The sequence below is a fragment of the Notothenia rossii genome, assembly GCF_949606895.1.
Source record: "Notothenia rossii genome assembly, chromosome: 9".
Classification (NCBI taxonomy): Eukaryota; Metazoa; Chordata; class Actinopteri; order Perciformes; family Nototheniidae; genus Notothenia; species Notothenia rossii.
Window position 1 is genome coordinate 75,078,324 of NC_136907.1, and position 144,179 is coordinate 75,222,502.

Sequence of the window (144,179 nt, forward strand, 5' to 3'; positions counted from 1 at the left end):
ACTAATTATAAAAACTTCTTCCAAACCATTTTCATTGTCTGCAGATATCAGATGTAAAATGATGTGAAAATGACCATGTAAATGCTTTGAATATGCAAGATATATATAAATATACTGTGTGTGTATATACATAGGCACTGAAAAAGTGTGTTCCCCATGATATGTCCCTTTTAAGACATTTTTCTTTCAAAATGTGATGGACAAACAACATTTTGTAACATTTAACTATAGGACACGGCTGGTATTTTTTTTTAAGTGACCTTAACCCAGAGAATTTGGTTGTAGAGGCTTACAGTTCAATTTCAAAACATTAAAGTTCACCTATTGCATGCTATTTTTAGACAATAGCAGGATAGGTATCAGATATATACAAGTATATAAAAAACATGTCTATTAAGTGTTTCGCTCAAAATACCAAACAGATCACCCATTCTAGCCTCATACCCCTCTATTTCAACCCTCTTACTAAAGTGCTTATTCTTGGTATAAAGCTTTAAAAACAAAAAGAGGGGGCGGAGCTTATGCCTGCTCATGCGGGAGATTCTACCAGCAGATACTCAGCCATGTTGAAACGCCATATCATGTTCAAAACCACATCAAGGATTATTTCTGAAACAGTATGGAGCTCAAATGCTTTTTCTCTTGCCGGTTATACCACAAGGTGAGTTCCTTTTTTTATTTCCTGCTTCTTTACACATGTACTCTCCAGTACAGGTTAGCTCTGAGTGTTAGCGATGCTTTCTAATGTAAACAAAGACCATATTACGTCCAAAACAGTCGGGCATCGTTTCTGATTGGCCCGTGGGCGTAAACATTTACATTTGCTCCCGTTTAGCATTATGTGCGTCATAACCATAGACTATAAAGGTCTTACCCAAGGCTGAATCATAAACTAAACTGTATATACTGTATACATGTATAAAGGGTTACGTCCTTATCTGGCTAATAAGCTTTATAACAAGCTAAGCTAACAAGCACACAAACACCTGCTAACATGTATAATATTATCATTTTACTCAATGAAAAAAGCTGAGAGACTTCTTGGAAGTTCTGTTGGTACATTCAACCGCACAGCACGACATTTTAATTGTCTGGTATTTGTAACAACATTCCCTAAAAGGCACAATCACCACGAACGCGGCTAAAGGGTACAGTAACTGTAACTACAACAGTAACTACAACTAGCTAACGTTGTAGCCTAGCAGAGTGGACAAGTTGCTGTTAGCTGACAGTGAGGCAAGCAAAAACTTTAAGACCTAATATAAATAAAAGGGTCGCGTTATAAAACAATTCTACCCGGTCTCACGGCATTTTGTGTTAGAGTCACGACATTTAATCTATTGATTCGTGTTCACCAAAACGATTTTCCCTCTTTTTCGTGTCACACAGAACAATTTTAAAAGCAATGTATTTCTATTGGTTGTATGTTTCGTGCCTGCAGCACGTCTTTTTGTCCGCTCGGGTCTTGGAACACCGGAAGCTGTGGGGTTCATAAAAACAAGTTCTTACTCAATATCAAGCCAGGATTATTGTTTTTATTTTAAATCGTATAACATCAGACTTTTTTTGTCGTTTGTGAGGAAAATAAATGGGGCTCAGAGCCTCAAAATACTGAAATCTGTATTTTTTAAATCTTTTTTTCCTTCGAATTTGTTATTCTTTTATCCTTGTTTTTATTTATTTGTTTAATTCCATAATCTCTGGCTTTATTGGCATCCGTCAGGAACTGAATTTCAAAATAAAAATAATCGGAAACAGAGGTAGTTATTTCGAGCGATTACCCAAGATCCTCAGCTATGGTTTAAGCTCGCTGATTGGATGGTTTAGCCGCAATGCATATTGGGATTTGGTGTTTATGTGATGTGAAATCTGAAAACGTTTTTAAAAAATAAAATATTTTTTATTCTATTTTTTTTAATTCCGAGTGTTCTTGCTTTTCTCTTTGAAAGTCACCACATAACGACATTGTAATACACGGTTCGGCTGCATTACATATTACAGATCTACCGTAGTTCTTTATTTATAGAACCCTGATGAGAAGACCTTTGGAAAAACTGAGTGACCACCTAAATAAAAATGATTGAACTACATAAAATAGTTAGGATTTTACTTAAAATTAGCTGTATACAGTAGCATATCATATTCATAGTATATATTTGTATCAGTCAGGTGGCTTGAATTTATTTTCCAAATAAAATCTGAGTCATCTAGGTCGTAGGTCATGGGATAGTGACGTAATTGACGCGACACACACACTGCAGAGTGAAAGTGACTTTCTAGAATGGCGCAAACAAAGGATTTTTGATTTTTTTTTCAACAAACAACCCAATAAAAAGAGTGGACCACCAGCTACTCCTCAGCCCACCACCTCTACAACTCCTCCGTCTACTTGTGAGCCACCGGAGTCAGGAACACTTTTCCCATTACCACCAGCGATCGAGAAAATGTGGAAGGAGAAGAAACTAGCGTCGCTAATTTGGAATCAATGGAGAAGCCACACCAGCCAACTGACTTCAATTTTCCAGGTAGAAAGTTTGGCAAAGAAACCTTCTGTCCGTCATTTAATGGAAGTTGGTTTGACAGATGGAAGTGGCTCCATTATGTTGAGGAAAGTGTCCATATCATGTGTTTCGCATGTGAAACACTTGTTTTCACATGTGTGTCACAGCTATCATACTGAATAAATATTTATTGTGAATGTATGCAAAAATGTATGGCATATAGCTGTCTATTCTGACAATGTACTTAACCCCAAATAAAAGAACCCAATAAAAAAAAGTTGTTAAATAATAGTGAAGTCACGTTCTAATAACAATAACTCATCTCTCTCGAGTTTTCTTTTTGTGCTTTGCCAAAAGCCACTGTGTCAAGTGTCCTACTTGGGTTGCCGTACAGAGTTGTCCAATATGGCGGACCATCTCGCACATGCCCACTGCAGATAGGGCAGGGCGGCAGATAGGGTAGTGACAGCCATAGGCATACGTATATAAACACTAGATGACTCACCTGCGCTGCTGGCCAATGGAGACCGACGTTGCCACATGGCGGCCATCTTGCCACAGGCAGCTCGCTCATTCATAACATTATGTCTATGGTGCACTATTAAAATAACCATAGATTGCTCAATTTTCAACCAATTTTCAAACGGTTTGGTTCATTATAAACATCAAAGATGTAGTTATGATACTGCATACTGTGGAGGAAACTTCTGTGTAGCAATGCAGTGGGAGTCACCGACTCATGAAGGAGACACGGGACGAGGAGGAGTTTTGATGTCAAACACTGATGTTGTTTGTCCATTACAAGTATCGGCCGGATAAATTCACATCAGAAGTCGCAGCAGCCAGAGATTCTGACTGCACTGGTGGGTTGCCATGTCAAATCTGACCAGCCTCTCTCTCTCTCGATAGACCTTTTAACTAGTTTACAGAGAGTTAATCCACATATTGGGGGATGGTGAGTAAACACCTGAGAACACTGGAGATATCCCCAACATCTGGAAATACTGAATCACTTGTCTGTGGTGCTTAGAAGCCAGTGTTCTCACAGTCATAAAACCCTCTGTGACTCTCACCACTCACCAACTTCCCACGGCTATGTTGTCAATGTTTAGGCTGATTGCATTATTAATGTTGCCGTGTTTATTGCACTCACATTTACAGTAAGCTGTTGTTTTCATATGCCTTTGATGGTAAAATGGTGAATTGTATTTGTTTGGTTAAATGGGTTTAATTAGTAGCATTACAATACATACAGATGCTGTGTACATGTATGAGTGTATGTATGAGACGCAGACTAATTGAATTAATGTATTTATATCAGTTATATGTGTAATAATGTATGCTTTATTTCTGTATTGTATTTCTAGTTTCACAATGAGAATCGTACAGTAAACATCAAGAAAAGCCAAAGCCTTGTGATTATTGGAGGATTCAAGTGGTTAGCTACCTGTCTAGCTTTGCATAGCCGCAAACTCTGAGGGCAGAACAGGGTATATCCAGTCTCTGATTGTGTTACGTTATTATGAGAGTGCTCTCATACTTGTTTGATTCTGAAATTGTATTTATTTAAAAATATGGATGTGTATATGTCCGCATCTGTAGCCTCTTATTGTCTCATTATACCGCACTGTGAATGAATTAAAAGTAAATCTATAAGTCGTCATGAACACATCTGTCCATCAGACAGAGTGCTGCTGTGTCTCCTCAGAGGGGAGGATTTCTCATTTCTCTAAACGCCTTCTGCTTCCTCTCCTCTCTCCTCGGTTACCCTCCTCGACTCCTCCGCTCACATCTTCTGTGGGCGGGACAAAGACACGAGGATAGGAGTCGAGGAGGGGAAATTAGAGAATTGAGAAGCCTTCAGTGTATCCTCGATTATAGCTCCTCCAGAGAGCCTCCTCGATGCTCGATCCTCGGTCCTCAAAAATGCATTTAGAGAAATTAGATGTCCTTCAACATGGCGCGCTGAAATCCATTTACGGGTCACTACCGGAGGACCGAGGAGTCGAAATTAGTGAAATGAGAAAGGGCCGAAGAGAAGGGATTAGATGCCGCGGCAGACAGGGAGAATAAAAAAACATGGATACAAATAAAAGAAAACGAAAAGAAAAAGGTGGGGTCGAGAAGGCAAGAGAAAAAAAGGTGAAGTCACTCGCAGGTGAAGCATATAAATGTCGCAAATTGACAGACCTTTTTGGCAGCAGCGCTGTTACAAGCACTATCATCAGCAGCTTAGAACAAGTGCAAGATGATGAAGAGAATGATGAGGGCGCAAGTTCAGATATACAGCCAGCCTCCTGCGTTTATGATGAGGGACAGAGAGTTGAGCTGGTGGAAGAACCAGAACTGGCACATACAAGTGCAGGGCAAGAAAAAGAGGTGGGTGAGAATTATCCCTGGAACTCAGTGGTGTTTACTCCTGGAGTCCAATGGAAGCCAGGCTTCCCCTGTTTTTTCAGATTGTAGTTATAATTTTAATAAATAAATAAAAACACTTCGTTTAGTTTCGGTAATTATTCTGTGCTGGTCGTTGCTGCTGGCCCATCTCTCATTCTCATTTACCTCATTCACACCAACGCAACTCCGGTTCAAGCTCCGTGCTAGAGCTTTTCAGGCTCACCAGGGTCATCAACCCGGTTTCAGTGAGACTACGACTTCCCAGGTCCATGAAGGTGCATCCCACCTTCCATGTGGGGAAATTGAAACCTCTGAAGGAGAGCGCCATGGTTCCCACCGACAAACCCCCCCCCGCCCCCCCGAATTATCGATGGTGGTCCGGTCTACACGGTCAAAAATCTCTATGCTACACGAAAGAGGGGTAGAGGGCGGCAGCTCCTTGTTGACTGGGAAGGTTACGGCCCTTAGGAGCGGTCTTGGATTCCTTCCCGCTTCATTGTCAACAAGAGCCTCATTGAGGATTTTGATCGCCTCAACTCGGAGGAGCCTGGGCCGTCAAGAGCCGTCCCTAGAAGTGGGGGGGGGGGGGGGGGGGGGGGGTACTGTCATGTCTCGGAAACTTATTATGAAAGTGTATTCTTTATATCAGTTTTGTCATGTCCCTTTGTTCTGTGCCCTCTGTCTTATTGTGAAAAGTAATTCTCCCTCTCGTTTCAGGACTCCATGCTCCCCGCCCCTATGTGTCTCCTATATTCGTGATTTTGTATCCCGCCCCGCCCTGATTGTTTCCACCTGTGTCCCTCACCTTGTATATATATTGTTTTAGTCCCCACCTGTCCAGTGCCAGTTCGTTATCATTCATGACTACATTCAAGCCTGCTCCATGGTTGTATTCCATTGTTATGCTCCTGATGATTGCTATTAGTTTTTCCTCGAAAGAGTGATTTTGTGTTTCCCTGTTTTGTTACTGTGCTAAATCCAGTAAAGTCTTAATTTTTTAATACCACCTGAGTCTGAGTCTGAGATGTGCTTTTGAGTTCATGCCTCTAAGTTCACCCCTTGACATTATTGACCCCAAACACAACACATGTTAGAAGAAATGGAGGAATGTAACCCTCTTTATTTGTCACCAGACAATTGTTTTACGCTGCTATGGAGAATCTTGCAATAAATGAACATTCTATGGACAATCAGATATTGATATTGAAGTGACTGTTATTTTATATATATTGATTGTTGTGTTTTGTATCTAAATGTGTGCATATTTGTAAATGTGTCTGTTGATTGTGTATATAGGATATACATATTTTAAAAATATTTTATACATATCTGTATACATATCTGTATATTGTATAATTGTATTTTTGTATTTGGGATTGTTGGAAACATCATTTCGATCTCTCTGTCTGTACACACAAACTGAAAGATTAACATTAAAGTTGACTTTGACTTTATTTGTCCCGCACATGTACATGTACACAGTGACCTTTGACCTCGGCATTTAACCCCTCCTACTAGGAGCAGTTGGCAGCTGCCTTGCTCAAGGGCACCACAGCAGGGCCCAGGAGGTGAACTGGGACATCTCCAAGTACCAGTCCACACTCCCTAATTTGTTCTGGACTTTAACCGGCCACCCTCTGGTTCCCAAGCCGAGTCCCTACAGACTGAGCTGCTGCTGTCCGTTACTCTCCTTGATAATATACATTGTTTTTCTGAAACGCCAAAATTGTACTCAGAAATAATATAGATCCTTTAACAACGGCAAAAATATGTTTCTTTAAAATGTCAATCAGTAAGATTTGATGGTGATTTATATATCTTTGGATAATCACATAATAGGGATTCTGGATGTATAATGGGGTGCGTGGGGGTAATGTTTTATTGAAATAGTTATTTAGGTAGTCAACAAAGAAACATAAAGCACCAGAAATACATCTTTGTAAGAATTTTGAATGTGATCATTTTCTTGAGCTTTAAACGGCGCCGCTCAAAATGACCCCCAAGGATCTAAGGTGTAAAGTAAACTTGAGGATAACAGGAAGACAAAAGTGAAGTCTTTGTTCTTTAATGTGAAAGTGAAGCGTCTCTGGCTGTCGACTGTCACTTTGGATTTGAGTTCAGTTTAGTTGTTTGTTATCCTCTTATTCTCCAAGTCCTCTAAAGGTTTAGTAAATCAAAGCATTTACTCCTCATTGTGGCTCCGCTGTTAGTCTGATTCTGGCCCAGTATAATCATTAACTCTACTCATGAATTATTTCATTTCTGCTCTTTACTACCATGCAGTGGTGTAATGTAGTGAAGTACATTTACTCAAGTATTGTACAATATTGTGGTACTTGTACTTTACTTGAGTATTTCCATGAAATGTTACTTATACTTCAACTCCACTACAATTTAGAAACCAGTATTGTACTTTTTACATCACTACAATTGTTGTCAAAATCAGTTACTAGATACAAAATCAGATTATTAGCTAAAAGACAATATGACTAAACAATGATGTATAATTATAGGTTGAGATACCCAGTAGGAGTTGCTCCACCTTTAACAGCTGATGAACTCTGGTACGTGCCAGACGGGCTTTGCTGGTTGTGTTGTGTTTCCCTCCTCCTTCTCTTTTCTCTTCTCCCCCTTTTTCTCACTGCAGGTAATCAGCTGATCACTTGATGCTGATTGGATCCCCTCACCCTCAGCCGGCCTATCAGCAGCCAGGGCCTGTCATTAAATGAGGCAATCCAGGAAGCCTTCGCTCTCCTGCTGAGTAGTTTTCAGAGCGGATTTCCGTAAAGGGCGGTCCACAATAGATGCATTAGTAAGAGTGAATAATGATGTGGAAAAAACACTGAAAATGAAAGAGATAAGGGCAATAGTGTACTTTGACATTGAAAAGGCGTATGACTCTATGTGGAGGGATGGATTACTGATCAAATTGAGTAGAATGGGTATTGGAGGGAGAATGTACAATTGGGTAAGGGCCTTTTTAACAGACAGGACATTTAGAGTAAAGATTGGAACAGATATTTCCAATTATTTTGAAATAGAAAATGGTATTCCCCAAGGGAGTGCAGTCAGTCCAATATTATTTAACATTATGATTGTTATATGAATATAGGTAGAGTGATTAAAAAAGTGGAGAGGTGGTCATATAACTGGGGATACAAAATGTCCGAAAGGAAGTCATGCTACATGATATTTACAAATAAACGCAAGATTGATGGCCAACAGCTAACACTATATGATCGTCCAATGACAAACGTGAATGAGTTCAAATACCTAGGACTGTGGTTTGATAGCAAATATACATGGAAAAAGCATATTAAACAAATGGAAACAAAATGCAAAAAAGTATTACATTTATTGCGAGCTGTAGCAGGATGCAACTGGGGCGCAGACAAACAAGCATTGATAGACATATACAGATCAATTATGAGGTCCACAATAGACTATGGTTGTATAGTGTATGGAGCAGCAGCAAAAACATCGCTTTTAAAAATTGATAGACTACAATGCATTGCGGCTGTGTATTGGAGCGATAAAGTCATCCCCTATTAATGCAGTTCTGATAGAAGCAGGAGAGACACCTCTGGAGATCAGGGGCCGTATTCACAAAGCATTTTATCTTACCGCTAGCAGTGCTCCTAACTCGCGCTAAAACATTTTACGTAGGAGTTTTTTCTTAAAAGTTATTCACAAAGCCGATGAGACCTACTCATACTAAGGATAAATCACTAAGAGTGAACTAAGAGTGACGCGCCGTTGCTATGGATTACGTCGATTCTCGTGCATGAGTTTAGAAACGGTCAGTACGGTGATTGGTTGTTCAGAGCAGGCGGTCTCGGTGAAACTCATCCGCAACATCCCACAAACGAGCCCACTAAATCACCAAAAAACAAGGAAACAGCCTAGGCTAGAAATGTATTCCTATCAAATAGTTATGGACAGTGCAGTTAGCAGAATACACGCATGATGACAAGTTTGTGCAGACCACAATAATGACGTTGTATATGCACGTTAAAGAGAGAGAGCAAACAATAAAAATATGTAAATTGCATTAAATGAAGGAGGCAATTAAAAGCACCCTGCAAACTATTATCCAATGAGCATATTTCCAGCACTTAAACACTTTCAATAACAGCCCATACCGCCGTTCAAGTCCCCCTATCATGATGAATGAAAGTGAAGACAAAGTTAAACGCAAGTGACACCCAACTGGTACATGGTGCCTCTCAAAAAGCTGCCTCAGACCGCTCTCCATTAAAATACGCGAATCATGGGTAGATCCAGGCCACTTTGCAACAATATCAAGAATGTTAAAAGTTGCATCAAAAACAATCTGCGTGTTGATGGAATGTACTTTCTTTCTATTGAAGAACACGTCCTCATCTTTTGATGGCGCAATTATTTGTATGTGCTTCCCGTCAATAGCACCGACCACACCGGGCATACCTGCAATTGCCATGAAGTTGGCTTTGATCCTGTGTAGTTGTTGATTGTCCAAAGGAAACCGGATAAACTGTTGGATGATATGTGGTCTAGAGAGCGCGTTGATGGTTTGGTTTATGGCACGGCTAACTGATGGTTGCGATATTCCTAAATCGTCGGCATTGCAAAGTTGCATTTTCCCTGTTGCTAAATATCGTAGTGTTGCCAAACATTTTATTTCCGGACCAATCGGGTTATTCCTGTTAGTCGGGGATGTTATTGCATCCCGCACTAATTCCACAACAAGTTTGATACCCTCACGATTTAGCCTATATCTCTTGATCAATTCACAGTCTTCCATTGTCTCCAAAACATTTCGTCTCGCAGCCATTTTCAGATTCTTTGTGAATAGGTCTTACTGAGTTAGGAGTCCTCTCGAGGACTTTTAAGCTCTCCTAAACTTAGGTGCTACTTTTAGGCCTAAAATACTTTGAATTGCTCTTAGTGATTAAAATTAGGAGTCCTAAATTTAAGACTGACACACCCATTATGTTTAGGAGTTTCTCTTAAATTAGCCAGTTAGGAGCTACTTTTAGCCCTAAGATCCTTTGTGAATACGGCCCCTGAAGAGAGAAACTTGCTTTGTCATACTGGGTGGGTCAGGCTTCAAAGAAGTGGAGAGAAAAATATCACAGAATATACAGGATTGCTGGGAATATATAAAGTTCCAGGGGCGTGGGTTTGGCTGGACAAGTAAGGAGAAAACGAGGACATATGGAGTGGAGACCATGAAGTTTGCCAAAGCAAGCCCATTTAGCAGTGTTCCCCCATGGCTTTACCCAGAAGCTAATATAGATGTGAGTATCATAGTAAGGAAAAAAGAGTGGCAAATAAATGAAGTGAGAATTAAAACAAGTATGTATCGAAACCAAAAGTATTACAATTACCTACACATTTACACAGATGGATCTAAGAAGCAAGAATGCGTGGGGATAGGCATGTTTTATTTTTTTATTTTGCCTTTATTTACACATGTGTAAAATCTCATTGAGACACAAGGTCTCATTTTCAAGAGAGACCTGTCAGTGTGTGTATATCCAAGAATTCAAAATATCAATCGCAAAACGAGTGTCAAATAACAGTTTATACAGCAGAAATACTCGCAGCAATTATTGGGCTACAACGATTTGAAGAGGTCAGACCTGATAGGGCGGTGATATGCAGAGACTCAATATCTGCTTTGGAAAGCATACAGTCGACAATAACAGTTAAATAAGATGTAATCATTGAACTCAACCACTGCTTACTGAGACTGCAGTTATGTTGGGTGCTTCATCAACACGTTCTCACTCCCAACCCGTCACATGTTGTCGGTCGGTCAGGGCCCCTCCCCGCCACACTATTACGCGCAGGGTACCCCTTGAGAGTCAGTTTTCAACAGGCAGGGCGTCCCATGACTTGCAAAGAGCTCCCTGAACGTTGGTAATAGACGAGTTGGGATCATGGCGAAATGCTCTCCGCAGATCCATTCTCACAGCGTTTATCAACCTTTTTCTTACTCAATATCAAGCCACACTTATTGTTTTTACTTCTTTATTTTACGTGAATAATGTAGGACTTTTGTTGCCGTCAGTTATGGGGAGAGTAGGGGCTCAGAAAACTGACATCTGTATTGTTTCATAGTTTTTTCCTTCTAATTTAGTTTTATTTCCTCAACAATAACACATAATTATCCTTGTGTTTATTTATTTGTTTGATTAATAAACACAAGTTGGAGTCCGTCAGGACCGAGGGTTGGAGCAGCTCATAGTAGTTGCTTTAGATAATTTTACACCCGGAAGTAAGTATTATCGCCGCTTCGCTTGACAACAAAAAAGTCTATTAATAGCCAAAATAAAAAAGTCATAGAATAGCAATTTTATTTTAATAATAAAATGTTTTTGTTATTTTTGATATTTATTGGGGGGGACCTCGGCCCTGGTATAATTCCACAAGTGATGATAGGATGATATGGTGATACACACTCTTGTACAGTAGGTGGCGGTATGCACCTTAAAGTTATTGCAATCTGCCAAAAACCGAGACAAGAACAAGAAGAACAAGAAGAACAAGAACAAGAACCTGTATCGAGGTGGCGTCTCGTCGCTACGGTTCTCTCTCTCTGTGTTCCTGAGAAAGTGTGTGTGAGCTCCAGCACTACTGATCTATCATCTGTGTGTTTGGATAAACCTCTGAATGGACTGTGTGCTCTTTTTTCTGGAGCGTTTACCTCGGACTATAGGAGCTAGCTTAGCATGCTAGCTGGAAACACGTTAGCAACACTAGTCAGATTGGAGAGAGAAACGGTGTGTTTAACGGAGTTTGCAGGAAAAGGTGATCTAGTAAACATGAGTAAAGTCCAAATGCTGCTGTCGTGGAAGAAGCAGCGACTCACTGCTGCTGCTGAAGATATATTTGCTCTGTTTGAAAAAACGATAGCAGAGTACGAGGGGGAGCTGTCTCTTTCCAAAGAAGAGAACAAGAGACTCCAGAAACTACTGGACGCTGTTTTACAGCCTCAGCTTCGGATACACAGAGCAGGTCTGTTCCCTTTACCCTTAATTAACACTTTACACTCTTCAGTAGCACTTTATTATCACATTAATAATAACACTTTAGACCCTGTATCAGCACTTGCTGCAGGTAGTAGATCCTGAAGTAAAAGTACAAACACCACACTGTGAAAATACTCCATTACAAGTTTAAGTACTGCATTCATATCTTATTTAAGTAAAAGTATGTAAGTATTATTATTGTACTTTATTATAATAATTAAAATGTATTACGGAAGAGTAAACCTACCAAAATACATATATTTATAAAAATACATACATTGAATAATATGCCATTTGTGTAAGCACTAGTTGGTTGAATGTGACATACAATAATTACAATTGCGGGAGAATAATTAATACAGAAATCATTGAATAAATATGTTCAATGATAAATTAAACACATCTAAAATGTTACTTGATTTTACTTTACTGACTGTTTTTTAAATTTAATTTCAAACCTTTATTTATCCAGGTGTATCCCATTGAGATCATTGATCTCTTTTTCAAGGGAGACCTGCTCAAGTAGGTTCCACATGAAACAGTAAAAAAAACATAAACAGAACAACAAAAGGACATCTTAAAGCATCATTACAGGGATTACAATTTACATAAGTATCCAAATGAACAGGTACCAACAGCTTCCGATTGAGTAGCATCCAACCAAGCTTTAAAAACATTTAGTGGCACCAGATTGCTCAGTTTCGATTTCAATTGCAGACTATTCCAAGACAGTGGAGCTGCACATCTAAATGATATCTTCTCTAAAACAGTCCTAGCAGTTGGCACATTTAATAAAACTACAGCATGCGATCTCAGGCAGTATCCACTTACAATTCACCGTGAGATCAGGGAGCAGATGTAGGATGGAAGTTTCCTGGCTTTATATATAAAAATGTACCAGTGACTGAGCCTCCGTACAATTAGTGAAGGCAAACCAGCCCTTGCATACAGGGTACAGTGATGGGTTAAGGCTTTACAGTTTGTCACAAATCTCAGTGCACTGTGATACACAGCATCTAACTTGACCAGGCAATTGGCAGGTGCATTCATATAAATCAGATCACCATAGTCCAGCACAGGTAAAAAGGTCACAGTGACTAGCCTTTTCCTGGCCTCAAGCGAGAAACAGGACTTGTTCCTGTAGAAGAAACCTAGCCTAACCCTCAGTTTTTTAAACAGGTTATTGACATGACGTTTAAAAGTGAGACAATCATCAAGCCAGATACCAAGGTATTTATAAAAGGCAACCACTTCAAGTTTTATTCCTTGCGTAGTTACAATATCAGGCTCTGGTGTCTTTTTAGCTTTTGAAAAGAGCATTACCTTGGTGTTATCAACATTTATAAGAAGCTTTAGTTCAGAGAGCTGAGTCTGAATGATGTTAAAAACAGCTTGCAATTCAACAACAGCCTCCTTAATGGAAGGACCTGCACAGTACATCAAGGTATCGTCCGCATAAAAATGTAAGGTTGCTCCATCGACATTTTCAACTAAACTATTAATATAGATGGAGAATAAAAGTGGACCTAAAACAGAACCTTGAGGAACACCATTAGTCATGTTTAACCACTCAGAAGACAGCCCATCAAAATGAACACATTGGGACCTTTCAGAGTGGTAGCTCACAAACCACCCTACTGCATAGCTGGATATGCCAATACTGAGTAGCCTCTGCTTTAAGATGTGATGATCGACGGTATCAAACGCTTTGGAAAGGTCAATAAATAGAGCTGCACAACTCTGCTTATTATCTAAAATACTCGCCACATCATTCACCACTTTCATTGTGGCAGTGATGGTGCTATGTTGCTTTCTGAAGCCTGACTGATGTTTAGACAGGATGTCATTTGTACATAAAAACACCTTTTACCTGTTCACTCACTAGGCGTTCAAGTACCTTAGCCAGAACTGATAATTTAGAGATGGGCCTATAATTATTTAATAAAGTGGCCTCCCCACCTTTTAGTAGAGGCAGTATATGCTGACTTCCACAATTTTGGAATTGTGTTTGTGCTGAGGGAGAGGTTAAAAAGAGTAGTGAGAGGTGGAGCCATAAAATCTGCAGCTATCTTTAAAAAGAAAGATTCTATGTTGTCCGGGCCAGCCGGTTTCTTAGGATCTAACTTGGTTAAAGCTTCACGAACAACATCAACAGTAAAAGGAGTAAAACCAAAAATGGTTTTCCAAAACACGTTTTTCAGAGTCACAGACTGTGGTGTTCACAGAAGCAGAGTTAGTCACAGAATCAAACAGAGAGCCACAGGACACAAAGTGCTCATTAAAACAATTTAACATCGTGGCCCTGTCCGATATAGTGCCAGATGCTGTGGTAATGCACGGAGGTAGCTCATTACGGATCTCACCGGTGGATATCAATTTTATGGCTTTCCAAAATGTTCCAGGATTATTCAGGTTATTTGTGGTAACTGACAGATAATACTTAGACTTAGCACTTTTGATTTGCGATGTGAAGCTATTTCTTAGCTGCCTAAAGCGTAGCCATTCTACCTCTCAGCCTGATTTCCTAGCCTTTGCCCATGCCTTGTTTCTCTCATATAGGAGACTAGATAATAACCCTTTAGGACTTTTGTGTCCCTAATTGTGGCTACAACACAGTGATCACTCAGATAATTTGCTAATACTCCCACAGATGAGTATTTATGGGGAACATTAGTTAAAATGAGATCAATTAGGGAGGATTTATTTGGGGACTTAATGTTAGGCCGAGTAGGACTGTCCATAATCTGAGTAACATTCAGAGAGATACAAACGTTTTTTAAATCCTCTGACACAGAAGTTAACCAGTCCCAATTATAATCACCAAGATGTACTATTTCCTTGTAGTCAAGTTGAGATAAAAGTTTTGCCAAAGAAGATAAAGAGTCCTTGACAGCTGACGGGGGTCTGTAGCAGCCCACCACCATGACCTGTTGACCCTTTGCTACTTCGATATTTAAGTGTGTGTGAGATCGTTGGAGCTATGTGCAACTCAAGGCATATGCTCGAACGGGAGCTGCCTGGACGCTGCAATCATGTTGCGCGCACTGAGTGTGCTGACTTTTCCCTCAATGTCCAACTGTCATGCTACCTGCATAAAGTCAAGTGCTCGGTGCAGTTGTCGGCGAAATGTCACTCCTTTGCTTTCATTTAAACAGCTCCTTGTATCCGTTAGCGCAGCTGGCTAGCACCAGATGCTAACAACAATACACGTAAGGTCTTTCTCTTGCGCCACACATACACACACCCTCCCGGTCCTCCCGATGGCCAGTCCGTGCCTGCCGGTGAGCGTGGAAGTGTGGTCTGCCGCAAGCGGGCTTCAGGAGCAGGGCTGTCAGCGTCAGCGGGGCTGTCAGCATCAGCATGTAGATGGTATTTTAAACTCGATGCGCTCTGAAACTACGGGGCGGCCGAGGACAAAAAATACACATGCGTTAATCGCGTTAAAATTATTAGTGGCGTTATTTATTTTTTGCGTTAACGCGTTATTAACGCCGGGATTAACCGGGACTCGATTATAAAAATTAATCTACTTAATTAGAGGTTTTGTAATTAATTAATCGAAATTAATCGCATTTTTAATCACAAATAAATATTTGACCTGAGAACAGTGAGAAGATGTCCATAAAGTGTGCCGTCACACAGAGGTCATTTGAATTGCTTACCGAGGTCCAATGATCCCCAGTCAGGGCAACACATTCGGCTTTCTCCAATAAATTCTCTTTATTTTCCTTTTCATTGTCATAAAGCTGCTGGATTCTTTTTGTCACTGTCTTTCTGCATGGCAGCTCATATGTTGTGTCAGACGATGCAATCTGTAGTACCTTTTGCAGCCCCTTATCTTCTACCACTCCAAGTGGTCTACAGTCGAGTGCAATCCAGTGAGCTGGTTATTTTTTCAGACGTGGACTTAGTTATCCTGGCCCTGAAACCAGTCATCTGGTTGAGTGTGGGTTGGGTGTGGGTCATACTTGTCAACCCTCACGATTTTCGCGGGAGACTCCCGATTTCATTGCCCTCTCACGGTTTCCTCCCGGGGTCATATTTCTCCCGCATTTCTCCCGATTTCTGACAAAATCAGATTTACACACGACTGTTTCCACTCTGACTTTAATACAGCTACACCATTGTTTGGTTTCCATGGTAACACGTCTCTTTAGTAGCGTGCGCAACTCAAAGTCTGAGAGGGTGAGGCAGATATTCATAGAAAACAGAACAAGAATCAACAACTACTCTACTCTCTGCTCACTCCTTTCCTGTAAAATGCAGGTCCAGTCCACACATATGCTCCATCAAGGACGGTGCTACAGGCCGCAAGGCAGTGCACTTACAACTACAATAAGCATGTTAATCTAACATACAGTTTTTTTTTCTTCAATTTTGCATTTTGAAATGCTCCCGATTTCTGAGGGCAAGTATGGTGTTGGTCCTTGTACTCGGAGTCGGGCTAACGTCCACGCTAGCTTCCACGCTAGCTGCTATAGGTTTTGCATTGAGGTGATACTTGAGGCTTGATGTGCTGCGGTGATATGCGAATTCCTTTTTGCATAATTTGCATACAACCGTTTTCTTATCGACGCTTCCATCCTTCCGTTTTTTAAAACAACATTTCCCATCCACGGGGCCAACCAAAGCGGTCTCATCAGCTTCTTCGTTCATGTTTGACTACTGTTCACTATGGTTTATTGTTGTTTGAAGTCATTAACGTTAGTTGGTGCTCCAGTATAATCGGTACCCCTGAAACTCATCCAGTGGGAAACGTTCCGCGGTGCAAAAATAAGTGCGATTAAAATGCGTTAATTTTTTTTAACGCATAATCTTAATTAACGCGTTAAAGTCCCGGCCCTAATATATATATATATATATATATATATATATATATACACACACAGAATACATATTTTGAGAGAGATATACACTAGTATTAGACGCAGTCAAAAGTTTGGACACATCTTCTCATTCGAAGATTTTTATTTATTTTTGACATCAAAACTATAAAAGAACACATAGAATTTATATATATTTTTTATTTTGCTGGCTACTGCAGAAGGCTGTGGTAGACATGCTGGTTAAGGGTGCCTTGAATTCTGAATAAATCATCAAAAGTGACACCAGCAAAGCCCCCCCCCCCCCCCCACCACCATCTCACCTCCTCCTCCAGGTTTCACAGTGGGAACCACTCATGCGGAAACCATCCGCTCACCTTCTGTGCATCTCACAAAGACAGGGAGGTTGGAACCAAAAATCTCTAATTTGGAGCGATCAGACCAAAGTACAGATGTTCAATGGTCTAATGTCCAATCCTTGTGTTTCTTGGCCCAAACAATTCTCTTCTTCTTGTTGTTCATCCTCAGTAGTGGATCTTTGCAGCAATTGGACCATGAAGGCCTAATTCACGCTGTCTCCTCTGAACAGTGCATGTTAAAGGTCCCATTTCATGCTTTTCCGGTTATTACCCGTCCCCTTGTGTGTTATGTCGCTTTTTCTGCGTTACGACCCGCCCTCTACTCCGTGGTAGTGGCTCGTGGGGAGACCCGCAACATAACATAATACACGCAAAAACCAGTACTTGACAACGATCATTTATTGAAGTACAGCCGTTTACTCACACAAGCAATCCGGCAAACGAAAAGAGGTCTGGAGGACTGGCCAAAAGAAACAAACAGAAGTAGGGAACCCGAGCCAGCCACACCAAGGGCCGTAGGACCCAGAGTTTCCCTCCCCTAACCAGAAATCAAATAAATACCCTATGGGAAACAAAATAAAGCCGCGAAAACTGGACTACCAGGTCCTCCAGGCTAAAGATAAAAACATCAGAAGATAAATGGTCTAAAGCTCAAAAGTAGCAGAGGGATAATTAAAGGCGTTAGGATAGGGGAGACCTCCTTCTAATACGGCTGAGTATTAGAAGGAGGTGGATTTAGGAATGTCATGGCCTGGCTCTTAGCCAGAACAAACAAGTGTAGAAGGACAAGTGTATATATAGGAAAAAGGTATTTAATATATATTATAAAGCTCAATGTGGCTGAAGCTAAACAAAAAAAGACAAAGCAAAGAAAGAATAGGCAACGTGGCTGCTCTCTCAGGTCCGGTCCTCTGCAGGGGAAAGAGATCAAGAATCTGGCTCCGGCCTCTTAAACCTCCGGTGCCATCCGTCAGGTGTCCTCAATCAGTGCAAGCAGTGGAAGAACGTTAAAGGGCCATACACACCACAGGACCTCAAAGCAGGGGTCGTCACAGGGACATCTGGGCAGAGGCGGAGCCAGGGGCAGACCAGGCGCGCCTGGAGACAGAAAAGACAACAAGGGGGGGGAGCACTTAAAATCTATGCTGCCCCAGAACTTCTCGTTGGAGATGTGTCTTGCAGACCTCACGCAGCAACCAGGAAACGACACAAGTAATCCAGCTCACACTGTCTGCTCCTCAAGCCTCAAAGGGCGTAGCAGCAACCCCTGCAGCGTCCCGCCAACACAGCATCCAGACCCCACGCAGCATTCTCATCTGTTTGTCATTACTGGTGTCATTTTCTGGTTGCTAACAAACACCATTGTAAAACATAAACACTGATGTTCAGCTGTAAAAGTGGTGGACTCATCAAAACAGAGTAGGCGAGCTGACCAATCAGAGCACGGTGATGAGGGGAGGGGAGCGGGGGGGTGGCGGCAGGAGCTCCAACTAGGCGTGTAGGACGGAGTGAATACACATACTATACAGAGAGGCTGTATGAGAAAACCAATGTGATTTTGGAACATTGAACAATGTAAATCTATTCTAGTAGACCTCAACAATGGAATTACGATCAGTGGAAATGGCCATGTCATGGGACCTTTAAGAATGTCTGCTCCTTGAGCTCTGTGATCATCTATGTGGGCTCTAATCTGAGGTGCTTTCATTTGCGGTTTCTGAGGCTGGTAACCCGTATGTATTTATCCTCTGCAGCAGAGGTAACGGGCGAAACCAAAAAAAAAAATGCTTATCAATACAACTTAAACAACAGAGCCACGAAAATAAACATAAAAATAAACCCACATCGAAGTAAAACAAACAAATAATTATAGAATTAATTATACAATACAGCGACAATGTAGACAATGACAACACAACTAGTATTTCTGGCCGTCAGGAAAACTAGCCATAGAGTGCACCATTCCATCACTGGTCATATCTCAGATATATTTTCCAAATAAGAAAACAATGGCAACCACAGAGCTTGAAAAATATGTCCACGATTATATTTGTCCAAAGTCATTTTCTCCAGAGGTAAAAAATGTGTTATCTGATCAATGAAAAGTTTAAATGTTGGGGGACGTTCAATCTTCCAGAGTAAAAGTATAAACATTTCTTGGCAAAATATGTTATTGTGATTAGTATTCTGTAATGTTTGGGGTTCAGTTTAAAGTTTGGCATGTCATTTAACAGGAACAATTTTTTTAATTTGGCTCATTTCGAGGCCAAAAACGGCTTTTGTGAATCGAATCCCAGAAATGTTTCAAGAGATCACAGTCCCAAAACCAAGATGCATAAATGTTCCTTCTTTTACTTTACACCTCGGACATTTTGGAGAGTTTTTCTTTGGAAATGTTATGCATCTTTATGGGTGTGAGGTAAAATTTGTTGAGAAATGTAAAGTTTGCTTCTTTGACTGTATTGCTTGTGAAAGGAAAATGTGTTCTTTCACAAATATTCAGCCAAGTAGTTTCATCGATCTGTATCCCTAAGTCCTTTTCCCAGATCTTTTTTAAAATTGGAAAGGATGACTGAGATACATTATGACTGAATAATGACTTAATATTACATACCAAGGTTCATGTGATGTTTACAAATACAAATTGAGCATTCAAACTTTTTATTCAACCAACAATTTATTATAAATATGTTTTTTTCAACCAACTATTTATATGAATATAAGAAACTGGAAAATCTCACTATTTACAATATTGAACATCAGAACTTTCAACCAACTCTTCATTATAAATGTCAAGACAGTGTCAAGGTCTTTGTCTGTCTTCCAAGACAGTGGGTCTGGCTGCGTAAATATGGGGGTGATGGTGCATTGGCTGCTGTGTAGGTGGGGTGTACAAGTGCTATACGAGACCTCCACGAGACCTCCTTGCTGGCTGGGTTGAAGGTGATGGCTGTGGTGGAGCCTTTGTGCTGAGGTGTATCCTGACCTTGTGGCAGACGCAGATGGAGGTGGAGGCAGCTGTAGAGATGCTGGTCTGCTGGTCCTTGGTGGTGATGGCTCTGGTGAAGGCCCTTGAGCTACGGTAGATCTTTACCTGGGGGCCGGCACAGATGGATGTTCTGGCTCTTAAAATGTAGGACAATAATTACTGCATTGAAATACAGTTCAAGTAAAATGTTGCTCAAGCACAAATAACAATGCACACATAAAAACAAAGTTTGGGAAGTTGGACAGGAGTATCTCTCTCTCTCTCTCTCTCTCTCTCTCTCTCACACACACACACAGGTATTTCCAGTTACTTTACATTCAGTATAAAATCACAGACACACATACATAGGCTACATCTGATTACAAAGTCTCATCTGTACAGAACAGTATGATAAAATAATCACAGGCACACATATAAATAAATCTTTGACAGCGTACAGAACAGTATGATACAATAATCAATGGCAAAAACATGTTTATAGCCACTGTAAATGTCTCCGTTGTGGGATGAATAAATGATTAATTTAATCATCTACACATGTAATCTCACTTTTACACACCAAAATAACGTTAACACAAAGTAAACGTTTGCTAATGGAGAGTCTATTTTGTCCCAAGAAAAAGTTAATGACTATCGATAAAAAATATATCAAACCTATTGTTACTTTTTGTGGTTTTCCCCACACATTTCCAGTACACTATTACTGTAATATTTACACTTACCCATGTCCAAATTGATCTTTGTTGTTGTCTTTGTATTCTTCTTCTTCAGAAGAGTCGAAGACTTCAGGTTCTGAGGCTCTATCTTCACTGCTGCTAGCGAAAAACATCTCTAGCGAAGTCGACGACTGTAAAGTTTTAAGCCATTTTCTGTCTCTCTCTTTCTCCTCACAGACGTAAACTGATGGGAGACACGTGATTTATGTTTTTTTTTACTTGGTGGTTAGGTCCTGAGTGATTTCTCGATGTCCATTGGTCATTTCAGACCATGATGGCTGCCGGCCGAGATTTCCTTGACTGACACACAAATCCACCAATCCCACACAGTGTAAAGTCAAGCTGCTTTGAGCGGCCATGTTGGCTGCTGTGCCCTGGTTACAGTCTCACAGGAGATACCGCTGGAAAGCTACACTTTCAGCGATTCCGCGGATGTCTGAATCATATTTCTACTCCTTGTAATCAAAGATATATGATTTAATTTATGTAAATTATGCACACTTGGACGTGCCGACGCGTCCACCGACTCCAGAGGGTTAAATAAGGTTTGAATGCAGGATTTTTATTTGTAACCGATTTGAATTCTATACTGTAGGCGTACTGTATCTGTGAACGATCCCAAATACAATTCCTTGTTTATATTGCAGCTAGTGCTACGCCAGAAGAAAAAAACCATTAAAATGTTTAACTGGAAGTGGAAAGGGGCTGGGCTACATAAGGTGAACAAAAATACACAATAGGTGGGACTAAGAAAGATAATGTGAAAATATAAAAACAAAGGCATTAATTAGGGCTGCAAAATGTCTCCCATTTTAATGGTGATTTGATTTTAAATTCAAACACTTAACAGTTTTTTCTGACTGTGTGTTTCCTGTTTCCTGCAGATGTCCAGCTACTGGTGGTGGTTAAAGAAGAACTTCACCCTGACCAGCAGGAGTGGAGCACCATTATGGACCAGGAGAACCCAGTGCCCCCCCCACACATTAAGCAGGAACAGGAGGAACTCTGGATCAGTCAGGAGGGAGAGAAGCTTCAGGAGCTGGAGGAGGCTGATATCACCAAGTTCACTTTCACTCCTGACCGTGTGAAGAGTGAAGATGATAAAGAGAAACCTCAGTCCTCACAGCCTCATCAAAGACAAACTGAACACATGGAAACAGAAGCTGATGGAGATGACTGTGGAGGACCAGAACCAGCCAGGAACTCAGATCCAGAGAGCAGTTTACAACCAAAGACTGAGGACGACACTGAAGCCTATTCTGAACCTGACACTGGAGACTCTTCTGAACCTGGCACTGAAGACAGTGCTGATTGGAAAGAGACCAGAGAACCTGCATCAGTTTCAAACTCACTGAAAAATAGACATGAATCTGTCAGTGATCCACGACGTAGTGCGGAAAATAAACCATTCAGCTGCTCAGTCTGTAAGAAAGCTTTTTCACAAAGTGGAAATTTAAAGGCACACATGAGAATCCACACAGGAGAGAAACCATTCAGCTGCTCAGTCTGTCAGAAAGCTTTTTCACGAAGTGATCATTTAAAGGCACACATGAGAGTCCACACAGGAGAGAAACCATTCAGCTGCTCAGTCTGTAAGAAACATTTTGCAATGAAAAAAGATGTAAAAAGACACATGAGAGTCCACACAGGAGAGAAACCACACAGCTGCTCATTCTGTAAAAAAACTTTTTCTCGGAGTGCAAATTTAAAGACACACATGAGAGTCCACACAGGAGAGGAAAAATAGAGCTGCAATGTTTGTGACAAAATATTTAAATGGCATAATTGTTTCAAAAGACACAAGTGTGTTGGTCGTCAGCTGCTTCTTTAACTGTAAGGGAATACATTTGTCTATTTTGTATCCTGATGACCTAATGCCGTTCAGTGTTTCCCCTTGTGACGGGGTTCTATTTGTTCTACGTGAGTGATTTACGTAGCTGATTAAAATCATTAACACATAAATAAAGTACTCAAATTTCACTTACCGCAAAACCGCATTCATGCAACGTCTGTTTTAACCGCAGAGAGAGTCACAATAGTCCGATATATATATAAGCATGAAGAACAAACAACCACGGCCGGCTTCAAGTTGTGCTCCTTGGATGAACTGAGCAGGCTGAGTCCCTGTAGCCTCACGGAGCAGCTAGCAGAGAGACAAGAAGCTAGCAGCAGCAGTCACTTGACAGAGCTGTCACTCAAAATGACCACGCCCTTATTTATGCATAACATTACGACTGAATATTAATTAAACAGATGAGTTGAGAAAAAATTCACTCCAGGATCCATAGACGGGAAGGGGGAATCTAACTATACTGAGAATAAAATGTTTTGAAACCACGATGTAAACATGTTTATTTCTGCTTTAAAGTTGGGCATTTTAACATTGGGGTCTATGGAAATTACTCCCTTCTGCAGACTGCTCCTACTGGCCACTAGATGAACTGCAGTTTGAGGCACTTCCTGATTCGCATCCCGGATGTGGCCCAGAGTTTGCAGCTTGGATAAGACCTCTTCTTAAAAATCACAACCTCGTTCCAGAGGTTCAAGCCAACTATAGACCTATTTCTAATCTTCCGTTCCTTTCAAAGATTCTCGAGAAAGCGGTGGCAAAACAGTTGTGTGATTATTTTAAAAAACAATGATTTATTTGAAGATTTTCAGTCTGGCTTTAGAACACATCATAGCACAGAGACAGCTCTGGTTAAAGTCACACATGACCTTCTAATAGCCTCAGACAAAGGACTTGTCTCTATTCTTGTCTTATTCGATCTCAGTGCTGCATTTGATACTATCGACCATGATATCCTATTGCAAAGACTAGAGCACTTAGTTGGTATAAAGGGAACTGCTTTAGGCTGGTTTAGGTCCTATCTATCTGAACCCTCTCAGTTTGTATGTGTCAATGATGAATCTTCCATGCAAACCAAAGTTAGCCATGGAGTGCCACAGGGCTCAGTGCTTGGACATATGTTGTTCACATTATATATGCTTCCCTTAGGCAATATTATAAGGAATCATTCTGTATATTTTCATTGTTATGCGGACGATACTCAACTATATTTATCAATCAAGCCTGATGAAATTAATCATCTAAGTACAATTCAAGACTGCCTCAAGTACTTAAAAACGTGGATGACTTTAAACTTTTTGATGTTAAACACGGCCAAAACTTAAGTTATTGTACTCGGTCCAAAAAATCAACAAAACAAATTATCTAAAGATATACTAACTATGGATGGCATTAATTTGGCCTCCAGTGAGACTGTAAGGAATCTTGGTGTTATATTTGATCAGGATATATCCTTTAACGCCCACATAAAATCAATTTCAAGACCGCCTATTTCCATGGCATACCTTGCCTCAAAATGCAACACACTCTCACTCCCTAAACGTCCAGGAGGGACGCTTGGTCAGGGTCCCGTGGCGTGCAGTTGGGACGCGCTGAGGCTCCTTCAGCTTCATAAACGGACGCAAAGAGCTTTCAACTGATTGCAATGTATTCGATTGATTTGACAGTGATATCTCCACAACTCAAAAACACCAGATTACCTTTGTTAATTAAACAACATTGATGGGTTTAAACTGCGTACAATGCTTTTGTGTTTTTCCCCTTCAATTCTGAGAAACAACTTGTTTTCTCTGAAATGTGGAACGCCAAAGAGACTACACTACCCACAATCCCCAACTATTGTTGTGACGACGCCTGTCCGCTTTGCGACAAACTCCATGATTCATCTTGAAGCTCTGGGATTGGATGTTGGAGTGGCAGAGCGCCAAGGTTACGCCGAGCGCCAAGCCCTTTGAAATGGAACGAAACCACGGCAGACTATTCAAAACTGGACTTGAACGCCCCCCCGAGAACTACACATGCTGGCTATTGTGTTACGTAACTTGTTCTCTATGGCACGTCTCTGCTGGGAATTGTAGTTTTAAAAGACGTTTTCGTTTTTCCCCAAATTAGAAAGTTGACAGTATTAAACTGTGTACAGCCCTGGAGGTTTAGGCGATAGGAAACAAATTGGTGTGTACACATTTAAAACATGTAATTACTAAATGGGTGAAAATCACTTGGATCCATAATGGGCAGCATTAGTATATACCCACATGACAGCTCATTGTTACTTTGTAATTCTACTCCACTACAATTCAGAGGTTAACCTGGCATTTTTACTCAACTACATTTATTTTAGTTACTTTGCAGATTCTGATTAATGATATAAAATATAAACAACCCTTAAAGCAGACTTTAGTTACACCTGAGTAAAATTCAGGAAAGGTGATTGTCAAGTGGCAACAATCAGGAGAGATATTTGATTGTTGGTGCTTGAGAAGACTAAACATTTATCTGCTGATCTCTATAAAGTATATTCATTCATCCTTATTCTCTACTAATAGTTAATTAAAAAACTGTATATAATTGCTATTTTGCACATCCCCTTCAAGATTGCAAGATTTTCAAAAGTGTATTGACATATCATATCCACAACTACGGTGTAGTTATGCAATGAATGAAAAACTTGGGTCACAGGTTCCTCAACAGTGCATTACAAGACATCTATCAAAATGTGTGTATACCTCCACCATTAAACTGTCAAATTCTGCACATTTCTTATACTATCTACATTCATAAGAGTATAATTAATGTGTATAATATCAGTTAAAAGAAGTCCTTCAACATAGTTAACATTGCAGGAAAGCAATATATTAGACGTTAAGTACTTTGTCAGGCTTAATATTTATCTGTAGATAGATACCCCCAAAGCTTTTTTCTTATTTGAAAGAAGACCTTAACCTAAATTATTCTTTAATGTGTTAATAAAGTTTAATTAGTTTGTCTGTTTTGCACATCCTCATTAATATCTTTGTACATCGTGCACTAAACTGTTTTATTGTAGAGATGACTTACAGTATCTTCTTGATTTTTTATATTCTATATTTCTATCAATGACCTTCTACTTTCCCCCTATGAAAGTATGTACTCTTCAATAACGTGCTTTAAACACTAGGCGGTGCACACAAGGTACACACAGCATACTAATAATAACTTTGTATTATTAGTGTAGGACACTTATGTATGTATAACATCTGAAGATATTTAGTTTTATTCATGTTTTTACATAATTTTAAAGGATATTGCTCTACTATTTCTCATGTTTTACTTCTACACATTAATATCAGATTTTTAAAACATCACAGACAGAAAGGTATATCCGTCATCTAATGGTAAGCTATTGAAATTGTGATTCCATAGATGTGTCTCCCATCACCCAAATCCCCTGACTATTCTCTTAACTCAGTATTTACATTCTTATATTCAAAGAAAATCAGTAGGCCTAATATCTTTAAAAACATGCATTGCGGCTAAAACATCCAATCAGCGAGCTGAGGATCTTTCCTACTTCTGTTTCCGGTATTGTTCCTGTAATAGAGTGGCGACGTCACGCCCATCTACTTCCGGTCCATGGGACCTTATTTCGGAAAAAATAATGTATTGAAGTCAATGGAGAGAGAAAACTTATCTTTCGATCCCGTTTGAATTGTGCCATGAATTACACATATGATGTTTGTCAATCTTAAAAAATTATTTCCACTTAAAAAAAGTCACAGTTTGTCGTAAAACTGTTGAAATATAAGACTGTGAAAAATACGCAACTAGAAAGACTACAAATCCCAGAGTAGCGTAAGTGATGTCACAATTGCTTTCCTCCACTAAGAGATAGCTAAGATCAGCGCCATATTGATGTAATCTATCTATATGGCGCTGGCTAAGATAAGATAACTTTAACAAGATACCTGTGTGCTTAGTACCAGGTTGTTATCATACCAGCAATGGGTCTTGCTCGTTATTTCACTTCCCGTCTGATGAAAGGACCAGGAGTGGCTGGATCAAGTTAGTTAGCTACCTAGCTGGTAGCTAGCACGTAAGTTAGCATTACAGCCTTGTAATTTGTATTAGCCTTAATATGAAGTAACATTAAGTAACCCAAAATGTTAAACAGTAAGAGTATATTTCGTGAACCCTTTGAAGAGTACTGTCACCGGTGTGATCATTCTATAATACACAATATAAGCCCGGGGGAGAAATGCTAACGCTAGCATCTGCGATCGCCGATCTTTTCTACTTCATGCTATCTGCACAAATGGCTGACATTAAACATTAAAAAGAACAAGCAGTTCAGAGAGAATCAAAGGAAGGCAGGCAGGCAGCTTAGCATGCCATTCTTCTGGACGTGTTTCATTGTGGTGATAGTGAGGGTAGTCAATCGTTTTGTTGACAAGACAGTAGTGACGACCATCTTGGTGACGTGTGTTGTTCTGCGAGACCAGAGATGTAGTTCATTGAGCGTTTCACACAATCAAATGTGTTACTTCACAGTTTTACGACACATTTTTTTTTTTTTTACCTGCAAAATTATCTTTTAACCTGGTAAGCCCCAAGCCTGTTTTTCAGTTCTCAGGCTCGAAAATGACCTTTCCAGAACAAATGACCATATCTTCCCTTCTAAAAGGGTTAAATTAATAATCTTTTTTGTCAAAGCAAGGTTACACCTGTGAGTTGGATGTAGAAGTGTCAGAATCAATATAGATGTTTTTATTTTAAAGTAAATTCAGATTGATCACAGTAAAAAAATTTAAATTATTGTGTCTTTCGAAAAAAGCGTATACTGAAAACCACCCTTGAATGATGGGATGGTAGACTAAAAGCTTTAGGAATCCAAACTACAACATATAATAAGTACCCTGTATCAAGATTGATGCAAAACAAGTAAAATTTGACCTTTTTAGAGAGATTTAGAAGAAAAAAAACACTTCTGGGGTCATTTGGGTGGATTTGACCTATCTCTGGCCCCCCTTGCTCGATTTTGCTGATTGACATCTCTCTCTAACCGTCAGAGCCAATGGAATCGAGGGGAACTCCCACATACTCCTTATTTGGTCATCTGTGTGTGTGAGACTGACGCATAGCCAAAACCGGAAGCTGCGATAACTCTGGTGGCTACCATTAGCAGCTATCTTTTACTCTCCGATTTTTACATAAAAATTGAATTATGGATAATAAATCAAATAAATTATTCCACAGAAACATTATCAACCTATGGATCAACAGATTCAGCCGCGTTTTTTCTCGTTTTAATGTCATTGAACAAGTCTTTTGATCAGATTGACAGCTACGGTGAGAGGATCTCCCGTAAAAGCTACGTAAAGGTACGTGTTGTGATGTCTGTGTTTGCTTCCCCTGTCGTGAGTTCGGATCACTTAGTGATGATAAATATACCTAAATAATCAGTGGAACCTCAGCTTTAATCAGATATCTTGTATGTGCAGCAACGATAAGTAATAAGGGTATCTTTTATCTTGGGTTCTGTGCCAAAATGTGTTAGCATTTTTTTGCTCAGGGGTCATTTAGATGCTTCTTATGAGACTTGTGTTTTGTTTTGGTAAAAATGGTTTGTATCGTCAGTTAGCGAGTGAGATTATTCCCGTTAATCTGGTATAATACATTAATTGGTTCTTAAATATTAAGATCCCCTGAGACACAGTGTCGTGGAAAAAAAAGGTACCCGCCGAGGGGGACCTTGGGGCTTAACAGGTTACATTTACAAACATCTATGTGTAATTTGTGGCACAATTCAAACGGGATCAAAAGATAATCTTTCTCTCTCCATTGACTTCAATACATAATTTTTTCGAAATAAGGTCCCATGGAGGTCCACCGGAAGGGGAGGGACTTCGCCACTCTATGAGAGTTCACATTTATGCTACATTGAAGGGTGGAATTGACTACACATCTTCAGAAACATAATTTGCTTCAGATATAAATCATAGCAAATAAAGTATAAAAAGATAAGTAACAAAAAGATAAAACACTGGCATGTAATTTATGTTAGAATAAATAGAATGGTTTTGAATAATAGATGAGAGTAAAATCTACGTCACTTTACAGCCCCGCCCACTTTTGGGGAAACCAACGTTGTCATTTGAACGGCGATCAAGCCTGAAGCCACAGAGATCTTCTTTTCCTGTCCTTTCTGTTCTATTGTCATAAGTGTTCACTATAACTTATATTCTGGCTCTTGTATAGGAAAGGATTGGACCAATGTGTAGGTTGACTTGCTCTCCTTTATTAATCACCGATGCACAACACGTTACATCATAAAGGTTCCTATACCCTATTATGCCTGATACTACATCCCCCTTTCTAAATAGGAGACCTTACCTGTGGAGAGGATGTGTATGGACAACACAAGCCTCTGAAGCTGATATTAAACCATTTCTTAACTTGTATTCATTCTAATGAACAATACATGTATAACAGCATTACATCTCAAGTTTACCAAGATGGATATTATTAAAGACACCAAAGGCTTTTTTTTAGGTCTTAACATACTGCAAAATATGAAACACTTTATCAACATGTGTTTCTGAAAACACTGCAACATAGAGTTCTGTCTAACTGCAGAATTCTTATTAAAACATTCAACTGCTGTACTTCTTTTTATTCATTTATTTAGTTTTAACTATGGAGGGATGGGGTGGAATACCTAAACCCTCCAGCTGAGTGTGGGGATTATTTGCCCCTTTGACCACTCAGTTCCCTGGCTATGAACGCACAAAGTATTTTAGATGTTCAGGAGGCGCCCTGACTGGCAAGAAAACGTTGCCGATGCTAGCGTTAGCATTTCTCCCCCGGGCTTAAATTGTGTATTGTAGAATGATCACACCGGTGACAGTAGGCTACTCTTCAAAGGGTTCACGAAATATACTCTTTCTGTTTAACATTTTGGGTTACTTAATGTTACTTTATATTAAGGCTAATAAAAATGACAAGGCTGTAATGCTAACTAACGTGCTAGCTACCAGCTAGGTAGCTTTGCTGACTCGAGTCATGCTGGACTTCTGGTGTGGCAGGAGTGCATGCTGCCTCAGTAGTGGTGTTTACAGGTGTGGTGTTATCAGATAATCGAGGACCCTCAGGGGTTGAAGAGAGGTGGTATCTGTTTCTTCGGACGGTGCCCCTGGGTGTCTCAACGATGTAAGACCTGGGTGTGCCTGCTGTTGACACCACTGTGCCCTTCTCATGTGTATCTTTGATCCACACATGTTCGTCAGGTTGCAGGTGCAGCATATCATGTGCTCTGTGTCTGCGGTCATAGTTTTGACTCTGTTTTTTGTCTGTAACTTTGTTCTGTCAATTTCAACCTTATCATATCAGCACATCCTGGGTTGAGCTGTGATGGAATGACAGGAACGAGCGTCCTTATCTTCCTTCCCATGAGAAGCTCTGTGGGACTGTATCCATTTGCCAGAGGAGTAGCACGGTAGGCCATGAGGGCAAGATATGGATCACTTGATTTCTTAAGTAGACCTTTGAATGTCCTCACAGCCGTCTCCGCTTCTCCATTGCTCTGGGGGAAGTGGGGACTGGATGTCACATGTCACATGACTGAAGTTCCAGTGCTGGGCAAACTTCCTGAACGGAAGTTTACACCGCGCGTCAAACAGCACTTTGAAATGGAATGAAACCCATCGACGGCACACTAACCAAAACAAGAATCGAACGTGTCCTACCCCCCCCCCACCCCCCCCCCCCCCCCCCCCCTTAGGTCACAGGCTCCTCCAACAGTGCAACACAATAAAACAGATACACAGAAAAAATAGTGCAAGTAAATACAAAAAGAAAAATAGTAAAAAGTGAAATAGTGCAATAAGAGTCTATATACAAGTGATTGGAATATGATATATTAGATAAATAATCTCTAAGTAGCAGCCAGATGAATGTTATGGATGTTGTTTCAAAGTTCAGGTCTTTAATAGTCTTCTGGCCTGTGGGATGAAACTGTCCTTGAGTCTGGTGGTTTTAGTCCGGATGCTGCAGTACAGTACCGCCTGCCAGACGGCAGCAGACAGAACTGTTTGTGGCTGGGGTGATGGGGTCTTTTATAATCCTGAGGGCTTTCTTTAAGGTTAATCTGGTATTTTATACATTTATTTTAGTTACTTTACAGATTCTGATTAATGATGTGAAATATAAACAACCCTTAAATCAGACTTTAGTTACACCTGAGTAAAATTCAGTGAAGGTGATTGTCAAGTGCAAACAATCAGGCGAGATATTTGATAGTTGGTGCTTGAGAAGACAAAAAATGTGTCTGCAGATCCCTATAAAGCATATTCATTACTCGTTATTCTCTAATCGTTCATCAAAAACGGTATATAAAGGCTATTTTGCACATCCCTTTCAAGAATTTCAAAGGTTTATTGACATATTATATACACAAATACGGTGTAGTTATGTAATGATGACAAACTTGGGTCATAGGTTCCTCAACAAGACATCTATCAATATGTGTGTACCTCCACCATTAAACTTTCATATTCTGCACATTTCTTATTCTATCTACATACATCTTATAAGAGTATAATAAATATGTATAATATCGGTTAAAATAAGTGCTTCAACATAGTTAACATTGCAGGAAAGTTGATAGTCAAGTCCCAAAACAAACCATGCAATATATTAAACGTTAAGTACTTTGTCAGGCTTAATATTTATCAGATACCCCAAAAGCTTTTTGCTTACATGTATTTAAAAGAAGAACTTAACCTAAAGTATTATTTAATGTTTGAATTAATTAGTTTGTCTGTTTTGCACATCCTCCTATTAATATCTTTGTACATCCGGCACTAAACTGTTTTTATTCTAGATCTCATTTACAGTATCTTCTTGATATGTTCTATTCCGTCACGATCACAGGTACAGATCAGAACCCAATAGCACGACTCAGATACAACCAGTTTTTAGCAATGTTCAGTTTATTCAGGTCTGGGACAGGCAGGGTCAGAACCAGGAAATCCGTCAGATAGGCAACAAAAACCAGACAGGGGGCAGGCAGGAACTCGAGATCCGTATATAGGCAGGCAGGGATCAAAACTAGGCAGGACAAGAATCTAGGATAGAGGGTAACAAATACTGGAGAGCTTGACAGAAAAGACAAGACAATCTGGCAAAGGACAAGAGATAGTGAGGTGGTATAAGTACTGTGGAGTAATGAGGGAATTAGTGACAGGTGAGGGGAAGGACTGGGGAGACCAGGTAAGGGAAGTGAGCTGATTACAAGAGCCTGGAGAAAGGCGCGATCTGAAATGACAGGAGAGTTAACATGAGCCAAACCAAACAAACAGCAATAAATGTGTCTAACTTGTGACACTATTCTATATTTCTATCATTGACCTTCTACTTTCCTCCTATTTTGTATGTACTCTTAATATTTAAATGTTTTCATAAAATATAACATATTCAAAAGTGCTTTAAAAAAATGAAAGACATTAAGAAAAAGGCATTTTAAACAGTCATTAAAAAGCAACACAATCTACCTGCATTGCAATTATTCTAAATGCGTAATAACGTGCTTTAACCAGTAGGTGGTTTGCGTTAAAAAGCTGTCAAGTTTACAGTGTTAACAAAATAAAATATACTTCTGTTTCCGGTTTAGTTTACGACGGATATATTTTGTTATTGTTTTGATATTTGTAACACAAAAGCGATGGAAAAAAACCACAGCAACACAGAAAAGATGGCCTCAACATGACCCAGCGGTCCAGTTTCACTCGGAAAAGGAGAAGGAAAAGCAATAATTAAGAAGAAGGTTATGGAAATATGACAGAAAAGGTGAGAGGAAGATCAGAAAGGGAGGAGATACCACAAGTTGCAAAAATCAGTCATAACAAAGATCTATACAGAAAGGAACAGACGGGAGGAGATCATCACCACTAGACTCAGATTGGACCATACAGGATTAAACGGCACAATGTTTTAAAGGGAAAAGGCGAAGTTGAAGAATGCAGGGGGTGTGTGGTGTGAAAGAAAATGTGGAACACATCATATTACACTGCAACATGTACAAAACAGAGAGGTAACAACTAAGAGACAGGGTCAGAGAGGCAGGAAGGGAGTGGAGCCTGATGGGGATACTGGGAACAGAAGGTGAGGGGGTAAGAGCTACCAGGAAGGCCATTCTTAAGTATTTGAGGGAAACAGGATTGATTGGGAGAATTTAAAACAACGTAAACAACACAATGGTATAATTCCACAAGTGGTGATAGGATGATATGGTGATACACACTCTTGTACAGTAGGTGGCGGTGTGCACCTTAACGTTGTTTGCAATACGCCAAAAATCGAGAGATTGGAGGAGAAGTACAGCTTGCAGATGTTTGGGGCATAATTAGGAGAATGGGGGGAGTTCGAAGGAATTATGAGTTGCCAGTTTTGAGCAGAGGGGACATAATAGCTGTCACAAACTTAGGAAAGGCGGAACTTCTAGCTCAGACATTTAAGAAAGTTCATAGTTCAGATAACCTTACAGAGGAAGCCAGGCAGTGCAGAGATAATAAATTAATGGAAAACCCGAGAATATTGGATAGAGTAGAAGTGTTAGGGGATCAGGTGGACTTGCATTTTAGTATGTTTGAGTTGAGGAAAGCAAATATTAGTGCTCGTCAAACCACTCCTGGGAAAGATGGTGTTTGCAATAAAATGTTGGAATATATGACGGATAACTCTCTAGTCATTGTGTTAAGATTGTTTATTGGGTGTGGGATTCTGGCCAACTTCCTTCGGTTTGGAAACAAGCGATAATAGTGCCCATACTAAAGCCAGGGAAAGACCCTTCAGATCCATCTAGCTACAGACCTATTGGCCTGACATCTCATTTATGCAAAATCATGGAAAGAATGGTTACAGAAAGGTTGATATATATCTTAGAAAGTAAAGCTCTGTTGTCCCCATATCAAAGTGGGTTCCGTAGGGGTCGGAATACAATGGATTCTATATTGTGTTTAGAATCAGACATCAGGAAAGCACAGACCAACAAGGAAGTAGTGATTGCAGTCTTCTTTGATATTGAAAAGGCTTATGACATGCTCTGGAAGGAAGGACTACTAATCAAGTTAAAATCATTGGGAATTGGTGGTACAGCATATAATTGGGTTATGAATTTTTTACGGGTTAGGAAAATACAAGTAAGAGTAGGTGCAGAATATTCAAGTGTGTATGATGTGGAAAATGGTACTCCGCAAGGTCGTGTATGTAGTCCGTTGCTGTTCAATATAATGATACATGACATTTTTAATCAAGTTCATCCAAGTGTGGGAAAATCTTTGTATGCAGATGATGGGGCTTTGTGGGCAAAAGGCCGCAATGTAGCACATGTTGGAAAGAAAATACAAGCTGCAATAGTGGAAGTGGAGAAATGGACAAATAAATGGGGATTCAAACTGTCAGTAGCTAAGACGCAGGTCATTTGTTTTACAAAACGGTATAAAATTGCTCCTGTATCATTCAAATTGTATGAGCAACCTCTTGAACAGGTTAATACAATAAGATTTCTTGGTCTTTGGTTTGACAGAAAGCTAACATGGAGCAATCATATAGGAAAAGTTCAAAGTAAATGTAAAAAGGTCAACAATGTACTTCGGTGTTTGGTGGGACAGGAGTGGGGAGCGAGTAGGTCATACTTCTGAATATATATTGGGCACTAATGAGACCTGTATTCGATTATGGGTGCATAGCGTTCATGGCAGCAGCAGAATCAAACCTTAAAAAGCTGGATGTCCTACAAGCTCAGGCCCTGAGGATTTGTAGTGGAGCTTTTAAAACATCTCCAGTTTTTCAATACATTGTATTTCCAATACAGGTGGAAATGGGAGAAATGCCTTTAAGGATAAGAAGAGTGAAGTTAATGTTGGCATACTGGGTAAACCTTCAGGGGCATAGCGATAGTCATCCTGTGAAAAGTATTTTTGAAAGACTGCTGGGAGCACAATGAGTCACATTTAACAAGTTTCGGATGGATTGGCGATGTTAAAGCAAGTATAGGTTTGAATCAAATACAGTATTGCCCCACAGTTCCAATCTTGTCCATTCCACCCTGGTTGTTCCCATTGCCAAGGGTAGATCTCAATATACAAAAAGAGTTAAAGGAAAAGAAAGAACTGCCAGTATGGCGCATCGTCCAGAATTATTTTGCAAGATATCCCTCAGACTCAACCATCATATTTACAGACGGCTCCAAAGATCCAGAGACAGGGCGTGCAGGGGCAGCAGTTTATATCCCAGTGAGTAATACACATATAAAGAAAAGGGTAACAGACAATGTGTCAGTGTACACCACAGAGTTGTTGGCATTGGTACTGTCATTGAAATGGATAGAGGAGAAAGAAATACATAATAGTGTAATTGCATCTGACAGCTATTCAGCTTTATCGAGTATACGATCAGGCAGATCTTCATCTAGAATGGACATAATAAATGAAATATTTCTAATTTTGTATCAAATGCAAATCAAAGGCATAGCAACTCGTTTCATCTGGGTTCCTGCTCATGTTGGTGTGGAGGGTGATGAACAGGTGGATATTCTGGCCAAACAAACACTCAGAATTACGAATATAGACATTGAAGTTCCACTCAGCAAAGCGGAGGTTAAAACATTCATACATAAATATCCACAAACAACATGGCAAGAACATTGGGACCTTAGTGATACAGGAAGACATCTTTATAACATTCAAAGGTATTTGGGTGATGGAAGGAAGGTGGGGTTTAAAAGAAGGGAGGAAAATGTCATTTCTCGGATGAGAATAGGTCCAGTGGCGTTTTCTCCTGGAGGCCAAGGGAAGCCAGGCTTCCCCTGTTTTTTCGGATTGTAGTTATAATTTTAATAAATAAATAAAAACACTTCGTTTAGTTTCGGAAATTCTTTGTTCTGTGTTGCTGCCGGTCCGTCTCTCCCACGGTCTCTCCCCCATTCTCATTGTGTATTTTACAAAGAGTGAAACAGCGCCCCTCTAGATGTTATGGTGAAACACTATATTGCACTCTCTGTTTCGAGAGGAGGCCAGCCGAAATTTGCTTCCCTTGGTGAAAAAAAATTGAGGGATTGACCAATCAGATGAGGCTCACGTCATGCCCCTGCCAACCTGTGATTGGTCAGGGCCATGCCAAGGGAAGCCAGAGGCGGCTGGCTTCCCTTGCCTCACAATCCAATCAAATCGCATCAACTGAGTGGTGCAGTGACGCGTCCCAAAAAGCGGAAGTAAGCTGCGCTCGGTTTCCCTCGACAAAATAGCAATGGGATTTCTCCATAGGATTTTGGAAAATAGCTCGAAAAAAGGTCAGGTATAATTTTCGAATCATAAATCTAATCGATACAAGATAGATAGCTGTTTGTAGATGTAGGTGCATTAATAAACAAGGCAAATCAGGCTGTGTCTCAACGCCGTGTATTCACATTAAGCAGGTAATCATACAACTGGGGTACAACCACGTGAGGCAGATATATCTATAACACAGGCACAATACGTCCACAGGGTGGAGCTCTAACCTAGCCTAAACCATTCTGTAACATCTCCCTTCCTTTTGTTAAGTAACAACACAGGATCAATACTGCCATTAAACTGTTGACCTTTAAACAGAACATTAATCAAATGATTTCAACAACAAATAGTGCACCTAGCAAAGACACTTCAATAATAGCCGGATCAGAACACATCAGCAATAAACTCAGAACAATCAATCACATTTGTTTTACAATCTCTCCACTTCCTTTTTTTTTTTCTTTTTTTAAATCTTTATCGTCCATGTGTGTTTGAGTGCGCACAGTCCAAGTGTGTGTGTGTGAGTGCGTGTGTGTGTCCTAGAGGTCAAGTCTGTCAGGAGGTCTAATCAGCCGTCCGCTCGGGAGAAGGCCCGGCCCTGTAACTCACGGCATGGTGTACCCCCAGTCTGCGGGGAAGACCGCGACGACCTCGGGGGTGATGGCCTTGGAGACTCCTCGGGGACGCAGACGACCTCTCTGGCGCTCTCCCCACTCGCAGGCTGCTCCGGGGCCGATTCTGGGAGAACTGACGGCTGGAGAAGGGCCGCCTCTGCTGGTCGAAGATCAACCCTGTTGCGCCGATACGTGGTCCCCTCCACACCGACCAGATAGGACCGGAGTCCCAACTGCTGAAGGCACACACCTCTCCTCCATCGGCCCGTCCTGTCTCCTGGGAGCGGCTTCATCCGTATGGGCTGGCCGACGTTCAGCTCCGGCAGATCCTTGGCAGATCTGTCATATGTCAGCTTTGCTGCTTGATGTTTCACTTTCAGCTTGTCAGGAACACCCGTGACGACCTGAGGCACCAGTAGCTGGTCGGCCACAGGGAGAAGGGTTCTCAGTCTCCGCGACATAAGCCGCTGTGCTGGGCTGCAATGCATACCCTCAGTGGGCGTATTTCTCCAATGCAATATGGCCCTCCAGGGGTCCTCTTTGGCACGGTCTGCCCTTCTGCACAGGCTCTTTACAATTTTCACTGCTGACTCCGCTTTGCCATTAGCCTTTGGGTGCCTCGGTGAGGACATGACATGCTCAAAACCCCACTCTCTCGCAAACGCCCGGAACTCTCCACCGGCAAACTGGCCTCCACCATCAGAAATGGCCCTGTCTGGGACACCGTAGCGTGCAAACTGTGCCTTGCATCTACGGATCGTGGTGTCCGCTGATAGGTCAGGGAGCAGGTCGATCTCCCAAAAGTCAGAATAATGGTCCACCACGAGCAAGAAGTTCTGTGCTGCGTAGCTGTACAGATCCATGCTTACTAGCTGCCAGGGACGTGTGGGGAGCGGGTGTGACATCATAGTCTCTTTCTGTTGTTCGTGTGCATACTCATTGCACACAGAGCACTTTTGCACATAATCCTTGACTTCCCCTTGCATACCGGGCCAGTAAAGTGTATCACGGGCCTGCCTGTAGCACGCCTCGCCCCCCACGTGGTTGTAGTGGATCCGTCTCAGCATTTCCGGGCGCATAGCTTTTGGAATGATGACGCGCTGACTCCTGAAGAGCACACCATCCTGTGCACTTATCTCATCTCTGACGGCCCAGTAGTCCCTGACGGCTACAGGGGTCTCCTCTTTGTGTCCTGGCCATCCCTCCAGCACGACAAACTTAAGTGTTTGAAGACACACATCCTCCTCAGTGTGTGTCCGAATCTGTGCCAGGCGTTGGCTGCTGACATTTAAATAGTCTGCCTGCTGAATGGCCGCCATGTCACACTGCTCCTGCTGCATGCTGCAGACCATTTCACGTTGGTATAGTGTGTCTGTTCTCTGTGGCGGGGTGGTGGCTCTGCTGAGCGTGTCACTTATGTACATCTCAGGGCCTGGCTTGTATACCACCGCAAGGCAGTAATTCTGAAGTGTGAGGAGCATGCTCTGAAGGCGCTTTGGCGCACTGAGGAGGGGCTTGGTGAAGATGGACACCAGCGGGCGGTGGTCGGTCTCTGCAGTCACATCACCCCTCCCATATAGATAGTAGTGGAAGCGTTGGCAGGCGAATACGATGCTCAGGCACTCCTTTTCAATCTGTGCATAATTTTGCTCTGTTTGGGTCAATGCCCGGGAGGCGAATGCGACAGGCTGTGTCTCAACGCCGTGTATTCACATTAAGCAGGTAATCATACAACTGGGGTACAACCACGTGAGGCAGATATATCTATAACACAGGCACAATACGTCCACAGGGTGGAGCTGCAACCTAGCCTAAACCATTCTGTAACAATAGCGTCACTGCACCACTCTCACCGCCGTTAGAAAGTAGCAAGCAACGAAGCAAGTGCAATTATGGAGGGTGGAGATTTGGAGTATTTAATCAAAAATAATTGTACTAAACTTCCGCTGCAGCAGCAACAACAACAAATACAATCTGATGACAGGCCAATGCCCAAACTGGAGCTGTGTACAGCGAGGAACAAAGGAGCGAACCGGACGTAAAACGTTAAAGGTCTCCTGATTTAGTTTGTGAATGAATGCTTATTAGAGTTTGGGCTGGAGAGTGCGTGCGGACCTGTCGGTCAGATAACAGGCGTGTGTAAGTAAGTCCTGCATCTGTATGATACAAATGTGTGTAAAATGATACCGGGCGCTGTAATCACTCATCTGGTTACGTTATTACATTGACCACCAACACCCCCCATCCCAAAAGAAAGGACGTATTATTGGCTTCCCCTAATTTTTTCCCCACGCCACGCTACTGAATAGGTCATACAGGTCTCAATCATACATTAAGTATAATAGGAAAGCATCCAACCGGAAAGTGTACACACTGTAGCCAGCCAGAAACTGTTGAGCATGTTTTACTGCTTTGCAGGAAATATAGTACTCAGAGAAATGTGCTTTTCCAGACACTGAAGAAAGCAAAATACATTGACTTTTCGCTATCAGGGCTGTTAGGGAAAACATCAGGCAATATGTATTGTGAGCTTATTACGTTTCTTAGAGCAATTGATACATTTCAAAATAATCTAGAGTTTTGGTTTTATTTATTTTGTGTTTTTTTTGTTGTGGTCGTTGTTGTTTTATTTTGTTTATTGTTTTCTGCATAGACTCTTGTCCATACTCCAGTCCAGTTGGTGGCGGTAATGCACATAAAAGTTGGTTTGCCAACCGCCAATAAACACTAAAGAAGAAGAAGAAGAAGAAAAATCGAGAGAAGAAGACAAAGAAGAACCTGTATCGAGGTGGCGTCTCGTTGCTACGGTTCTCTCTCTCTGTGTGTTCCTGAGAAAGTGTGTGTGAGCTCCAGCACTACTGATCCATCATCTGTGTGTTTGGATAAACCTCTGAATGGACTGTGTGCTCTTTTTTCTGGAGCGTTTACCTCGGACTATAGGAGCTAGCTTAGCATGCTAGCTGGAAACACGTTAGACACTAGTCAGATTAAGAGTTTGATGGAGAGAGAAACGGTGTGTTTAACGGAGTCTGCAGGAAAAGGTGATCTAGTAAACATGAGTAAAGTCCAAATGCTGCTGTCGTTGAAGAAGCAGCGACTCACTGTTGAAGAGATATTTGCTCTGTTTGAACAAACGATAGCAGAGTACGAGGAGGAGCTGTTTCTTTCCAAAGAGGAGATCAAGAGACTCCAGAAACTACTGGACGCTGTTTTACAGCCTCAGCTTCGGATACACAGAGCAGGTATGTTCTCTTTACCCTTAATTAACACTTTACACTCTTCAGTAGCACTTTATTATCACATTAATAACACTTTAGAATAGGGATGCGCCGAATATTCGGCCACCGAAAATCATCGGCCGAAAATGGTTAAAAAGGCCCTTTCGGCCGAAAGGGTTTGAGCACCGAAAAAATATCACCGAATGTCAGAGAACAGGGTTACGTTGATCATACTCCGCATATTTGTCCGGGTGTTTTGATTTCAAGTGGTGGAGTAATCCCGAAGTGGTGAAAGTCTTTGCAGTTACACCCCCTCGAGAAATGTCAGCTGAACACGTTTTACAAATCGCAATCCGCGCCTCTCTCTGATATTTTTAAATATATCCAAGGGGCAGACATGTTGGCTGTGAGCCAGCCGCGAGCATGGTCGCGCGCCGTGCTTGTCGCCGCGTTTTGATTACGTCATCACAACAACACGTTAGCTTACCAAACTTATAGGTGCATTTGTTGTTGTTGAAGGCCTGGCTGCTACAGTCTTTTTTTACACTATTTTGTTGTAGGCCTATTGGCCTAGATGTTTATGTCGTTTTAAAGCACCTTGGCTTTGTTCTGGATGCACTTTGTTGTAGTTATCCTACAGAGAAAAGAAAATGCAATTGACTTGGAATTAATGTACTTTATGCATTCAAAAGTGCTGAATACATGTTTTATGGACCCATAATAGTGATTATTATTTAAGTTACATAATCATGTCTTTTTCCATAATCAGGTAGCTGAACAACATTGGTAAAATATATATATATATATATATATATATATATATATATATATATATATTTCTATTAATCATTTTCGGGCATTCGGTTTTCGGCCAACTTTCCTATTTTTGGTATCTGTTTCGGCCAAGAATTTCCCATTCGGTGCACCCCTACTTTAGACCCTTTATCAGCACTTGCTGCAGGTAGTAGATCCTGAAGTAAAAGTACAAACACCACACTATGAAAATACTCCATTACAAGTTAAAGTACTACATTCATATCTTATTTAAGTAAAAGTATGTAAGTATTATTAGACAATTATACTTTATTATAATAATTAAAATGTATTACGGAATAGCAAACCTACCAAAATAAATATATTTATAAAAATACATGCTACATTGAATAATATGCCATTTAATTTACTGATTTAAATATTACCCATACATGTAGGCACTAGTTGGTTAAATGTGACGTACATTGATACTTTGTTTTTAATGTGCTTCTTTATTCACCTTTCTTTTTAAATGTGTAAAATCAAATACAAACAAACACTTTTGATTAATTCAAATTGGGCGAGAATAATTCATAAAGAAATCAATGAATAAATATGTTCAATAATATATTAACACATCTATAATGTTACTTTGTTTCTTGGCCCAAGCAATTATTTTCTTCTTTTTTGTTCATCCTCAGTAGTGGATCTTTGCAGCAATTGGACCATGAAGGCCTAATTCATGCGGTGTCCTCTGAACAGTGCATGTTAAAGGTTATTACCAGTCCCCTTGTGTGTTATGTAGCTTTTTCTGCAAACGGTCTGTAAAGTCACAAACCCTCAAAGTACACCCTGTAGCGAGTAAAATTCTAACACAGAAAATACGTGTCTATTGTTAAGACCCGCCCTCCATTCCGTGGTAGTGGCTTATGTGGTTCATAACGATAATTTATTGAAGTACAGCCGTTTACTCACACAAGCAATCTGGCAAACGAAAAGAGGTCTGGAGGACTGGCCAAAACAAACAAACAGAAGGAGGGAACCCGAGCCAGTCACACCACAGGCCTTAGGACCCAGAGTTTCCCTCCCCTAACGAAATCAAATAAATACCTTATGGGAAACAAAATAAAGCCCCGAAAACTGGACTACCAGCATAAAACTAAGCATAAAAACATCAGCAGATAAATGGTCTATAGCTCAAAAGTAGCAGAAAGATAATTAAAGGCTAGTGTCTCCGGCGTTAGGATAGGCGAGACCACCACGGGCCGTAGGACCCAGAGTTTCCCTCCTCTAACCATGGAAATCAAACAAATACCCTATGGGAAACAAAATAAAGCCGCGAAAACTGGACTACCAGAGACCTGTACTACGAAGCTGGTTCAACCTAACCTGGATGTGTTTGAGTTAGCCGGTTGGCCTAATCCAAAACATACGCGCTCTCGCTAAGCGGTCCTATGACGCTGGTTATCAAGTGGATCGCTCAAGCCAGCCGTGTCCTATCTTGTTAGGTGCACGTTCACATGAAAGTGGTGGCATTTGGAGCATTCAACCAATCACAAACATTGACAAGCGTGCTGACAGCGCAGCGCGTCATACTTCCTGAATGAAAAGTCAACTATAATATTAGACATATGAAGAAGTTAAACTTTAAACATCCATGACTTAAACACTTTATCCAGGATCAAAGCCACATAGCTGCACCTGCAAGGTGAATACAGCTGGCAAAAGAAAAAGTGTTTGAATGCGTACATTAACAGGTTTATGATATCACTGCCCCGTCTAAGACACGATCTGACTTTAATTACATTTGACTCGAGTGTTTCGTCAACTTAATGTGTTGCTTAAAATAATACTTATGCATACAGTATGTGACACTGAGTGTTGCACGGCCATATACGGCTCAAGAAGCTGACTCAGATAAGGAAATATATGATACATTATGATGTGATATGAATGATAATGGGACACATTGACATCTATACTCACAGTGCCATGGACTGTAGGCTACGTAATGTTACTTTGATCCGGTTACTTATGTTGTGGCAGATATTTAATTAAACTTTCTTAACGCTAATGTTATAATAGTCAGATTGCTCTGAAGATGGGAGATGATATTCTATTCATTTTCACGTTCACACAGTCTGTGATTTTTGCCGGCCGTCTTTCCTGCAACTGCAGTTTAAACGGTATTTCCTTTCTCCTGTAATATAACTTGATCGCTTTAAACTCCGCACACTGAGCTCTGATAGGTCAGCAGGCAGTGCTTTCACTGAGTTGATCTCTTAGCCTGCAACCTAACCTGCTCCGGAGCAGGTTAGCCGCTCAGCATAAGTTACCATCTAGCCCGCTAAAAAGAGAACCAGCGTCGTAGGACTGGAAACCCTGAGTTTTCCCTGAAGTTAGCTCACTAAGCAAAAATCCTGCTTCGTAGTACAGGCCTCTGGTCCTCCAGGCTAAATATAAAAACATCAGCAGATAAATGGTCTACAGCTCAAAAATAGCAGAGAGATTATTAAAAGCGACTGTCTCCCGTCGTTAGGATAGGCGAGACCTCCTTCTCCTCCAGTTTCTCCTTATAATACGGAAAACCTGGGCAGGGGCAGACCAGATGCACCTACTCAGAAAAGACAACAAGGAGGGGAGCACGTTACATCTATGCTGCCCCAGTACGCCTCGTTGGAGATTTTTATTTCTCCAATATTTCCTTCCGGGGCATACTGACGTAGCGAAGTCCAAATGGACCAATCCGTGGAGCTCCGCACGCACACACACACACACACTGACTCAACCTTATCTTTTTTCAGCCGCGGTGCTGCGCAGAGCTCCGTACACACACACACACACACTCAGAGCTCAGGCTGTGAGTGTGTGTGTGCACAGGCAGAGCTCCGCGGTGTCTTGCTGTCTCGCAGACCCCACACAGCAACCAGGAAACAACATCAGTAATCCAGCTCACACTGTCTGCTCCTCAAGCCTCAAAGGCTTCCAGACCCCTCGCAGCATTCTCATCTGTTTGTCCTGACTGGTGTCATTTTCTGGTTCTTAACAAACGCCATTGTAAAACAGAAACACTGATGTTCCGTTGTAACAGTGGTGGACTCATCAAAACAGAGAGGCGAGCTGACCAATCAGAGCACAGTGGGCTCATAGGGAGGGGTGGGGGGGGCAGGATCTCCAACAAGGCATGTAGGACAGAGAGTGAATACACGTACTATAGAGAGATGCTGTATGAGAAAACCAATGTGATTTTGGAACAATGTAAATCTATTCTAGTAGACCTCAACAATGGAATTATGATCTGTAGAAATGGCCATGTCATGGGACCTTTAAGATTGTCTGCTCCTTGAGCTCTGTGATCATTTATGTGAGCTCTAATCTGAGGTGCTTTCATTTGCGGTTTCTGAGGCTGGTAACTCTGTATTTATCCTCTGCAGCAGAGGTAACTCTTGCTCTTCCTTTCCCGGGGGGGTCCTCATGAGAGCCAGTTTCATAATAGCGTTCAATGGTTTTTGCGACTGCACTTGAGGATACATTCAAAGTTCTTGACATTTTCCGGATCGACTGGGCTTCATTTCTTAAAGTGACGATGGACGGTCGTTTTTATTTACTGGGTTGAGTCGTTCTTGCTATAATATGGATTACAACAGCAGTCAAATAGGGCTTTCCACTGTGCACTAACTCTACCTCTGCACAAAACAACTGATGGTGTCAAACACATTAAGAAGGCAAGTCATTCCACACATTGACTCTTGAGAAGACACACGTGTTAATTGAAAACCATTCCAGGTGTCTACCTCATGAAGCTGACTGAGAGAAGCCAAGAGTGTGCAAAGCTGTCATCAAGGCAAAAGGGGGCGACTTTGAAGAATCGAAAATAAAAATAATATCCTTGATTTTCACATTTTCGTTTTGATGTCTTCAGTATTAATCTACAAAGTAGAAACAAATTAAAATAAACAAAAACCATTGAATGAGAAGGTGTCCAAACTTTTGACTGGTACCGTATATAGGAAACACACATTTTAATATTTATCAGGTTCCCTCATCTATAATCATTTATACAAGCGCAACATTGAACATGTACTGCAGTAAAATGCAACATACATAATAATCAAGAAACATCATAAATTGAACACTGACAGGGAACATTTTACTGCACCATCATTACTTTACATAAGAAGGTGCCATAAAATGTTCTGTTAATATTGCATACTTTTACTTGAATAAGGTTTTTGCAGGATTTTAATTTGTAACCAAGTATTTTAATTCTATACTGTAGGCGTAGTGCAGGGTTCCCCAATTATATTTACCAAAGGGCCAATTTTTTTCAAGCATGACAAGCTAAGGGCCAAAATGTTATGTGTCACTAAAGTTGTTTTACACTATGTGCAGATGTTACCTCTATTATAATTGTTGTAGTAGTGGCAGTAGTAATTAAACAAACCCTGTGTTGAGAGTAAAGGAAAAATGCATCCTTGAAACAAAATTAGACCGAAATCAAACATTTATTAACAGTAATAATAAATAAATGTTTTAACAAATACAAATGATTTTGCTGTGGTCTGATGGGGCATAACAATAAAACAAAAATAAAAAACAACAGAGTGAACTCTGATCAAATAGTCAGACAGGTCCACATCCAATTCAGCACTGTAAGACACAGACACACTGGGAAAGACAGGAAGACAGAGAGAGTTTCAGTTAGTTACTTTTATAATGTCGTACCAAAATACACCACATTATTAGTTTTAACATTTTTAAATATGTGTACCAAATAATATCAGGCTGTAAATAACAAATAGTATTGGGGTTTTTTAACTTTATTTTTAATATATTATTTTAATGTTGTATTCAATTTAACCAGTTTGTGGGCTGTTGTTAAAAGCCCTGCATTATCCAAGGTTTTTTCTCTATCATATTAATAATTTGTTTTTAATTACGCTGCATAGCATTTTATTTAGGAAATTAATGTACATATAAAATATAACTATAAAATGGTTATTTTTATCTTAATAATTATTATACCACAATAGAATTGACAAATTGCAAAAATAAATTGATGTTGTTCACTCACCAATCAGTGAGAGAAGTGAGAGCGGCGGGATGAGGCAACCTGTCTGATGTTGGGCTTGTATTCTGTTGTGGCAATCCTGAGGCACTGTCCAAGATGTGCACTGGAGAGTCTGTTCCTGTCCTGGCTTTTGATAGCATTCATTGAAGAAAATCCTGATTCGCAGATGTATGTTGAGGGGAACATTGTGAGTAGGAACATAGCAATAGCTCTGGTGTTTTTGAAACGAGCTTGGGGAACCACGTTGATCCCTCTTCTATGGAAGGCACCAGCCTTTTGGCCTCTCCAGTCCACTGCCCGTCTGCTGACACAGAGAACGGCTGTCTGAGGAAGAGGAGGATGTCACGTGAGATTTTAGGGGAGCTTTCAAATCGCTCCTTGAAGTTTTCTGCCAGTTTTGACACAAAATCCTTCATTACTGGATCTTCCGGCATTTCATTCTTCTCGCAGTGCTCACGCAGACGTGGAAAGTGCAGCTTCCTCCAATGAATATCTCTCTCCAAAAGGTGCAGCTTTGACCGAAAAGCTTCAACCGCCTCGTACATCTCAGCAACAGTGTGGTTCTTGCCTTGCAGCTGCAGGTTAAGGTGATTTAGATGAGACATGATGTCACACAAAAAATGAACACCTGCTATCACCTTGGTGTCTGTTAAAAAGCTAAAAAACTCATGGGCTTTTTGGCTCTGCAGGCTTGATAAGAACGACACCAGTTCATCACGCAGGTCGCACACCCTCTCCAACACACGGCCCTTGCTCAGCCAGCGAACATCGTTGTGTAGTAAGAGATCCTTGTGTTCAGATGACATTTCCTCTAGCAACGATCTAAAAAGGCGATGCTGCAGACTAGAGCTCTCACGCACAAAGTTAACCAGTCTCGTCTCAGTATCCATCGTTTCTTTCATTTTTCCACACAGTTTTGCGCACAACACTGATTTGTGAATGATGCAGTGAAATGTCAGAAGCGCCGGGTTAACGGTGGAAAGCCTGCTTACCAAGCCTTTGTGCTTTTCAACCATCGACGGAGCCCCGTCAGTTACAACAGAGACGATTTGACTCACATTCAAACCATTATTTTCGAAGAACTGTGTCAGCTCGTGGAAGATTATTTCCCCGGTCGTGTGCCCGGGCAGAGTAAGCAAACACAGCAGCTCTTCCCGGAATATCTTTCCATCAAAAAATCGTACGAACACAGACAGCTGTTCCATGTCGGTTCGGTCACAGGAGGAGTCTATGGCTAAGGATATAGCCTGTTTTCTTCAAATCCGTGAGTAGACTGGAAAAACACTCCTCCGCTAAAACCTCTACTCTTCTGGTTGCCGTGTTAGCCGACAGCGGCACCTGCTTTAATAGCTCTACAACCTTTTTTTGTTGTTTTTCATCATGATTTAAAACTTCATGAGCCATGTCTATCGCACACCGTTTAATTAACTCAGCATCAGCAAACAGCTTATTGGCTCTAGCAAGCGTCCAAGAGACGTGCAATGAGGCAGCTGTTGCGCTCTCTTGTGCCGATGTTGTTTTCGACATTGTGGAAACAGAGTGCTTGTATGATGCAAGCAAACCTGCTCTCTTTTGTGTGCGCTGGTCGGATTTCTCTGGATAGTTAGCATTAAAACTGGCAGCATGAATAGGTGAAGTGCCGCTTCAGGTTGTCTGATTTGATTACAGCTACATTCTGCATGCAAATCAAACAAGTCGGTTTAGCATTGACGTGGTCCGGTAAAAAAAAACAATACTTCTCAGTCCAGTCAGTTTTGAACTGACGGTTCTCCTGGTCTACCTTCCTCTTCTTTGCGAATTCCATCCTGGGTTTGAGTTATCCACGGCCCGTTAGTGTCATGTTGGTCAATCGCTGGGCTGGGATGACAGGCGGCTAGCTGGCGAGCTATTGTTTATATGTGTTTGCCGCTATTCCAGGTGGTGACGAGTAAGTCAAGCGCGCGAAGCACGTCTTGCATATGCACGCGATAAGGTCATGGGTCAGGTTTACGAGTGTCGACGGAGGTCAAAATAAAGCGAAACCGCGGACATTTTATTTTATGTTTTTATGTTATAACAAGTGAATGCCAGTAGATCAGCGCGGGCCATGCATTTGCCTCTTGCGGCCCGGATCTGGCCCGCGGGCCGCTAATTGGGGTTGGCTGGCGTAGTGTATCTGAACAATCCTAAATACAATTGTTTACATTGCAGCTAGTGCTACGCCAGAAGAAAAAAAGTTGAATTGAGCCAACAAAAATACACAATAGGTGGGACTAAGAAAGATAATGTGAAAAGATAAAAACAAAGGCATTAATTAGGGCTGCAAAATCTCTCCCATTGTAATGGTGATTAGATGTTTAAATGCTAACACTCAACAGTTTGTTCTGACTGTGTTTCCTATTTCCTGCAGATGTCCAGCTGCTGGTGGTGGTTAAGGAAGAGCTTCTCCCTGACCAGCAGGAGTGGAGCACCAGTCTGGACCAGGAGGACCCAGTGCCCCCCCCACACATTAAGCAGGAACAGGAGGAACTCAGGATCAGTCAGGAGGGAGAGCAGCTTCAGGAGCTGGAGGAGGCTGATATCACCAAGTTCACTTTCACTCCTGACCCTGTGAAGAGTGAAGATGATAAAGAGAAACCTCAGTCCTCACAGCCTCATCAAAGACAAACTGAACACATGGAAACAGAAGCTGATGGAGATGACTGTCGAGGACCAGAACCAGCCAGGAACTCAGATCCAGAGAGCAGTTTACAACCAAAGACTGAGGACGACACTGGAGACTCTTCTAAACCTGACAATGGAGACTCTTTTGAACCTGACACTGAAGACAGTGCGGATTGGAAAGAGACCAGAGAACCTGCATCAGGCTCAAACTCACTGAAAAATAGACATGAATCTGTCAGTGATCCACGACGTAGTGCTGAAAATAAACCATTCAGCTGCTCAGTCTGTAAGAAAGCTTTTTCACAGAGTGGACATTTAAATGAACACATGAGAAGACACACAGGAGAGAAACCATTCACCTGCTCAGTCTGTAAGAAAGCTTTTTCACATAGTGCAAGTTTAAAGGAACACATGAGAATCCACACAGGAGAGAAACCACACAGCTGCTCAATCTGTAAGAAAGCTTTTTCACATCGTAGTAGTTTAAAGGCACACGAAATAATCCACACAGGAGAGAAACCCTTTAGCTGCTCAGTTTGTACCAAATATTTTGCACAGAATGGACAATTAAAGGAACACATGAGAGTCCACACAGGGGAGAAACCATTCAGCTGTTCAGTCTGTAAGAAATATTTTGCACTGAAAAAAAATGTAAAACGACACATGAGGGTCCACACAGGAGAGAAACCCTTTAGTTGCTCAGTTTGTACCAAATATTTTGCACAGAGTGGACATTTAAAGGAACACATGAGAGTCCACACAGGAGAGAAACCCTTTAGCTGCTCAGTTTGTACCAAATATTTTGCACAGAGTGGACATTTAAAAGAACACATGAGAGTCCATATAGTAGAGAAACCACAAAGCTGCTCAGTCTGTAAAAAAACTTTTTCACGGAGTGTCAGTTTAAAGATACACATGAGAGTCCACACAAGAGAGGAAAAATAGAGCTGGAATGTTTGTGACAAAAGATTTAAATGGCGTAATCGTTTCAAAAGACACAAGTGTGTTGGTCGTCAGCTGCTTCTGTAACTGTAAGGGAATACATTTGTCTATTTTGTATCCTGATGACCTAATGCCGTTACATGTAATACGTTACTCCCTAAGCCTGATTTCACCCACCTACAACCGATTCGCGAATAATCACAAATGTTCATTTCTTTGACCCCTTGACTCGACTATTTTTTGTTGAATAATCGTTACATCTCCTCAGGACCAAGTTCCCGTGTCCTGCCTTTCACCTGCTGATCACCCACTGCTCATTTAAGGAGGACTCACCTTTACAAGGGACCAGCTAGTCTTAGTGTCTTAATGCAAATGTTTTGTGAAGTGATGCTAGACCAAAAACGTGCTGTTGGGTTTTGTGCTCTCTGCAGGACGGTATCTGTACTCAAAGATTGTCTATGAAATGAGAGCTTCACTCTGTTTTTGTTGTTTAAACAACGCCAACAGATTGATACTTCTTCTTTCCAGCAGATGGCATACATGTTACATCATCCAGTTCAACTGTCATCCACATATTAATGATTCAAAACAGCAATGTGTAAGATATGGCTAGCAATTGACTATTTCAACATAATGTGAAGAGGTTACACTCTTGAGGCCATGTCCAATATGTTTATGTTTTGTTTGATTAAATCTACTGAAATGAGTATTCAATTGTTTGTAGCCGTTATTTAACCAGGTGAAAGCCCCTTGAGATCAAAAGATCTCTTTTTCAAGGGTGACCTGCAGGACATTAGTTACACATGTAACATAAAAACAACAGAACAACAATAAAGATGACATACAACATAATGTACAGTTTACAAACTCTATTTACAGTGACAGGTACCATGAGTATCAAACAGCATGTCACCCAGCCGAGTTTTAAAATGATGCAGGGGAACCAAAGTGCTCAGTTTTAAACATGTTTGCAGACTGTTCCAATTTAGTGGAGCTGCACAACTAAAAGCTTTCTTCCCTAAGACAGTCCTAGCACTTGGTGCATTTAATAAAACAACATCATGAGATCTCAGGCAATAAGTACTTTCAATTCGTCGCGAGATCAATGACTACATTATTCTTAATTACTGTCATTACATCATGGGTTTGCATTGCAATATTAGAATGCATAAAACCCAACTTTATTTCTTCCAAGTTGCAGGTGTTCATTGTTTAGAAGTCTGCTGTGTTTCATTCAAGCTTCCACTTTGTGCTCCGATAATGCTGAAAGTATCTGTTCTATGCTTTACCTGCTCCAGTAACACAAGTGTAATTCACTGGACAGAGACAGTGGATGGATCCAGAAAATAACTAGATGATAGTCCGTATAGAGCCTTCAGGTTCAGCTATCATTCCTTCAAAGGTGAACAAGACGACTGCTAGCTTAACCAGTAGCATGGTTGAGGCTAAGGGTCAACACAACAACATGCTCGAGGACATCCGCAGAATTGTAAGGGAAGTGATTCAGGATGAAGTTTCCTCGCTCAAGACACAAATTCAGCTTGCAATTGCACCAGTAAGAGCTGAATCGGATGAATGTAAGACTCAATTTGCTGATCATGAGGAAGTTTTAAACAGCCTGGCCGCCCGGATTGACTCTCTGGAAGCCCGCAGTAGCTACTCAGCTAGCTAAAGATAACGCTAAATTACAATTGAAAACAGATGACCTGGAGAATAGAGGGAGACGTTGCAATCTATGTATTGTTGGAATACCAGAAGGTGTTGAACAAGGCAACCCTACTACGTTCATCTCTAACATGCTTCACAAATTGTTTACCAGACTGGAGAAAGCACCGGTACTTGACCGGGCTCATTGTGTACCCGCTTCCCGACCTAAAGACGGAGAGCGCCCACGCTCCTTCCTCTGTAAAGTTCATCTTTTTCAAGTGAAAGAGGAAATACTGAAACTCTCACGTCAGAAAGGCAAGCTCGTGCTCGGTGGCACGCAGATTTTCATATTCCCTGACTACAGCGCAGATTTGGACAAACGCAGAGATGCATATAATGAGGTGAAGGCTGTGCTTCGCAGGGCAGACATCAGATATGGGCTCCTTTACCCGGTACGACTGCGGCCCGATCACTTTCGATCACGGCCCGATCACTTTCGGCAGTGAGACAAGGATTTTCGACTCTCCCCAGTCCGCGATGGAATACTACACTACGAAGATAAAGCCTACAGCCGAAAATATGTGAACATTTGTGCTGTTTGTGCAAAGCGGGTCGTCTGTTAAATCAAGGAGTCGTTTACCACAGACTGGAAATCGGGATCGGAATGCTCCGGGTGGATGAGGCCTGATTTATCTCGAGAATTACGCTGCTTATATCTTGAAAATGCCTCATGTAGCCTAAGGGTATTTCTTTCTTTCTTTTTTCGTGATCATATTCCTTATAACGTTTAAACAGACTTTTAATTCACGGGAACTTTTGAGACTCTTTCCCTGAGATCTCCTCCAGGTATGGTCTGTCTTGTTCACCGGTTGCTTCAGTTCGAGTTTAACTTCAGTAACTATTAAATGAATGTATCTGTTCATGTTTAAAGCATCTTTTCTCACTTCTCATAGTAACAGGTGCTCACAAGATCATACAGATAGCATATAAGCAAAACGTATTTGTGAGAGGGTTTAGCCTTGAGCAAAATACCTGTTACAAGTATTTTGCACATGTGTTTTGGGTCTTGTTTTATGTGATTATTGTTTTCAGCTTAGAATAAGGACGCTAGAGGAGTTCAATGCTGGATAAGCAAATTATGTTAACTAAGGACCGAAAGTGGTTAGAGGAAAGCTTGTTCAGCTTTGAGAAATACACTGTTTGTGTTTTACTGGAAATGGGAAAATGGGGAGAACAATGTGTGATAAATGTCTTCTTTTTGTGTGTGTTATAGTCTGTTTTTGTTTTGGTTTTTTTCTTATGGTTTCTGTTATGAATGCTCCAGAGTACAGCAATATTTTAGCACCTTAATCTATGACTAGCTTGCACTTCAGCTCTCCATTCTTTTAGTAAGAAATCTTCAATGACCACTCCATCTGCCCGTCCCGGGGTATGGCTGCCAGGTCAACTTTATCAGCTGGAACTGTAAGGGCCTTAATCAACCTGTAAAGCGTAAGAAAGTCCTCTCCCTTCTTCAGAACCTCAAGGTAAATATTGCGTTTCTCCAGGAAATACATTTAAATATTTCAGACCATTCAAAACTTAAAACTCAGTGGGTGGGTGAGGTGTATCACTCCAAATTCAATGGTAAAGCTAGAGGCACTGCTATACTTATTCACAAATCCGCACCCTTTATTATATCTCAGATCACTGAAGACCGCAATGGTCGATATGTTATGGTATCTGGCTCACTGTATAACACACCCTTAACTCTTATTAATGTTTACGCACCGAACTGTGATGATTATATGTTTTTTAATGAGCTATTCTTAAATGTGCCTGTTCCTGCGGGTCACCAATTGATAGTGGGGGGAGACATGAATTGTGTTCTAAACCCAAAGTTAGACCGCTCTTCAGCACGACCCGTGCAGTTAACAAAATGTGCATTGGGTCTGCAGTCACATTTAGAAACTCTGGGAGCCGTAGATGCGTGGCGCTTCCTCTTCCCGTCAGCGAGGCAGTCCTCTTTTTTCCCCCTGTACACCAATCGTACTCATGCATTGATTACTTTTTTATTGACAAACGCCTTCTTCCGATGGTAAAAAATTGCTCATATGATGCTATAATAATATCAGATCATTGTCCTTTGATCACGGAGCTATGCTTTGAGAATCAACCAACGCCTTCTTGATCTTGGAGATTTAACACTTACTTACTATCTGATGAAACCTTCATAAAATGCATATCTTCAGAAATTGACATATTTTTTTAGATTAATATTGATAAAGACATGAAATGGAGTTTTATCTGGGAAAGTCTTAAAGCATATATCCGTGGGAAAATAATCTCTTATAGCTCCTTCCAAAACAAACAAAGAAGGATGCGCTTGCTGGAGTTGACCAATATGATTTTAAATTTGGATCAGCAACATTCTGCTTCTCCATCTCCCGATTTATACAAACAGAGATTATGTTTACAGACAAAATGTAATATTCTGTTGAGGCAAACTGAACAGATGATTTTAAAATGAAAGGGATTGGTTTATGAGCAGGGCGAAAGAGCATCCAAAATTCTTGCTCACCAATTGCGGCGCTCAGAGAGCTCAAGACTAATAGCTCAAATCAGAAATGAATCTGGCCATCTGATCTGACCCATGATTCTGGTGAAATCAACAGAACATTTAAGAACTTTTATAGTAGACTTTGCGAATCTGAATCCTGTAGGAACGAAAAAATGCTGGATACATTTTTTGAAGGCATTTCTTTTCCCACTTTAGGTGATGATGCTAGGAAGCAGCTCGATGAACAAATGACTGCATCTGAAATTGAAGAAGCTATAAAAACAATGCAAGCGGGCAAATCTCCTGGGGCCAGATGGCTTCCCAGTTGAATTTTATAGAACCTTTAGCAAAAATCTTACTCCTGTTTTAAAAGAAATGTATGATGAATACTTAAGATCCAGTTCCTTACCGCCAACCTTAAATTAAGCTACAATATCCTTATTCTTAAAACCAAATAAAGACCCATTAGAACCTTCGTCATACCGCCCAATCTCTTTATTGAATGTTGATTTTAAAATATTATCCAAATGCCTTACTAGACACCTGGAAAAACAGTTGCCAACAATAATATTGCAGAATCAAACCGGGTTTATTAAAGGGAGGCACGTTTTTTTTTAATATACGTAGACTGCTTCAAATCTTATACACTCCCTTCTCACCTCAACCTGAGATAGTCTTATCCCTTGATGCCGAAAAAGCCTTTGACCGGGTAGAATGGGATTATTTATGTTATACCCTTGCTAAATTTGGATTAGGTGAACACTATATATCATGGATAAAACTATTATATTCATCTCCGATGGCACAAGTACAAACCAACAAAGAGAAATCTAGTTATTTCCCACTTCACCGCGGTACAAGGCAGGGCTGCCCCCTATCTCCCCTCCTATTTGCAGTAGCGATTGAGCCCTTGGCAGTTAAACTCCATTCTGAGGCACATTTTAAAGAGTGTTTAGAGCTGGAGAGGAACATAAACTTTCCTTATATGCAGATGATCTCCTGCTCTACATTTCTGATCCCCTGGGATCGCTACCATATGTCTTCAGTATACTCAACAGCTTCGGAATAATGTCAGACTATAAATTAAACCTTCAGAAAAGTGAGTTGCTTCCTATAAATAAAATAGCTAAAACTCTACCTTTTCAAAATCTCAGTCTGGGACAAACATCCGAGTATATTACTTATTTAGGGATGAAAATTCCACAATTACATAATAAACTCTTTGACCTCAATTTGACTAACCTTTTAGAAACAGTTAAGAAGGATTTAAAGAGGTGGAATACACCCCTCTCCCTGGCTGGCCGAATCAATGCCGTTAAGATTAATGTTTTGCCGAAATGTCTTTATTTGTTTCAATGTGTGCCAGTATTGATACGAAGACAATTCTTTGTAGCCCTTGACAAATCTATCTCATCATTTATTTGGAACAATAAACCTTCAAGAATTTGTAAGGCTTTTTTGCAAAGGCCAAAACGATCAGGAGGAATGGCTTTACCTAACTTTGAGTATTACTGGGCAGCTAATATTCGTAGCATATTACCTGCTCTCTTGACATGCCCCACAACTGTGGATCTCTCTGCATATAAAAATAACCCAACACTTGGACATTCCCTAAGGATCTGGGTACAGTTTAGGAAAACATTTGGACTTGTATTAATGCCCCTTTCAGCACCTATTGATGAAAATCATTATTTTCCCCCATCACTGCATGACCTTGCTTTTAAAATGTGGGAGATAAAAGGTATTAAATATTTTGGAGATTTATATATTGATGGTACTTTTGCCTCATTCACCCAGCTGAAACACAAATATAACCTTAATAACAACCAATTTTTTTGATATTTGCAGGTTAGAAACTTTGCTCGAACTAATCTAGTTAATTTTCCTTATCCGCCGGATAAAACAATATTAGACCATATTTTGGGTGTGGTTGCTCAAATATATAAGATCATTTCTCAACTTGACTGCCCCTCCTTATAATTAAAGGCCTATGGGAAGAGGACTTACAATTACAATTGGATGAGGACACATGGGATTCAATTCTAAACAAAGTTCACTCCTCCTCTATCTGCGCACGGCGTGGACTCCTACAGTTTAAAATTCTTCATCGTCTACACTATACTAAAGCGAAATTAGCCAAGTTTTATCCTAATGTGAGCCCCATGTGTGCTAGGTGCAAGAATCAAGTAGGGAATCTTATTCACACTTTTTGGACTTGTCCCCGGCTTTGCAAGTACTGGGAAGATGTTTTTAGGACTCTCTCAGAAGTGTTTGAAATTCCTCTCAATCAGTCTCCACTGACAGCATTGTTTGGAGTTGTTGCTAGAGAAGCTCAACTTCCAAAATATAAATTAAATGCCATTGCTCTTGCATCGTTTATACTGTAGCTCGACGACTAATTCTTCTTAAATGGAAGGATGAATCCCCATCCACCCATACTCACTAGATTAGAGACCTGTTGCAGTTTTTTGCGTCTGGAGAAAATCCGGTCCACTCTGAAGGGATCTACTGATATATTATATAAGGCCTGGCAGCCATTGATCACACACGTAGAGAAGTGCACTCTGGACTCTTTAAAGAAGATTGTGTATAGATTTGAGTGTTGCTGAATCTGGGCTACTATTTCTAAAGCAATAGCCTATTGTACGTTTTGCATATATTTTGTCTTTTTGTCTGTCGTTTCCTTTGTATGCTTTTTTATTTATTTAATTCTTGTGTCATTTGTGAGAACGTGTACACTTTTCTCATTTACTCTGTTTTTTGTTTGTTTTTTGTTTCATGGTGGGGTAGGGGTGGGGGGTATATTTGATCTGCTTTTTGGCAGTCTGGTTTAAATGTGCACTGTTGCATCTAAAGTATGTATTTGACTGCTCAATGACCTTCTTTATGATTTTTCTTTGTAAAAAAAGTGTTAAAAAAGAGATAATGCCAACATGCTATTGAAGTAAAGTATGCGCAAACTATGGGATTAGTTTTGTATCATCAAGATAAAGCAACACTTTCTCAGAATAAAGCAAAACTATGAGTTTAAAAGCAAAAAAAACGGAGTCAAGTAAAATAAAATAAATTTCCAAAATAAAACTATAAGTTGCAAACAAATCATTTGTCTAATCATGTAAACTATAACTCTTTTTTCTTTGTTTTAACATATCTTTTTGTTTGCAGTTCTTGTTTCTTCTTTTTCAATGATCAGACTTTTGCTCTCGCTGCAGCTCTTCTCGTTTCGCTCCCTCATTTTTTGTTTTCGATTTTCACACAAACGTCCCAGCTGGGCGGGACTGTCAGGGGTGCGTCCCCATTGGCTACTCAATTTTTGAGTGACAGCCCACTACACCACAGATGATACAGTGCAACTCATGCAGCAACTCCGGAGTCCACTCCGCCACGTTAGTGTCGGTGGCTCCTGGGGAGTTTTCATGAACATATCGGACTCATCTTATGGATTGCTGTGCATTATACTTGTGTTGTGTAGTTTATACTTTATTCCTACTTTAAATATTGTAATACCTGAACACACTGCTGCTGTAAAATAATGTCCCAATTTGGGATTGATAAAGTTTCTGTCTGTCTATTTATTTTATAGATTAAAAAAACACATCTATTTATTTTCAAGCTAAACACAATATAAACTGTATACTATTATTTTTTCAAAGACATGTTACATTTCAAAAGCATACATTGCTATGTTTAGGACAAACGATTAAAGACTGCTTTAATTTAACAAATTCTACAATATAAAAGTGGCAGATTTGCTTTATTAAACAAACCAGACCTATAGGTTGCATTCCAACACAATTAGGAACATGCTCTGAAGAGCTGAAGCATTCATACACAATGGACAACTGTGTTGTCTCATTCTATATCCTGTGAGAAAATGATGTACATTTAGCATTAAAAACTCAACATACTATTCCTGAGGAAGATCTGAATAATCAACATATTTGAATGGAATCTCTAACATTTTCATGTAGAATAAAGACAAAAGACTGATTATACAAATTACATTTATTGAAATTTGAACCAGAAGATGAAGAATGTTTTAAATAAAAGGACATAAAACAAAAAGGTGGATAATAATAAAATCTATTAAATGTAAGGACATTTGGTCAAATGAAATGACACTGAGCCAGTGATAACAACAACGCGTGGATGAAGCTGGTGCAGATCTATCTTCATGCAATACTTTCATATATTATAATAATTAAAATGCTGGTTCTTCTGGGGGTGTTCTATCCACACTCAGCTACCGCACCGCAGCTGCCTGCACTGTACAATCGCTGGGGGACTGGGCTGTCACTCAAACACTAAGTAGCCAATGGTGACGCACCCCTGCAAGTCCCTCCCACCTGGGAGGTTTGCGTCAGAATCTCAAACAAAAAGTGAAAGAGCGAAAATGAGAAAGCTGCAGCGAGAGCAAAAGTATAATCACTGAGAAAGAAGAAACAAGAACTGCAAACAAAAACCTATGTTAAAACAAAGAAAAAAGACTTATAGTTTACATGATTACACAAATGATTTGTTTGCAACTTAGAGTTTTATTTTTTTAATTTATTTTATTTAGCTTGACTCATTTTTTTTTTCTTTTAAACTCATAGTTTTGTACTGAGCCCTGGAGGGTTCATAGAGAGAAAAATAAATAAAACGTGGCCACGTTTTACTTTCTCGTTCGCACGAGTTAATAAAGCGTGCGCAAAAGTTAATAAAGCGTGGCCTTGTTTTATTTAAATTGAGGGATGCCTGTCCGTGACTCACAGTATCTGCTGCCCACTGTTTTATAGAAGGAAAACCTCCTTCACTTTATGAAATCTCTGCGGCACCAGTGGCCTGTACTACGAAGCAGGATTTGCTATTTACACTATTAATTCATGAAGTATGACGCTGCGCTGTCAGCACACTCTACACACATCGAACTACCCCCTCGTTTTATGAAGGAGATGTGTGTGTGTGTGTGTGTGTGTGTGTGTGTGTGTGTGTGTGTGTGTGTGTGTGTGTGTGTGTGTGTGTGTGTGTGTGTGTGTGTGTGTGTGTGTGTGTGTGTGTGTGTGTGTGTGTGTGTGTGTGTTGTTCTCAGCTCCGCTCTGTGTGTGCGTGTTCAGTGTGTTTGTGTCCCCGACACTACCGGCATTTGTTTTCAAATTACCACGAACAGTAATTTACACAAATCTAGTTCTCCATAGTTATATGTGTATTCCAAAGTGAAAGAAATTTGTTTAATCTTAATCTCGATGTGCTATAGTCCTGCCGGAAGTGCACCGGAACGAACGATACTATCATAAACAAATGCCCACAGACACGCACGCACGCACGCACGCACACACACACACACACACACACACACACACACACACACACACACACACACACACACACACACACAGGCGACCGGACATATTCTTCATAAAACTAACCACGCTTTATTAACTGTTTTATTTATTTTTCTCTCTATGAACCCTCCAGGGCTCAGTAGTTTTGCTTTATTCTGAGAAAGTGTTGCTTTATCTTTATGATACAAAACTAATCCCATAGAGGTGGCAGTAAGCACCTTAAAGTTGTTTGCAATCCTCCAAAAAACAGAGAGAAGAAGAAGAAGAAGAAGAAGAAGAAGAAGAAGAAGAAGAAGAAGAAGAAGAAGAAGAAGAAGAAGAAGAAGAAGACTGACTTTGGACCCCTCTGTGGCCCCCCTAAAAATGAAAAATAAGAAAGAAAAAAATGTATGATTAAAAGATTTCTTGGCTGACGGAATAGGCGGAAGTAATGATATTTGTCATTCTAGTCGGACCCATTAGAGCAGGGGTCTCCAACACGTCGATCACGAGCTACCGGTATCTCACAAGCCCTTAATAGCCCCCACTTTACAAATATGTTTTTTCTTTAACGCTTTTTTTAACGTACTTTTCACCACATCCGAGGTGAGGATGGGTTCACAGTTCTTACGTGTGTTTGTTTGTGCGGCCCCTATGTGCCGCTGTCTTCCTTTGTAGGCGGGGTCTAATTAACAAGAAGGGGTTTTGATGAACTGGAGCATTACAAAATACAAAAAAACAGCAGTAGTAGCACCGGAGCCGGGACTGAAACGTGTTCGGGAGATCCGGGAACTCCTCGATCATTATTTAATTAATAAAATAAAAATAATTTAATACATTTTAGTTGACGCATTTTCATTGGACACGTTACGTTCTCGACGTAGCGGTGCGTCAAACAAAGCGAACCTTTTATAACAGTTTCAGCTAGTCCTCGCCTCACTAACCGTTTTTATCTCTCTAAAAGAGGACACTTTTTCGGGCTAATGTTACTCTAAATCAACGGAACAACCAGTTTATCATCAACATAAGGTAAACGTTGTTATACTCACCTACGTTTTCTCTAAGATTTAACCCAGTCGGCCATGTTTAAATCGACAATAATCTGGAGATCAATTGATGATAAAACAGTAATCTGTGTAGTTACATTTTGCAGCAGTCCATTAAAATAAATTGCAGTGTAATACCAAGACATGTTTCTATCTCATGTGTGTTTCTTTACCTAGAAGGATGATTTTAAATAAGTGAAAGTAACACTAGTAAATTACATTTGTTGTGGATTTAGCAGTTTGTGTTGGATAGTGTTGACATTTCAATTGGTCTGATGCGAACAATTGATGAAGAAAGCTTTATAAAGAATGACATTGTCAAGAATGTAGATTTATGTTTTATTTAAATTATTACTGAGAAATTCAAGCACACACTTTAAATTGTGCTTAGAAGAATCACAGGAATATCACGGGAGAGGTTTACATTTGCCGTACTTCTTCAGACTTCTCTGGTCAAAGTCTGGTCAATACTGGCAGAAACACTGCTTACATAACACTAACTTAAAGCTAATGTGCAAAAGGAAACTTCTGTTCTTCTGTGTGTATTCATTGATCTTATTCGTTATATCTCTCTGTCACATTAAACCTCTGCAGCCGCATCAAGTTCATGTGACTTTAACATTCATAACACCCTTTTTCCTCATTGTTCCCCGTCTCTGAAACTAGTGACGAAGAAGTCTGATCTATTTCTTCACTGTTTGTTTTAACACCGAGGTATTGTTTCTTTGTTACAGATGGATCTGCTGCTTCTTTTAATAGCAGCGTTATCGGCGGTCCTCAGTGGCAGCTGGGCGCAGCAAGGTGAGAACAAAGATACGTTTGAATCCTGCTCTTTTTCTCTTATCTTTAGTGTTAAAGGTCACCAATTATGAAAAATCCACTTTTTCATGTATTTTCTAAATCAATATGTGTCCCCGCCCTCGGTGTAAAGAGATTCTGAAAGTTTCAGGAGAAAAGATTCTTAACGAGGTGAAGTCATCGCTTGGTGAGCGGCCTAGAGCTTATCTCAGCATGACTCAATGCTCTCAAACGGGGAGGAGGTTGTGTCCCGCAGCCCGAAAACCAAAGCTGTTTTTAGTGAACTAATGGAAACATTCTTGGTTGTCATGTTGGCTAAGAGGAACCCGTGTTTTTTTCTTTCAGAGGGAAGCGTATGCATCAAAGCCAACGCTCAGTCCTTTGGGGACTGTATCCAGGTTGCAGAGTCGTGTGGATGGTGCGGAGATGAAGTGAGTTCAATCAATCATCTGCTACCAAGGTGTTTCATCATATGAACGGTAGCTCAAGTCCAACAAAGGCTTAATTTCGTCCCCTCGTTCCCCTGCATTTCCTGTCCGTCTCTCTCACTAAATAAAGCATACACAATCTTGAACGAAATACATTTAAGTTGACTAGAACTTTTAATAACTGTAAGTGTGGCCTGTACAAAGTTTATGGTTTATGTGGCAGCGTTGATTAATGGTTAACTTTCCCAAAAACGTCTAACTAACACAGCTGGGAGTCATCATCTTGTGCCTTTACATAATACAATAAATATAAATGATGTGTTTTTACTGTCACCTTTGGCAGCTTTTCCAAATGTCTGCATGCAACAGGCCGGAGTCACAGTGTGTTATTTCATACAAACAAATGCAATCCAAATATACTGTGATTCAATACAATGTGTTTCATAATGATCATTTTGAAAAAGGAGGAAGGGTTTGAAAGTAAGAGAAAAGGCTGTCCTTGTTTCCTTAAATACATTTTTGTAGTATTTTTAAATGTGTATTTATTTATATATATCTGCACTACAAGTAAATGCTTTGTTCTTTCTCTTGCCGTTCTCCCAAAGAGAGTAATCCCTGACTCGTCCATTAATTGTAAACAGAAGCTGCTTCTTGTCTCACAGCGGAAACTTCGCCTGGATAATCCTCATTAATTAGATGTTGTCTGTACCCAGAGTCAACAGACCACAAATGTATGTTTACTCCTTCACAACTGGAGCTTATTTATCAGTGTGGCTGCTACAAAGTGCAGGACAAATGAATGAATGTTTTTTATGTCATGCTGTGCCACACATTTCTGCTAAAAGGCATCTTTGCAAAGCTACTTGAGGAGCATGAGGTTCACATGGATCAGTGTAAGTGGGCACTAGATGTGTATCATCAACGATAACACTAAACATAAAATAATCAATATGAAATTCACCCAGTAGTAAGGCTATCTAATCCGGTGGTATCAGCAGATTTGATCATTGAAAATGCAACCTGTTTGTTTCCCTAACACATGATTTACTTCCTCCAAATATGATCTGAAAGCTTCAGTTGTCATCCCCTCATATCATAAACCAAGTCATGGTATATAAAAATGTACTTGTTTATCCAAAACAGTGATACTTAATAGGTCAGTCTAGCCTTGTGAGTCAGTACTTTGAGTCTATTGGTGATAACAAAAGCTCTCTGGTTTGGGGGTATTTTTCTCAGTTTTTACTTTTTCAAGACACTGCTGCATTCCTGATCATTCTTGCCTGTATTTGTCCGTCATGCTGACTTACATCCTACACAGACATTGTGAAATAACATCATTACTGCACATTTTAAGTGTTTAGTTGCTGAAGATGAACTATACTGTATGTATCGCTGAAGTACATTTGGTTTGATCTTTGGACAGTCAGAGGACATGTGATGTTTAAAATGAACCCCAAAATAACAAAGCAATCACACTACTGAGAAACAACACTTGAATACTTAACACCTCTCTATATAAACTTCTCCTTTATACATGTAGTCCTGTTTACTGCCTAACATTCAACATAACAACAAGTGATCCAAAGTGTTTTGAATAGAGATGATCTGGATAGCGTCCACTACATTTAATATAATGAACGGCAGAATGCAGGGGAAAGAAAAATGCTTCTTGTGGGTCATGGGGTTTTAATAGAATTGGGTCAAAGCACTATTTTAGTTTTGACTGAGTTCTTTGTCTCAGTTTCTCCGTGCTCTGCCCACAGGGATATCATGTGCATCCAATCTATTATTCTCGGCCAGGCGGTCATCTGTTTCTCCTTTTCTCATGCTGGCAGGGAACAATGGCCTAGTAAACAGAAAGCAGGGTAACATGGATTGACTCCAGAGGCATTTGTTAAACAAACTCTTTGATTTATTGTCAGAGATCCATAAAATTGTATCTGCAGCAATTCAACTCCCAGATGTCACACAAAAACAGAACAAACTGTTCTAGTTTCTGTGTCTGTTTTTACCCTACAACACCTTGTTTTTATTTTTGTACTTGTTCTGTATGAGCTCAGCCCCCTCCTTTTTCTTTTTTTTAATCAATTTTTCTTATTTTTTAAAGCTTTATACCTCAAATCAGCACTTTTGAAACAGGAAGAGAAATAGAGGGATATGAGGCATGGCTAGAATGGGTGATCTGTTTGGTATTTTGAGCAAAACACTTCATAGACATGTTTTTTATATATTCTTATATATCTGAGATATATGCTATTGCCTACAAATAGCATGATAGGTGACCTTTAAGTTCCTGATACTTGGAGAACATCTTTCTATCTGATGTCTTACAAATGTATTTCTTTAAGAAAAAATAAATAAAAGAAAATTATATATATATATATAAAACTAAATTATATATATATAATTTAGTTTTTCGGAGTAGGGTGGGATTAAATAATTATATACTTCTTCCAATCCGTGTATCTACCGTCCAATTGTTTTTCTTTATTAAACACGTAAACGGAAGAGCGTCTGACAGGACTTTTTGCTTTTTACCTTACTAAATGGTCTAATGGTCCTTGGAGTGAGGGGTGGGGCCAGACTCACGGAAGTGATTTCAAAACAAAGCACTCGTTTGCTAAAATCACACTGTGAATCACTACAGTATCCTGCTGAAGGAACGGTGATTATTATAAACAAGGGGAATTTAGCGATCACAACGAAAACGGCCAAAACACATATTGAGCCCAGAGAATGGATGTTATTAAGGGCTGTAAATATAATAAGCCTATCTAAAATGGACAACATTGTTAGGAGATTTAAACAATTAGACCCTCCAGAAAAACGCGATCCTGCGATCCCAGTTGTGTGTGTGTGTGTGTGTGTGTGTGTGTGTGTGTGTGTGTGTGTGTGTGTGTGTGTGTGTGTGTGTGTGTGTGTGTGTGTGTGTGTGTGTGTGTGTGTGTGTGTGTGTGTGTGTGTGTGTGTGTGTGTGTGTGTGTGTGTGTGTGTGTGTGTGTGTGTGTGTGTGTGTGTGTGTGTGTGTGTGTGTGTGTGTGTGTGTGTGTGTGTGTGTGTGTGTGTGTGTGTGTGTGTGTGTGTGATTAAAATAGCCCCATTGCTTTTACAGTAAATAAACATTGAATGTGTTTAATTGAATAGGAAAGGGGTTTAACGTTAGTGGCAGGTTGTGTGTGAGAGAGAATAAATAAGACAGCCCGATATAAAAATTAAAAAAATCTATTCTTTTTCGCAACTTTCCGCATATTTCGCAATTTCACCGCATACAATGACATAAAAACCCCGCGTGTTTAATCGCATAATCAAGGATTTTTGCTCGCGTTTTTCTGGAGGGTCTAAACCAGACCTGGGCACTGTACGGCCCCCGGGCCACATACGGCCCTTTGGTTGACTCTGACCGGCCCGTGTAAGGTTAATTGGAAATTACAAAATAAACATATTTTCTAATTTTACCTCATGCATGGACTAAAGCTGCAATGCTTTTATTTTGAAGTTGTTTTTTATTCACGTACATAATGACGCAATACGCCAAATCAAGACGTGCGCGTTATTGGATAATTGTCACAAGACGACTTTAGCGCTCAAAAATGTCAGCTGATGCTAAAAAAAGAAAGGTAGAGGCCGAATGTAGGGTTTTCAACAAAAATTGGACTGCTAAGTATTTATTTACTGAAGTCGGAGGTAAAGCCGTGTGTTTAGTTTGCGGGGAGCAGATCGCCGTGTTCAAGGACTACAATTTGAGTCGGCATTACGAGACGAAACACGCGGAGAAATACAAAAACTTGACTGATGCTGAAAGGGCGCGCACATCGAACGCTTTGCTAACTAAACTGCAAAAGCAGCAAGGCTTTTTTACCAAGCTTCACACATCCAAGGATGCAGCAACCAAGACCAGCTTCGTGATATCCCACAAAATAGCTAAACACAGTAAGCCATTCTCAGAGGGGGAGTTTGTCAAAGAGTGCTTAGTGGACTCTGCAGCACTAATATGCCCTGAAAAAAAAGAAGCCTTTGAGCAAGTCCCGCTGTCCAGGCGAACCGTGACGAGAAGGATCGAGGACATTGCGGGGAATCTGGAGCTTCAGCTGCAACATGAAGTGGCAAGTTTTGACTTTATCTCCTTGGCTTTGGACGAGAGCTGTGATGTCCGCGACACAGCGCAGTTACTCGTATTTGTCCGTGGGATAACGCCGGACTTCAAGATTACGGAGGAGCTGGCAGCAATGCGGCCGATGAAAGGGACGACGACAGGGAGCGATCTGTTCACGGAGGTAAATGCGTGCATGGACACGCTGGGACTGAAATGGGACAGACTGGCAGGTGTCACAACAGACGGTTGTCCAAATCTTACAGGTAAAAATGTTGGACTTTTGAAACGTATGCAAGATAAAGTGACTGAAATCGACGCAGATCAGAAATTGGTATTTTTGCATTGTATTATACACCAACTTGTGTTGTGCAAGTCAGTGCTAAAAATTCACCATGTTATTGATGTTGTTACTAAAATAGTAAACTTCATCAGGGCACGGGCATTGAATCACAGACAGTTTGTTGCACTTTTGGAGGAGCATGAGACTGAGCATAGTGACATCGGCTACCACACAGCTGTCAGATGGCTCAGCCTGGGCAAAGTGCTAAAAAGAGTTTGGGACCTGAAAGCAGAGATTCAAGAGTTTTGTGAGAAGAAAGGCAAAGACATCCCAGAGCTCTCAGACGAGGACTGGATGGCAGATTTTGCATTTGCTGTTGATGTGACTGCACTGATGAATGAACTGAACACCAAACTGCAAGGCAAGGGCCTTTTTGTTCATGAAATCCATCCATGTTAGGAGCATTGCATGGTGAGTTTTCAAGGCGATTTGAAGATCTCCGAACAATCGAGGATGAAATGCTCATGATTTCCTCTCCCTTTACCTGCAGTATGGATAATGCACCCAGTGATGTTCAGCTGGAACTCATTGACCTGCAGTCTGATGCAGTACTGGCAGAGCGCTTTAAGTCAGGATCTCTGCTGGATTTCTACTCTTCTCTCGAGGAGGAGAACTTTCCAAACATGAGGAGACATGCTCAGAAGATGTTGGTTCTCTTTGGCTCTACCTACATATGTGAACAAACATTTTCAAAGATGAAGTTTATGAAATCCAGGTATAGATCCTCTCTCACTGATGATCATCTGTCAGCTGTGCTTCGCATCTCCACCTCAGACATTCAACCTGACTTCGATGCACTCGTTAAAGCCCAGCAGAGACTAGATTTCTCTCACTGAACAAGAAAAAAGAACTTAAAAACACCAAATGAGGTGGTTAGACTACAAATGTAGGCATGTAAAGGAACCAACTAGCAGTGAACTGGGACACTTTCTTTGGAAGCCTTTTCTCAAAATCACAGTTCAGTGATGTTCAGTGACAGTTCAATATGATGTATCTTGCTGAATGTTTGGAGCACAAAGACAATGTTGTGATGTCTTAAGAATGCTAAGAACCTTTACACAACTTTCCAACAGTATATGAAACTCAAAATGTGTTTTGTAGTGAATGCGACTGAAAATGTTCACTAATATGAGTCAGAAATGGTGAAAAACGTTCACATTTTGTTTACCATTGTTTTGGGAAATTTGATTGAATAAATTACATTTTTTGTAAGGCAACCTCACTTTTTCATTGCTCAACTATAACATATACTCTTACCAGCTTGTCAAAACAATGCTATTTACTGCTTTTTATAAAGAAATACAATTAATATTATGCAGAATTGAGTTCAGCCTTTTGGCCCGGCCCTCCACAATATTTTTTGTTTCTCATGTGGCCCCATGGAAAAAATAATTGCCCACCCCTGGTCTAAACAATACAGTGGTTCTGCACTGCGGTCACTCAGCCATCTCTCGAGTTTGCTTTTTCAAATCAGCTGCTCTTCATTATTCCTGCTATATTTGACGAGTGATACAAATATTTGTTACAACAAGTTTTTAAGGAAACTGACACTGTTGGACTCGGTTCTAGTTTGACTTCTACCAGAAATAAAATGATCTACTTCTACTATGTACTTTGTGAGTAATCCTCTGTCATAGTCCCCTCCATAATGCATGTTTTTCTGCTATCTTTGATGAATGATACAAATATAATTTTACCATTACTTCTTAATGAAATTGATACTGTTTGACTTTGTATTAGTTAGCCTACTACTTACAATACATTGAAGTACTTTTACTGTGTATTTTTTGAGAAATGTTTTGAGCCACTTCTGCTAAGTTTGATGAGGGAATTCTTTTTTGTTGCCATTAGTTCTTCGTGAGATTGATCCTGTTGGACTCAGTACTAGTGAAACTACCCCCACAAGTACTATGAAGTACTTAGGCATACTGTGTACTTTTCCAGTACTCCTCTGTCAATGTCCCCTCCTGAGAACAAGAATGCATGTTTTTCTTTTAATAAGCGTTAAAACACCTTTCTTCCTGAGACTGATATTGCTGAGTATTTTAAGAGGATGGTAGACATGATATCAGCAATACTTCCAGTCAGTACTCCAGCAGCAGCATGTTTACCCCTTTGAAAGTCTTTAGAGTCTGGTCTGGATAGCTGGTCCCAACTCCTTCAGCACACTGACACACTCTGTCACTCTTGTTGGCCTCTTATGATGTTGCTGTCTTTTAAATATGATTTTTTCTCTTCTCCTAGTTCATTCCTCACGGATTATTCCATCAGTCCCAGTCATTGCATGTCAGTCAATAGAGCTTCGAAAAATGTGTCCAATTCAACAAAAAAATGTTTTGTGAGTGAAGGCCAGAGCTAAATTTATAGATCTTTTGATTGTGTAATTAGAAGGTGAGAGAAAATAAATCCACATCCTATATGAAACCTATTTTATTTCCTTTTCCATGTTATATTACTTGTATTAGAACATTAACATGTTGAACTACATACTGGATATCTTCCCCAGCCTCAAGGAAATACAGTAAAATAAATGGATTCATAATTTTTTTTAAATTGATAAAAATGTATAAATTAATAATGTTGTGTGCAAACATTTCAAATTTAAATATAAAATGAAAAAAAAGTTTACTTTTGAAATGATTTCTCACAAAAACCTTTCTAAATTATAAAAAAAAACATTTAGTCAATATACGTTTTTCTGCCTAAAATAGTTGAATTGAACGTAAACTATATCAAACACCACATCTATGGCAATTAACCCATTTGTGCCCGCTATTTAAATTGACTTTGGTTAGTTAATACAAATATTGATATTATATATATATATATATATATATATATATATATATATATATATATATATATATATATATATATATATATATATATATATATATATATATATATATAGATATATAGATATATAGATATATAGCATATCATTGATGCAGTCTTTCTGAACACTTTTTAAAAAAAAATGCTGCACATTTAAGAATATTTGTAATGTTCTGCACAGATAGTGCCTTAACTTAACCTCAGCTCAGTGAGGTTAGGGCACACCTTAATATGATCATGATAGTTAATAATAAGACTAAATGAAAAACAGGCATAAAATACTATATGACAGTAACAAAAAAGTTGTTAAAAATAAGAAGAATAGAGTTTAAAAGGGGAGTGATTTGTAAAATATCCAAAAAGAAAAATCTGCTTCCAGTTCTGTTTCAAATGGGTGTTGAAAGATGTATCCATAGATCTCTTCATGTTGCTCTCAAAGTGCACCAGACTGATGCTTTCAACTTCAATATTATTCCCGGGGGAGCATGCCCCCGGACTCCCCTAGAGGAGGTTACGTCCCCGCGACTTAAATCATGTTCACATGGATAGGATACTAAATATACTTGCACACATCTTGTGTCCATATCTTTCTGTTTTGGTTTGTCATGCCACACCGTGCACATGCATGCATGCGTGAGTCATGGTGAGATATCTGGATTAAGAGGTTACTTTTTCTTTGCACAACATGAAAGAAAGGCCAAATGAATGGGCTGTGAATTTAGTTTTTTTGACAACATTTCAGCCCAGATTTACAAACTCCTGGCAGGACAATCTCGAGCTCAATTCTCGCACTGAATTTACACAAAGTGAGTGAGGGACTGCAATATAAAAGGGAAAGAAAGAGAAACTTTAAAACTGTTCAATTGTTATGATGTGTAAAGACTGATATTGTTCTATAATCGGCTGGAACAGTTAAGTCATGATGTGAAACGGTTAACAAAGAAAAAGAGAAACTCAAGCTGCTGCTACACTTTATTTTATTTATCTAAAATCAAGCACTTTAAGATGCACATATTTTCAAAAGCTATTTTATTTATTTTCTCTATTTTATTTTTAAATGCAGCCCGAGAGGAACATTACACATATCCAAAGTATGTACTGTATATCTGTATAGTTCAATGTTAATTGACAATAAATATTGTTGTTTATCAATTGTACTTTCTTTATTTGATTGGCAGTCAGTTGTTGATTACATGCAGACGTTGATAATGCTGCAGGCTATTTCAATATATATCACACTAATTCATAAAGCAATTTAGAAATTTTGAAGCTCCGGACCTTTGCATGGGGAGATCTTCTCTAACTGGACCTCGTTGAATTTTAGTTGAATACCCCTGCTGTAGTGATTCAAAGTGTGATTTTAGCAAACGAGTGCTTTTGTTTTGAAATCACTTCCGTGAGTTTGGCCCCGCCCCTCACTCCAAGGACCATTAGACCATTTAGTAAGGTAAAAAGCAAAAACGACTCTCAGACGCTCTTCCGTTTACGTGTTTAATAAAACTAAATTAAACTAAATTTGTTACAGTGTACCGTGCACCAGGTCCTTATTCAGAATTCTTATCAGAATTCTCTGAGTTTTTATCAGCTTTGGTACTTAAAACAGATAAAGTAATTATCGTAGGTGACTTTAATATTCATGTTGACGATGATAAAAATAGCCTTACTGTTGCATTTAACTCTATATTAGATTCTGTTGGTTTCTGTCAGAGTGTAAATAAACCAACCCACTCACACTCTTGACCTTGTTCTGACTTATGGTATTGAAATTGAGCAACTATTAGTCGAACCGCATAATCCTGCTTTATCCGACCATTTCTTAGTAACTTTTGAAGTACTGTTACTAGACTACAAAGCATTAGCCAAAAGCTCCTGCAGCAGAAACCTATCTGTTAGTGCTATAGCCAAATTTAAGGAAGAGATTCCACCAATACTTAACTCGATAGCATGTCTGCATGTAGGGGAGGAAACTTATACAAAATGTACACCACCCCAAATTGATCATGTTGTTGATAGTGCTACAGATGCGCTGCGAATAAAATTAGACTCTGTTGCTCCTTTGAAAAAGAAGAAAATAAAACAACATCAGTGTTTCCCCTAGGTTTACTGCCTTGGCAGGGTGCTGCTCGAAAAAAAATGTCGGGGCGCCCACATTTTTGTTATCCTCTGGAGCAGAGAGGAGCTGTGGATTATTGTTATTGATATCGTACAGTAACAAAGTATTTGTACATTAAAAAGTAGTAAGTTGTATTACTTTTATTCAAACTGTATTCCCTTCTTATCATGTAGCCTACACTTCTTCCTTTCATTGATACATTTCAATCACCTGACTACAGCATATAACATACCTGCTGCAACCCTGTGCTGCTGCTGTTGCTGCTGCTGCTTCTCTCTGCCTCATCCTCTATTGCTGGAGGCAGCTCCACCTCATCTGATCTCTGATATGAAAGCAATCGTGTTATGATCATATTGAGCTATTGGTGTGAGTCTAACATTAAACAAGCAGTCTGCTTGTCATACATTGCTGACAATACATTTTTAGAGGCAATGTGTTGAGTCACTGCCGCTAAATACCGGTAGCACCAAGCTAGCAAGTCCTGCATTAGCCTCACATCAACAGGTGTAGACAGAACATCCAATTATCCTGAGCTAATTTACTGAATAAACCAACTCCCATCTCAATACTGTAGTTCAAAACCGCGGTAGCTCCATCTGTGAGCTATTTTTAGAATGCGCGCGCTACGTTCGTTGTCGCGTTCGCGCGCGTCCACCTGGGCAGGATGTGTGTGTCCTTCTCCCGTGACGATAACGGCTGGCGGTTAAAACAATAATAATAAACGAATTTGAAACTTGGGGGGGACACAAACGGGCGGACAGCAGAGCTCGGGGCAATAAAGCAGATTTGTTTGACTTTTTTAAACTTTGTTGTTCTCCTCCTTTCCTCCGCTCTTGTCTCTGATTGTGAGTGTGTGTGTGTGTGTGTGTGTGTGTGTGTGTGTGTGTGTGTGTGTGTGTGTGTGTGTGTGTGTGTGTGTGTGTGTGTGTGTGTGTGTGTGTGTGTGTGTGTGTGTGTGTGTGTGTGTGTGTGTGTGTGTGTGTGTGTGTGTGTGTGTGTGTGTGTGTGTGTGTGTGTGTGTGTGTGTGTGTGTGTGTGTGTGTGTGTGTGTGTGTGTGTGTGTGTGTGTGTGTGTGTGTGTGTGTGTGAGAGCCCCGCCCTTCAGAAACAGAGCGGAGGGAGAATGTGAATACGCAAAGCAGTGGACACTGAAACATGCACATTTGATAAATAACATGGCGTTTAGTTTATTTAATAAAAGAGCACATGTTCAATGTGAAAAGTGACCGTAGATAGATTACTTCAGTTGAAATTTGGTGCTATATATATATATTTATATTTTTTAAATTAAAAAACAAATTAAAAACACCTTGAATTTCAGGCAGGGCGCGGGGCTCCGTTGGCAGGGCGCAGCGCCCCGCCAAGTCAATGGTAGGGGAAACACTGAACATAGATTAGCTCCATGGCATAATGCCGAAACCCGCAAAATAAAGCAAAAGTCGAGACAACTTGAAAGGATATGGCGTTCCACTAAACTTGAAGAATCTCGTTTAATTTGGCAAATTACACTCAATGAATATAAGAAAGCACTGCGTAAAGCGAGAGCAGCCTACTACTCTTCATTAATAGATGAGAATAAGAATAATGCAAGATTTCTTTTCAGCACTGTAGCCAGGCTGACAGAGAGCCACAGCTCGACTGAGCCTTCTATTCCCATAGCACTCAGTAGTAATGATTTTATGTGCTTTTTTAACGATAAAATTGTTACTCTTAGAAACAAAATCAATGACCTCTTGCCTTTGACCAGTATAGTGTTATCAACAGCTCCCGGAAACGTAAGTTCTAATAATATTACACTAGATAGTAAACTAGAATGCTTTTCAGCCATAAACCTTGAACAATTAAATTCAATGATTCTCTCTTCTAAACCATCAACGTGTAGCTTAGACCCGATTCCAACTAAGCTGTTAAAAGAAGTTTTTCCATTAATTAGCACTTCTTTATTAAATATTATGAATATGTCTTTATTATCAGGCTATGTTCCAAAATCATTCAAAGTAGCAGTGATAAAACCGCTTCTTAAAAAGCACAACCTCGATCCAGAGGTTTTAGCCAACTATAGACCTATTTCTAATCTTCCGTTCCTCTCAAAAATTCTTGAGAAAGCAGTCGCAAAACAGCTGTGTGATTACTTAAGAAACTATGATTTATTTGAAGATTTTCAGTCTGGCTTTAGAACACAACATAGCACAGAGACAGCTCTTGTTAAAGTCACAAATGACATTCTAATAGCCTCTGACAAGGGACTTGTCTCTATTCTTGTCTTGCTCGATCTTAGTGCTGCATTTGATACTATCGACCATGATATCCTATTGCAAAGACTAGAGCACTTAGTTGGCATACAGGGAACTGCTTTAGGCTGGTTTAGGTCTTATCTATCTGAACGCTCTCAGTTTGTACGTGTCAACGATGAATCTTCCATGCAAACCAAAGTTAGCCATGGAGTGCCACAGGGCTCAGTGCTTGGACCTATTTTGTTCACCCTATATATGCTTCCGTTAGGCAATATTATAAGGAATCATTCTGTAAACTTTCATTGTTATGCGGATGATACTCAACTATATTTATCAATCAAGCCTGATGAAATTAATCATCTAAATAAAATTCAAGACTGCCTCAAGGACTTAAAAACGTGGATGACCTTAAATTTTTTGATGTTAAACACGACCAAAACTGAAGTTATTGTACTTGGCCCGAAGAATCTACGAAACAAATTATCTAAAGATATATTAACTATGGATGGCATTAATTTGGCCTCCAGTGAGACTGTAAGGAATCTTGGTGTTATATTTGATCAGGATTTATCCTTTAACACCCACATAAAATCCATTTCAAGGACCGCCTACTTCCATCTACGTAACATTGCAAAAATCAGGCATATCTTGCCTCAAAACGATGCAGAGAAACTAGTCCATGCATTTGTTACTTCAAGGCTGGATTATTGTAACTCCTTATTATCAGGGTGTACCAAGAAGTCAGTCAAGTCGCTTCAGCTGATTCAAAATGCTGCAGCTCGTGTACTAACCAGAGTTAGGAAAAGGGACCACATTACTCCTGTTCTGGCTGCCTTACACTGGCTCCCTATAGAACACAGGATAGAATTTAAAATTCTTCTTCTCGCCTACAAAGCCCTTAATGGGCAGGCGCCATCTTACCTTAAAGAACTCATTATACCCTACTGTCCTACTAGGGCATTGCGTTCCAAGAATGCAGGGTTGTTGGTTGTTCCTAGAGTCTCTAAAAGTACAATGGGAGCCAGAGCCTTTTCTTATCAAGCTCCACTTTTGTGGAATCAGCTTCCAGTTTGTGTTCGGACGGCAGACACCCTATCCGTTTTTAAGAGTGCGCTTAAGACCTTCCTTTTTGATAAAGCTTATAGTTAGGGCTGATTAGATTCAGCCCCTAGTTTTGCTGATATAGGCTTAGTTTGTCGGGGGACATCTTACTTCTTCCTTCTCTCTGTCTATACCTGTGTACTCTCATGTTCCGATTAACCCAGCTTCCCCAAATTTCTTTCTTTTTGGTGTCTATATACGCCGGGATCCGGAGTCATGGATGATCCTGCGGTCCTGTGTCATGGATCGCGAGTCCTGGATCTTGAGTCGTGGCTGCGGTCCTGGATCATAAGTCCTGGATGGATATCCTCGTGGATTCATCTTCTTATTATACACACATGAATTTCAAAACATTTGGACTACCTATGTTGCAAATGTATTATCTTTTCAATTTACACACGGCATCTATTGCACGTCTGTCCGTCCTGGGAGAGGGATCCCTCCTCGGTTGCTCTCCCTGAGGTTTCTCCCATTTTTCCCTTTACTGTGGGGTTTTCTCTGGAAGTTTTTCCTTGTACGATGTGAGGGTCTAAGGACAGAGGGTGTCGTATTGTCATACTGATATTCTGTATAAACTGTGAAGTCCACTGAGACAAATGTAACATTTGTGATATTGGGCTATATAAATAAACATTGATTGATTGATAAAGAAAAACAATTGAACGGCATACAGGGATTATTTTTGTATGATAGTTTTACAAATTTGAAATCAAATCAAAATCTGTGAAAGAAGTAGTTAGCATATTAATTGGGTATGTAGAACACATTTACTCACAAAAACCTCTCCTTTTCCACAGAACTTCCTCACTGTGGGTGAGTCCACGTCTGCTCGCTGCGATGATCTGGAGTCCCTGAAGAAGAGAAATTGTGAGGATGTTAACTGTCGAAAGGCCAACAGTACGGACATCTGCAGCAACAACGGAGACTTTGTCTGCGGCACATGCGAATGCAAGAAGCGAGACAACCCTGCAGAGATCTACAGCGGGGAGTACTGCGAGTGCGACAACTTCAACTGCGACCGCTCCGACAACAAGCTCTGCGGAGGTGAGGCTTGTAGAAAAATAGAGTTATTGAGACTGAAACCGTTCTCACTGTAAACTCTTTCTTTTACCTTTATTTAACCAGTATTATCAAATCAAGTCAAAATGTAATAAAGCCCCAAATCACGATAAATGCCTCAAAGGGCTGTACAAAGCAAACAAAAGCAAAGACAAAAACAAAATACAAACGTCATAGCATAACAATTATAAAAAACAGTATACAACATCAACATAAGTATTGCCATGTGATAAAAGCATGTGACTGAAGTGATGGTAATGTTGAATGGAAATTAGTTTACAAGGAAGACAGATGTGAAGAGATGGGTTTTCAGTTTGCTTTTGAAGGATAGGTCTCATTGAGATAACAAATTATATTTTTCAAGAGAGTCCTGGTGCACGAATGGTAACAGCACAGTTACAGACTATTTTAAAACACACAATCATAACACAATCATACACAGGGGTGAAGATAACTTTGTTAGTGAGTTACTCAGATGAGTACCAGGAGACAGCGTTTGGTACTCACCTCCTCAGTGTCTCCTTCACTGTCCTCTATTTATACTTTTTGCATGCTAGATGATGAAAATGATGAAGATGCACCTTGTTAGAGCCAGTATTTAGATTTTATAAGAAAGGCCACCTAATTGTGACGTCTGTAGTCAACGCACTATAAAGGACTACAATTCCCACGGCGCCTGTGCTAAAGCCACAGTGATGGGCAACCTGTTGAGAGACGCCGTCGAGGAACAGTTTTTAACCGTACCGTACACGTACATACAAACCGTACAAGTACCCTTTAAGTTATGAAGTTATAAGCATTATCAAGAAAGAAAGAATACCTAAGTTGTTTGTTATTTTATTTTGAATGTTGTAAAGGCCTATTTTCTTTGTAGCATGTGCAAAAGTTTGTTATTTTATTTTGAGCAAACACATCGCAACATCTTCTAAACCATCGGAGACCAAGCAACACTTCAAAACTGTGAGTAATTTAAAGGAAAGAAACGAGTTAGAACTGTCTGTTCAAGGCGTCAAGTGGCTTGATGGAAAGACAACGAAGGAAGCCACGACACACCTCCCTGTCTCTTTTCAAGTCTCCGATTTGCTTTCTCCAAAACTTGTTGCCAAAACTGTGGCATCCTTGCATTTCCTGAGGCCAAGTTGAAGGATCAAATACTAAGAAATGATCACACGACTTGAAGTCATATCTGATTTCAGATGTGGGAAGTTACTAAGTACACTTATTCAAGTACTGTACTTAAGTACAATTTTGAGATACTTGACTTTGATGCTACTTTGTACTTCTACTCCACTACAGTTCAGAGGTAAATTGTGTACTTTTACTCCATTACATGCATGTAATACCTGTAGGAGCCATGAAACATGTTTAGTAATCCTTTATGTTTTAATATAAGATATTTGTTTGATCACTATTGGTTGGTTAGCTTGGGTCACATGGATATGGGCGGCACTCATTATAATCCTGTTCACCTGCGTGAGGTGTGTGTGGAAGAGAGGGTTGGCCTTTTTTGTTGACCGCAAGTTGAAATGATTGCTTCGATTAATATAACAATGTACATGCCCAAGGAGTATAAATTGATTATCCCAGTTTTCATTAAACCACATTATTTTGCAACAGAGTTTTTGATTTCAGCAAGTACTTTTCTGTAGCGTGCCACACAATATCAAACATGCCTGGCCTCAGCCTCTCAGCGACTTTGTTTGTTTCCTGCTGTCGCTATAATACCTTTAGTTAAGCTACTTTACTGATCTGGATTAATGATGTGAAATATAATCAAGTCTTAAATCAGACTGTAGTTCCACCTGGAATAAATCCACCAGCTACCCTGCAGTATACAAAGTCATTCAAACTAGCTGCACCTTTACCAGCTTTGAGAACACTTTCATGATCAATCATTATAAAACATATCATATCTATTATTCTGAAATGGACCAATCTGCACAATCACTTCTTTTACTTTTAATACTTTAACTATATTTTGATAATACTTATCGAATTTTACTTGAGTAACATTTTGAATGCAGGACTTTTAGTGTAACAGAGTATTCCTACACAAGATATGAGTACTTCTTCCACCTCTGTCTGATTTCAAACTCTTCCATTAACACCCCGAGTAAGTTTGTAACTGTGTGTTTTACTCCACTTTGTTGTAAATCAAACTGCAGCAGCTTGACCACAGAGTGTGAACGTTGTGATCAACTGATTTTGCGCAGTTCTCCAGTGTGTGCGCGGGGCACAGAATGTGCACAGGGGAGTCTCCCACTTGCGGAGTTTTGGCACAATTATGTTGTTCATACTGACGTTAACCCTGTCTCTGCACACGGTAAACAACTCTGTCGTCCAGTGATCTAAGCCTCTGCCTCCTGTAAAGCTTCACAGGTCCATCAGTTACAGTATGTCCTGCGCGGATCGCCCAGCTCCAGTTCAGTCAGTCATAGAAAGTCCGAAGATTTTTTGCAGGGAGCGAAATGGCAACGTATAGCTGCTTAATGTCTAGTAGTTTACTCCATTGAGTGTTGACAAGAAACATGTGTAGACGAAATATATGTTTTGTTATGAGGTACGCAAAGGCGCGTAGTGACACAAGTGACGTTACGCAATTCAGATATGTTCCGCGCATGTGTACCTGCGTACCAGTTATGTCTACCCCTGGTCATACAACAAGTTAGCCAAAGCTTTCATAGACACAATGGCTTCAAGGTCATTGAGAGTCGCTTTGAGTTTGTTTAATGAAACCACCTCTCTGAGTTTCAGCTAAGGTTGCAGCTGGTTCCAAGCCACAGGAGCAGCGTAACTGAACGCCGTTTCCCCAGTTCAGTACGGACTTTTGGTTCAGCTAGAAGAAACAGGTCCTCTGAGCAAAGCCGATAAGATCCTGTGCATTTTCGGTTTATGTAGATCCTTAGATAAGGAGCAAGAGCACCAAGAATAGCCTTATATAAGGATGTGACATGTTTCAGTCTACCACGCCTGGTCAGGGAAGACCAGAGATGCATGGCAAAAGTAAACACATCCTTTACTCAAGTAGAAGTACAGATACTCGTGTTTAAAAATACTCTTGTAGAAGTACTGACTCAATTTCTTTACTCAAGTCAAAGTAAAGACGGCTTTGAAATGTACTTCAGTAAAAAGTACCCATAACTAGCAGCTGTTTTAAAGAGTACCTGACCTCCCTTTATATTAATAGAACAATAATGTCATTGTTAGCTAATGAATGTTTCCATGCTGAACAACGGCAACATGACAACGTTTTCATTGGTCCCTCTTCTTTAGAGAAGACCAGGAAATGATGGATACACGGATCGTGTTCAAATCAATAGGCCCGCAATGACTCTAAATAATAATGATCACGCCACCAAACACACATTCAAACTAAAGTAACCAGCCTGTTTAGAAAATGTAAGAAGTAGAAAGTAAAAAGTGGTCAGAAAAATAAGTAATGGAGTAAAGCACTGATACCAGAAAAATGTACTTAAGTACAGTTACGAAGTATTTGTACTCCACTACTCCCCCCCCCTCTGGGAAAGACCATCCAACAAGAGCGTATAGGTTGCAGTGGTGCGTCAATGTGTTTGATGTTTGAACTCTGTGGTAACTCTTCCCTGTGCTTCCTCAGGACACGGCCGCTGTGATTGCATGCAGTGCATCTGTGATAACAACTACACCGGCAGCGCCTGCGACTGCTCGCTGGAGACGGCCACCTGCCTCGCCAATAACGGGCAGATCTGTAACGGCCGCGGCACCTGTTATTGTGGAATCTGCAAATGCAACAACCTCAAGTTCCAGGGTCCCACCTGCGAGATCTGCCCCACCTGCCCCGGGGTCTGCCCCGAGCACAAGTGAGTCTGGAGCTAGCATGCTTAGCTGGACATTTTGAAATCTTAAAATATAGTATTTTATTTATTTATTTATTTGTTTATTCCACAAATGGCAGCTAAAAAAAATCTACTTGAAAGTCAGAGGATTTAAGGTAATGTTAGAGATGGGTGACTTTGCAGTAATATTTTACTTACTTGGTGTGTAAATTCTTTGAAACAGAATAGATGCCTTAATGTTTGGACATTACATTTGCTGGGAATATAATTGAATACATTAAAATAAATACAAACATGTCATGTTTTTTTCTGGTATCATGACCTGATAGAGTCTCTAAATAATAGGCTACATGTCTGCCTCTGTTTTCCTCCTTTTTCTTCATCATCATGTAGTTCACTTTCTCAAGATGTTTCTCTACATCTACCAATGTGTAATAATAATAATAATAGATTACATTTGTATAGCGGCTTTCAAGGGATCAAAGGCCGCTTTACATGGTGCACAAACAAACAAAAGGGACAAATAAAGTAAAGATTAAATAAATAGCAGTAGGAGTGGAAGCAGGGGGACTGTGATGGGTTAGGGGTCAAAGGCCATGGTGAACAGGGACTAATGAATATATAAAACACACTGACAGTAAATGAACCCTTCTTCCTCGCCTTCAGAGACTGCGTGCTGTGCCGAGCGTTCGAGGCCGGAGAGAAGAAGGACACGTGTCAACGCGACTGCAGCTACTTCCAGCTGATCAAAGTGAAGGGCCGCGATAAGATGCCCGATCCCACCGACCAGAGCTTTCCCCTTACCCACTGCAAGGAGCGCCACGCCAACCACTGCTGGTTCTACTACACCTACGCCATCAGGAACGACACCAAGGAGGTCTACGTGGTTGAGACGCTGGGTACGATTAGACTGCTGGATTTAGCTTAAATCTATGCCAAAAAATGAACTCCAGACAGCATCAGAATCAGAATACCTTTATTAGTCCCACAGAGGGTAAATGTAATTTTTTACAGCAGAAAATTTTTAAAGACAGTTTAATGTTACCTAAGTAGTATGCATAAAAAAATGTATTCAAGATAAAAACAAATATTATAATAAAAAAAGTTACACAATTTACAAAAAACACATCCTTTTACAGTTCTGAGGATTTAGCAACTAGGTTATAACGGCATATATATATATATATATATATATATATATATATATATTGCACATATTGCAGATAGTTGGTATGTTGTTTATGATGCTCTTTGGTTGCATAGTTTATCTGCAAGGCATAATCTTTGCAGTAGTTTTCATGTGGGTAACACAAATGTACCATGTGGAGTGTACAGAATCATTATGGAGCAATATTTGTATTCTTTAATGAGTCCCCTTTTGTTATTGTGAGACAATCCTGCACATGATTCACCATCAAAAGGCAAGGAAGAGAACTGCTACCAAACAAATAGCGTTTAAAAGGATTTAGAATTTCAAGTATTCAGTATTTTTTGGTGAAGGAAAAGCATTAAATCTAATTTAAGATCTCAACGATGCTGCAATGATGTGTTTAGTATTTGGAGCCGAACACTTCAGAGACATGTTTTGTATATATCTGAGAGCTATAATATATTGATGAAAAACAGTATAATAGGGGACCTTTACGACAATTTGTATGAATGTTAGCTTTGGATTTAATTTTGTTTCTCTCGTTTCCTCCCCTCAAGATTGCCCTGCCGGCCCGGAATGAGATGTCAGGGCAATAGGTCTGTAGCTGGATGGATCTGAAGGGTCTTTCCCTGGCTTTAGGATGGGCACTATTATTGCCTGTTTCCACACTGATGGAAGTTGTCCAGTATCCCGACCCAGTCTCACGGCATTTCGTGTTATAGTCACGACATTCAATCTATTGATTCGTGTTCACCAACACGATTTTCACCTTTTTTTCGTGTCACACAGAACGATTTTAAAAGCAATGTATTTCTATTGGTAGTATGTTTCGTGCCTGCACCACGTCTTTTTGTCCGGTCGGGTCTTGGAAGACCGGAAGCTGTGTGTTTCATAAAAAACATTTTCTTACTCTATCAAGCCACGATTATTGTTTTTATTTTATATCGTATAATGTCAGACCTTTTTTGCCGTCCGTGAGGAAAATAAATGGGGCTCAGAATACTAAAATCTGTATTTTTTAAATCTTTTTTTCCTTCTAATGTGTTATTCTTTTCTAAATAACACACTGCTATTTACTCAACAATAACAAATAAATATATATAATATAATAAAATTCAAAAGCTTTTATTGTCATTGTACAGAATACAACAAGATTTATAGTCACTGCTCAAGCGAAGTGAATTCTATAATATCGGGCATTTTTGCCGTCTGTCAGGAACTGAATTTCAAAATAAAGTCACCGGAAACAGACGTAGGCGATACACGTTGGGATATGATGTTTATGTGATATGAAATCCGAAAAACATTTTTTAAAAAATGATAATACTTTAATGCGAGTGTGCTTGCTTTTCTCTTTGGAAGTCACCAAATAACGGCATTGTAATACACGGTTCGGCTACATTGAATATTACGCATCTGCTGTAGTTCTGTATATTTATAGAGCCCTGATCAGAAGAACTTTGGACAAACAGGAAGAACTTCTGCCGAAACGGCATATGTGACATAAATATATCCGCAATTAAACAACATCTTCAATTTCTTTTCACACAATACGTCTCCTCGCAGTATCAATACTAATTCGACTGACTTTTATATTTGATCCAATTGGTATAGGCTGTATTTACACCATAACGGTGCACAGCTGATAGACAGGGACTTGTATTTAGGAGTGGCTGTAGAGTCTTATCCTCACAATAAATGAAGTCGTCCGCAACAACGAGGAGCTCAACAAGCTGCTGGGAGGAGTGACCATAACTCAGGGCGGTGTGCTGCCCAAGAAGACTGAGAAGGCCGCCAATAAATAAACCACAGGAACCATCCTCTCGAACAAAAGAGCCGTTGGATTAAAAGATCACCTTCCTTTTATTGTTTATAGTTTTCATAAAGGTTTCCTTGGGAATTCTCCTTCCATTATACATTAGAAATATCCCACTGTTCATCAATCATTCACCAACCTTGTTATGATGGCCAACTGAAGGAACATCTACTGCACATTTAATTCCCACACAGATATGGTGGGCTACCATGCACATTATTCTGATGTTTGAACTGTCTTGTAGAGCCACTCTGCTGGGACATATACATTTAATACATTAGCTATATAATAATAATGCCTGTCATTTATATAGCACTTTTTCCCGATGCTCAAAGCGCTTACATATATAATTGTTAAATCTCTCGCTGTTCTATATATTACCACATGAACCAAAGAACATTAATTAACCTTCAGAAATGCATTTAATGCAGTGCGAAAGGGTTGGAGTTCACCAGATTTGTGTTCATTTATTTAAAACAAATTCCATTTAAAAGGTGTATATTCATTTATGAAATCAGCATATACTAATTTGTAGTATGGGCCATGTCTCGCTCTACCTCTCCTTTTTTCCCACCTTGATATATCCCCAACCCAGGGTGCTTTCCTTGAGATTGCCGCTGTAAACGTTTTAACAAAAGTAATAAGTTGAATCTAGGTCTATGGCTCCCAAGCCTCCATATTCCCTTCTTTTAAATAATAAATTAATAATATATAATAACTTCCCTCGTTGTGCCCCACACCAAATGTACACATAGTTTGTTTAATTGTTTAATTATTTGGGAGGGTGGGGGGGGGAAATGTTTGCCAAGAAAAGGATCTTTCCTAGTATGAATGTTTTAACAATGTTCATTTTTGTTTTATAATTTGTCCCCTTTTTTTTCTACTTCTTTGACTTCAGTTTATTCTCCCAATTTAGGTCAGCACAGTATTCATTACATATTTCTTGTTTAATTTAACTTAAACGTTAATGGCATAAGTTAAGTTTCCTCTATTATCTATTTCAGATGTGATATGTATTGCATATGATAATTCCTGGTTTAGTCCATTTCAGTTTTTAAATGAGAAATATTTTCTTCACCCGTTTTAGATTGAACTTTAATCTGTTTTAAAATAATATACTGTTTGATTAGAGTAACATATTTACTATTTTAGCTTTATTTAATTCTCTACATTTGAATTTAAATACATGTTTTATCTTATGTTTCAATGTTTCCCATAATCTACAGGATCCTGAGAAATTGTGGATATTTTCACATTTTACTTTAGTATGTGTCCCTTAGTATCACTAATTCTTATAAATATTTCCTTTATCGAATATGGATCTTTAAGTTCTCTTAAATCAGCACTAATGTACTTTGAACATAGGTTTCCCTGTAAACTGAATTTCAGTGGAAACACATGAAGTATTTGTATTGCTTGAAGCAATCGAAGAGAAATGTCAGCTCTGAATTTTGATAAAATGCTGCAATAACTTATCATTGATATACAATATGTTATCCTATTGTCATGCAGTTTAGTAACACTATGGAGTGGCCATGGCTCCATACTTGCTCCATCCTTCTGTGTCATTCCAGTGCCTTGGAAAAGTATTCACCCCCGCTGGACTTTTTCTTGTTTTATTGCATGAAAACATTTAATTTAATTTTTTGCAGATTTAGTTTTTATTGATGTACACAACATGCGTCTTTGAAGATGCAAAACATATTTTCCATTGTGAAAAAAACTAAATAATTAAAACTGTGGTCGCAAATGTGCGCGCAGTGATGAGCAGGCCCTCGCGTCCATGCGCCTGTCGGGGAGGGCAGCCGGTCGTCCCGCGTCCCAGGGCCTTTCTCACTTCTCTTATTTTTCATTTCCTCGCTCATCGGTCTCTGTCTCACCGGAAGTTGATTTGTCAGCGCCATCTTGAGTAGCGTCCCAATAGCCTTATTTTTGTCGGAGGAACGAGGAGCGATAATGGAGGAGCTATAATCGAGGAACCACCAGACCATCCTCCGATGAAATCCTCAGACACTCGCCCCGCCCCCTTACTGTGTATCGCTCACTGATTGGACGATGCAGTGCATGCACTGATGTGATGCTTCTTGACATGAGCAGTTTCCCAGTGGAGTGAAGAAAATACATGAACCTCACGGGAGTCACTCCTCAGTTTATACTGTGTTTTGTGTCAATTAATGTATCATTTAGTTACAAATATGTGATATATCTGAACAACAAAGTGGTCAAAAATCATTTTATTCATTTTTTGGAAACATTTTCATGATCGCTTTTTTCGTTTTACATTTTCATTTATTATCATTTCCATTCAGTCAGTCATTAAGTGCTATTTAAAATGTTAATTTGCTACATATCCACACAAACAAACAAAGTGTGCAATCCAATGAATGTTAATCTAACTGGGTTTTGATATATAATATCTCTTTTTCTTCTCTCAATTATTTTATTTATTTTGTGCACTCAATATCAAACTATTGTTTGTTTATACATTTTAAGAATGGCGTTTATCTTTTCTGAGAATTAGTTCTTATTTTATCTTTATTTATTTGGGTTAACAGATGATACAAATGTTTGTGTCAGTAAATGTGTACTAAAAGAGGCGGGGGTGTGTGTGGAAATAACGGGGACAGAGCTGGCTGCTGTCAGACAATCAGCTGTGCAGCGTCATCACAAACGGACGTCGCTTCACGAAGCTCCGGAGGAAAGGACGTCCCATTGCTCTTAAAACTCATTTCCCTGCTTCTCGTGGTTTCCTTGCGTCTCCATGCTTCCCTGGTGGGAGGGACTAGTCACAGGGAAATGACGCAAGTGAGGGACTCAAGGAATCCATTTAACCAAAGTGAGAAAGGCCCCCAGACTCCCAGGTCCTCCGGCAGCGACCAGGAAACGGATGTCGGCAGAGCCGGCTCGACCCATTAAGCGACATAAGCGGCCGCTTAGGGCCCCGCAGCCACTAAGGGGCCCCCTAGCAAAATAAATAAATAAATAAATTTAAAAAACAAATAAATCTCAGTACACCGTCGCCGTGATAAGTATGTTTAATTAATTGTGTTAATATGCCTAGATTGCCTACTCTCAAAGTCATGTATTATAGTGCTTTACCTGAACCTCATCATGACACAAGAGAGGACGGCCGAATTGTAATTTCCCGTGTTCAGTGAATGTAACAGAGGCAAGACACCAGACCAACCAGAGAGTTGAATGGAAATAAACATATGTCTTATTGGCTGACAGGTACCTATCCTCTGAGCTGTGACAATGTTTAAAATAAACTGTAAGTCGGACTCAAAGTTTTTGAAGATGGACATAAGAAAACATTTTCTTAAAAAATACGACAATTCTCAAGTGGTGGCTCACACAACAACCCCAGAGCCACCACTTGAGCCAGGTAAACAAGGTATGTAAATGTCAGTAAACTTCCAAGTTATGCGAACATGTAAGCAAAGCATAAATTACAGCTAGTTGACGTTACTTTGAATCGCGGGGGTAAGCTAAACCGTTAGCAAGTAGCTATAGCTAGCCAGATATATTAAATAACACTGTCATATAATCTACAGGCATGAAAATCACTCACCTTTCGGCAAAATTCGCCGTTTTGAAACCAAAATAGGTGACCTACGTGAATCGTGTAGATTCGATGAGAAAATATTTAAGGGGGGGGGGGGTAGGTTCAGAGGCCGTAATGGTACGCACCGTTGGGTGACGAGTGGAAGACGAGACCCAATCACTGCCGCTGAGAGAGTCTTTCAGCGGCAGTGATTGAGTCTGGTCTTCCACGGTGCGTACCGTTATGGCCTCTAGTGATGTGTCGGTCGCGAACAAGCCGGTTCTTCTTTTAAGTGAACGACGGGAGCCGGCTCGCGCCAGCGAACGAGCCAGTTCTCTTTTTTTTTTGCGGAGGGATCTAGATCGGCATGACGGCATATTATGCAATGTGCACATTATCCCGCTTATTAAAGGCCACATTCTCAACAAAGTAACGACATGACTCCCAATATTAATTGAAATGCTTTTATGGATTTAGAAAATGATTTTATTGATTTAAAAATTAGTTTTATTTAAATTGACATGCATCCGCTAAGAAAAATAGTCCGTTGTTACCGTTTGAATTAACGTAGCAACGGCAGGAACTGCTTCAATAGTGTTTTGGAGGAGCTTTTTGATTACAGATTTGAAAACATCGTTGCTTGCGTTCAAAGTAGCACAATTCATTATGTCAAACCTTGGAAAGTATCTAGATATCCCTGCCCTAGTGCCAAAGTAACTGCCAACTGAATATGTGTCGCCGTTTGATGTCTATGTCTGGACCGCTGCGTAAAAAAGAGGGTTTCTGCCACATTACTTATCTTCTTACTTCTATAAGAATAAAACACGGAGGAGGGAGATCTATTTTTCTCCCCCTCTTCTGAGAGCCCAGCAGCTGATCTCAAAGCACGCTCCCCTCTCCTGCAGGGGGGCATGGTCAGCTGCAGCTCACAGAATCGGCCTTTTCTTTAAATATAATTTTAAAATGTCGATACAGTAGACCCTTTTTTAAAAATAGTTTTTATAGGTGTTGCAATCTGTTTTGTGTAGCGTGGTTCTACAAGCAAGTCAGTGCATTCATTGGGTGGTATCAGAGAGTTACAAGGGTCTGTAAATGCGATGAAAACATTTGGCCACAGCAAATCATTTATATTAAACATGTAATTTGTACTTTTGAATACTTCAGTACAAAGGATGTATTGAATAATACTGAAAAGTGTTTAATGTTTTGATAATGCTGGAAACCACTATATTGTGTGTTTTAGGCTATCTTTGCCAATAAAATGTATTAAAATCTGAATTGCATAACATTGTATTGGCTGTCAGTCATGATGGAAGAGTAGACAAGTTAAGTTACAGTATGTCCACCATCTGCATATGCATTGAGCCATTTGCATTAAGCCCTTACCACATTGTGCCTCATATACTGTAAATGTTAGACCCAGTGACAGGCTGGCATGAAATGTCTTGCATAATACTTAGTAAGAAGGCCATAATATATTTGACTCATGGCTGAAGTTAAGTTTCTCCAGCTCTCCCCAGGTTGGCAAAAAAATGCATCTCAAAATGCATCAGATGCTTTAAAATATGGAATATTCAAAATTCCGGGGGAGCATGCCCCCGGACCCCCCTATAGGGATAATATCCTTCTCACCTTTTTCACCCCTGACCCGTTTTCATGCCTGAATCTAAATGTAAGGTTTTTTAGCGTTACCTTGTGATTTCAAAGAAAGCTCTCTGGGAAATGTTGACTTACTGTTCGACATGAAGCTAGAAGCTACCTTACAGTACACAGTTGATCCGGAGTCCTGTCAGTTAAAGTGTTTCACAGTTAGCTTAGCTAAGCATCAACCTAACACTGACATATATGGATGTTATGCAGTGTTGGGCAAGTTACTTTTAAAAAGTAACTAGTAATAGTTATAGTTACTGCTCTCCAAAAGTAACTAGTTACTTTATTAGTTACTAAATTATAAAAGTAACTAGTAACAAGTTACTTTACTTTAAAAATAATAACAATAAAATACAAATGTTTGTGTTGTTCTGTGGCACAGTAAGAAAATGCTTTCTGTCCTGCGCACAGTTTACATTTGACCGTAATATTTTTTTGCGTCCTTTATCCCCACAAATTGAAAATAGTGGTTATATCTCCAAGTTGTTAATACGCTGCTGCTCTCGCTGATACTTGCATCTGCCATTGTGTGTGTGTGTGCTGGTGGTGAGCGTTGCCGTGTGTGTGTGTGTTAGCATTAGCAAGTGTTCGTGTGTGTATTTTCCCATAAGGCAAGACCCGCCCAACTCTGTCTCTGATTGGCTTACCCTGAAATGTTACCCCGCGTTAACCAATCATCACTCCTCTCTGGTTACTTTCACTTTTCCATGGTACTGTGAGAGGACATCGCTGTATTCGCCTGTAAGTTACATCCGCAGGGAGATTCGGTTCAGTCCCATCACATAATGTAACGCAGTAACGCACCCATTTAAATCACAGTAACTATAGCGGCGTTACTTAATGGGAATAGGTAACTAGTGACACTATTAGTTACCATAAAAAGTAGTTGCGTTACAGTAACGCGTTACAAAGTAACCCGTTAGTCCTAACACTGATGTTATGTGACAGTATTTCTGAGAAACAATCAGCTGAAATGGTGGCATAGTTGCCACTGCTTTACATGTCAACAGCATGTTTGAACGTATTTGCAGCAGTAAATGTGGCTGTTTGGCCACTGACGTTGCCATAACAACACCTGAATTTAAATATGCAACCTCTTTTTGTGACAGATTTTTGCAAGAAATTATAATTCTTCTGAATGATATTCCTATTGACAGCTAGTTTCTATGTAAACATTATGAGATGGACAGCCAGAGAGAATAAATGAAAAACAGTTATGAAATACTATATGTCAAAACAAGAATACAGCTTAAGTGATTTGTAAAATATCCATAAAGAGAAATCTGTTTACAGTTCTGTTTCATATGGGTGTTGAGAGATGTATCCATAGATCTCTTAATTTTTCTCTCAAAGTGCACCAGATTGATGCTTTTAACTTCAATATTAAAAAAAGAAAATCTTCCCGGGGGAGCATGCCCCCGGACCCCCCTAAAGGAGGTGAGGACCCCCCTAGAGGAGGTTAGGTCCACGGTGTTTACATGCTTATTTATACAATATGTGTGCTTATGCTAACATCATAAGACAAAAGTTGGTTCCGTGTTGTGTGTAGTGAGAACGCGCTAGAGTGAGGGGGGCCCCCAAGCCAAAGCTCGCTTAGGGCCCCCAAAAGTCTAGGGCCGGCCCAGGATGTCGGCACGCCGTCCCGAAGGAAAACAAATTTCTGTAAAGGCTCATCGAGGATCGATTATCGAGGAGGCTGTCTGGAGGAACCGTAACCGAGGATACACTGATTTAGTGGAGAGAGGAGTCTCTTTGGAGGAGCTATAACAGAGAGTCCACTGATGCAGAGGAGAGGAGTCTCTCTGGAGGAGCTACAACCGAGGGTACACTGATGTATTCTCCGTAGTCGATTTCAGCCAACAGTGATGTTTAAAAGAGGTGTGACGCATGTCTGGACTTATGTCAACGAAGCTGTTACGTGCCAGGCAGGCTGTACTTGTGGGGTTTTCTTTCCCTCCTGTGTTTCTCTCTTCTCCCTGTCTTCTGCACAGCTAATCAGCAGCTGATCGGAATCTGCCTGTGCACCTGAATCTGATGGCTGATTGGATCCTCTCACCCTCAGCTGGCCTATCAGCAGCCAGGGCCGACCATAAAGGAGGCACCCAGGAAGTCTTCTCTCTCTCACTCTGGGCCTGTTGCTGATGAAGAAGCCTGCAGTGTTGAGCAACTCATGATCTTTGTATTGTCTGACCTTTTTGAAAGTGTGTGTGTTGAGAGGTGGAGGAGTTAGGTAAGTCTGGGGTACCCTGTACATTTCTCACCACGTAGCTAACTAATGTTCAGACACACTAGGTTAGCGGATTGTTTGCCACCCCTGTATATTGTTGTCAAATTCTTTGTAGTTTAGTTAGTGAGGGTTTTTTTGTTTGAGTTTTGGTTTCAAAGGATAGATGTAGAGATAGGCCTGGTTTTGTTATGCTTGTTTCTTTTGTTTGGCACAATCCTTTGACTCCTCCTCCCCCTCACCAACAGAGTGTTTCAATTATATGTCTGTTCGGTTCTGGGTTTACGCAAATAAACCTTTTGTCAACTGTTACACTGACTCCCTCATTTTTATTGGTTGTATGTTATTGTCTCCAGGTCCCCTAGACCTTAGTGGGGACGTAACAGAAGCACAGCTCTGCAAACTGTTCCCGTTGTGATTATAAGTTATTTGAGATGATCAAATGTGCATCACACTTTCTGCCCTTTACCGTTTGTTTACTCACTAATCACATCTCCCATGGATGTTAGGCTATTTCTTTTTTTAATACAACTACTTTCATTGTGACGTGATGTTTACAGTGAGCTGCTGAGGTCAGTACAGAAAGCAGAACAGTGTGTATAATATATATTGCTCAATAATATATGTGACAGGCTTACATTTCACACTTTATTTGTAGGCTTTAGGAGATATCTACAAATAAACAGTAGATATTTTTCATGAAACCATATAGTGCTTCACATAATAAAATATACAAGGGCTGGTGTGTGTGTGTGTGTCCGTCCGTCCGTCCGTCCGTCCGTTAGCCTCCGAGCTCCCCGTTTGAGCGAAAGACTATTTCTTCTCAATGTAGCATGACATTGGATATGCGCTTAATTTGTCCTGGAGTGGAATTTTTCCGACCATTTCCTAGGCCTAGGAGGAGTTTGCAAGAATGTGCTTAAAATGCATGAAAAACGAACATTTTTGAGAATGGCCGACTTTGTCGGGGGCGGGGCTAATAAAAGCCAATGGTTTGGTGTGCCTATTTCCCGAGACAGACTGACCTATCCACCAAAATCTGTGGTGAATGGATACATTGTTGATGAGTCATGAGCATGTATTTCTAAGCCCCGCCTTTTTTCGAGTACATTTTAATTCATAGCGGAAATATTTATCGTTTGAACATGCTCATCTCCGAGGGTAATGTGTGTGACCCTCCACGGAGAGCCCGGCCCCCTGAGAGCCGTGTTCTTTGCCCTCGAGCCCGGCCCCCTGAATGCCTTCGCCCTCATGCTCGGCCCCCTGAGAGCCGCGGTCTTCGCCCTCGAGCCCGGCCCCCTGACTTTCCCGGCCGCGGTCCTCGCCATTGGCCCCATCCCCCTGACTCTTCCTGCCGCTGCCTTCGCCCTCATGCTCGGCCCCCTGAGTTCGCCCGCTGTGGTCTTCGCCCCTCCATGGACTCTGCCTTGCCCCCAGGCCGCACGCCCGAGACCCCCTCCATGGTCTCTGCCTTGCTCCCCGGGCCGTTCGCCCGAGACCCCCCACCATGCACTCTGCCTTGCCCCCTGGCCGTCCGCCCGAGACCCCCCACCATGGTCTCTGCCTTGCACCCGGGCCGTCCGCCCGAGATCCCCTCCGCTGTGAGCTGTCAGCCCAGGCCCGTCCTCCTGACCCCCTCCATCCACCCTGGTGGTCCTAGTTTGGGAGGAGGGCTGCAGCGAGAGCAAAAGTCTGATCATTGAGAAAGAAGAAACAAGAACTGCAAACAAAAAGATATGTTAAAACAAAGAAAAAAGACTTATAGTTTACATGATTACACAAATGATTTATTTGCAATTTATAGTTTTATTTTTGAAATTTATTTTATTTTGCTTGACTCCGTTTTTTTTCTTCATTTAAACTCATAGTTTTGCTTTATTCTGAGAAAGTGTTGCTTTATCTTTATGATACAAAACTAATCCCATAGGTGTATATATAGATAGCGGACAAGTGTTGTTCGTCCTCTATTCACCGCTGCACACCCGGGACTCACAGCTGTTTTGTCTCCACCACCTTCTGTTTGTTTCATTACCGCACCATTTAATTAAAGTAACCCATTTGAACCATTGAGAGACTCCATTAGTCTCTTTATTTTAAGCTTCTCTCCTGGGACGCGAGAACAACAAATACTTCTAATACTTGCTCGTTAAAAAGCAGTAATTAATAACTCAGGTGGCATGCTTACTTGTTTTACGATGGTTTGAAGAGGATCCAACGCGAACACGTGTCCAACTTCTGAAGAATCGCTGCAAAGAGGAACAGGAAGTCTCACATTACGGTATTTGCTGTTCTCCAGCCCTGTTTTTGAGGAGAGCGTGCTCCGATCAAGTCAGAAGTTTGCTGGCGTAAAATGTATGATATTAAAACAAATTTTACACCTCACCTTGTTGCCCCATGAATTATGCTCTGGGAATAGGCTACATATTATTTAAGAAATATAATTGGCAATTGTTAAATCTCATAAATGTGTGCCTGACTATACGATGTATTACAGCAGGCTGGCACGTTAATACTTTCAAACCCATGCACGTACTATGTGGCCTAACTTAAATCCCAAAGCATTAAACTCCATTTGGCCGAGTTCAAAGTGAATAAAAAAAGATATCCTCTACATCGGTGACGATTTATTCATATTCTATTTACTCATCTATGTTTATCTTTAGCTAGCGGCTAAGCTAGTGGGATGCTACGGAGCCCAGCTATCCGCCCTCTGAAGCTTTTAGGCCCGACAGGGGAGGAGAATGTCCCGCTAACACTGTGTGTGTGTGTTTCACATTAACGGGACGCTATGGAGCTCAGGTATCCGCCCTCTGAAGCTTTTAGGGCCAACAGGGGGAGGAGAATACAACGCTGTGTGTATTTATCGCTAAGCTGGTGGCTAAGCTAGCTGGACGCTACGGTTCAGGTATCCGTCCTCTGAGGCATTTATGGCGGACAGGTTGAGGAGGATGTCCCGCTCCTGTGTGTGTGTGTGTGTGTGTGTGTGTGTGTGTGTAACGGAGCTCAGAACTGCAGGTTTTCTGCCATATTTGATGAGATAAAATGATTTTCTGCCACAGGAGTTTGACAGAGAATAACTGAAAGTATGCAGTTAAAATAACTTCATAGTAGGCTACTTGTGGTAGAAGTCCAACTAGTACTGAGTCCAACAGTAAAGTACTTCATTGTATTTGTGGTAGTTGTCTAACTTAGTCCAACTCTGTGTAGATGGAACATCCAGTATTTCGGAGGGGCCCTAACGGGACCCTCCTCTTGAAAGAATGGGATATAAGATAAAAGAACTGTAGAAAACAGTTCTGAACTGTTTCCGCCAGTTCTTTAAGTTTGTCGTTCGCGAACAGCGTGACTCAAACAAACGAATCGTTTTGTGGGAGAAATCAGTTCATCTCGTTCACTTCAAAGGTTTGTTCAAAAAGAACGAATCGTTCGCGAACGACCCATCACTAACGTGCACTTGTTGTCGTAACAAGATCGCAAAGACACTAGAAGCAATCGGACAAATTAGTGTTGTTCATTTTGTTCATCCAATTACCATTGCATGTCAAATTCACTATACCCTGGAGATCAATAAAGTAGTTACATTGGAACAGCCTGTGGAAAGCCGTTCTTCCTTGCACGTCCATCGAGGACAGGAAAATCTAGCTGCAGCACGACGCGTATACTTTTGCATGCCGTGTTCTCAACACAAATTGAAAAATAACTAATTTAGGGCAAGTAAATTACATTAAAAAATCGAGTTTTGTTGACTACACCATCGGTTTTTACAGTGTACAGGATTAAACAGCACAATGTTTTTAAAGGGGAAAAGTGAAGTTGAAGAATGCAGGGGGTGTGAAGTGAAAGAAAATGTGGAACACATCATATTACACTGCAACATGTACAAAACAGAGAGGGAAAAACTAAGAGACAGGGTCAGAGAGGCAGGAAGGGAGTGGAGCCTGATGGGGATACTGGGACAGAAGGTGAGGGGGTAAGAGCTACCAGGAAGACCATTCTTAAGTATTTGAGTGAAACAGGATTGATTGGAAGAATTTAAAACAATGTAAACAACACGTTGGTATAATTCCACAAATGGTGATAGGATGATATGGTGATACACAATCTTGTACAGTAGGTGGCGGTATGCTCCTTAAAGTTGTTTGCAATCCGCCAAAAACTGAGAGAAGAAGAAGAAAGTGGATCGAGGTGGCGCGTCTCGTTGCTACGGTTCTCTCTCTCTCTGTGTTCCTGATAAAGTGTGTGAGCTCCAGCGCTACTGATCCATCATCTTTGTGTTTGGATAAACCTCTGAATGGACTGTGTGCTCTTTTTTCTGGAGCGTTTACCTCGGACTATAGGAGCTAGCTTAGCATGCTAGCTGGAAACACGTTAGCAACACTAGTCAGATTGAGAGTTTGATGGAGAGAGAAACGGTCTGTTTAACGGGGTTTGCAGGGGTTACTCTAGTAAACATGAGTAAAGTCCAAATGCTGCTGTCGTTGAAGAAGCAGCGACTCACTGCTGCTGCTGAAGATATATTTGCTCTATTTGAAAAAACGATAGCAGAGTACGATGAGGAGCTGTCTCTTTCCAAAGAGGAGAACAAGAGACTCCAGAAACTACTGGACGCTGTTTTACAGCCTCAGCTTCGGATACACAGAGCAGGTCTGTTCCCTTTACCCTTAATTAACACTTTACACTCTTCAGTAGCACTTTATTATCACATTAATAACACTTAGGCCCTCTATCAGCACTTGCTGCAGGTAGTAGATCCTGATGTAAAAGTACAAACACCACACTGTGAAAATACTCCATTAAAAGTGTAAGGAATGCGTTCATATCTTATTTAAGTAAAAGTATATAAGTATTTTTAGACACATGTACTTTATTATAACAATTAAAATGTATTACGGAAGAGCAAACCTACCAAAATTAATATATTTATAAAAATACATACATTAAATAATATGCCATTTAATTTACTGATTGAAATATTACCCATACATGTAGGCACTAGTTAGACCCTCCAGAAAAAACGCGGGCAAAAATCCTTGATTATGCGGGCTAAAATCCTTGATTATGCGATTAAACATGCAGGGTTTTTATGTGATTTTATGCAGTGAAATTGCGGGAAGTTGCGAAATATGCTAAATATGCGGGGGAAAAGAATAACAATTTTTTTAAATATTGGGCTGTCTTATTTATTCTCTCTCGCACACAACCTGCCACTAACGTTAAACCCCTTTACTATTCAATTAAACACATTCAATGTTTATTTATTGTAAAAGCAATTGGGCTATTTTAATCTTCACCCCCCCCCACACACACACACACACACACACTTCTCCGCCTCATTCTGTTTTCATTTACTCGTTCGTTATCTGACCAGCTTCAATCTTGTAGGCTACTCACTTTGTTTCTTGTAGCCCTCGAAAGGGTTTTGGAGGTTGATGCCTCGGTGAATGTGAGTTGAATGGCTTTCTTGTCCGCAGCAGCAGGAAGCATTTTCGAATGTTTGAATGAATCAAAGTGGGTCCCCACCGTCGATTTTCTCTTATGCTCCAACACACAGTTGCGCGGGGTGCAGAATAGTTTCCCCCCACTTTTTGCCCGGTCTTTAGTAGAAATGTTCGTCGGTAAATTAGATGGATTAGATTTTTTTATCTTGGTGTTTTCTCTATCGTGTGTGCTCCACACGTTCACTCTATACAGTGTTGTTTACATTCTGTGATGCGCGAGCTGATGACGTCAACACGAGTTAACTTTTTTTCTTTCTCAACTTTGTGTGGAAAAATGCGGGGATTATGCAGCCTTTTGATAAATATGCGGCCTTTTAAAAAATCTGCGCTATTTTGCTGATTATGCGGTAAATTCTGCGATCGCACAATCGCGTTTTTCTGCAGGGTCTAACTAGTTGGTTAATGGTGACATTCATTGATACTTTAGTTTTAATGTGCTACTTTATTCACCTTTTCTTTTTAAATGTGTAAAAGCTAGGGGTGTAACGGTTCACACACACATTTAGGTTCGGTATGCATCTCGGTTTTTAGGTACCTTTTCGGTACAGCAGAACAAATTATCACAAAACACAAAATATCTTTTGGGTTTTTTTAATTATTATTAAACTGTGAATAATGTATTCACTCAAATAAATACAAAATATATTAAAATAATCATTAAGGTGCAGCATTTCGATGAACTGAAATAATCTGTATTTGAACTGTAGTTGTCATGGCTTCCTTCTTTGTCTTTCCATCAAGCCACTAGACCAGTGGTCGCCAACCAGTCGATCGCGATCGACCGGTCGATCGTGAGTGTGGTGCGGGTAGATCGCGGACCGTTAAAAAAAAAAAAGTAACAAAAGAAAGAAATAAAATTAAAATAACAATGTTTGAAAAATACGTTTTTAGATGTAAACCTATCATCCACCACCCCGTTAGCAGGTGCCATTTGATTGACATATATATTTGAGACACCTCAATAATATAATACATTAACCGTGCTTTACGTGAACCTCATCATGAGTCATGACACAAGAGAGGACGGCAGGACTGCAATTTCCCGTGTTCAGTGAATGCAACAGAGGCAAGTCACCAGACCAATCAGAGAGTTGCATGGAAATACACGTGTGCTTGTGTCATTCAAGCTCGGCTCTGTGTGTGTGTGGCAATAGCGCATTTAGGGAGAGAGGGGGAGAGAGGGACCGGTGCTAGCGGGGACCGTGATGTTAGCATCTGGTTAGCTAGCTGCACTAACGGACATTAAGCGTCTTTGGGTCTAGAAAAGCGCTATATAAATTCCATTTATTATTATTATTATAAGGAGCTGTCTCCACAACAAGCTGGAGGAGAGTCCTCCCATGTCAGACTGAGGGGCTCAGGTGAGCTAAAGGACTCTGAGTGTTTAGAATGGTTTTGTCACAAATTATTCAAAAGATTGTTTCCGCGGCACACCTTCATATGATCATTATAGTTATACAAACAATAAGAGAATAAATGAAAAACAGGTATGAAATAGCCTACTATATGGCAGTAAAACAAGAATACAGTTTGAAAGGGGAGTGATTTGTAAAATATCCATAAAGAAAATCTGTTTACAGTTCTGTTTCATCTGGGTGTTGAGAGAGGTATCCATAGATCTCTTCATGTTGCTCTCAAAGTGCACCAGATTGATGCTTTCAACTTCAATATTTTAAAAAAAATCTTCCCGGGGGAGCATCCCCCCGAACCCCCCTAGAGGAGCTGAGGACCCCCCTAGAGGAGGTGAGGTCCGCCCTCCAATAGCACTTTACCCCTGCTTATATGCCGTGAGCTATTTATGGAGCTTTCATTGTAACAGTAATTCAGATGCAATTAGCCTATATAAAAGGCCTCAAATTGGAAGCATTGTCTGGGCCGTCTTTTTCACTCAATTCTGCAATAGGTAGATCTCGCCTTTCACCTAGGCCGAGGTTGGTGATCTTGGGCTTAAAAAGGTTGGTGACCACTGCACTAAACGCCTTGAACAGACAGTTCTAACTCGTTTCTTAAGGGCTTGTTCTATTTTGCTCAGATTCCACTCTTTTATAGATTCCTTCAGCTCTCTTTCAGTGGCAACGAAATTAGTCACATTGTCTGACCTCATCTCCTGCAGGCATTAATGCATGAATCTGTATCTAACAAATGAGCTACTTCCAAGTGCACCGCTCTGGTTGTTAGACAGGTAAAGATAACTCCATATCGTTTCACAATGCTTCGTGAAACGACTGTCTTAACAGCAAAAGGTCCTCCATTTTGAGTGTTTATTATTTTCCACGGCTCCATTAGCTTTGGTGCATTTGTTCCTATAAGCAACCCGATTTCACAATCCAATTCAGGCAACTTAATTTCTCTTAGATATTTCCATTTATTTATGGTCTCTTGAGTGGGAATGTGCTCTTTTCCAGCAGGAATTTCCTCTTGTGTGTATACTTTAGGCAGCTGATAAAAATCATTGCCTTCGATGCAACTCACTTCAAGACCTTTGACAAAGGAAGTGTCAATCATTTTCTCCTGACCCATTGTTATTTAGAGGATTTTTGTTCTCTTGGCTTTGGCATGCAAATCTTGTTGAAGGGCTTCAGTACAAAAACGTGTGGGGGAGGAGCAGTCTGACACTGGTCAGCCGGCTGAAAATGATGATTTCCAGGATGAAGAGAACCAAGGAAAACCTGTGGAGAAGGATAATAAAAAGAGTTTCATATACTCAAATTCAATGAACTCAAGCCCCTAGTGGTCATGTCCAAGTATTACAACCAGTGCCCACAACAAGGACAGCAGCAGCATCAGCACAGCAGCATCACTCCATCTAAGTCAGACAAGCTCTCGACTCGGACAGAAAGAAATGACTTTATTCAAGTAATGCAGCGACAAAATTAAATCACTGAAATGCTAATGATGGAGCAACACTTAACATTACTCCCATCCAGAGAAATACCCATCTTTAAAGGAGAGCATTACAGTACCTTTCATTCATCAGAATGTTCGAACATACAATAGAAGATAAAACTGACAATTACAAAGACAGGCCGTTCTTTCTAGAGCAGTATACAGAAGGCCAAGCTAAAGACTTGGTCAAAAGTTGCCAATACATGGATTCTAAAAAGGGTTTTTTGGAAGCCAAAAGACTGCTCCAAGAGAACTATGGACATCAACTCTTAATCGCAGCAGCTTGTTTGGACAAAATGTTGAACTGGAATGCCATCAAGAGTAAAGATAGAAAAGCACTGCATTCTTATACTATCTTTCTTCGTGGATGTTGCAACACAATGGAAGATGTTCCATTTTTTTGGGTGAAATGAATAGCACATCAAACATGAGAAATGTGATCTTGAAACTCCCATTTAAACATAGGGAAAAGTGGAGAACAACTGCATATGCATATTATGAACACAATAAGACAAGAGCAAAGTTTCCAATATTGGTCGACTTCATTGAAAAGCATGCACGCATTGTATCAGACCCCATGTTTGGAGACATACAGGATGTCATGCCAAAAAGGGATATTAAAGTTTACAAATCACCCAGCAATAAGCCTGCTCGTGGTTATAAGGGAAGTAGTTTTGTTACTGTGACAAGCCCAGGAGTCAATGAAGAGCAAAAACCTTTCCAAAACATAAAATCAGACCATAAAGGCATTACTGTTCTGAAGCGCTGTGTATTTTGTGTAGGAGAACACACCTCTGAAACATTTAAGATGAACAAAAAATCTCACAATGAAAAGATTGACTGCTGAAAAGCACAAGGAATATGCTTTGGCTGTCTAACGAAAGGACATCTAAGCAAAGACTGTCAGAAAAGAATGAAATGTGAAGTTTGTTCAATGAAACATCTAACATTATTGCACATCTACAAGAAAAGGATTGAACAAAAAGACAACTCTGATAAATACACCCAAGCAGCTTCTGCAAGTAGTGCATTAGTCTCGTTAAATGGCAGAAACCACACTGGGGCCTGTTGTCAACAAACCCTACCAATTATCCCAGTTCAAATAAAGTTGTCAAACTCGAACCAGACTGTGCAGACTCACGCATTTATGGATCAGGGAAGCACTGCAAGTTTTTAACAATGTCGTGGCTTCCTTCCTTGTCTTTCCATCAAGCCATTATAGACGCCTTGAACAGACTGTTCTAACTCGTTTCTTTCCTTAAATTACTCACAGTTTGAGGTGTTGCTTGGCCTCCGATGGTATAGAAGATGTTGCGATGTGTTTGCTCAAAATAACATAACAAAACTTTGCACATGCAACAAAGAAAATAGGCCTTTAAAATATTCAAAAGAAATAGGCAAAACTCAAATAAAATAACAAACAACTTAGGTATTCTTTCTTTCTTGATAATGCTTATAATTTCATAACTTAAAGGGTACTTGTACGATTTGTACGACGTGTACGGTACGGTTAAAAACTGTTCCTCGACGGCGTCTCTCAACAGGTTGCCCATCACTGTGGCTTTAGCACAGGCGCCGTGGGAATTGTAGTCCTTTATAGTGCCTTGACTACAGACGTCACAATTAGGTGGCCTTTCTTATAAAATAAAAAATACTGGCTCTAACACTAGTACCGAAGCAGCCAGCTTGACATTAGGATTTGCTTGCTTGTCATTGTATTTTCATGTTTTTTTAAAGAAAAATTAACTTGTCCACATTGCTTGCCGAAAGGGCAGATCTGCTGGCACTAACAATGTCTCCTGCTGTGGAGAACACCCTCTCGCTAGGGACAGAGGTAGCAGATACAGCCAGGTAGCGCTTTGCTAATATGTCTACATAAGGATATTTGGCGTTTGTAATAGCTTTGGCTCGGTCTGTACTTTTTGCGAGTGGTGGAGGCTTAAATGCTAGTGGGAGTTGGGTTTGTACTTCAGTTTTTTTTTTCTTTTGGTCAAGTTTGATGTATTGCCAGACGCGTAACCAATTTTAGTTGAACAATGCCGACAAAAAGCTTTGGTTCGGTCCACCTGTCTTTTTTCCGTCATCCTTGTACGTAACTGCGAAACCAAAATGTTCCCAAACCGGAGACTTCAATGATGCAGGAAGATATTCGAGCTCAACTTTATCTGTGTTCGCCATTTCGACAGTTCCTCAAATTACTGACTAAATTTGAACGCATCTCTGTGACGAGCTCTCATAGTATGCCTTTCGTCCAATGAAATGGCTTGGTCGCTCTATGACGCGTTGAACCCTATGTGAGCAAATTACTCTGAATGCTGCGACGCAGCACCTGAGATTACTTCCAAAAAGTTGTTCACGTTCTCAATTTTTTACGTTTAACGTTATATTAGTTCGGTACACTTCGGTACACATGTGTACCGAACCGAAGGGCCCGTTCCGAATAATTTTGGTACGGGTACCTATACCGTTACACCCCTAGTAAAAGCAAATAAAAACAAACACTTTGGATTCATTCAAATTGAAGGAGAATAATTCATAAAGAAATCAATGAATAAATAAATATGTTCAATAATAAATTAAAAATCTAAAATGTTACTTGATAAAGAATAGGGGAACTAGTACAAGGGTCATTAAGTAATTAAAACGTTAATATAAATTAATGTAAAATGTCATCAATCAATTAGTGCCAACATTTATTTATAATATTTATAAAAACGGACAAGTCAAATCAAGCAATCTGATTGGTTCTTAGCCGTGATATACTGAGCGTATACCACGTGTAGAATTGTAAGTTACTTTTCACAACAAGTCAGTATCCCTCCGCGTCTGAGAAAAACAGTATACCGTTGGGCTGAAAAGCAAACTACAGTTTGCTGCAGGGATATCTAGACACTTTCCAAGGTTTGACATAATGAATTGTGCTACTTTTAAAGCAAGCAACGATGTTTTCAAATATGTAATCAAAGAGGTCTGCAAAAACACTATCGACCAATCAGATTGCTTGATTTGACTTGTCAGTTTTATAAATATATTTGCATTAATTCCGTTACGAAACAAACTTACAAAGCATAAGATGGAAACATTTAAGATTAACTTCAACCTGGGTCTTACTATGGAGGAGTGGATTGAGCAGTGCCTATCTCCAGAAAAAAAAGCACCTAACGACGACATGCAGAGCTACGTGAAGAGCAGGTAGACCAACTGGAAAAGTACCACCATTCAAAAGCTTTCTGATGCGGGTCTTGAAACAAAGCAGAGAAATTATGACCGTTAGTGGCCACAGGTGCGAAAACTCTCTCCAGAGCTACTAGAATCCGAATCTCGGGGACCGGAGAAAGTGAAGCAATATTCTTGCCACGCCAAGCAACAGCCTAGAACAACCTCAACCTATACAAGTGACCACGTTAGCCATGCTACTGATGCTGGACAGTATTTCAGTGGGTGCACAATAAACAGCAACATACACATTAATGTAAATAAACAACCAATTCATGGATCAACGCTCTCTGTCTAATATGTTCGTTAGCTGTTAGTGTTGTTGCATAGCAACCACAACGCACTATGTTTTGTGCAGAAGGCAACGGAGGGACTATTTTATTTTGAACATCATTTTTTACTAATAAAAACTATTTAAATTAGAGTGTGTATTTTTCTTTCATATTGCCACACTTGGTAACCGTTTTATAAAAGCAATAGCTCACTTCAGGCCGTGATATATGCTCATTATATCACAGCTAAGGGGTGTGGTTCAGCCCGACGAGAAGCCTGTCGTGAGCTATTGCTTAAATATATAATATATATAATATATATATTAGCCATGCTGGTTAAGGGTGCCTGGAATTCTGAATAAATCACCACTGACACAAGCAAAGCATCCCCCCCCCCCCCCCCCATCTCACCATCTCACCTCCTCCTCCATGCTTCACAGTGGGAACCAATTATGCAGAAACCATCCGCTCACCTTTTCTTCTCTGCGTCTCACAAAGACACGGAGGTTGGAGCCAAAAATCTCTAATTTGGACCGATCAGACCAAAGTATGATAATGTCCAATCCTTGTGTTTCTTTGCCCAAATAATTCTCTTCTTCTTCTTGTTCATCCTCAGTAGTGGATCTTTGAAGCAATTGGACCATGAAGGCCTAATCCACGCTGTGTCCTCTGAACAGTGCATGTTAAAGGTCCCATGTCATGCTTTTCCGGTCATTACCCGTCCCCTTGTGTGTTATGTAGCTTTTTCTGCTAACGGTTGGCAGAGTCACAAACCCTCAAAGTACACCCTGTAGCGAGTAACACTCTAACACAGAAAAGACGTGTCTATTGTTACGACACGCCCTCTACTCCGTGGTAGTGGCTCGTGGGGAGACCTGCAACATAAAAAAATACACGCAAAAACTAGTACTTGATAACGATCATGTATTGAAGTACAGCCGTTTACTCACACAAGCAATCCGGCAGACCATAAGAGGTCTGGAGGACTGGTCAAAAGAAACAAACAGAAGGAGGGAACCCGAGCCAGCCACACCACGTGCCGTAGGACCCAGAGTTTCCCTCCCCTAACCAGGAGAAAACCAATGTGATTTTGGAACATTGAACGATGTAAATCTATTCTAGTAGACCTCAACAATGGAATTATGATCTGTAGAAATGGCCATGTCATGGGACCTTTTAAGATTGTCTGCTCCTAGAACTCTGTGATCATTTATGTGGGCTCTAATCTGAGGTGCTTTAATTTGCAGTTTCTGAGGCTGGTAACTCTGATGTATTTATCCTCTGCAGCAGAGGTAACTCTTGCTCTTCCTTTCCCGGGGGGGTCCTCATGAGAGCCAGTCTCATCATAGCGTTCAATGGTTTTTGCGACTGTACTTGAGGATACATTCAAAGTTCTTGACATTTTCCGGATCGACTGGCCTTCATTTTTTAAAGTGATGATGGACGGTCGTTTCTCTTTACTGGGTTGAGTCGTTCTTGCTATAATATGGATTACAACAGCAGTCAAATAGGCCTTTCCACTGTTCTGTCCACTAACTCTACGTCTGCACAACACAACCGATGGTCTCAAACACATTAAGAAGGCAAGTCATTCCACACATTGACTCTTGACAAGGCACACGTGTTAATTGAAATCCATTCCAGGTGTCTACCTGTGTGAGTGTGCAAAGCTGTCATCAAGGCAAAAGGGGGCTACTTTGAAGAATCTAAAATGAAAACCATATTATTGATTTTGTAATACTTTTTTGTTAACTAGATCATTCCATATGTGTTCTTTCATAGTTTTGATGTCTTTGGTATTAATCTACAAAGTAGAAACAAATTAAAATAAACAAAAACATTGAATGAGAAGGTGTCCAGACTTTTGACTGGTACTGTATATAAAAAACACACACATTTTAATATTTATCAGGTTCCCTCATCTATAATCATTTATACAAGCGCAACTTTGAACATGTGCAGCAGTAAAATGCATCATACGAAATAATCAAGAAACATCATAAATTAAACCCTGACAGGGAACATTTTACTGCACCATCATTACTTTTACATAAGAAGGTGCCGTAACATTATCTGTTAACTTTTACTTAAGGTTTGAATGCAGGATTTGAATTTGTAACCGAGTATTTAAATTCTATACTGTAGGCGTAGTGTATCTGTGAACGATCCCAAATACAATTCATTGTTTACATTGCAGCTAGTGCTACGCCAGAAGAAAAAAACCTTTCATTTTTAACTGGAAGTGGAAAGGGGCTGGGCTACATGAGGTGAATTGAGCCAACAAAAATACACAATAGGTGGGACTAAGAAAGATAAGGTGAAAATATAAAAATAAAGGCATTAATTAGGGCTGCAAAATCTCTCCCATTGTAATGGTGATTATATTTTTAAATGCTAACACTTAACAGTTTGTTCTGACTGTGTGTTTCCTGTTTGCTGCAGATGTCCAGCTGCCGGTGGTGGTTAAAGAAGAGCTTCTCCCTGACCAGCAGGAGTGGAGCACCAGTCTGGACCAGGAGGACCCAGAGCCCCCCCCAAACATTAAGCAGGAACAGGAGGAACTCAGGATCAGTCAGGAGAGAGAGCAGCTTCAGGAGCTGGAGGAGGCTGATATCGACAAATCCACTTTCACTCCTGACCCTGTGAAGAGTGAAGATGATAAAGAGAGACCTCAGTCCTCACAGCCTCATCAAAGACAAACTGAACACATGGAAACAGAAGCTGATGGAGATGACTGTCGAGAACCAGCCAGGAACTCAGATCCAGAGATCAGTTTACAACCAAAGACTGAGGACGACATTGGAGACTCTTCTGAACCTGACACTGAAGACAGTGCTGATTGGAAAGAGACCAGAGAACCTGCATCAGGCTCAAACTCACTGAAAAATAGACATCAATCTGTCAGTGATCCACGACGTAGTGCTGAAAATAAACCATTCAGCTGCTCACTCTGTAAGAAAGCTTTTTCAAAGAGTGGACATTTAAAGGCACACATGAGAATCCACACAGGAGAGAAACCATTCACCTGCTCAGTCTGTAAGAAAGCTTTTTCACGGAATGATAATTTAAAGGAACACATGAGAGTCCACACAGGAGGGAAACCCTTCAGCTGCTCAGTCTGTAAGAAAGCTTTTTCAAAGAAAAAATATGTAAAACGACACAAGATAGTCCACACAGTAGAGAAACCACACTGCTCAGTCTGTAAGAAAGCTTTTTCACAGAGTGGAAGTTTAAAGTCACATATGAAAATCCACACAGGAGAGAAACCCTTTAGCTGCTCAGTTTGTACCAAATCTTTTGTGCAGGGTGGAAATTTAAAGAGACACATGAGAGTCCACACAGAAGATGAAAAATAGAGCTGCAATGTTTGTGACAAATGATTTAAATGGCGTAATCGTTTCAAAAGACACAAGTGTGTTGGTCGTCAACTGCTTCTTTAACTGCAAGGGAATACATGTGTCTATTTTGTATCCTGATGACCTAATGCTGTTACATGTAATACTTTACTCCCTAAGCCTGATTTCACCCACCTGCAACCGATCCGCTAATAATCACAAATGTTCATTTCTTTGACCCCTTAACTCGACTGTTTCTTGTTTAATAATTGTTACATCTCCTCAGGACCAAGTTCCCGTGTCCTGCCTTTCACCTGCTGATCACCCACTGCTCATTTAAGGTGGACTGACCTTTACAAGGGACCAGCTAGTCTTAGTGTCTTAATGCAAACGTTTTGTAAAGTGATGCTAGACCTAAAACGTGCTGTTGGGTTGTGTGCTCTCTGCGGGACGGTGTCTGTACTCAAAGATTGTTTATGAAATGAGAGCTTCACTCAGTTGTTGTCTAAACAACACCAACAGAGCGATACGTCTTCTTTCCAGCAGATGGCATAAATGTTACGTCATCCACATATTAATGATTCAAAACAGCAATGTGTAAGATATGGCTAGTAATTGACTATTTCAGCAGAATGTGAAGAGGTTACAGTCTTGAGGCCATGTCCAATATTTGTATGTTTTATTTGATTAAATCTACTGAAATGAGCATTCAATGACTAAATGATTCTTAATTACTGTCATTACATCATGGGTTTGCATTGCAATATTAGAACGCATTAAACCCAACTTTATTTCTTCCAAGTTGCGGGTGTTCATTATTTAGAAGTCCGCTGTGTTTCGTCCAAGCTTCCACTTCGTGCTCCGATAATTTTGAAAGTATCTGTTGTATGCTTTATGTGCTCCAGTAACAAAAATGTAATTCACTGGACAGAGACAAGAGATAGTGGATGGATCCCGAAAAGAACCAGAAGATAGTCCGTATAGAGCCTTCAGGTTCTGAAAATGATCAGGGATAGAGCTTGAAGATAGCCAGTACAAAGCCAAGAAAGACAAAGAAAGACAGGAAGGAGCCAAAAGAGTTTGTATTTTTTAATTTTCAAGCACTTCTCTTAAGATATTAGAACTTACTATCTCAACATGTATCCTTTTATGCCAATTAAAAAAACCTTACATTTTTGCTGCCAATTATTGAGGCTGTTTCGCAGCTTTATCTTAAATATTTAGACTTTTTTCTTTACATATAGATTACATAGGATGAACAGCATGATCCAGTCTGCTGGATTCTGCCCAAATCTGCTCAAAATGCATGCAAACATCTCGCTTTATCCATACTGCTGCAGTTGTATTGTTCTGGATTCATAGTGAAGTGTATTAGATGTTCTGCACTCTTATTGTTATGGATTTAATATAAAGTGAAATACCCATAAAGTCAGAAAAGAAAAGGGACTCACTTAAGGAAAAAGGTTCTGAACCAGTAAGAGTTCTTAATTTGCACATAAACATGGTCAAATATTTAAAGTTGTGACCAGATGGTGTCGCCCTAATCCGTGTAATTGGTATAATTAATACCCCAAATGTGCATTTCATTACATTTCAAATCCAGCCTTGTTGCTGGTTGGATTATTAATTATATAGTTTGACAAAATGTAGCACTGATAATGCAATTGAAGAAAGATCCCTGCTCCATTGTATCTGCTGTGTGCAGTGCCACAGGTGGCAGCTGAAGTGAAATAGTAACATATTTAAGTTATGCTCCTTATGTTAAATGTACATTCAGTTTATGCATGACACTGAATTATCAACAGCAGAAGCAACAGCTTTTATTACCTCAAGTATTACTTCAATAACTACAACTTTGTGGAGTCAGATTGATAAAAAATACCTATTTCTGTTTGGCTCTTACACAGCTAGACCACAGTAGAGATCAATATGTAAGTATAGATTCTGCAGCAAAGAAACGAGAGATCAAATGAGCACAACACACCAGCAGCGTATGGGAAAGTGGTTCAGTGGCACCAATTCGGACCGGAAACCTCACCTCAAAGTTCATATGAGATCACACTGCAGTTTAATGCCACTCATAAAACATTCCCCTGATCTGAGGAACACAGTTTAGTGAGAAATCTAATGCTTGTAGTTTAATTTGCTGGAATCATAGACTGTATAGACAAGTTTACGCGCCAAAACACGGGTAGCGCCATGACACTACACAAATGCACTTCATTTCCGCCGGAAGTCTTTTGCACAGCGTCTGTCGGTGTAAACCGATGTAAACAGTCAGACGGGCACTGGTGTAAACACAGCGATTTCGATGCTAACAGTGATGCTAGCTTGGGAACACGATTCTACTTCTTTGACTGGAGATGGCGTTACTCTCCCCCACCCGAATTCAGTGCAAAACTGGGAGGATAACATGACGACGTGGCCCAGCATTAAACCAAAATAAACTGCCTTATTTAGGTCATGCCCACAGGAGCCAACAGTTGTCTGTTGTTTACATAATGCACAATTTACATGATCTCTTTATGCTGTGCAATATATCATATGTGCCTGTACTGTTTGAGTGAAAATAAAGTTTGATGTAATTTAATTTCATTATTGCACTGTTATTGCATTATTGCATTTCATATGTTCCTTAGAGTGCTACAATTTCTTTTAACACAGTTTATCATTCATATTAAGCTCATACTGTACATAAATAACACTGAATTAATTAATTGTTGAGAGGAAACTAAAGAAATGGCTTCAACAAGAAAGATCACATGTTTAATCCTAACAGGTATTACAAATTAAAATATAAAAGCAGCCCACACAATTACATCACTATGAAAATATTCATATATAATATTAAAAAATACAATGCATGCAGTATTTGTTGTGTTTATCTGTATTTAATGAACAACATGGCTGGGTGCTGGGTGCTGGTTTGTGGTCGTAGCACTCTCTATCTAACCACTCGTTCAGGTGCTTTCTCGAGTGATTGCAACCAACTACCGCACACGTAGTTCCCGAACCACTTTTCTTCATGTTGTAATTGTTATATCCTCTTTGTCTCTGCGATATCAGTGCTTTGTCGGCACAACGGAGCTAGCTAGCAAAACAAACCCAGTCCGCCAAAACGGAAGTGCATTGCATCGAAGGGAGGAGTTCAGGATGTAGAGCGGAAACGGCTCAATAACTTGTGTATACATAAAGGGTGTAATATGAATGGGTTAAGAGGCAGCACTGCCACATGTGGTTAAAGTGAGATATGGCATGAAGACAGATATGGTGTCAGGTGATATGAATGCCAATCCTCTGTTTAACAATGTTTCTGAGCTTTAGTTTTCTTACAGGTAACAGGGGATTTGAAACTTTTCTGTTTAACCGTAAAAAGTTTTAACTAGGGCCGGGACTCGATTAAAAAAAGTAATCTAATTAATTAGAGGCTTTGTAATTAATTAATCGAAATTAATCGCATTTTTAATCACATATAAATATTTGACCTGAGAACAGTGAGAAGCAATTTTTTTCACATGGATTTTAGTATACAATTGAATAATGACTGAATACATAAGCTTAAGCGACAAAACATTGTTTATTTTTTTCAAGGTGGTTCACTGGCCATAAAGTGTAGCAATAGCATATTTAGGAATATAGTACATTTCAGAGATTCAGGTAGCCTATAGGTAGGTAGACCTTCTGTAAACTATAACACTTTGTTTTTTAAGTATAACACAATACTTTCAAGTACATTCAGAACATTGGAAACCCTGACTATTAGAAAACATCTCTCTGTTGCTTCAGAGGCCATAACAGACTTTGTTGATTTACCAACAGTTGATTTAAAAAATCTAATCAATTTCAGTCCAACTCTCTCAATAACGTTGGCCAAAACAATAAACAGTTCAACATAAAGTGCCAGTTGCACCAACAACATAATAAATAGTTCAACATAAAGTGTACTGTACCATTTAAAATAAAATAAAAAAAGTGCCAGTGATTGACCTCAATCCCTCCTATTCTTCCAATATCCTGATGAAAAATAAAATCTCTCTGTTGCATAGGCCACTGTTTGATCAACGTGAATTGGGTGTGGGTCCTTGTACTCCGAGTCGGGCTAACGTCCACGCTAGCTTCCATGCTAGCTGCTATATGTTTTGCATTGAGGTGATACTTGAGGCTTGATGTGCTGCGGTGATATGCAAATTCCTTTTTGCATAATTTGCAAACAACCGTGCTCTTATCGACGCTTCCATCCGTCCGTTTTTTAAAACAAAATGTCCCATCCACGGGGCCAACCAAAGCGGTCTCATCAGCTTCTTCGTTCATGTTTGACTATTGTTCACTATGTTTTGTTGTTGTCTGAAGTCATGAACGTTACCCCTGAAACTCATCCAGTGAGAAACGTTCCGCGGTGCAAAAATAAGTGCAATTAAAATGCGTTAATTTTTGTGTAATTAATTAATCTTAATTAACGCGTTAAAGTCCTGGCCCTAATATATATATATATTCTATGAAACCTCATCTGATCCTTGTATGTTCTTTCTAAATAAATATTTAAATTTAGGGTGGGTGTCTAAAGTCAACAATGAATCTTGATTGGGCCAAATTTGACCCCGAGTCACCCACAACAATTCGGCTGGTTCTCCCCAGACCCCAACACCAAATTATACACTTTTTTTTTTAGAGACCTTCAGACTTGGCTAAAATTGTCAAAATAAGTTTTGTAGTGTTTCTATAGCTGCTGTGGAGGATATCATGAAGCCTTGTTCCGATAAAACTAGAGCGTAGTTATTATATAACTTTAACTTGAAACGGGTCACGGGACCCCCGAACACAACATAAGGTTTAATATAAGTGCAGGAAAGTTGATTGTCAAGTCCAACAACAAACTATGCAATATATTAGACTTTAAGTACTTTGTCAGGCTTAATATTCATCTGTAGATACCCCCAACGTATTTTTCTTATTTAAAAGAAGGCCTTAATTTAAAGTATTCTTTAATGTTTGAATAAAGGTTAATTCGTTTGTCTGTTTTGCACATCCTCCTATTAATATCTTTGTACATCCGGCACTAAACTGTTTTGTTGTAGAGATCACTGACAGTATCTTCTTGATATTTTCATCTATGTTCCTATCATTGACCATCTACTTTCCCCCTATTTTGTATGTACTCTTAATATATGTATTTTTCATAAAATCTAACATATCAACAAAGAAATTCAATAACATGCTTTAACCACTAGGCGTTTCAAACTGTCACGATAATAGTGTTAACACAATAAAATATACTATGTTTACAGTTTAGTTTATGACGTATGTGTGTTGTTGTTATCCACATATTGTTTGGATATTACACCAAACCGACAGAAAAGAGGGTCTTAATAACATGACCCAGTGGTGTAGTTAATCAAACATAATATTACTATCAACTTTATTGTGAAATTAAAAACGGTGTCAGTTTCCGGTATCCGTGTTGAGTCAAATCTCTGTAGATAAATAAAGAACGGGGTAGATGTGTAATATTTAATGCAGCCGAACCATTTTTTTTACAATGCATTTATAATAAGCAGCCCCGTGCGTGGTCAGGCGCATTGTAGGAAAGCAAGACAATAAATGGCAAATATATGTAGAAAATAAACGTAGAGTTAAGTCCAAAACAAACGTGAAGAGGGAGAAAATACGTTTCTACCTAAACGTAATTGGGAATGCAGTTTATTTCTGTCGGAACGTAATTTTGACGAGACAGGGTTGGCCTGTGATATAAGAAAATTAAAACGTTTGGGTAGGGCTACACCAAATACATTGTTGGAAAGGCCTCGACCTGCAGAGGCTCCTGCTTTGAAATATCGACTTTTCAACCTTGACATCCGTGCATGTTTAAAGGCTAATTCTGTTATAAAAGGGGCTACAAACATGAGACAAACTGTTATAGGGAGCTCTTAACCACAGCTATCATCATGATGTTAATTATAATCACATATATATATATATAAACACTTAATGTAATTATACTTTTCATCAATATGACAATTACATATTGATAACCTGATCGTGCAGATATTTTAAACCACATTTATACTATTAATTGCACTGTCTATTTAGTATTTACAACTTCCTATTCTAGAAAACAAAGCTAGTTAGATAGTATTTTTATAAAGTGTTTTCCGGTTTGCAAAGCAAGAGGGTTGTAGATAGGATTGTAAAATATATATTTCAAGAAAATCAATTGAGTGACTCACTGTGCTTACTGTCTCAATAAATATAGAGCCCATGATCAAACAATAAGTATTTATTTTTTAAATACTAAATGACACTGCAACAAATAAAATATTTCCATATCCGAAACATTTATACAAATAAAAGACATAGATAAATAAACACAGTAAACATATGTAGGCTACGTATTGTACGTGTTGACTGGATCCACAACACGTTGACCAAGCAGCTCTCATGCTGAACCAGAGGGACCTGGCGATTCGGGTGTGGCAGTGAGGCACTCAAAATTACAGGCAGGCTCCCATGTGTTATCCCAGATTCCCAGGTTCTGTTACTGTGAAAATCACAAAGTGTCATTAGAACAAAGACCACATTTTAAGATCATTGATGAAAAAATTAAACACAAACATATTTTACCGATAAATGATTTAGGACTCATTTAAAAGAGTCCTTTATTATTACGTGTATTAAAAAGGTCCCATGTCGTGGCCATTTCTCCTGATGATAATAAGCTAGTTGCACAAGATGGCGTCTATCAACTTCCGGCGGCTGGGTGTGAGCCCGAGTACTTCCGGTCTTCGGTGTGGAGTTGTTTGGGGAGTTAGCGATATACATACGATAGATAGAGAGAGAGAGAGATAGATTACTCTATTGTTTGTTTTTATGTTGTTTTATGTTTCATGTGGAACTTAAATTGCTGCAGGTCTCCCTTGTAAAAGAGATCTATGATCTCAAGGGACCAATCTGAATAAATAAAGGTTTGAAATGAAATGAAACATTAGTGTACCACACTACATCATATGTTATCATAATGTGGATTTATTATATTATGTTGTATTGTCCTATGTTATTTTTGTGTGCATTTGTTTTGAGGTTATAATTAATTAGTTATATATAATATATATATTAGTTATATTCATTAGCCGATTCTTTTGAAAATGGAAAATGAGCCAAACGCAGCAGCATTTGGATGCACTTCAACCAAAACCCAGGCAGTGATAAAGCGCACCATTTGTAAAGGCAAACTATCCTTTAAAGCAGGGTCAACAAATCATCTCCATCGCCACTTAAAAACACAGTATCTAATATAAAGAGTTGCGTGAATTTCATTCAAGGCAAGACAACTTTATTTACTTAACACATACAGAGGGTAAATTCAAAGTAGTACATTCACTGACATGGATATGGCGCCACCTTGTGTCATGTTTACAAAGAACATAATTGACATTAGGTCTGGCAATACAGTCAATCATTATCCTGGTGATTATTTCGCTTATTTTCCCTTCAAAGAGCCATAATTCCCATCACTAATTGCTGCCCAAGCTTGCCCATGCTTTTACCAGCGGTCCGTTCTGGTAGTTGACCAGGAAGCAAGCCACATTGAAGAGCTCCTCAATGCTTCCACACACAGACAGTGGTATGGCTTTGTCAAATAGTTTGTTCTCTTTGACTCTTCTGATGCACCTCTCCACATGGACCCTCAGACGTGCAATGGATTGAGTCTGCCTGACATCCTCCCTGCTCATTTGGTTTTTTTTGTGCAGAAAGGCAGGCCGGTACACTTTACACTCAACCAGATTGTCCACAAGGAACCCTTTGACGACCATTATCGCCATGTCTGGTGTGAGCAGGCTCACGATGCCAGACAGCTTGAAGATCTCCCGGTCACTCATAGATCCTGCATACAGGCCAGACACAAATGTAATGGCACCATGTGGTGCCATGCCGATCATGGCCTTGAATGTAGCATGCGACTTGTATGAAGAAAACACCTCACTCTGCAGCAGGAGAGATGATGGAGTCTGGCAGAATACTTCAGTGCAGTCAAGCACCACTTGTGTGTCAGAGAAAGCTTAAAACTCTGGTGGAAGGTGAGCTTTGACAACTTCGCGTGGGATCCACAGACGTTTGCTTCCAAGCAGTTGGTAGAGGAAGTGTGTCCAGGTGGAAATAATTCTGCTGACTGTGGTGCGGTGAATGCCAAACCGTTCTGCTAGATCCCTCAGATGTAGGCCCACTGACAGGTGCATGAGGAACAGCAGCAGCTCATCTATGGGTGGAAGTTTCTGTGAAAACAAATAAGTGTTAGGCATACTGTAGATACTGTTATAGGGGAGACCGGGTACAGTTGTAACACATTTTCCTGGGGTTTGTTGTGCTGTGTGTGTGTGTGTGTGTGTGTGTGTGTGTGTGTGTGTGTGTGTGTGTGTGTGTGTGTGTGTGTGTGTGTGTGTGTGTGTGTGTGTGTGTGTGTGTGTGTGTGTGTGTGTGTGTGTGTGTGTGTGTGTGTGTGTGTTTTGTGAGTGATGTGATGCACCTGTTAAACGGTGGTATAGTGCGCAGCGTGCATAATTATTCATATACATCCATGCTTGTATGCTGCTTACCGTTGTTGATGGTTGAGAGGAATCCGAGCTGCTGGCAAAGGATGCCTTGGCGTTGGTGATCCGCACCATCTTGGTGTTGGCTGCAGGCTCCACCAATTTCCAAAAGGCGAGGAAATGCTTGTATGGGGCAAATCTAAGAATGTAATAATGTTCATGTTAGACATAGTTTTGTTTCTTAAATTAGCTTCCCCAAATGAAAAGTGTTTATCAAACTAGTGGAGATAAAAACATCCTGATAGCCTTATAAACAAACCTTATAAACAAACCTGGTGTAGAAACGAATGTCCTCGTCGGACCCTGCGAGGCGAAACGAGATCTCAGTTGTAACACTTCCAGCTGTCGTTGGAGCTCCCTAACCTGGATTTTCAAGGCTTCGTTCTCGTCGGCTACCTGATTTGTGATCACTGCCATCGCTGGATTTACAGAGTAGTCATGATCCGGCGGCGCAAGTGTTTCCACCTCGTACTCAGCTGTCAAGTCCGGGGTGGGACTCTCTGCCCTCGGCCGATGCTCCCAAACATTACGTCTTGGTGTAGGTAGCTCGTAGTTATTCCAAGCAAAGAGAACAGGTGTAGCTCCTTTCTTTACTTTTTTCAGTCCTCCAGCTGTGACCAATAAGTCTCCTGGTCCAAAATGCCTACTACACACACAGGTATTTGTTGTGGGGCTGGAATTGTCCCTACGGACCTTGATCAGCCACTGAGCCTTTACCTCAGCATCAATAGGAAATGAATGGAAACTTATCTCCCGATTATAACGGGACTTATTTGTACAAAGGGGCACACAGCAATGTAGTGCCGACTTTCTTACCCGCTGGAAGGCCAATCGCTTTTCTTTACCGCTCATCATCTATGCTAACTCCCCAAACAACTCCACACCGAAGACCGGAAGTACTCGGGCTCACACCCAGCCGCCGGAAGTTGATAGACGCCATCTTGTGCAACTAGCCTATTCCATTGTTGAGATCTACTAGAATAGATTTACATTGTTCAATGTTCCAAACTCACATTGGTTTCTCATACAGCATCTCTGTATAGTATGTGTATTCAGTTGTTATTCAGTTAGGGTTAGGGATAGGGTAATGTTGTGAATCGAGTGGCCTGTGTTCGTCATCCATAACATAAGCCTGCCCATACCATAACCCCACCACCACCATGGCCCACTCGATTCACAACATTACCCTAACCCTAACCCTAATCCTAACCGTCACACCAGATACTGACTGGTTTTCGGACCCCCCCAGACCCCCCTAACAAAGCAAAAATGCACGTTTCAGAGTGGCCTTTTATTGTGGCCAGCCTAAGGCACACCTGTGCAATAATCATGCTGTCTAATCAGCATCTTGATATGCCACACCTGTGAGGTGGGATGGATTATCTCGGCAAAGGAGAAGTGCTCACTATCACAGATTTTTTCAGATTTGTGAACAATGTTTGAGAGAAATGGTTATTTTGTGTATGTAGAAAATGTTTTAGATCTTTGAGTTCATCTCATGAAAGATGGGAGCAAAAACAAAAGTGTTGCGTTTATATTTTTGTTCAGTGTAAATAAAAGGGTCGTGTTAGAAAACAATTCAGGTCCATAATCATGAAGGTGGAATCTAACTATATTCATAATAATATGTATTGTAGCCAGGGGTAGAAACATGTTTTTTTCTGCTGTAAAGTTGGGCATTTCAACATGGGGGTCTATGGAAATTGCTCCTTTCTGCAGTCATCGCCTATCGGCCAAAAACATGAACTGCAGTGTGTGGCACTTCCGTATTGGCGTCCCGGCTCTTCCCCAGAGTTTGCCGCTTGCTATAAACGTAGCCGGCCCCCGGGGCGGGCCTACCTGACTGTGCGCGCAAGCCCACAAGCCCACACGCCCACAAGCCCATAAGTCGGCCAAGCCTCCTGACTGTCATCCTTTTCTCTTCAGCGAGCAGGGATAAACAACTGAGACGTAAACGAGAAAAGAAAAGAGAAAGATAAATGTAACCATGGACTCACCACTCCTTGAGCCCGGCCCGGTCCTACATGCCCTGGTTTAATCGCAGGTGCCGATCCTCACCGCCTCTGTTTTGAGTGTCTGGGGCCTGACCAAACGACGGACGGCCTGACCCAGTCTCCGGCCTGCAATGCCTGTCGCATGCTCCCACGGCTCAGCCGCCGGCACCGTCTGGAGCACTTCCAGACGTATTATGTCTCTCCGGAGGAGGCGGAGGACCAGGACCTCGAGGTGGTGGAAATGGAGGAACAGGATGTCGCCGGGGAGGTGCCATTCATTTTCGCCATTTCGGCGATGCCGTGATGACCATGGCGGCGGAGCGTGTAGGGCTACCGCTCCCCCCACTAGTGCCATCGAAGCCAGTGAGCCGCCTCCGTCGGTGGTTCTACGCCCCGGTTCTAAGGCGCAGCCGGCCTTCATTTCCCCCCCGTTGCCAGATATCTGGTCGTGTGTGGAGGCGACGTGGCGGCACCCACTAAAGACGAAGGCTCCAGTGGCAGCTATTATGGCGGGAATCCTTAGGGTGCAGGGCCACTCGGACATAGAGTGTCCCGGCGTGCCCCACCCTTGATGAGAGCCTGGTGGCCCATCTGCTTCCACAGGCCGCTGGATGGGCGGAGGGGAAGAAGCCTCTGCCCCCGATGCCTCGTGACCTAGAAATCCTGGAATATTTGGATAAAATATTCCGGCTCGGAACGCAGATTGCGGCAGCGGCCAATAATCTCGATGTGCTTTTGGATGTCTCGCTGATTACCTCTCAGCAGGATGCCCCCGCCTCAGGACGAAAGCGATTATTCGGACCACTGCATTGGTCATATGAACAATCTGATCCAAGGTGTATCCGCCGCAGCTGGACGTGTGATGAAATATACAGGGAAAATGCATATTACTCAAGTGGAAACAAAATGCAAAAAAGTATTAAATGTATTGCGAGCTGTAGCTGGATGCAACTGAGGCGCAGACAAACAAGCATTAATAGACATTTACAGATTAATTATGAGGTCCACAATAGACTATGGTTGTATAGTGTATGGAGCAGCAGCAAAAACATCGCTTTTATTGATAGAATAAAATATAAAGCATTGCGGCTGTGTATTGGAGCGATAAAGTCATCCCCTTTTAATGCAGTTCTGATGGAAGCGGGAGAGACACCTCTGGATATCATAAGAGAGAAACTCTGTCATACTGGGTCAGGCTACAAGGAAGTGGAGAGGAAATATCACAAACAGGATTGCTGGGTATATACAAAGTTCCAGGGGCGCGGGTTTGGCTGGACAAGTAAGGAGAGAACGAGGGCATATGGAGTGGAGACCATACATTTTGCCAAAGCAAGCCCATTTAACAGTGTTCCCCCATGGCTTTTCCCAGAAGCTAATATAGATGTGAAAATCATAGAAAGGAAAAAAGAGTGGCAAATAAATGAAGTGGGAATTAAAACGAATATGTATCTGAACGAAAAGTATTACAATTACCTACACATTTACACAGATGGATCTAAGATCGCAATCAGTTTATACAGCAGAAATACTCGCAGCAATTATTGGGCTACAATCATTTGAAGAGGTCAGAACTGATAGGGCGGTGATATGCACAGAATCACTATCCCCTTAGGAGGGGGTTCAAGGCAGTAGCGTAGGAAGAAATGTACTTTAGGGTGGGCTTGTAAAAAATAGGGTGGGCCAGATTTTTCTTCTGCGCATCAGAAGCTAACGACAATCCCCGCCGGTACCGGTGGCAGATTACTTTTAGAATACTTTTGGAATACTTTCTTTTTCCATAACAGATGGGTATGTTTTGGTGAACAGGAGACACGTATTTTACTGTTTTAATGGCTTATCAAGAACTCAAACACAACATCTTGGTGTCATTCTGGACAGCTCTCTCATCTGCACCCCACATAAAAAACATCACCCGGACTGCATTCTTTGTACTGTCTTAAAACCTTTCCTTGGAATATGTTATGAATTGTAAGGTGTCCTTGGGTGCTTTGAAAGGTGCCCCTAAATAGAATGAATTATCATTATTATTTATTATCTGAAACGATGTAATAACTTTTAAAACTTTTTCCAGTCACTTGCCCCATGCATTCAGCAGCAGCAGGCCATTCACTTTGATTTGATCCCGTTATGAAATGTCATCAGTTCGACAATAGAGAAATGCTACATTAACGTTATCTTGCACATTTTATCTAACCATCTCCGTTTCTAACTTTCAATATATTTTAAAAGAGATCTCTCTCTCTCATCTGCGTGCGGGGGCGGGGCTTCTCAGACACGCTGCATCTCTCTCGCTCACAGACATGCTGCAGCGCTGTGCAGTGTGCACACTGTTCTGCAGGTAATGAATATTACATTTTGTGAGGAAACTTTTCCACCAATAATTCCAATAAGTATTCCAAAATGTATTCACTTCAGGTTTACGAATGTAACTGTAATCAGATTACTCGTTTTTCAAATGTAACGCCAGCTGAATACACTTGATTTTTGTATTCTGATTACGTAACGCCGTTACATGTATTCCGTTACAACCCAACCCTATGTATATCTCTCCGGACTGTCCACCAGCAGATGAAAAACATCCACCTCTCCGCCTCTTCCAAGGGACGAGGGAACCGTGCGGCAGAGTTTCCGTTAACATTATTTTTCTTCTGACCCAGATGCAGGAGAGGTGGGGAGAGGGAGACGTGGGGAGAGGGAGGCGGGGCTATTTCATCTTTATCAGAAAATGATCGTATAGATCGCTGCTAGATGAGGGCAGTGGGGGCTCTTCTTGGAGTCTGGATTTAAAAAAAAAAAAAAAAGTTCATTAGTGAACTTTGAGCCATCATTTATTTTGCAGGCAGCTCTCTGCCTCTCTCACGTTATTATGGCGCGCGCTGGAACCAACAATCAGCTTTTACCGTAAATGAGTTCGGTTCAGAGGACAAAACACATACAACATTAATTAAACTCGATATTTGTTCACTTGAATTTCACTTTGAATTCTTGGATATTCTCAATGGGTGAATACATTTTTTTTCATAATAATAATAAAATAATAAAAAATAAATAAAAATATTATTTTTTAAATTATTTTTTAAATGACACCGAAGCTTTCTCAGGGTGGGCCAATGAGTAAACTGGGTGGGCCTGGGCCCACCCTGGCCCTATGGTGGCTACGCCACTGGTTCAAGGGAATGAGCATGCTGATAAGTCAGCAAAAGAGGTGTTACAAAAGGAAATAGCAATACCAGTGTCACTTGGAAAAGGAGAAGGCAAAGCAATAATTAAGAAGAAGGGTACGGAAATATGACAGAAAAGGTGGGAGGAAGATCAGAAAGGGAGGAGATACCACAAGTTACAAAAATCAGTCATAACAAAGATCTATACAGAAAGGAACAGACGGGAGGAGATCATTATCACTAGACTCAGATTGGATCATACATGATTAAACGGCACAATGTTTTTAATGGGAAAAAGCGAAGTTGAAGAATGCAGGGGGTGTGGTGTGAAAGAAAATGTGGAACACATCATATTACACTGCAACATGTACAAAACAGAGAGGTAAAAACTAAGAGACAGGGTCAGAGAGGCAGGAAGGGAGTGGAGGCTGATGGGGATACTGGGAACAGAAGGTGAGGGGGTAAGAGCCACGAGGAAGGCCATTCTTCAGTATTTGAGTGAAACAGGATTGATTGGAAGAATTTAAAAAAACGTAAATACAGTGGTATAATTCCACGAGTGGTGATAGGATGATATGGTGATACACACTCTTGTACAGTAGGTGGCGGTAAGCACCTTAACGTTGTTTGCAATCCGCCAAAAACTGAGAGAAGAAGAAGAAGAACCTGTATCGAGGTGGCGTCTCGTCGCTACGGTTCTCTCTCTCTGTGTTCCTGAGAAAGTGTGTGTGAGCTCCAGCACTACTGATCTATCATCTGTGTGTCTGGATAAACCTCTGAATGGACTGTGTGCTCTTTTTTCTGGAACATTTACCTCGGACTATAGGAGCTAGCTTAACATGCTAGCTGGAAACACGTTAGCAACACTAGTCAGATTGAGAATTTGATGGAGAGAGAAACGGTGTGTTTAACGGAGTTTGCAGGAAAAGGTGATCTAGTAAACATGAGTAAAGTCCAAATGCTGCTGTCGTTGAAGAAGCAGCGACTCACTGCTGCTGCTGAAGAGATATTTGCTCTGTTTGAAAAAACGATAGCAGAGTACGATGAGGAGCTGTCTCTTTCCAAAGAGGAGAACAAGAGACTCCAGAAACTACTGGACGCTGTTTTACAGCCTCAGCTTCGGATACACAGAGCAGGTCTGTTCCCTTTACCCTTAATTAACACTTTACAATCTGTAGTAACAATTTATTATCACATTAATAACACTTGTCTTTAGACCCTTTATCAGCTCTTGCTGCAGGTAGTAGATCCTGATGTAAAAGTACAAACACCACACTGTGAAAATACTCCATTACAAGTTAAAGTACTGCATTCATATCTTATTTAAGTAAAAGTATGTAAGTATTATTAGACACCTGTACTTTATTATAATAATTCAAATGTATTACGGAAGAGCAAACCTACCAAAATAAATATATTTATAAAAATCCATACATTGAATAATATGCCATTTAATTCACTGATTGAAATATTACCCATACATGTAGGCACTAGTTGGTTAAATGTGACATACTCTCATGATACTTTAGTTTTAATGTGCTTCTTTATTCACCTTTTCTTTTTAAATGTGTAAAAGCAAATACAAATAAATACTTTGGATTCATTGAAATTGCGGGAGAATAATTCATAAAGAAATCAATGAATAAATATGTTCAATAAGACATTAAACACATCTAAAATGTTACTTGATAAAGAATAGGGGAACTAGTACAAAGGTCATTAAGTAATTAAAACATTAATATAAATTAATGTAAAATCTCATCAATCAATTATTGCTAACATGCATATATATATATACAGAATATATTTTTTTTGAGAAGATTTTTTTTCAAAATACCAAACAGTTCATGCATTTTAGCCATGCCTCATCTCCCTCTATTTGTTCTACTCCAGCCCTGTCTTTGCATGTGCTGCAGCTGACCACGCCCCTGAAAAGGAGGGGGGCGATGCACGAGCTTCATTTTACCATGCTGTTACCATGCCACGGGAACCTCTCATTCCCCTGATAGGTGGAGAGTTGGCCATATAGGCGAAGCACCTGGTTCCTGACGTCAGAGGAATTTCAAATCTGTATCAGTCTGTATCAGATCCGTTGCAGCCCCGTTTTTGGAGATTTGGATATGGAGGAAAAGAAAGAGGGTTGTGTTTTCTGACACTTGGTGAGTTCCCTGACCCACCGGGGACACATTCATGTATAAGAGACGTTCAAAAGTGCATTTTGCATGATAGGTCCCCTTTTAAAAAATCCAGAATATTATTTATATTTTTCTGGCTACTGCAGAAGGCTGTGGTAGCCATGCTGGTTAAGGGTGCCTTGAATTCTGAATACATCACCTACAGTGACACCAGCAAAACCCCCCCCACCACCATCTCACCTCCTCGTCCATGCTTCACAGTGGGAACCACCACAGAAACCATCCACTCACCTTCTCTGCTTCTCACAAAGACACAGAGGTTGGAACCAAAAATCTCTAATTTGGACCCATCAGACCAAAGTACAGATTCCACTGGTCTAATGTCCAATCCTTGTGTTTCTTGGCCCAAACAGCTCTCTTCTTGTTGTTCATCCTCAGTAGTGGATATTTGCAGCAATTGGACCATTCACGCTGTCTCCTCTGAACAGTGCATGTTAAAGGTCACATGTCATGCTTTTCCTGTTAGTACCCATCCCCTTGTGTGTTATGTAGCTTTTTCTGCAAACGGTCTGCAGAGTCACAAACCCTCAAACTTTAAGTACACCCTGTAGCGAGTAACACTCTAACACAGAAAAAACTTGTCTATTGTTACGACCCGTCCTCTACTCCGTGGTAGTGGCTCGTGGGGAGACCCGCAACATAAAATAATACACGCAAAAACCAGTACTTGATAACGATCATTTATTGAAGTACAGCCGTTTACTCACACAAGCAATCCGGCAAACGAAAACAGGTCTGGAGGACTGGCCAAAAGAAACAAAAAGAAAGAGGCAACCCGAGCCAGCCACACCACAGGCCGTAGGACCCAGAGTTTCCCTCCCCTAACCAGAAATCAAATAAATACCCTATGGGAAACAAAATAAAGCCACAAAAACTGGACTACCAGCATAAAACTAAGCATAAAAACATCAGCAGATAAATGGTCTATAGCTCAAAAGTAGCAGAGAGATAATTAAAGGCTAGTGTCTCCGGCGTTAGGATAGGCGAGACCTCCTTCTCCTCCAGTTTTTCTTTATAATATGGCTGAGTGGAATTAGGAACACCTGGGCAGAGGCGGAGCCAGGGGCAGACCAGGTGCACCTGCGCAGCAGGGAGACAGAAAAGACAACAAGGAGGGGAGCACGTAACATCTATGCTGCCCCAGAACGCCTCGTTGGAGATTTTTCTTTTTCCATTTTTTCCTTCCGGGGCATACTGACATAACGAAGTCCAAATGGACCTATCCACGGAGCTCCGCACACACACACACTCACTCAACCTTATCTTTTCTCAGCTGCGGTGCTGCGCGGAGCTCCGTACACAAACACACTCAGAACTCAGGCTGAGATCCGCGGTATCTCGCTGTCTCGCAGACCCCACGCAGCATTCTCATCTGTTTGTCATTACTGGTGTCATTTTCTGGTTGCTAACAAACGCCATTGTAAAACATAAACACTGATGTTCAGCTGTAACAGTGGTGGACTCATCAAACCAGAGTGAGCGAGCTGACCAATCAGAGCACAGTGGGCTCATAGGGAGGGGGGGGTTGGGGGGCAGGAGCTCCAACAAGGCGTGTAGGACAGAGAGTGAATACACATACTATACAGAGAGGCTGTATGAGAAAACCAATGTGATTTTGGAACATTGAACAATGTAAATCTATTCTAGTAGACCTCAACAATGGAATTATGATCAGTAGAAATGGCCATGTCATGTGACCTTTAAGATTGTCTGCTCCTTGAGCCCTGTGATCATCTCTGTGGGCTCTAATCTGAGGTGCTTTAATTTGCGGTTTCTGAGGCTGGTAACTCTGATGTATTTATCCTCTGCAGCAGAGGTAACTCTTGCTCTTCCTTTCCCGGGGGGGGGTCCTCATGAGAACCAGTCTCATCATAGCATTCGATGGTTTTTGCGACTGCACTTGAGGATACATTCAACGTTCTTGATATTTTCCGGATCGACTGGCCTTCATTTCTTTTTTTTTGTGACCAACTTTTTATTGTTTTTTTTGCCCTCACAAAAGGGACTTATATACACAGATAAAAATTAAATAGACAATACATCCCGTCCCTCCCCCTTCCAACCCATCTTGCCATTTCACAGAAAATCTTACCTGATGTTTGTTAGCAATCGTCTGGGTTCATCTATCTATTATATTATATATATTATTTATGTTATTGCAAAACAATTTATCCACATAAAATACATTCATACCTTTTTTTTCACATGACATTTCATCTGTTTAAACTGAATTGAGATTAACTCCTAATAATCTACAATTGCACCAAGGTGTGCGTATACGTACAATCATAATTTACATTAATGATATTACCAGATCAGCAGCTCTTTGAATAGCCTCTAATGTTTCCCCCTTAGCCTTATTGGCAGAAGTGATTGACAGCTCTGAAATTAGTAGGTCATGGAAGGATGATATCTTGCTTAATAAATAAAGTATGTTGGGGTTTCCATCGTATTACAATATATTTTTTGGGGCTGCTGTTAGACCAGCAAAAAGCCCCCCTTTCTGATGTTTCTTTAGGTCAAGAGAAGAATGATCATTCAACAATACAATATTTGGGAGACAGGGTATGTGAACTCCAATAATCTCAGATACAATGTCAATAACCTGTTTCTGGAACGTTCTTACTGCAGTACATTCATAAACCATGTGTACATATGTGCCAAAAGTCTTTTGGTTACAGAGAAGGCATATGGGGCTTGGAATCATCCTTAATTGACATCATTTTCTGGTTGACAGGTAATATCTGTGTATCATTTTATACTGTATCAATTGGTGATTGTGGTTACGCGATGTTAAGGAGATATTATTCCATATTCTCTTCCAATCAATAGTCTACGTATAATTTTTTAGATCTGCGTTCTATACTGCAGAGATGCCAATATATCCGGTTAATTTATCTTGCAGCTTTTTATATATATATGAAGTAGTGCCGCTCACACTGTTTGGACTTAATATGACCTTAACTAATTGATGTGTTGGCAGACGTTGATTCCAAGGAACTCCATATGTGCGCATGGCAGTACGTAGTTGCAAATAGAAAAAGAAAGAAGATCCAGGCACATTATACGTGTCTTTCAATTCTTGGAAGGACATCAAGCCGTTGTCGTTGGTTATGTCAGAAAGATAATGTATTCCTCGAGTTTGCCATTGTGGGAATTGGATTGCTTATTTTTAACCCAATACGTCGTAACAGGTTATGAAAAATGGGTATGCTACTATGCCAATCTACAGACCCATTGCACAATTTCTCTACATGTTTCCACACTTTCACAGCATGCCCAATAATTGGTCCAATACAGTCATATGGCGACATGGCAGAAAAATAAGACATCACCAAGTTTAAGGGGATGGCCTTCATTTCTCAATGTGATGATGGACGCCCGGTCGTTTCTCTTTACTGGGTTGAGTCGTTCTTGCTATAATATGGATTACAACAGCAGTCAAATAGGGCTTTCCACTGTGCACTAACTCTACCTCTGCACAACACAACTGATGGTCTCAAACACATTAAGAAGGCAAGTCATTCCACACTTTGACAATAAACATTGAATGAGAAGGTGTCCAAACTTTTGACTGGTACTGTATATAAAACACACACATTTTAATATTTAGCAGGTTCCCTCATCTATAATCATTTATACAAGCTCAACTTTGAACATGTACAGCAGTAAAATGCAACATACGAAATAATCAAGAAACATAATAAATTGCACACTGACAGCGAACATTTTACTGCGCCATCATTACTTTTACATAAGAAGGTGCTGTAAAATGTTCTGTTAACCTCTTCTACACCGCACCCCCGATACCGGAGGGAAAAACGTGTCATCTGAGGAAACAGTGTCTGAGGGCATCTTAATATTTAATAAACTATGAATATTTTATATCCATGCAACGGGAAGAAACTCATCTAACTGATCTTCTTCTTTTTTTTTTTAAACACAATGCTAACGCTGAGCCTCTGAATTAGCAACGAGCGAACATTTCTAACAGATTACTGCACAGAAATTCACTCATAAAACCCTTATTATTGATCTTTTCTGCACATCCAACCCATCGATTTGCATCGTGAGAAGACACAGAATCAATGGGTACACACATTATCACGCTATGATAAGAACTCGAGGAGATAATAACAAGAACAGAAATCAAAACATGTGGCGCTCGGTAGCTAAAACCGGCAACATGGCCTACCTTGGTCGTTGTCAGGTCAAAAATCGTCTTCAATGGCATTAACGCTGCTGAAGTTAATCCATAGGTTAATCCAATGTGTCTGTGTCCCTTTGAAATTATTTCTGATAATCCATAAGCAATAAACCCTGCTTTTGCGTTTCCAGATGTCAGAGCGAGAGATAGCTTCACTCTCATGCAAAACTACATGTGCAAAGCTCCCACCTTTTTGTGTTAACATTGGTGTCTATGTGAAAACTCCCCTTCGATTCTATTGGCTCTAACGGTCAGAAAAGGATGTCAATCACCAAAATCGACCAATAGGTTCCAGAGAAATGGTAAAAACGCTAATTTCCACCCAAATCACCCCAGAGGTGGATTTCTTTTTGCTAAACCTCTCTAAAAAGGTCAAATGTCACTTGTTTTGCATCAATCTGGATACAGGGTACTTATTATATATTGTACTTTGGATTTCTAAAGCTTTTAGTCTACCTTACCATCATCCAAGGGTAGTTTTCACTATAAGTGAAAAATAATTTTTGGACGGACACTATAATTTACAGTTTTTTACGATGTTCAATCTGAATTTTCTTTAAAATAAAAAAACATCTATATTGATTCTGACTTTTCTACATCCAACTCACAGGTTTATCATTACTTTGAGAAAAAAGATTATTAATTTATCCCTTTTAGAAGTGTAGTTATGGTCATTTGTTCTGGAAATGTTTTTTTCAAGTCTGAGACTTGAAAAATAGGCTCAGGGCTTAACGGGTTAATATTTGTATACTTAAATAAGGTTTGAATGCAGGATTTTAATTTGTAACCGAGTATTTTCATTCTATACTGTAGGCGTAGTGTATCTGTGAATGATCCCAAATGCAATTTATTGTTCACATTGCAGCTAGTGCTAAGCCACAAGAAAAAACCCTTTTTAATTTTTAACTGGAAGTGGAAAGGGGCTGAGCTACATAAGGTGAATTGAGCCAACAAAAATACGCAATAGGTGGGACTAAGAAAGATAATGTGAAGATATAAAAACAAAGGCATGAACTAGGGCTGCAAAATGTCTCCCAATCTAATGATTAGATTTTTAAATGCTAACACTTAACAGTTTGTTCTGACTGTGTGTTTCCTGCAGATGTCCAGCTGCTGGTGGTGGTTAAAGAAGAGCTTCTCCCTGACCACCAGGAGTGGAGCACCAGTCTGGACCAGGAGGACCCAGTGCCCCCCCCACACATTAAGCAGGAACAGGAGGAACTCAGGATCAGTCAGGAGGGAGAGCAGCTTCAGGAGCTGGAGGAGGCTGATATCACCAAGTCCAATTTCACTCCTGACCCTGTGAAGAGTGAAGATGATAAAGAGAAACCTCAGTCCTCACGACCTCATCAAAGACAAACTGAACACATGGAAACAGAAGCTGATGGAGATGACTGTCGAGGACCAGAACCAGCCAGGAACTCAGATCCAGAGAGCAGTTTACAACCAAAGACTGAGGACGACACTGAAGAGTCTTCTGAACCTGACACTGGAGACTCTTCTGAACTTGACATTGAAGACTCTTCTGAACCTGACACTGAAGACAGTGCTGATTGGAAAGAGACCAGAGAACCTGCATCAGGCTCAAACTCACTGAAAAATAGACATGAATCTGTCAGTGATCCACAACGTAGTGCTGAAAATAAAACATTCAGCTGCTCAGTCTGTAAGAAAGCTTTTTCAAATAGTGGAAGTTTAAAGGAACACATGAGAATCCACACAGGAGAGAAAATCTTTAGCTGCTCAGTCTGTACCAAACCTTTTACACATAATGGAAGTTTAAAGGAACACATGAGAATCCACACAGGAGAGAAACCCTTTAGCTGCTCAGTTTGTACCACATGTTTTGTGCATAGAGGAAGTTTAAAGGAACACATGAGAGTCCACACAGGAGAGAAACCATTCACACAGGAGAGAAACCATTCAGCTGCTCAGTCTGTAACAAATCTTTTGTGCATAGAGGAAGTTTAAAGGAACACATGAGAGTCCACACAGGAGAGAAACCATTCAGCTGCTCAGTCTGTAAGAAATATTTTGCAAGGAAAAGAGGTGTAAAACGACACATGAGAGTCCACACAGGAGATGAAAAATAGAGCTGCAATGTTTGTGACAAAAGATTTAAATGGCGTAATCGTTTCAAAAGACACAAGTGTGTTGGTCGTCAGCTGCTTCTGTAACTGTAGGGGAATACATTTGTCTATTTTGTATCCTGATGACCTAATGCTGTTACATGTAATACGTTACTCCCTAAGCCTGATTTCACCCACCTGCAACCGATTCGCTAAAAATCACATATGCCGGACTATTTCTTGTTTAATAATCGTTACATCTCCTCAGGACCAAGTTCCCGTGTCCTGCCTTTCAGCTGCTGATCATCCACTGCTCATTTAAGGTGGACTGACCTTTACAAGGGACCAGCTAGTCTTAGTGTCTTAATGTAAACGTTTTGTAAAGTGATGCTAGACCAAAAACGTGTTGTTGGGTTGTGTGATCTCTGCAGGACGGTGTCTGTACTCAAAGATTGTTTATGAAATGAGAGCTTCACTCTGTTTTTGTTGTCTAAACAACACCAACAGAGCAATACGTCTTCTTTCCAACAGATGGCATAAATGTTACATCCTACAGTTCAACTGTCATCCACATATTAATGATTCGAAACAGCAATGTGTAAGATATGGCTAGTAATTGACTATTTCAACAGAATGTGAAGAGGTTACAGTCTTGAGGCCATGTCCAATATGTTTATGTTTTGTTTGATTAAGTCTACTGAAATGAGCATTCAATGTCTAAATTATTCTTGATGACTGTCATTACATCATGGGTTTGTATTGCAATATTAGAACGCATTAAACCCAACTTTATTTCTTCCAAGTTTGTTTAGAAGTCCGCTGTGTTTCATCCAAGCTTCCACTTTGTGCTCCGATATTGCTGAAAGTATCTGTTGTATGCTTTACCTGCTCCAGTAACAAAAGTGTAATTCACTGGACAGAGAGAAGAGATAATGGATGGATCACAAAAAGAACCAGAAGATAGTCCGTATAGAGCCTTCAGGTTCTGAAAATGATCAGGGACAGAGCTAGAAAAAAACCAAGTACAAAGCCAAGAAAATCCTGCTTCGTAGTATACCCCCCAGAGGCCATACTACGAAGCTGGATTTTCGCTTAGCCGGCTAACTTCAAGGAAAGCTCGGGCTTTCCGGTCCTACGAAGCTGGTTCTCTTTTTAGCAGGCTAGATCTCCATGGTAACTTATGCTGAGCGGCTAACCAGGGGGGTATACTACGAATCTAGTTCAACCTATCCTGGATATGTTTTGATTTATCCGGTTGAGTTAATCCAAAACAATGCCGCTCTAGCTAAACCAGGCAACCTCAAAGTCCGGACTCCGGTCCGGATCCGGACCGAACCACAACTGTCTCTGGACTCTGAGCAAATTATACTTTTCATATGTGTTATCTGCGATACATCGCCACAACGTAACGAGTCAAAATGTTCCGCTATCTCCACTGCAAACAGCGCTCTGCATGTCCGACTGTTCCACTGTATGTGTGTGTCTGTGAACGCATTAGTCCAATCACATTCAGCATCCCGTCAGCGTTTATTTCCCCCACCAACAGTCTGCGATTCAGAGGCACAGTAGGGCGGGTCTTCGCGGAATGCGGGTGGGAAAAAATGTGTGTGTTTAAAAAAAAAAGTCAGAGCGAGAGTTAACAGCTCATCTAGTTGCATCTGTACTGTAGTAGTAGCCTAGTTTCACCTACTGGGGTGGCATGAGGGGGCAACTGCTACCCTCAAAATAGGCCTTGCCACCCCAGTTGGCAGCTTTGTTTTGAAAGAAAAGTTGTGGCTCATCGGACATTTATGAGAGAAAGTCTCTAAAGTCCGAGTGCAAGTGAATGCAGCACAAGACGCACGTCTTGTCCCCCGGACCTGGCGCGACCGTGGAAATATGATTGGCGGCAATTTCATTTGAACGGTACGGCGCAAAACGAGAAGCATTCGGACCCAAGTACTGAAGGAATGAGGTATTTGCGGTCTGCAATAACAGAGAAGAGACTGTCAGGTTGGCTGCACTCAGCATTGAATCAAAACTAAACGTGCGGTGAGGCACTGACTCTTTCACAGTCAGATTTACAAATATTATATTTTGACCATAATCAAAATATTCGGTTATTTTCAAAAGCTTTTTTAGTCTGATGCTTCAATTCATTTTAAACAGACCGTTCAACAAAAGGATACCCAAAATCTAAATATTGGATTGTTCTTTCTTTGTAAGATCCCATTTTCATTAAAATTGTGGTCTTACCTTGACTTGAAGATTAAGTCCATGCTCTCCTTCTGGACAACAATCTCTATTAGTTTTTTGTAAAAGTCCTCCTTATCTTCCTGTAGTTTCAAAAGTCCAGTTTGTTGTTTATGTCTACCGTCTCTGCGTAGAATAACAGTAGCAACAAGAACCTGTGGGCTCACGTGCGCCCCCTTCAGTGCGGCAGAGCTTATGGCTGCATCCCCTGGTGCTTTTTTCATTGCCGTTGTATGATGAGACCAGCGAGCCTAAATATCATATATAAGTGAAATAAGTTATTTAGAGACTATGGATGGCGAGGATAAATGTAATAAAGGTATTTACAAACATTACATTGGTGACATACAGTGAGATGGTAACAGGCATGCGCTTAGTGCCCGCGCTCCAGCCAGTTTCTGTGGGGTGACGCATTCTGAGGTGAGGCAGAGCTCGTCTGTGCCTCACCTCACCCCACAGTAACTGGCTTGAGCGCGCTCACAAAATAAGTGCCCGCGCTAAATTAGTGCCCGTGGTCCAGCAAGTTACTGTGGGCTTGCGAGAGGCAGAGCTCGTCCCTGCCTCACTTCTCATCGCTACCCGTAGTTGTAGCGGAGCTCTGCAAATGTGCTGATTTTGACTTTAAAAAGCGATTGGAATCATACATAAATCACACTTACATCATAGATCAGTGGAGACATTTTATTATTATTACTATTTAGTTTTTCTTTAGTTGTTTTTGCGTTACATTTGAGTATGACAGTTGAGGCTCTGCCTCCCCTGACTGCACGTCGCTGGTGTAGGACCATACCTATATAAGGCATATTTATACTTTTTATTTTTCAAAAATACCAAACATCATGCATTTTAGCCATTCCTCATTTCGCTCAATTTAACACAGTTTACAGTTAACAGTTTAATTGCAAATGGACAAGAGTTCAAAAAATATATTGACAACCTGGGAGAGAAACCTAATGTTCTTTGTATTCAGGAAACATCGCTGAAACCACAACTGGATTTTATTGTGAAGGGATATACTGCAGTTAGACGAGATAGGGACTCTGGCAGAGGGGGAGGAGTTGCAACATTCATACAGAGTGGTATAAGTTACAAAGTTATGCATGTAAGTACAGATCATGAAGCAATAGTTATAAGGGTATGGAATGATAGAGGACCTATAGATATAGTAAATTATTATAATCCATGTGGGAAATTAGATCAAAGTATATTTGAGGATGCTGGGGGTTCACTAATATGGTGTGGGGATTTTAATTAACATAACTCGCTATGGGGAAGCAGTAGCACAGATGCAAATGGTGCAGTAGTTGAGGAATTTATAGATGACCTCTGGCTAGTGTGTATTAACACTGGGGAAGGAACACGATATAATTGCACGAAGAATATGGAAACAGTACTCGATCTGACATTTGTATCTAGTGCTTTAGCAGGTATAAATACATGGAATGTGGTAAAGCATACTACAGTGGGCAGCGATCATTATCCGGTAATGACTAAAGTTGGGACTAACATAAGGTTTGAAAAGGAAAAGAAAATTCCTAGATGGAAATTGGGAAAGGCTAATTGGGATGCCTTCCAAGTTGTAAGTATGAATAGATGTAAAACACTTCAAGAGGAAAATTATGATGATATAAATCAATTCAATGATGAGTTGGTTAAGGTTATCATTCATTCAGCTGAAGAAACAATTCCGGAAATTGCAGGAGTTAGGTGTACCAAGAGTGTACCCTGGTGGAATGGTGAATGTAGTAAATCCATTAAAGACAGGAATAAAGCATTCAGGCAACTAAAAAAACTCCATTCTCAGGAAGCTTTGAATCAGTATAAAAGGGCCCAGGCTATAGTAAGGAGAACAATAAGAACGCAAAAACGCACTCCAGTCCAGTTGGTGGCGGTAATGCGCCTACAAGTTGGTTTGCCAACCGCCAATAAACACGAAAGAAGAAGAAGAAGAAGAAGAAGAAAAACCTAGAGAAGAAGAAGAATAAGAAGAACCTGGATCGAGGTGGCGTCTCGTCGCTACTTCTGTGTTCCTGAGAAAGTGTGTGTGAGCTCCAGCACTACTGATCCATCATCTGTGTGTTTGGATAAACCTCTGAATGGACTGTGTGCTCTTTTTTCTGGAGCGTTTACCTCGGACTATAGGAGCTAGCTTAGCATGCTAGCTGAAAACACGTTAGCGACACTAGTCAGATTGAGAGTTTGATGGAGAGAGAAACGGTGTGTTTAACGGATTTTGCAGGAAAAGGTGATCTAGTAAACATGAGTAAAGTCCAAATGCTGCTGTCGTTGAAGAAGCAGCGACTCACTGTTGAAGAGATATTTGCTTTGTTTGAAAAAACGATAGCAGAGTACGAGGAGGAGCTGTCTCTTTCCAAAGAGGAGATCAAGAGACTCCAGAAACTACTGGACGCTGTTTTACAGCCTCAGCTTCGGATACACAGAGCAGGTATGTTTCATTTACCCTTAACTAACACTTTACACTCTTCAGTAGCACTTTATTATCACATTAATAACATTTTAGACCCTTTATCAGCACTTGCTGCAAGTAGTAGATCCTGAAGTAAAAGTACAAACACCACACTGTAAAAATACTCCATTACAAGTTAAAGTACTGCATTCATATCTTCTTTTAATTAAAAGTATCTAATTTTTATTAGACACATATACTTTATTATTATAATTAAAATGTATTACGGAAGAGCAAACCTACCAAAATAAATATATTTATAAAAATACATACATTGAATAATATGCTATTTAATTTATTGATTTAAATATTACCCATACATGTAGGCACTAGTTGGTTAAATGTGACATACATTGTTACTTTAGTTTTAATGTGCTTCTTTATTCACTTTTTCTTTTTAAATGTGTAAAACCAAATACTATAATAATATTTAATTCAAATCGCGGGAGAATAATTCATAAAGAAATCAATGAATAAATATGTTCAATAATTCAATTCAATTCAAAACCTTTATTTATCCAGGTAAAATCCCATTGAGATCAATGATCTCTTTTTCAAGGGAGACCTGCAGCAGTAGGTTCCACATGAAAACATAAAAACATAAACAACAGAACAACAAAAGGACATCATACAGCAAAATGTACAGGGATTACAATTTACATATCTATCCACATGTACAGGTACCAACAGCATCTGATTTTGTAGCATCCAACCGAGCTTTAAAAACATGTAATGGTACTAGCTTGGTAATTTTCCATTCTTTTTGCAGACTGTTACATGTTAGTGGAGCTGCACATCGAAAAGCTTTCTTCCCTAAGACAGTCCTAGCACTTGGCACATTTAATAAAACCATAGCATGAGATCTCAGGCAATAAGTACTTTCAATTCGCAGAGAGATCAGGGAGCAGATATAAGATGGTAGTTTATCCAACATGGCTTTGTAAATGAAAAAGTACCAGTGACTGAGCCTCCGTACAGTAAGTGATGGCAAAACCGCCTTGGTATACAGTGTACAGTTATGCGTAAGTGTTTTACAATTTGTCAAAAATCTCAGTGCACTGTGATACGCAGCATCTAACTTGCTCAGGTAATGGGCAGGTGCATATAACAAATCACCATAGTCCAGCACAGGTAAAAGGTCACAGTTACTAGCCTTTTGCTAGCCTCAAGCGAGAAACAGGACTTATTTCTGTAAAAGAAACCTAGCCTAACCCTCAGCTTTTTAAGCAGGTTATTTACATGAAATTTAAAAGTGAGACAGTCATCAAGCCAGATACCCAAGTATTTGTAACAGGTAACCACTTCAAGTTGTATTTCTTGCGTAGTTACAATATCCAAAGCAGTCTCTGGTGTATTTTTAGCTTTAGCTTTAGAAAAGAGCATTACCTTGGTTTTATCCAAATTTAAAAGAAGCTTAAGCTCAGAGAGCTGAGCCTGAATAATGCTAAAAACAGCCTGTAATTTAACAACAGTCTCGTTAATCGAGGGACCTGCCCAGTACATAACGGTATCGTCCACATAAAAATGTAAGTTTTCTCCTTCGACATTTTCACCTAAACTATTAATATAGATACAGAATAATAGCGGACCTAAAACTGAGCCTTGTGGTACTCCATTAGTGATGTTTAACCACTCAGAAGACAGCCCATCAAACTGAACACATTGGGACCTTTCAGAGAGGTAGTTCACAAACCACCCCACTGCATGGTTGGATATACCAATACTGAGTAGCCTCTGATTCAAAATGCGATGATCGACGGTATCAAAAGCTTTGGATAGGTCAACAAATAGAGCTGCACAACTCTGCTTATTATCTAAAATATTCGTAATGTCATTCACCACTTTCATTGTGGCAGTGATGGTGCTATGTTGCTTTCTGAAGCCTGATTGATGTTTAGACAGGATGTCATTGTTACATAAAAACACCTTTACTTGTTCACTCACTAGGCGTTCGAGCACCTTCGCCAGAACTGATAATTTAGAGATGGGTCTATAATTGTTTAATAAGGTGGCCTCCCCTCCTTTTTGTAGTGGCAGGACATAAGCTGACTTCCATACTTTTGGGATTTTGTTTGTGCTGAGGGAGAGGTTAAAAAGAGTAGTAAGAGGTGGAGCAATAAAATCTGCAGCTATCTTTAAAAAGAAAGGTTCTACATTGTCCGGACCAGCCGGCTTTTTAGGATCTAGCTTGGTTAAGACTTCACGAACAACATCAACAGTAAAAGGAGTAAAACTGAAAGGGTTTTCCAGACCACATTGTTCTGAGTCACCGACTGTGGTGTTCACAGAAGCAGAGTTAGAAACAGAGAGCCACAGGACACAAAATGCTCATTAAAACAATTTAGGGGATGGTGGTTTATGGTGGCCCTATCCGATATAGTGCCAGATGCTGTGGTAAGGCACGGAGATAGCTCATTACGGATATCACTGGTGGATATTGATTTTATGGCTTTCCAGAATTTTCTAGGGTTGTTCAGGTTCTTTGTGGTAACTGACAGATAATACTTAGATTTAGCACTTTTGACATGTGAAGTGAAGCTATTCCTTAGCTGCCTAAAACGCAGCCATTCTACCTCTGAGCCTGATTTCCTAGCCTTTGCCCAGGCCTTGTTTCTCTCATGCAGGAGACTGGACAGTTCAGCAGAAAACCAAGGATTTTCTCGTCCCTTCACTCTAGATTTACGCAGGGGTGCATGTCTATCAATAATTTCCATAAAACCAAGATAAAAATAAGACCATGCAGTTTCTACATCAGCACACAGATCGATTTTCCCCCAATCAAACCCAAACAGATCATGTACAAAACCCTGCTCCACAAAATGTTTTATGTCTCTCTTGATGATAATACGAGGTTTAACCTTTTTGACTTTTGTGTCCCTAATTGTGGCTACAACTAGGGTTGCCAGAAACTGACCATGATCAAAATGGATTATTCGGCAGCCCTGGCGAATAATAATCGATTATTCGACCGACCAACATGATGTTGGTTTATTTTTTGTTATTTTCTAAAGTGCCTGTCATTGCCTTTATTTGGAGATGCGCTATGCGCGCACAATGTATTTATTGCAATGCTGCCATTATTAAATACAGGCTACAGCTTGTATTAATAATAGCAGCATTGCAATAAATATTATTATAGCAATTTATTTATTGCTTTGCTATTATTAATACAGGCTGTAGCCTAGCAGCATTGCAATAAATAAATTGTGTGCGCATCGCGCATCTTCAAATAAAGGCAATGGCAGGCACTTTAGAAAATAACAAAAAATAAACCACCATCATGTAGCCTGTATTAATAATAGCAGCATTGAAATACATTCAATAAATATCCTATTGTGTGTGCGCGCATCTCGCATCTTCAAAAAAAGGCAATGGCAGGCACTAGAACAATAGGCCGTGCAATTTCACCTTCATAGCCTAGTTAACAATCACGAATAAAATAATAATGCAGTAATCAGTCAACAAAAACAATAGCATCACTTGCTTATGCATCGAAATAATAAATCAAAATGGCATTATAGTCTATAAATAACAGTAGGGCTATTGTATTGAACATTCTAACAAACAGTAAGGAGTGAGTCTTTTAGGCTATAGAAATTAGGCTCCAAATAATACAAATTAAAGCTTCCCTTGCAACAACAAAACGTCTTACTATTTAGTTGTTCTTTTTCAAAAAGATGAGCTGGTCAACGCGCTCAGGGTGTAGCCGAGAGCGCAGCCGGTTAAGGATTAGTCCTGCCGCCGAGAAAACCCTTTCCGAGGGCACAGACGTGGCCGGCACACACAAATATGACCTCGCAAGTTGTGCCAACCTTTCGTACTTCGTCTCATTTACTCTCCACCAATCGAGGGGATCCAAATGGGGAGCGATGCACTTTTCATCACAGTAGTGGCTTAACTCCATTTCAGGCGTTACAGGTTCCTCCGCGTGGTACTCTTCTCCAAACAATGTTAGCATTGCTGACTTTTTGTCGTATCGTGGTCTCTTGGTCGCTGCAGACCCCCTCGCTGCAGACCCCCCCGGCTGAAGACCCCCTCGCTGACTCAGACTCAGACTCAGTCTCAGAGGAGTCCTCCTCGGTGATCTCTGGTCTGGCGTCTGCTCCTAAGGCTGAAAGCAGCTCCTTGACTCTGGCCTTGACATCATCCCTGAGCGCATCGTTAGCAAACTTCAGATGTTTATGCCGCGGGTCAAGAAACGATGCGATGAACGGAACGTTCTTAGCACTCTCCACTTCGTCGGGTTTCAGTCGCCGTTTCAGTGACACAGACACGGTTTGCTTGTACTCTGCAACCTTTTTAGACTCTTCTGGAGCAACAGGCAGGTGTTTGGTCAGCAAAGTTGCTGTGACAGGATAAATCATGGAGCTGGAAACCCCTGACTCTCCACACAGGGCAGTAGTAGCGCATTTCAGGGAGCGCAACACCGGCAGCATCTCTTCCATCACGATCCAGCTGTCATCGGCCAGGTCAAGGGTCTGTAGATCCGCACTCTTCATCTCCCATTCACTGTCGATGTAATGGCAGGTTATGGTAACGTACGATTCTGTTGTGAGTGCTGTCCACCCGTCGGTGGTTATCGACACCTTTGAGACAGTTGACAAGCTTCTGCGCAGATCATATGCCTTATCTTTGTACAGCTTTTCTATACGTTTGGTCATTGTAGTACGGCCCGGGACCCTGTACTCTGGTTCCACGCTTGCCATAAGCTTAAGGAAACCCCCTCCTTCCGCGAAACGTATTGGCAGCATGTCCTTCACTATCATATTGGTGATTAGTGCAGTTATTTCACCTACACGCATGTCATCACAACGTCGTGGCCTTGAAGTGAAGTTGGTAATGGCCGGCTGTGCTGCGTCTTTCTCTGTAACCTTTTGGCGTGCTTCGCACTCAAATGCGAACGCATTGTTGAGGTTGAGCTGTGATAGACCAACGTCTTTTCGCAGAGCTTGCATTTAACTTCCTTTGGACTTGTAAGTTCGAAGTAGTTCCACGAGGAGGAACTCTTTTTACCTGCCGCTTTGTTCATCTTTAGTCGCACGTGTGAGGGAGAGGGGGGGTGGGGGCGGGGTCGGTGTGTAGCTTGCTGCAGTCTGCTCTGCACGCAGGCTTCCTCCAAGTTTACAGTAAAACAAACTGGTGGTGTGACTTTGCCACTTCTATGTTTAGGGCTAAAAATTCAAATTGCTTACTGATAGATTTGGAAACTACTGTGGTTACACTGAACTTATTCTTAACATAAATGGCAACGCCACCACCTTTATTAGGCCGGTCGGTACGATACACATTATAACCATTTAAGGCAATGTCAGAGGCCAAAATAGATTTATTTAGCCATGTTTCTGATAAAACAATGACGCCAGCGTCTGTCGAGCTCGCCCAAATGCCGACAAAATCTAGTTTACCTAACAGACTGCGCACATTCAAGTGGATGAAACCCAACCCAGACCTAGCTTTAAAATCAGCAGGAGTAGCGATCTGACTACTACTACTACTGGGCGGACCAGGGTTAGGTTGTACATTTCTTGACAGTAATAACAACAAAAGAACCAGGCATCTTTTCCTCTTAATCGACACACATACATTGTCATCTACTTTAGAAACACCGGAAAAGTCTGCAGGAGTGTGATTAGAGCTTAAGAAGCAGTCCTGAAGAACCATCATCGCAGGAAAACAAAAAAGACAAACATATTTTGTCCAGCAGATTGACTGTGACAAGGCAACCGGTAATTGTTTGTGTAACACATCCGAACCTTTGCAGGGGATGCCCACTGCGGGTGGCAGAACAGACCTGAATCCAGTAGACTTCTCAGAATGACTAGAGATCTTCTCATAGTCCAAAATAGTTAACAGGCACAGCAGAATCCCGATATGGGCCATTTTCCCAGACCAGCACACAGTATCCACGATGTTCCTGGCAAATCAGCACAGCAGCAAAGGACAGGCGAAAGCAGCAGCGTGGAAGCGCTCCGGGTCCCTCCGTGGTATCCCCGGGGTGAAAGCAGGCCTCTGCAACAGCAGAACCAGGACAGGTGGAAAGCAGGCCCCAGCCGTGGTAAATCCTCCTCCGCACAGCAGCACACGCCCGGTGGAAGCAGGCCAATCCCGAAGCGTGGAGCCACTCCGTCTCTCTGCGACGACTCCGGGGTAAAAACCTCCTCAGTACAGCCGTACTCTACAGGTGGGAGCAGGCCTCCGTAGATCGCAGATCGCAGGCAGCAACAGATGGAGCTGCTCCGTCTCTTCGCTACGCCTCTTCGCGACAGTGTTTGCAGAGTCCTGCTGTGTTGTTGAGAAAAAAAATAATAATAAACTAAACACATCTAAAATGTTACTTCATAAAGAATAGGGGAACTAGTACAAAGGTAATTAAGTAATTAAAACATTAATATAAATTAATGTCAAATCTCATCAATCAATTATTGCCAACATGTATTTATAATATATTCTGTATATATATATTATTATTTTTTTGAGAGAGATATACACTAGTATTAGATGCAGTCAAAAGTTTGGACACATCTTCTCATTCAAAGTTTTTTATTTATTTAAATTGGTTGTACTTTGTAGATTTATACTGAAGACATCAACACTATAAAAGAACACATTAACTAGAATTATCTCGAAACAAAAAAGTGTTAAAAAATCCAGAATATGATTTATATTTTGCTGGCTACTGCAGAATGCTGTGGTAGCCATGCTGGTTAAGGGTGCCTTGAATTCTGAATACATCACCAACAGTGACACCAGCAAAGCCCCCTCCACCACCATCTCACCTCCTCATCCATGCTTCACAGTGTGAACCACTCATGCAGAAACCATCCGCTCACCTTCTCTGCGTCTCACAAAGACACAGAGGTTAGAACCAAAAATCTCAAATTTGTACCCATCAGACCAAAGTACAGATTTCCACTGGTCTAATGTCCAATCCTTGTGTTTTTTGGCCCAAACAATTCTCTTCTTGTTCTTCATCCTCAGTAGTGGATCTTTGCAGCAATTGGACCATGAAGGCCTAATTCACGCTGTCTCCTCTGAACAGTGCATCTTAAAGGTCCCATGTCATGCTTTTCCGGTTATTTCCCGTCCCATTTTGTGTTATGTAGCTTTTGCTACAGTCACAAACCCTCAAAGTACACCCTGTGGCGAGTAAAACTCTAACACCGAAAATACATGTCTATTAGCCGCGTTCACACCGGAGTACTTTTCCCACTTTAGTTCCGATATAGTTCCGAAATGTCGCGTTCACACCAAAAAGAGCCGGAACTAAAATTAATTCATGAGAACCTTTTTACCCCCTTTTCCATCCCTGCTAGAGAGCAGGGACTCTCATGCGGCTCTCTTGTGATAAAAGAGCTATATTTCTGATTGGCTTGGCGGATTGCAAACCACGCCCCGTAAAACTCAAAAAAAGTGTTGTGAAGCCACCATTTTATTAGCATTATTAGTATTGGCATTAGCCCAGCGCAGAAACGCAGAGAGACTAACTTATGGCAACACAAAATAAAACATGGGAGCGATGGAGATGAGGAGGTGTCGGCGTTCTGGCGATTTACTCGGAAGGCTTCAGTAGAAGCTGCTGGGACTCCCCCCAACAACCGGGGACTTCCGGCCGGGGATTTTGGGCGGCAGTATACGCCGTGAAGTTGTTTGCGGCCTGCCAGTAAACCAAAAGCAGAAGAAGTGACGTCAGCGGCTGCATTTGCCTAATCCACCCCCAGGGACTTAATCCGGTGTGAACGCGATCTGTACTTAGTTCATCAGAACTAAAGAGTTCCAATGAACTAAGTTCTCATGAACATTTGTGGGAAAAGTACTGCGGTGTGAATGCGCCTAATGTTACGACCCGCCCTCTACTCCGTGGTAGTGGCTCGTGAGGAGACCCGCAACATAAAATAATACACGCAAAAACCAGTACTTGATAACGATAATTTATTGAAGTACAGCCGTTTACTGACAAAAACAATCCGGCAAATGGAAAGAAGTCTAGAGGACTGGCCAAAAGAAACAAACAGAAGGAGGGAACCCGAGCCAGCCACACCACGGGCCGTAGGACCCAGAGTTTCCCTCCCCAACCAGAAATCAAATAGATACCCTATGGGAAACAAAATAAAGCCGCAAAAACTGGACTACCTGGTTCTCCAGGCTAAACATAAAAACATCAGCAGATAAATGGTCTACAGCTCAAAAGTAGCAGAGGGATAATTAAAGGCGAGTGTCTCCCGGCGTTAGGATAGGCGAGACCTCCTTCTCCTTCAGTTTCTCCTTATAATACGGCTGAGTGGAATTAGGAACACCTGGGCAGAGGCGTAGCCAGGGGCAGACCAGGTGCAGCAGGGAGACAGAAAAGAGAACAAGGAGGGGAGCACGTAACATCTATGCTGCCTAGGGTTGCACGGTGTACCGATACTTGAAAGGTACCGCAATACCCTGCCATTAAAAACGTTACAATTCCTCAGTTTAGTTAGTATCGGTACTTTAACAGGGTGTCCGCAGGGTCTTAAAAAGTATTAAAAGTTGATAAATCGTAATTGATAAAGGTATTAAGAAGGTCCACAGCAACGACAACATGAAACACCCTTTAATTGACTGAAACGACATGTAGGGAAACTCCCTCAAGGTGGCCCCATGCATTGCGCGCCGTAAAATGCTGCTTCTTATTTTAAGTTTCGTTGCCTTGGGGGGGGGGAGGATCGAAGCTGTCCAGTCCCACATACTAAGTGCTAGCCAGAAAGCCGCGGCGTTTAAGTCCCGACTCTCCCGATGGCCAATCCGTGCCTCCCCTGACTGCACGTCGCTGACACACACCGCTGCAGTGCAGACTCTCTGCACGGTAGGGCTGTACCCGAATATTCGACTATTCGAATATTCGTTCGTTGGCCAACTATTCGGGTTTCAATTTCATTATTCGGATATTCGTTTTTCTTTTTTTTTTTCTTTTTTTTTTTTCTTCTAAATGTATGCTATTAATAACGACCAATTGCCATATTCTTATACTATATTTATACTTTTGAATCGCACTTTTAAAATGCGGAAATATATACAATCTCAGCCTGTGCTCCTGACATCGCGTTCACTCACAGTCACGAACGCAAACGGCACGCTTAATCTCGCTTCACCCACAAAATGCCGAAGACTTCAGCTGTGTGGGACCATTTTAAATTGGACGACGGTAAGAAGAATATGTGCCAAATATGCGATAAGAAACTGGCCTACCACGGTGGCACAACAATTCTGAAAAGTCACCTGGATGCTGTAAGTAGTAGCCTAGCTTAGCTTAGCTGTTGTCAAGTTGCCATGATGAAGCTGCTTTATCCGCCGTTTAAACAGTAACGTTACACATGATAAAAACGTGCAATCGAATTGTTTTTTTATATTATTTATTTTTATTTTATCCGAATAGTGAAAATAATAGGAGTAATGTGGGAACATCTGGGGCTAAGGCAATGGCATAAAGTTGAGTAGCTCAACCTAATAATAACTTGTGCAACGCATCCCAGCCATCAACATCCTCAACAATACAGCAGACCCTACAGTTACCCTACAGAGGACACATTTAGTTTTAATGTTTGCGAGTACTGAGACAATAAATAAATATAAATCGTAATAGTATGCTCTTTCTGCGCTTCTGCTTAACAGCGTGTTGTCAGATGTCTCGGATTCGGAGCGTGTTATGAAACCTTTTTGAAATAAAAAAATACAAATCTCTCCGCACCGAATATTCAAATATTCGCTGCTGATTACTACCGAATATCCGGAGCCTGAAAAATGGTATTCGGGACAGCCCTACTGCACGGAGGAGCCACGAAGGAGCAGCGGAGTCCGGGCGATGCCGCGAAGGAGCAGCGGAGTCCGGGCGATGCCGCAAAGGAGCAGCGGAGTCCGGGCGATGCTGCTCCTCCAACGAAGAGACACATGTTCACTAAGCGAAACTATATCCGGTCACAGAGATCTGCTATTTTAAAGTAAAGTCAACACATGATCTAAATATAGTCTATATTAAGGACGAGAAAAGTCTTAACATATACAGTGTTTCCCCTATATACAAATAGTGGCGGCGCAGCGCCGCTGCTGAAATATGAGCGCCGCTGCTTGGGGGCGCCAGCCAGGTACCCAAAAATAATAATAAGTGGCGACCTTTTTCATTTGATTGTTTGTTATGTAGATTTGTAGTATTTGTGTTACTGGCATAGGGCGCCAGATCCGGGGGGCGCTGCGCTGGTAGCTCTGGGAGGGAAAAAACATTTGTGACCGTTGGCGCTCATTCAAATGTTCGGCCTTGATGTAACAACATTCATAATTAAGTAAATGTAACACCCTTTTCACCCCGGTTACATGTTTAATTTGCCCTGTACGGTGGGCGCTAGGTTAACTAGGTAAAATAAGATATCAACATCGGCACCTCTGTTGTTTCCCCGACTCAGACTGCAAGGAATCTGGGTGTGGTCCTAGATAACAAACTGTCCTTCACTGCAAACATCGCTGCTACAACCCGCTGCTGCAGATACACGCTTTACAACATCAGGAGGATACGTCCCCAGCTGACCCAGACATCAGCGCAGATTCTGGTCCAGGCTCTCGTCATCTCACGCCTAGACTACTGCAACTCCCTCCTGGCTGGTCTACCTGCATGTGCCATCCGACCTCTGCAGCTCATCCAGAATGCAGCGGCTCGTCTGGTCTTCAACCTTCCCAAATTCTCCCACACCACACCGCTCCTCCGCTCCCTTCACTGGCTTCCAGTAACTGCTAGAATCCACTTCAAGACACTGGTACTTGCGTACCATGCTGCGAATGGATCTGGCCCTTCCTACATCCAGGACATGGTTAAACCGTACACCCCAGCACGTGCACTCCGCTCTGCATCAGCCAAACAGCTCGCTGCACCCGCACTGCGAGGGGGACCCAAGTTCCCGTCAGCAAAAACACGTGGGTTTGCTATCCTGGCTCCAAAATGGTGGAATGAGCTCCCCATTGAAATCAGGACAGCAGATAGCTTACACATCTTCCGACGCAAACTGAAAACTCATCTCTTTAGACTCCACTTCGAGCGATAAAATTACTAACAAAGCACTTATATACTAATAAAGGGCTGGCTTTCTAAATGCCAGTTGAGTAGCACTTGAAATGTTTGGCTCTATGAAACCTGATGTACTTATATGATTCTGTTTTCTTAAAGGTTGTATCTTCCTGGTCGAATGCACTTATTGTAAGTCGCTTTGGATAAAAGCGTCAGCTAAATGCAATGTAATGTAATGTAATGTAAAGATATGAATTTGTATGAATATGAATAAGACATTTATTTGTTATTGGCTATGGTAGGTTATTGGTTATGTTCACATACTTATTTGATTAATAAAATGCAAACCGATCTTTTTCATATGGGCATTTTAGAGTTGTACCCCCTAGATCAGGTCTCTAGTAATTGTGTGCTCAAAGTGCACCAGATTGAAGCATTTTACTGTAAAATGTTAAAAAAAAAATAAGTTTCTGTTTTTGCAGTGTATTTGTCTTTTGTAGAGATTTTTCATTTATTCTTTACACATAAAATGTCACCTAAAATCTCACCTAGGGCAGCAAATTTTCTAGCACCGGCCCTGGTACTAGGCCTCAAGAGCCTTTCTTGTGCTGACACATATTAACAAATTGGCGGGGCGCACTTCGCACGCGCACACACTAAAAGATTCCACGCGCTCACATTATGCTGGGCCCACGTGCCTTAGCAGCGCTGCTATGACTCCATCCTAGGGGAAACACTGATATATATCGTTTTTTGTAAACATATGACAAATGTGTGAGGGTGATGACGTCAGAGCATCGTCCTATGTGCCAGGGCTTAGCCCCGGACAGCCCCAGCTCAATTTAACCCCTGGGTATTTGTGAGGGAGCTCCTATATGGCATTACCCTGCTGAAGCTCACCAAAGTTTAATATATTTCATAGTTCAAAGTTTTGTCAATTGTTTTGTTTATTGGTCAAATACTGGTTTCTAATGGTTTCTGAGGAGTTTTACTGGAATGAAAGAGCACAGAGTACAGAAGCAACAAAGCATCATACTGCATTAAACCTGACCTTCACAGAGAGGTTGAAGTTCATGTGGAAAGGAGGCTTCAGTAGTCTGTCTTCACTCTGTTTAGTTGTGCTATCTTACAATCAATATAGTAAATGTGAGGTAAAGTGTGTCGCCAATGTAACCGGTTAGAACTAAAAGTTACGATGAGGTCTTAAAATGTATGGAAAGGGTCTTAAAAAAGGTCTTAAAAGGTATTAAATTTGACCTCAGGATTTCTGCATATACCCTGTGTAACGGACCCTGCCTTGTTATCTATGATTACTATGCCTTACATTCATAATTTCAGTGGAGGGAGGGGGAGCTGCGCTGTGGAATAGCAGAGTGGCGAGGGAGAGCGGTCTTCTTCCCTTTACAAGCTTCAAAAATGTATTTATCGTGTGATTTTGGAAATAAAAGTGTCATATTCTGAAAGCCAAGACTTTGTTTATTTAAAATAAAACACCCGAAATAATTTATAGAGCGCTGTTGAGAGAGATGCGGAGTGGCATTTACAGTGGCCAATCAGAGGGGTCTCAAACCGGATACATCACATGGGATGAGGGTTCCCAACCAACCAGAATGGTTTAAAGTTAAACTAAGAAAGTAGATGTAACACATATACCGATAGCAGCACCGTTTGTCCAGTGGCTTAACGGTATACCGATACCGTCCAATCAGGTACCGGTATTGACTTAGTACCGGTTCTCGATACCCATCCCTAGTTACACCCCTAATTTCAATCAAACTTTATTTTTAGAAATGTACAAAATGAACATGTGTAAATATACATATATACACTATATCAGGGGTGCCCAACCTTTTTTGAACCGAGAGCTACTTTTAAAGTTGCCAGTCTGCCGAGATCTACCAGTCCAAATAGAGAGGCGTAGCCATTACTGACAGCCTACTACCAAGTAAATACACACTTCTACATGTATAAAACTGACCTTTGTACGATTAATAGCCTACTTCATAAAATACTGCAGATCCTTTATCTTACCTCTTTCTAATCTACACACATACAAGTATTCAACTGAAGTTACACAACAGTGTTGTTGATACAGAGTTGGAGTTTATTCACACG

At 40.6% G+C, this 144,179-nt stretch overlaps 7 protein-coding genes and 1 long non-coding RNA gene across 9 annotated transcripts in view; 7 read left to right on the plus strand and 1 right to left on the minus strand.

The window, feature by feature from the left end:
* The first annotated feature begins 11,411 nt into the window (after positions 1-11,411).
* LOC307018631 (uncharacterized protein) lies at positions 11,412-23,138 on the plus strand. Its single transcript, XM_079648962.1, has 2 exons — positions 11,412-11,900; positions 21,686-23,138. The coding sequence occupies exons 1-2, from the start codon at positions 11,615-11,617 to the stop codon at positions 22,546-22,548; spliced, it is 1,149 nt and encodes a 382-aa protein (XP_079505088.1). The 5' UTR covers positions 11,412-11,614; the 3' UTR covers positions 22,549-23,138.
* Positions 23,139-39,065: 15,927 nt separating this feature from the next.
* LOC307018624 (uncharacterized protein) lies at positions 39,066-50,050 on the plus strand. The gene is made up of 2 exons (XM_079648956.1): positions 39,066-39,813; positions 48,003-50,050. Exons 1-2 carry the CDS (start codon positions 39,525-39,527, stop codon positions 49,199-49,201), a joined length of 1,488 nt encoding a protein of 495 aa, XP_079505082.1. The 5' UTR covers positions 39,066-39,524; the 3' UTR covers positions 49,202-50,050.
* A 9,380-nt stretch (positions 50,051-59,430) lies between these two features.
* LOC307018634 (integrin beta-1-like) lies at positions 59,431-80,613 on the plus strand. The gene is made up of 7 exons (XM_079648965.1): positions 59,431-59,716; positions 60,468-60,534; positions 60,877-60,962; positions 74,473-74,719; positions 78,351-78,573; positions 79,216-79,448; positions 80,257-80,613. Exons 2-7 carry the CDS (start codon positions 60,468-60,470, stop codon positions 80,277-80,279), a joined length of 879 nt encoding a protein of 292 aa, XP_079505091.1. The 5' UTR covers positions 59,431-59,716; the 3' UTR covers positions 80,280-80,613.
* Positions 64,315-66,803, plus strand: LOC307018627 (general transcription factor II-I repeat domain-containing protein 2-like). Its single transcript, XM_079648958.1, has 2 exons — positions 64,315-65,803; positions 65,883-66,803. The coding sequence occupies exon 1, from the start codon at positions 64,550-64,552 to the stop codon at positions 65,789-65,791; it is 1,242 nt and encodes a 413-aa protein (XP_079505084.1). The 5' UTR covers positions 64,315-64,549; the 3' UTR covers positions 65,792-65,803; positions 65,883-66,803.
* A 12,478-nt stretch (positions 80,614-93,091) lies between the features above and the next one.
* On the plus strand, positions 93,092-104,846 carry LOC307018630 (uncharacterized protein). Its single transcript, XM_079648961.1, has 2 exons — positions 93,092-93,577; positions 103,248-104,846. The coding sequence occupies exons 1-2, from the start codon at positions 93,331-93,333 to the stop codon at positions 104,159-104,161; spliced, it is 1,161 nt and encodes a 386-aa protein (XP_079505087.1). The 5' UTR covers positions 93,092-93,330; the 3' UTR covers positions 104,162-104,846.
* Positions 104,847-110,398: 5,552 nt separating this feature from the next.
* Positions 110,399-116,344, minus strand: LOC307018638. Its single transcript, XR_013802466.1, has 2 exons — positions 114,720-116,344; positions 110,399-110,675 (listed from the first exon to the last, which is right to left on the minus strand). It is a non-coding gene; the product is annotated as an uncharacterized lncRNA (long non-coding RNA).
* Positions 116,345-118,542: 2,198 nt separating this feature from the next.
* LOC307019961 (uncharacterized protein) lies at positions 118,543-126,680 on the plus strand (the record flags this gene model as incomplete). Its single annotated transcript, XM_079651057.1, has 3 exons — positions 118,543-119,013; positions 125,382-125,613; positions 126,617-126,680. Exons 1-3 carry the CDS (start codon positions 118,764-118,766, stop codon positions 126,678-126,680), a joined length of 546 nt encoding a protein of 181 aa, XP_079507183.1. The 5' UTR covers positions 118,543-118,763.
* A 3,846-nt stretch (positions 126,681-130,526) lies between these two features.
* The window catches only part of LOC307018626 (uncharacterized protein), a 143,176-nt gene continuing 129,523 nt past the window's right edge, over positions 130,527-144,179 (plus strand). For both annotated transcript variants that reach the window (XR_013802464.1, XM_079648957.1), the window contains exon 1: positions 130,527-131,026. Coding sequence is in view for 1 of the 2 variants with exons in the window: in XM_079648957.1 (XP_079505083.1) it covers positions 130,783-131,026 (244 nt within the window). In the remaining variant the exon portion in view is untranslated. The remainder of the gene's footprint in view (positions 131,027-144,179) is intronic.

Bases quoted from the DNA above. Each gene is read 5' to 3' on its own strand.
- LOC307018631 (XM_079648962.1), top strand. From the start codon at position 11,615: ATGCTAGCTGGAAACACGTTAGCAACACTAGTCAGATTGGAGAGAGAA. The intron at 11,901-21,685 runs GTCTGTTCCCTT...TGTTTCCTGCAG, and splicing joins GCTTCGGATACACAGAGCAG to ATGTCCAGCTACTGGTGGTG.
- LOC307018624 (XM_079648956.1), top strand. From the start codon at position 39,525: ATGCTAGCTGGAAACACGTTAGACACTAGTCAGATTAAGAGTTTGATG. The intron at 39,814-48,002 runs GTATGTTCTCTT...TATTTCCTGCAG, and splicing joins GCTTCGGATACACAGAGCAG to ATGTCCAGCTGCTGGTGGTG.
- LOC307018634 (XM_079648965.1), top strand. From the start codon at position 60,468: ATGGATCTGCTGCTTCTTTTAATAGCAGCGTTATCGGCGGTCCTCAGT. The intron at 60,535-60,876 runs GTGAGAACAAAG...TTTTTCTTTCAG, and splicing joins TGGCAGCTGGGCGCAGCAAG to AGGGAAGCGTATGCATCAAA. The intron at 78,574-79,215 runs GTGAGTCTGGAG...CCTCGCCTTCAG, and splicing joins GGGGTCTGCCCCGAGCACAA to AGACTGCGTGCTGTGCCGAG.
- LOC307018627 (XM_079648958.1), top strand. From the start codon at position 64,550: ATGTCAGCTGATGCTAAAAAAAGAAAGGTAGAGGCCGAATGTAGGGTT.
- LOC307018630 (XM_079648961.1), top strand. From the start codon at position 93,331: ATGGAGAGAGAAACGGTCTGTTTAACGGGGTTTGCAGGGGTTACTCTA. The intron at 93,578-103,247 runs GTCTGTTCCCTT...TGTTTGCTGCAG, and splicing joins GCTTCGGATACACAGAGCAG to ATGTCCAGCTGCCGGTGGTG.